This window comes from Phyllostomus hastatus, unplaced genomic scaffold (genome assembly GCF_019186645.2).
Source record: "Phyllostomus hastatus isolate PE091 unplaced genomic scaffold, TTU_PhHast_1.1 phas_scaffold_60, whole genome shotgun sequence".
NCBI lineage: Eukaryota > Metazoa > Chordata > Mammalia > Chiroptera > Phyllostomidae > Phyllostomus > Phyllostomus hastatus.
Genome location: NW_025334038.1, coordinates 2837098 through 2981276, shown reverse-complemented (window position 1 = coordinate 2981276; position 144179 = coordinate 2837098). Strand labels below are relative to the sequence as shown.

General features: G+C 39.7%; 2 protein-coding genes across 9 annotated transcripts; one reads left to right on the top strand and one right to left on the bottom strand.

Annotated features, from left to right (window-relative positions):
- Positions 1–24211: 24211 nt before the first annotated feature.
- CUNH2orf76 (chromosome unknown C2orf76 homolog) lies at positions 24212–121050 on the bottom strand. Of its 8 annotated transcripts, XM_045826083.1 has the most exons (10): positions 121011–121026; positions 120430–120478; positions 103386–103452; positions 87141–87210; positions 74619–74688; positions 73372–73516; positions 48719–48769; positions 40352–40389; positions 32196–32277; positions 24212–24381 (listed from the first exon to the last, which is right to left on the bottom strand). In XM_045826083.1, exons 5-10 carry the CDS (start codon positions 74637–74639, stop codon positions 24305–24307), a joined length of 414 nt encoding a protein of 137 aa, XP_045682039.1. In that variant the 5' UTR covers positions 74640–74688; positions 87141–87210; positions 103386–103452; positions 120430–120478; positions 121011–121026; the 3' UTR covers positions 24212–24304. The 8 variants fall into 8 exon arrangements, with proteins under 8 accessions (XP_045682039.1, XP_045682035.1, XP_045682038.1 ...); XM_045826079.1 differs by lacking the exon at positions 87141–87210 and having other exon boundaries at positions 121011–121033; XM_045826082.1 differs by lacking the exons at positions 87141–87210; positions 121011–121026 and adding an exon at positions 104373–104402 and having other exon boundaries at positions 120430–120451.
- A 69-nt stretch (positions 121051–121119) lies between these two features.
- DBI (diazepam binding inhibitor, acyl-CoA binding protein) lies at positions 121120–126086 on the top strand. Its single transcript, XM_045826321.1, has 4 exons — positions 121120–121270; positions 122296–122413; positions 124284–124346; positions 125805–126086. The coding sequence occupies exons 1-4, from the start codon at positions 121262–121264 to the stop codon at positions 125876–125878; spliced, it is 264 nt and encodes an 87-aa protein (XP_045682277.1). The 5' UTR covers positions 121120–121261; the 3' UTR covers positions 125879–126086.
- The last annotated feature ends 18093 nt before the right edge of the window (positions 126087–144179 follow it).

Genomic DNA, 144179 nt, shown 5'->3' with positions numbered 1-144179 from the left:
GGGTAAATCTAAAGATCAACTTGTTTCATAACTATAAAATCAAAACATGATTATAAATTAAATAAAATTACAAATAAAGACAAAAGCAAAGAGCAGCATTGTTACTGAACAGTAATATGGGGTCCTACTGCCCACTGCCCGAAGGCAAATTTCCAGAGGCAGAGATCTAGTAAAAAAGGAAATAAGCTATTTATTCAAAAGCCACACAGTTTTGGAAGAATGACAGGCTTCTGCATCAGAGCCTGTCCCCTTTAAAACTTCTGAAGCAAAATAATCCTGCCACCCTCTGCCATGCCAGACCAGTCTTAGGCTGCACCAGAGCTCCCTCTCTCATTTAAAAATATCCTCCTTTGGGATACACAGTATGACCATCCAGGTGGATCCCAGAGGAAAAGAAAGTGAGTCTCTGCCCCTCTTCCATTTAAATCTTCCAGCCCCTAATTCCATGCACTCTGGAAACATCCAGTTTCTCAGTCTATCAGGTCCTAGACTGGCAAATCTGCACCTCCCCTTGCCATCATATTCCAGAAGGGAGTAGGAAGGTTTTTTCCTCTGTCAATCATCCTCACCCACCTTTGTAGTGGGGAGATCTGTCAGGTCCACAATAGCTTGTTTTCTATTGCCTCAGGCAAACTCCTCCTATGGCCCCTCCCTTATCCTGGCTTCATGCTGATATCAGCATGGGCAAGGTGAGGACAAGGAGGTACATAAGGGGCCAGCAATCAGTAGCCTCTGTTGGCCTACTCTGTCCTCCCATTCCTTGATTTACGTAAAATGTTCTTGCCTGACCCCACTGCTACAATCCCTTCTCCCTGGGAATGGAGCCAAGCATATATCAGTTTCACTTTCTCCTCCCTCTGTCCTTGCACTCCTTCCTCCCTATGCTCCTCTTTCACTTCTCCTTGTCCTATTTCTATTTTTCAATCTAGAAGAATGAGATTTGAGAATTTTCACAATTCTCAATGCCCTAGTATTAAATCCAAAAAATCAGAAATTGGGCTTTGACAAGAGGACTGAATCTTGGAAACTGAAACTTCCTGAAAAGTCCAGAAGACATGCACAGAATGACTGGATAAAGAAATGGCCACAGACACCCAGGAGCACACTCAAACATTCAGTGTGGGCTTGTTGGTAAAATGAGCTTTCTTCCTGCTTATTCCTGATATAAAAATGGTTTCAAATGTCTTGCACACTCTTCCTTTAAGCCACATCTGATAGGAGAGATCAAGTTAAAGATTTTAGTCTTAGTTGATAGGCTTAAGTGATTAATGTTTGTGGAAGCTGTTATTTCAGGGACTGAAATGCAGGACTCCAGGAGGTCAACTAACAATTCAACCTTTGTGCCCCAGGGGTCTGCAAGCCCTGGAAACAGTATCTGAACCACTGTGTATCAGAGAGGGAACACCCTGTGATATAGATAACCAAGTATAGATGAACAAATAAAGAAGTACTAGGATAACCACTGCTGCACTACAACTCTTATCCAATTAACTTTTCTTCCAAACCCATTACATACCCTTTCTTCTCCAAGAAAATGTCAGCTTGTAATGAGATGATAAGATAGTTTTTGAGGGTATGTAACCCACTGTCTTCTCAGATCACTGGCCATATGAATAAAGTACCCATAAAGATTCAATCTTGTCTCTAATTGGTTCTGGTAGTGACAGGCAGCATGAACACTTACTTTTCCAGTTTCCTATTCTAATGACTCTGGTGGGATACCTTCAGGGCCCTCTAGTAAGTCTGGGTACTTAGCAGGGAGTCCCTTTGCTGCCTGGACTGGGAAGCCTTGGAGTGCAAATTTGGAGACTCCCTAGCAGCTGCCAAGTGATTTCACTTAGGGACTCTCCTCCAATTCTCAGCACTCCCTACTGCTTTCACTTTCAATTGAATCACTGCCCTTTCTGGTTCAGGACTGCAGGCCTGGATTTTTAAAATGTGCCTTCTGGTGTCTTGTGGTTTATAGAGCTCTGTCTGGTAAAAGGGTACCTTCTGTTGACTTTTAGTTTCCAGAGCGCTGTCTAGTATATTACAGATCACTGTTTGGTATAAAGGGTATCTTCTGTTTTAATTAAGGTGTCTTCTGGTTTACAGAGCTCTGTCAGGGGGATTGGGTAAGCCTCTGTTCTAAGAAATCGCCCTTTGGGGTGAATTCCTTCTGGTTTGTCTGATATTACAGAGATCTGTCTGGTAGAATGGTGGGGGAGCCTCCATTCTGGAAAACAGCCCTTTGGGGTGAATTCTGGCTGATTTGTTGACCTATGCTCATGAAGTTAAGAAAACGTTTCCTTTTTTTATTGTAATACTGTTTGGCTAATGTATAATCTGGACACTGGAGAATGTTGGCCACTGAATGGGTCTTTAAACTACTGTACTATACTGCAATTAGAGTTGCTTTGTCAAAGATCAGGGAAATGGGAAAATGGTCTGGAAAAAAGGGAATTTGCCTGTGGCAGATAGCAGAAGCTCATAAGAGAGAAAAGAGGAAGATCAGTATGGTTGCTGTGCACATGGTTAGGTTTGCCAGGGCCTCTCAAGCCCTGGGGGGCCCTCCTTATTTGGCTGAGGGAGCCAAAGGAGGTCAGCCTGAACTGATCTATCTCAAACCCATAGGGGAACCAAATTTGGTGGCAGAAAAGCTCCTATTCAGGACAGGGCAATCATATTGCAAGGCAAAGGGATACTGGAAAAATGAGTGCTCCAAGTGAGGGAAAAGGAGGTCAGAGTCTAATAACTAGGTAAAACTAACAGTGAGGGGTGGGGGGCGGAATTGTAGACCTTTTTCATTGATACCAGAATGACATATCCTGTGGTCAATAGACAGACCACTAAGTGAATTGTAGCTGGAATTTCTGGAAGCCCTGAAAGTCATTTTTCTTGAAGCCATTATAATGTGCTGTGGGAGATAAGGTTTTCCTCTTCTGAGAAGGGATTTGTTGACAGGACCATCCTCTAAAAGAGGCAGACTAGAAAGCAGTTATGCAGGTGGAAGCAGTTATACAGACAAAGGAAACAGAAAGCCTGCATATGCAATTGTGACTCTTGAAGGATTAGTACAGACCAAGTCCTTACCACCAGGAACCTCTGCTCAGAAAGCTGAACTGATTGCATTGACGAGGGCACTGTAATTGTAACATGAAAAAACAGTGAATGTGTATACTGACTTGAGGTATGCTTTTCTAATTTTGCATGCACATGGTTTGATCTGGAAGGAAAAAGGACTATTCACCATTAAAAAAAGGAAATTAAGCATTCAACACAGATTTATTTTTATTATATTTTATTGATTATGCTATTACAGTTGTCCCATTTTTTTCTCGCCTTTACCCACCTGTGCCCTGTACCTCCCCTCCCACCAGCATTCTGCACTCACCCCCCACCTTAGCTAATGTCCATGGGCCATACATATAAGTTCTTTGTCTTCTACATTTCCTATACTACTCTTCCCCTCTCCCTATTTTGTATCTACTAATTATGCTTCTTATTCCCTGTACCTTTTCCCCCATTCTTCCCTCTCCCCCTCCCAACTGATAACTTTCCATATGATCTCCATTTCTGTGATTCTATTCCTGTTCTAGTTGTTTGCTCATTTGTTTTGGTTTTTTTAGGTTCAGATGCTGAGAGTTGTGATTTTGTTGTCATTTTACTGTTCATAGTTTTGATCTTCTATGTCTTAGATAAATCCCTTTAACATTTCATAAAATAAGGGCTTGGTGATGATGAACTCCTTTAACTTGACCTTATCTGGGAAGCACTTTAACTGCCCTTCCATTCTAAATGATAGCTTTGCTGGATGGAGTAATCTTGGATGTAGGCCCTTGCTTTTCATGACTTGAATACTTCTTTCCAGCCCCTTCTTCCCTGCAAGGTTTCCCTTGAGAAATCAGCTGACAGTCTTATGTGAACTCCTTTGCAGGTAACTGCCTCCTTTTCTCTTTCTGCTTTTAAGATTCTCTCATCTTTCATCTTGGGTAATGAATGATGATGCACTTCAGTGTGATCCTCCTTGGGTCCAAACTGTTTGGGACCCTCTGAGCTTCTTGGACTTCCTGGAAGTCTATTTTCTTTGCCAGATTGGAGATGTTCTGTTTCATTATTTTTTCAAATAAGTTTTCAATTTCTTGCTCTTTCTTTTCTCCTTCTGGCAACCCTATGATTCAAATGTTGGAACATTTAAGTTGTCCTGGAGGTTCCTAAGCCTCTCCTCATTTTTTTTGAAATCTTGTTTCTACACTCTGTTCTGGTTGAATGTTTATTTCTGCCTTCTGTTTAAAATCATTGATTTGAGTCCTGGTTTCCTTCCCTTCACTGTTGGTCCCCTGTATATTTTTCTATATTTCACTTTTCATATCCTTCACTTTTTCATCTGTTTTGCGACTATACTCCACCATTTCTGTGGGCATCCTGATTACCAGTGCTTTGAACTCTGCACCCGATAGATTGGCTATCTCATCATCACTTAGTTCTATTTTTGGAGTTTTGATCTGTTCTTTCATTACAGCAATACTTCTTTGTCTTGGTCCACCTACCACATTGTAAGGGGAAGAGCCTTAGGTATTCACCAGAGTAGGGCAACACACTTGGTTGGATTGTGACACTGTATGTGGGGGGAGGGTCCGAGAGGGAACAATGTCACTTGCTCAGCTCTCCACCACTTTCAGTCACTTCTCCCACTACCAACCAGAAAATTGAGCCCTTCTGGTGCTGATTCCTGGGTGGATGTATTTGTATATGTTCTAGGACCCTGTGGGTCTCTACAATGAACTCTTCTGTGAGGGTGGGAGTTTCTCCCACTGCCACAACCCCCACAGATTTTTACAGCCAGAGGTTTTGGGGCTTTATTTTCCATGGTTGGAACCCTGGGTTGTGTAGTCTGTCTTGCTCCCCAGTTGTTCCTCTCACTTTATCCATAGGCAAATGTGGAAATGCCTGATCCACCAGCCACCATCTTGCCTGCCCTGGTCCTCCAGACACCACCTTGGTGCAAGTCCTCTCCACCTTGGCTCCCATCTCCACTCCTCCTACCCGTCTGGATGGATGTTTCTTCTTTAACTCCTTGGTTGTCAGACTTCTATACAGTTTGACTTTCTGGCAGTTCTGGTTGTTTTTTGCTATCACTCAAGCTGACCAGTTGAGGTACACCCTTCATGTGGGCTGAGTGAACCCTCCTCTTGTAGTTGAGCCTTGTTTGCTATTGGCAGATCAATGAGAGAGATTTACCCAGTCCAGTCAGCTGCAAGGACTGGCTATAACCAATGACCATCAACCTCTGCCCTTCATGGAGGAATAGCTGTTCAAGGGCAGGGTGGTGATGCTCCAACATGGTCTGTAGCTATTCACTGGGTGCATAGGCTCTGGGGTTTCCTGGGTGGTACAGGCCAAGCAGCCACCCTCTATGAGCAATAAAGCAATGAGATGGCTGCTCCTTGTTCTGGAGATTCCCCTGTGAAATCAGGCTGTGAATCTAGGCTGGCTGCTGCTAGTGCCAGGCCTAGGGCCAATTAGCGAGGAGTATGTGGGCTAGGACCATTGAGGCTGGCTCTCGCTTGTTTGAGAGGATTAAGAAAGTTGTGAGGCAGGAGCCAAGACCAACTATTTATATGAAAAAGCCACTGTTAACAGCTATAAGTTGCGTGGGACGGAGACTCAAGGGATCTCCAAGGCAGGGTAAACTGTTAGCCAGGTTTATGGAGTCTTGGATATGGCACATACCTCCCAGCTCTGTGGCTTTGTGGGGGGAGGGTTCAGAAAAGGGACAATGGTCTCTGCCCACCTTTCTGTCTGGCAGAAAGCTGTTCCCCAGCTTCCACCTTGATGCCAGACACTTCAGTTCCTCCCTGTATGCCTTTGGTGCCTTTTAACCTGCTGTTCTGGTGCTGGAGCTCAGAGGGAGTGAGTCTGAGTAAGTCCCTGTGTGGGTTTGTTAAGCAGCACTGCTTGGGATCCAGCCATTTCTTCCACTGACTCAATCCCCACCTGTTTTTGCAGCCAGAAATTGTGGGGACTTATCTTCCTGGCCCTCGAACCCTGGACTGGGGTGTCTGGTATGGGGCTAGGTCTCCTCGCTCCTGAGATATCCCTCCCAAATTTTATCCACCACATGTGGATGTGGGACGGTGGCTAGGCAGGTGTCCCCTTCTTCCTTCCACAATCCATGTGCATCCCTCCTGAAGCTCTGTGCTCAATCAAAGAGGATGACCTTCCCAACTAGAGGAGAGGACCGGTCTTCCGTCAAAGGAATATGAGTAGCTGCATTCCCCTGCTAGAACCTCCAAACAAGCTCTCAAGGTCAATTTAAAGTGGAGGTCTTGAGTAGAATGGGCATGCTGGCCAGCTCAGGGCTAGCAATTGCCCTCTGAAGTCAGCCTACCTCCCTGGAACACAGATACCTGCCGGTGGTAGAACCCATAGGCCTAGGGGGTGGAGTGATTAGGGAATCACTCCAGCCCCCTAGCCTTTCCTATTTTCCCCTCTACCTCAAGCCATCTAGCAAAATCTGTGTGATCAGTTAAGACTTTCAGGAAAAACTGAAATAATTTGTCTTCAAGCTGCTTCTGCTATGAACTTTTCAAGCAACCCTGGCCAAGGACACCAAAGAACCCAACTACCTTGGAATGAGAGGAGGAAACAATACAGAGAACCACACACTAATTCCTGATCCAGTAAACCACTCTATCCCCTTGATCTGGAGACCCTAAGGAGGGCCAGTTACCAGAACCTTTGCACAACAGGTCCCAACACATTTCTATCAAATATGGGGGACCTAAGACCATAGAATGCTCACTAGGTCAGGGGATCTCATTCAGCCTGGGGCTGTGGGAATTTGGAACAGGGAAAGCCGGAAGGGATTGAAATAGATCCTACCTCAAATAGGCCTTCTTAGGGGTTTCCTCTGTCTTCCCAGCTTCCATGTTTCATCTTACACATGACCAAGTCTCTCCTCCACATCTTAGTCTAAACGTGTCTACAAGCTTTGCTGTATGCATTAAAAAGCTGAGTGGCATTGACACTGGGATTGAAGTTAGACACCAGCAGAGTCTCCAAAGTTATAAAGAGACCCTGCCACCTCAGACCTACTCTCAGGCACTGCTCTTAGCACCAACTCAACCCTCAGCCAAACAGAGCTGAACCATAAACAGAGCCCACAGAGGCAATTCTGCACCATGGCAAACTGGTGTTTCATTCTGTTCACTACCTTAAAGTGGTTTTTTGTAATATTTAAAGTAATCTAGAAACAAACACAGGGATTTTTTTTTAATTACTTCAAAAGTTAATGGTATTGCCTAATCACGTGTGAGAACATCCAGCCTTTGAAAGGGAGGTGAGACACTACCTCGTGTCAGTAATTCCTGCATCCCCAAGGCGGGGTCACTCTGCTGCTACAGCTCCGGGCACTGCGTTCAGGTTCCCCTTTCCACATGCAAAAGATAGTCTCCAAGCCCTTCTGCCCAGCAAAGAGCATCCTCTAAAACCGATCATTGGTTGGGAAGGAATTTGTTTAAGCATTTCACCTCTGCTTGGAAGCCTTTAACAATTAAAACTTGCTTGCCACCTTTCAATCCTTAACTTTAAGAAAATCATTCTCAACAAATAAGCAGGAGCATTTTCTAAAGCATTAGTACATTTTTGGCATTCATTTCAAAAGTAAGTTAATATTATAGAGGTCTAAGTAACTAAAGTTTTAGATATTGGCTTTGAAATAATTAGGCCTTTGAAATAAATATAAATTTTAGGCAGCAGCAATTACATGATCACTTTTGAACATAAGTATAACATTCCATACCATATACAGGCTGCAGGCTTTTACTGTCAGTTAAAGGACTGTAAAGCCCATTTGACAGGTGGATTAACCTACCCACTAAGCATTAACTAACAGCTCCACTCTCTCAGCCCTCACATCTTCAAGGGCCAGGCAGCCTCTGCTGACACCTGGTGGCAGACAGCATGCAACAGAACCATGTTTGGAGCAGATTAACCTCGACTTGACCTGCTATCTGGACTTCTAGTCGGTGTAATGAATATTGATTAGAACAGCAGAAAAGGTGTTATTCTGGAAGAAGAGCTGCTTGACAAGATCTACAGATTAATGAATGGCCAGGCATTAATCAGGGGGGCGGGGGGGAAACCACCCAAGACAAAACAGAAAAACAAAAACAAAACCTGGGCAGGTATCTGGAAAACTAAAATTGCAAAACCTGCATTGCAAGATTTTTCTTCTCAAAGACTGTATTTGCTTAAACAGCCACCTCTGTATCCATTTATTTTACCATCTCCACCCTACTCCTCTTTTAAGCAAGTTACACCCAGAGAATAGTAAAAAGGATGTCATTATTCTTACAAAAAGGAATTTTAATTGTTTTGCTGTTGTTAATTAACTCAGGCCTAATTAGGAACAATTCCAATGAGAAGAAAGGTGATATGTATAAAGGTGATAAGGAACATCTGACAGGTAATATCCTGAGGGTTGGCTGCATCCAAGGGCAAGGCCCCTCAGGAAAGTGAAAGGAGAGGAAGAATTCTTAGAGTATAAAAAATGAGTCTGGCCCTGACGTGGGTGGTGGCTCAGTTGGTTGGGCTTTGTCTCACAAAGTGAAAAGTTGTCAGTTTGATTCCCGGTCAGTCTATGTGTCTGTTTTCGGACTTGGTACCCAGTTGATGTTTCTCTCTCACGTCAATGTTTCTTTTCCTCTTTTTCTCCCTCCCTTCCCTTCTCTCTAAAAATAAGTAAATAAAATCTTTTTAGGAAAATGAGTTTGTCCCTGGGTTGTGCTATTGAAGCTGATGGGTTGAGAAGAATCACCGAGCAGCAGGAAATACCTACCTTGTAGGAAAAGGTCTGGCTCCCCACCCCAAGTTTGATGTGGGAAAACCCTCATTCTGTGACTAAACTGTCCCTCTATGAAATAGCAATGTGACAGTTGTTCCCAAAAAAGAATACGCGTGTGCCAGACACCAAACTCTGTTATCTTACTGAAACCTCAAAGTAATTCTATGAGGTCAGTATGATTATCCCCATGTAACAGGAGAAGAAACTGAGACCTAGAGAGATTAGGTGCTAGTCCAAGGTCACACTTCTAAGCTAGTCACAGTGCCTGCATCTTTCCAACCCAGAGACATCTGAGTGCAAAGCCAATGCCCTTTATTCCTCATCCCATTTGCCTAAAGCAAACACTGAAATATAAATAATTCCAGTACATGCAAAAATGCACCATTTGCCTTTTTCAATTTGTGTAATTTTAAATGTCACCACAGGTTCACTTCTAGGTCACTTTTAAAACAAGCAACTATGCTTTAAGGCAAATGGGGAAAAAACCCTGCTGTAATTTGTACAGTTGTAGAATCCATTGTTCAGTTTTCTGCTCAGCTTTCCAGGGACAGTTCAAACAGAACAAATGACAATTCTAGGACACTACCTTCCCTATTGCAAATAACACCACAGGGTTTTTCCCCACTGGTGAAAAAGCAGAGCAGGAGGCACAGGGTCGCCCCAGGCACTCAGAGGAGCTACAGAGCAGAAAAGAACTGCCAGCTGCGTGAATACCCAGGTGCGGTGGCAACCAGATTCAGACCAATAAAAGCAAACTACTAACAAGATTTTTAATCTCATTTCTTCAATTCCATTTGAAATGCTAACCAATTACTCCAGAGCCCAGTCTACATCAGTGCATAAATCTGGATGGCTGTTTCAAGTGAAAAAGCTTCTAGAATTTATCCAATCTACATGGATCTACTTTGCTATGAGATGAGCTTCAAGAATCTGTAAAGTTTTCCTTCAAAATTCAAATGCAATCTTAAAGTCATTCATTCATTCAAGAAATATTTATGCTGGCCTATTTTTTTAATCCATTAAAAATATTTATTTTTAGAGAGAGGGGAAGGGAGGGAGAAAGAGGAGAGAAACATCAATGTGTGAGAGAAACATTGATCAGTTGCCTCTCCCACACCCCTAAATGGGGACTTGGCCTGCAACCCAGGCATGTGCCCTGACCAGAAATTGAACTGCCAGTTTTTCACATTGAAGGGACAACACCCAAACAACTGAGCCACACTGATCAGGGTTATGCTGGCCTACTAAGTGCCAGGCACAGTTCTATATACTGGGGACATTCTAATAGCAAAAGACAGAGCAGAAAAGGATTAAAAAAAAAAAACTAGAGTCAGAGGAACAGGGAGTGCTTCATGGGGCAGGCATCTGCTATTTTATATGGGATGAGAAGAAAGTCTTCTTTAATGGCATTTAAGCAGAACCTGATAAAAATGATAGGACAACCCATAGAAATAACTGGGAGAAAAGGAATTCAAGCAGAGGGAAGAGCAAGTGCAAGGTCCCTGAACTGTGAGTATGCTTGGCGTGCACTAGGAAGAGAACAAAGGCCAAGGTGGCTATTGCAGAGTGAGGGGAGATGCTAAATGATGTCACAGAGGTGGTAGGGCTGATCACATAGAACCTGATAACTAAGCTTCATCAGGAAACTGGCTTTTTCTCTGAGGCAGGATTTTAAGCATGACAAGATCTGACTTGTGTTCTAGAAGCAGCATGGTCACTACTGGTAGAGAACTATAGTGGGATACGAGTGGGGCACGGAGCCCCCTTAAAAAGTGGGGGATGGCAGTGCCTTGTACCAGATGGCAGTAATGAATAAAGTTATAAGAGGCTGGATAAAGCATATACTTTGAAGGTAGATCAAATAATTGATCCAAACAATTGATGGACTGGATGTTGGGGATGGGAGGAAAGAGAGAAATAAGTCCAAGGTTTTTGACCTGAACAAATAGATAATTAGAGTTCTTTCCTTTAGTGAAGGAGACTAAGGAAGAACCAAATTTGGGAAGAAAACTCAGAAGCTCAGTTTCTGACCTGAGATATCTATTAGTTGATACCTATTAGCCACTTTAATGAAAATGTGGAGTAGCTAGGTGGATGAACAAGTGTGTGACTCATGGAAGAGATCCGGGCTGGGTATAAAATTGGGAAAGTGCATCATCTAGTTGTTATTTAAAATTGTGAAATGCATGAGACAAGGCAGCAATGTAATTAGAGAAGGCAGAGGACTGAGTCCTGGGTGCTCCAACGTTTAAAAGTTAAGGAGATGAGGAAGGAACAGCGAAAGACAAGCAGAGCACAGGAAGCCAAATGAAAATATTTGCAAGAAGGAGTGTGTCAATTCATTCTTTGCATCAAATGCTTGCAATAGGTTAAGTAACTTGAAGACAGAGAATCATACTCTTTTGGCAATAGGGGAACCATTAGTGACCCTGACCAGAGCTATTTCAGTAGCATAATGAAGACAGACCCCAAATGAAAAGTTCAGAGAAAAATGAGCGGAGAGAAAATGAAAAAAAGAGGGCATGGATAACTCTGTTAAGGACTTTTGCTGTAAAAGGAAAATGGAACAACTGTTGTGGACGGGGGTCAAGAAGGGAGACATATAGCACATTTGTGTGCTGGTGGGAATGGTCTGCTGGAGAGAGGAGATGGGCTGACGCAGGAGAGGTGCTCATGAGTACTCGAGGGGCAGTGGGATGGATGCTCAAGCAGGCTTAAAAAGGGACACTACTAGTCACCACAATCACAAGGAGGGGACATGGTGGCGAAGCACGAGCAAGCTATCTTCTGATGGTCTCTATTTTCTCAGTGAAACAGGAAGCAAGGATGGCAGCTCAGAGTGAGGAGAGGAGGTAAGGGCCAAGAACATGGGAGAGTGTAAGGAACTAGGGATATGTGGAGCCTCAGGGTGGCATTAGGAACTTACGTGAGTATAGTAGTCATGAACTAAAGCTGTTAGACAGCATGATTATATCCAGGTGTGGATAAGGCAGAGTGTGGAGAAGACAGAGTGGAATTAAACCCAGGGACATGGGGATGGTGAGGGAAGCAAGGGTCTGTACAGAGGAATGATGGAGAACCAGAGAACCTCAATTAAGTTAAAAGGGGTATGGGGGGCCTCTGCCCACAGAGCTCCCCTGGCCACTGTGGATGAGAATAAGTGTGCCAAGACATGATCTGCTTGGGGAGGAAAGGCTGACCAGTCTCTCAGAGGAGAAAGGTGTCTAGCCTCTCTCTCAATGGGCTTTTATTGAGTTTAGCTTGCATAGGGATGCATATCAAAGAAAGGAGGTATGGTTTACAGATAACATTTGTGGGATCACAGGGGTCCTTTAGAGTCAGGGTCTGGTAGACAGGGTGATACCAATCAGCTGTAAAACCTTGGGAAACAAACTGATTTTGTGCTTGGACCCTTAACATTTAAATTGAGGGCATTCTTAGCAAAGCAGGTTTCACAGGAGTTTATTCATTCTTTCTTAGGCCTGATTGTCTCCAACCAGGAACCACCTGTTCTGGCAAAGGGCTGCACCTCCCTTCGGCATTGTTCAGGCCTGAATCCAGCAGGGGATGCAGGCAGCCAAGAGATTAGGAGACTTTTTACAGACAGAATGAGGACTCAGGCTATGATAAAGCCAAGCACTGAGGGCCTTTTGTCCCTCTTCCATAATCCCCTAAATCCCCTGATGGCCCCCTCACAACTGTGCCTGTTTGGGTTGTTCCTTCCTTGAGGAATCTTACCCATTGCTGACTATCCAGCCATCCTCCAGGGGCCAAGCAGGGTGACACAAAGGCGGCAGAGGCTGCACCCCTGCCGAGAGGATAAGTTTCATCTCCTTAGTGGCTTATGGTCCCAAGGTCCCCTAGCCGTGGGGGCTTTTCACCTGTTGGAGAAGTCACAGCTCCTGAAACCAGGCAGGACGGTTCCCAACAAAGGAGTGGTGAAAAGACGGTAGGACCAATGGCCTGTAGTTGTGGTGAAGTTGAAGGACTGTTGTTGGCAGCAGAGGGAGAGAAATGGAAAGACAGGAGCAGTGCTTAGAGAATGTTGGGGCATGACATTGAGATTATGCTGTGGACTAGGGTGTGATTACGGATCATGACTATGGGTAAAGTGTGACTGTGGGAGCAGGTGGCTGCAACAGAGTTGATGATAAAAATGTCGCAGTCAAGCTGGTCAATAACCCGAGAGGCCACTGGAAGACCTGTCTATACTGAACCAGCACAAGGAGTAGTGTTGGAGAGAGCAGCAATGAGCCAGGTGCAAGGTTGGAGTACCAGGAGCCTGCAGGTGTCTGTAAGAAGTCGATGTAGGGGCAAGCGATATTAGCATGATAGCAGAAAGCACAAAGCTGTGTGACACAGGAGGAAGAAGGGGCAATGACCAGGAAATTACATGAGATTTAGGTGGTTTGCTTAACAGAATTTAACACTGAAAGAACTGAAAATGACAGCTCTTGATCTTTTGGACCCTCATGTCCCACCAAATAAGAAGTGGAGAAAAGAAGCTACCAGGATCGTCAACCTTATACTTGCCTTACTCCTGTTAAAGACTCAGAGCACTCTGGTCACTGCTTTGATTGACCTCAAGAATATCATTATTAGTGGAGGCATTTTCCTGTGTCTTAGACTTTCTTGGGATGAAGCTGAAACCAAATGCTCGAGTCTCCAGTCAGCATTTCCCAAAAGATCTGCCTTCACTTATTGCAACTGGGGTATGACATCATCTGGGACCTGAAATGGATTTTCTCCACCATAAGATTCACTGCTTTTGAATGACATTACTTACTGAATACTCAGGTAAAGTGTCAGAAGCACAGAATAAAGTAGGGTCACTGATGTCTAAAAAAAAAGCACATTGTAGGGCAGCATGACACATATCCTGTATGTTTCTTTTAAATCATTACACATTATATGATCATCTCACTGACTAACAATAAAAAAATGAGCCTCCACGGGCCATTATCCAAAGTCAACATTAGTATTATAAACCAAAATGCACATTGGGGATAGGGGAAGTGGTCTCGGTCTCATTCGCTGAATAAATATATCTCCTTTGATGAAAAGAAACGACGAAAGCTGTGCTCTCCCCTGCCTCATCCTCACCTCCCATTCAGTACTGGATGTGCTGAGCAAAAGGTCAAGAGTGGCAGTGAGTTTTATGCTGTGGGTTCAACATGAGAGATAGTACTTTCCCAGCCCACAGAGACCCAAGACCCACTGTTTTGATGGTACAGGTAAAAATATTAACCTAAAACCAGTTAAGTGATTATTCCCCTTACTCCAACTACCTTTGCTCATCTAATTAATCATGAGATTTTTAAGAGTAAAATGAAGGGAATCTGCCAGTCACCAATAATCAAGAACCCTTACCCCAGCACATAAGCATGCACACACGATGAAAAAAAAGATGACAAGAGTCTGGGTCCTCAGACACTGACATATTTAGACTTCTCTGCCCATGAGGCATATGTGTGGTTCAGCAAGCACAGACTCCCCACTCCCTCCAAGCAGGAAATGGGTGAGCTTCACTCTTCCCTTCCCTCCTCTCCTTAGCAATCTGCAGCAGGTTTCTAAGGAGGCTCGGGCCAGGCCACCTCTCTGAGTGTCCCAAATGGGCACAAGCATCATCACCTCTCCAGCATGTGTCTGAAAGAGGAAAAGAGAAGGGAAATAAAACACCTTTGCTGTGGCAAAAAAACTCCTCGCACTCACATCACACTAGGCTTGGATACTTAATGGTGCTGGGGCCTGTATGCCCCTTTGTCACAAGATGAGAAAAAAGTTCTCTTCAACTGAGAATGGCAAAAATGCATGTAGAGGGAATGCCAGACAATAAAGAAATAGGGCAGTGTCTTTTGGCTCATGGCTGACAGCCTTCTTACCATGTTTCTCCAAGGCCTCATACTCCTTGTTTTCAAAGAGTGGCAGAACATGGGATTTGAAGCCAGAAGAAGCCAGCTCTTTATCAGATTTCAGGCCTGGGCCAAAGGCTTAATATCTGACAGCATCAGTGTTCTTCACTCCAAAATGAAGTTGATATTGCACTGCTCATGAAGTCATCAAAAGACATTTCATGTGCAGTTACTTCATGCTAGGCAATGTTTATTGAATGCCCTGTAGTCATGTCTCACTTGACCCCCCAAATTCTGTGAGGTGGGCATTGTCCTTTCCATGTCATAGATGGGGCTACTCATAGCCCTCCCCAAATGGAGGATGTAAATGAGAGGATACAGAAAATACAGGCACTGTCTGGCACATAGTGATGACTGAAAATCAGAATGAGACTTCTCCACCATATTTAAAAGAATGATGCTTTAAAATACATAACATGAAAATTTTAAATGTATGTTAAAATAATGATACATGTGCAGAAAAACCCTTAAAGGATGAACACCAAGCTGTGCAAAGGAGAGAGCTTTGAAGGGAATTTTTACATTTTTACGTTAGAATTTGTTGTTTCCAATACACAAATATTACTTGTATAACTTAAAACTCACCAAAAAGATCAGAAACACTGAAAAATACACATAGGAAAAATATCCCAGATGGAATAAAACTTAAAAACTCACCAAAAATATCAGAAACACTGAAAAATGTACACAGGACGAACACTCTAGGTGGAATATGCCAAAATGTTCATGGCAATGCCTCATGGGTTTCCTCTTGTTTCTTTTAATTTCCATACATGTATTAGTTTTTACACATACATTTTCCTTGTACAGCTAAACTTTACACAAAAGACTTTTTACCACCTGCACCTGCCAATTCTAGTCGTCTCCTCAGAGGTAATCAATGTTATCAACTTGTATATTCTCTGGTGTATATTTATGTGTATACAATGTTTTTTTATTATTTGTTTATATTTATTGATTTTATTTTTTAAATTATATTTTATTGATTATGCTATTACAGTTGTCCTGGTTTTTCCTCCTTTGCCCCCCTCCACTCAGCACCCCCCATCCCTCGAATTATCCCCACACCATGTCCGTGGGTCATGCTTATAAGCTCTCTGGCTGCTCCATTTCCTATACTGTACTTTACATCCCCATGGCTATTCTGTAACTACCTCTTTGTATTTCTTCTTTTTAAAAAAATATATTTTATTGATTATGCTATTACAGTTGTCCCATTTTCCTTTCACTCCCCTCCACCCTCTCCCACCCATATCCCCCCCTTTAGTTCATGTCCATGTGTCATACTTATAAGTTCTTTAGCTTCTACATTTCCCATACTATTCTTACCCTTCCCGTCTATTTTCAACCTACAATCTATGCTACTTATTCTCTATACCTTTTCCCCCTCTCTCCTCCTCCCACTCCCCTGTTGCTAGCCCTCCATTTATGTGGTTCTGTTCCTGTTCTAGTTGTTTGCTTAGTTTCTTTTGGTTTTGCTTTAGGTGTGGTTGTTAATAATTGTGAGTTTGCTGTCCTTTTACTATACGTTTTTTCTTTATCTTCTTTTCTTAGATAAATCCCTTTAACATTTCATAAAATAAGGGCTTGGTGATGATGAGCTCCTTTAACTTGACCTTATCTGAGAAGCACTTGATCTGCCCTTCCATTCTAAATGAAAGCTTTGCTGGATAGAGTAATCTGGGATGTAGGTCCTTGTCTTTCATGACTTGGAATACTTCTTTCCAGACCCTTCTTGCCTGTAAGGTCTCTTTTGAGAAATCAGCTGACAGTCTGATGGGAACTCCTTTGTAGGTGACTGTCCCCTTATCTCTTGCTGCTTCTAGGATTCTCTCCTTCATTTTTACCTTGGCTAATGTAATTATGATGTGCGTTGGTGTGTTTCTTCTTGGGTCCAACTTCTTTGGGCCTCTCTGAGCTTCCTGGACTTCCTGCAAGTCTATTTCCTTTGCCAGAATGGGGAAGTTCTCCTTTATTATTTGTTCAAATACATGTTCAATCTGTTGCTTTTCCTGTTCCCCTTCTGGTGCCCCTATAATTCAGATGTTGGAATGTTTAAAGATGTCCTGGAGGTTCCTAAGCTTCTCCTCGTTTTTTTGAATTCTTATTTCTCCATTCTTTCCTGCTTGGTTGTTTCTTTCTTCCTTCTGGTCCACTCTTATTGTTCTGAGTCCCAGTTTCCTTCCCATCACTATTGGTTCTCCATGCATCTTCCTTCATCTCTTTTATGGTAACCTGCATTTTTTCATCTAATTTGTGCCAAAAATCAACCAATTCTGTGTGCTTCCTGATCACCAGTGTTTTGAACTGTGCATCTGATAGATTGGCTATCTGTTGGTCGCTCAAAAGGATGAGTTCTGGGGCACTGAGTTTTGCTTCTGTTTGAGCCATCTTTCTCTTTTTTTTTGGGGGGGGTCTGGTCACTCCCGTTATGGTGAGGGGTGGAGCCTTAGGTGTTCACCGGTGCTGGGCACCCCAGTCACTAGATTGTGACATTGTATGTGGGGGCAGGGGCGGAAGGGAACAATGGCGGTAGCTCCATTCTTCTGGGACTTCAGTCCCTTCTCTGGGATCCTGGGTTGCACGCTCTGCCCTGGTCCACAATCGCCGCCTCACTGGGTCCACCAGCTGCCGCTTGTGTACTCAGGGTCCACTTGCTGTGATCTTGTGCGCCCCAGATGCCTCACACGCTCCCATTGCCCTATGCGCCCAGTTCTCCCTGTTCTCCGCTCCCCTCGACCCGCGCCCGGCTGCTCGTCTCCGCCTCTCCTACTGGTCTGGATGAACGGGTCTACTTCAACTTCTTGGCTGTCCGACTTCCATTCAGATAAATTCTCTGTCAGTTCTGGGTGTTATTCTGCCTCTAAATTGTTCCGATCTTGGTTGTGCTTGGAGGTACGCATGGTGTGTCCACCTATGCCTCCATCTTGCTGGAAGTCCTACAATGTTTATATTCATGCACATATATATCAATTATATATTAACACTTTGTTCTTTTTAAAAAAAAATGATATCAGTTTCTGAGTTCCTCTGATGCAACCACCGGCCTGTAGTGACCTCGGAACGCTGTGGATGGCTCGTTGAAACACAAGAAAAACATACACAGAGACAACCAGGTCCTGTGGGGAAACAGGGACGAAACAGCCACTCTCTCTAGCGGGAAATGCCATGGCCACCCTCCCTAGGGGAGAGTGCCCCGTTCTCCAGCTCGAGCAGGCTTTTATTGGGTTCATTTACACAGGAATTCAGGTAAAGCTCATTAATCATTGCCAGGAAGTAAGAATCAAACAATAGATAACAAAGAAGTCTCAGGGCCTATTTTGAGTCAGGGTCAGATAGCAAAAGAGCTGTAAAACTTTGAGGAACACACTTACTTCTTGCTTGGACCCTTATCATTTAATTGAGAGCATTTAAACAAAGCAGATTTCACAGAATTTTACATATTCTTTCCTAGGCCTGATTGCCCAGGGAACCTGCCCTTTCCAGCACAGGGCTGCACCACCCTCTGTCATTGTTTCAGGGTTAGGTGGAGCAAGGGAAGTAAGCCAGCCAAGAGATTAGGAGATTGTCTCGCAGACAATGAGGACTCAGGTTTTGTCAAAGCTGAGGGGGTCCACTCAGTGGCAGGGGTCCATCACCCCCTTTTGCTGTAGCCCCAAGTCCTTTCTTCGGGGCCTCCCACGTGATCATGCCTGTCTTAGATCGTTCCCCCCCTTGGGGAATCTTACCCGTCATTGGCTAACCAACCAAGCATTGGGGGCCAGGCAGGGTCAAGTAAAAGGAGTAGTAGCGGTGCTCCTGCCAGGGAGATAAGCTTTTGTCTCCTTGCTGGCGTACGGTCCAAGGTCATTCCCTCAACCTTAGCTTTGGTGGGGGTTACAGCTTCTGATACCAGGCAGGGAGGTTCCCAACATTCCTCTGCAATTTCATCCATCAAGATGCCTCAAAGATCGTCCATCAGTAAATAACATGGATGCCCCATTGCTTTAAAATAAATAGTAATCCAGAATATATATATACCATGGATGATTTAGCTACTCTCCTATTGACATCATTTAGGTTGTTCATAGTGTTTTTCTATTGTAAATATAACACTGCAGTGAATTCACTTACAAATGCTTCCTTCTGTAGACAGGAGAGTTTCTTTGGGAAAGATTCTAAGAAGTGGAACCACTATGTCAATAGAATATGATCATTTATTATTTTAATAGATGCCATACCAAATTGCTTGCTTAAGTGACTGTACACAAATTTATACTCCAACTGGCAGTGTTGGCACACATCACTACCAATGCTTATTATCAAATCCTTCACTTTTTACAAACTTTATAAATGTAGTACCTGGTTTTTTAAAGTATATTTTATTATGCTATGACAGTTGTTCCAATTTTTCCCTCTTTGCTTCCCTCCACCCAGTATTCCCTCTAGCAATCCCTGATCTCTTAGTTTATGTCCATGGGTTGTACATATAAGTTCTTTGGTGTCTCCTTTTCATATGTTATTCTTAACCTCCCCCTATTTTCTACCTACCAATTATGCTTCTTATTCCCTGTACCTTTTCCCCCATTCTCCCTTCTCCCCCTCCCTGCTAGTAACCCTCCATGTGGTTTCCATTTCTGTGATTCTGTTCCTATTCTAGTTGTTTGCTCAGTTTTTGTTTTTTAGATTCAGTTGTTGGTATTTGAGAGTTTGTTGTCATTTTAATGTTCATAGTTTTGATCTCTTTTTCTTAAGTCCCTTTAACATTTCATATAATAAGGGCTTGGTCTTGATGAACTCCTTTAGCTCTACCTTGTCTGGGAAGCACTTTATCTGCTCTTCCATTCTAAATGATGGCTTTGCTGGATAGAGTAATCTTGGTTATAGGTCCTTGCCTTTCATGACTTTGAAAACATCTTTCCAGCCCCTTCTTGCCTGCAGTTTCTTTTGGGAAATCAGCTGACAGTCTGTTGGGAACTCCTTAGTAGGTAACTGCCTCTTTCTCTTTCTGCTTTTAAGATTCTCTCTTTATCTTTAAACTTTGGCATTTTAATTATGATGTGTCTTGGTGTGGTTCTCTTTTGAGTCCAACTTGTTTGGGAGTCCCTGTGCTCCTGGACTTACATGTCGATTTCCTTTTCCACATCAGGGAAGTTCTCTTTCATTACCTTTTTGAGTAAGTTTTCGATTTCTTGCACTTCCTCTTTTCCTTCTGACATCCCTATGATTCGGATGTTGGTATTACACCAAAGCTTCCATCCACAAATATGTAATATATTTAGGTCTTTTATATTCTCTAGTAACATTTTTATATCTTTTATGCACTTTATTTTAGGTTCATTATCAAGCACTCCTGAAGTCTCTTAACAGTTCTCATAATTTGTTAGTTGATTCTCTTGCAATCATGTTTTCAGCAAATAAATGTTTGTCTCCTCCTGTCCTATATGTGTGGTTTTTCTGACTTTCTTGTCTTATTGTATCCAGTACAATCAGACCTGCAGAAAACTTCTGAGTAGTCCTGGTGATAGTGGTCATCCTTGTCTTAGTCACATCTAATAGGTTTGCTTAAACATCTCTTCATTAAGATTTTCTGCAGGTATTTTTTTGCAGGTAACATTTGTCAAATTTAGGGCATTCTAAGTTTTTACTCATTTATGGGTTTGCATATCACCAAATGCATCTATTGAGATAAGCATAATTTCTTCTTTAATCTATATATTTTGTGAATTATATCAATAGGTTTTCTACAGTTTTAAACCAATCTTTCAATCCTGGTAAAAGCTCTTTATAGTCATACATAATATATTTCAATTGCTATTTTACATCTGTGTTAAGTGAAAAAAGCCAATATGTAACTTTTGAGTAAGAAAAATAAATACACACCAAAATAAAAGATTATATGTACATTCTTTTTCACTGTTCATTACAGAGAAAATGTACTGGTAAAGATATGCTTAGTTTTTCTTTAATAACTTGTGTGTAAATTGAATATTTATAAAATGAACAAATGGGAAAAATAAATTAAAAAACACAAAATGAGCAAATGAAATGTGCTTTAACTTGTTCTACTACCTTGACTTCCAAATTGCTGATTTGATCCTCTGCTTCATCTAACCTGTTTATTTCTTCCAGTGTATTCTTTTTTAAAAATCCTCACTCAAGGACATGCTTATTGATTTTAGAGAAAGGAGAAGGAAAGGAGGAAGAGAGGAGAGAAACACTGATGTGAAAAACATTAATCAACTGCATTTTGTATGTACCTTAACCGGGGACTGAACCCACAACCCAGGCATATGCCCTGAGCAGGAATTGAACCCATGACCTTTCATTTTGCAGGATGACACCCAACCAAGTGAGCCACACCAGCCAGGCCTGGACCATGTTTGTCCCCCCATTGTGGCTGCCTCTCTGTGTTTGTTTCTATGTATTAGATCTGCTGTGACTCCCAGTCTTTGTGGGGTGGCCTGATGTAGTAGGTGTCCCATGTAACTTCGTGGCACTGTCTCACTGATGACCTGTGCTAGGTGCTCCAGGGATGTCCCTGGTATGGGTTATATGGTCCCTCCCATTGTAATTGAGACTTGATTACTATTGGCCCATTTGTGTGTAGGGTCAACCCTCAGGTTGGCTGACTGTGAAGATCAACTCTGATCACAGTGTAAGAGCTGTTGTGTAGGTGCTGACCACTCAGGATGGAATTTGCCTCAGCAGGGTGGTACCTGCCAAGATCTCTCTTTGGATGTGCTGCTTGTGAAGCTAACTGGATCCTGCTCTGATGTTGTCTGAAGCTGGCCATTGGGTGTGCTGGTTCTGGGGCCTCTAGAATGGGTATCTGGTACAGATCCCTATCAGACACTCCCTGTTACTGGCCCTGGGCAACATGTTTGGAGCTACACCGTGAACCATAGTTTGTGGGTACCTGTGCTGGGCCTGGGTGTGCATGAGAATGACCAAGCACTAGTGACCAAGGTTCACTTTTACCAGCACTAGACCCAGGGACAGGTCAGCAAAAGTCCTTAGGAACCCTGCAGTCCACCTCCACCTGCCTCCACCTGCCTGCTGTCTCTTAGACTGTCACTGAACGAGCCTCTGGAAGTACTCTAAGTTGCATAAGGTAGGTTGTCAGAGAGAGAGGTGTTCTCCAGATCCACACAGGTTCAATCATGGTGCCAGTGCTGGGTCTGAGGACATTTAGTAAATGTCCCAGTGTATATTAAGTTAAGCTGCAACCTGCTGCATGCTCGAATACCTTTGGAGTGGGGCCAAGTCTCAGGGATTTGTCAGGATGAGGCCAGCAGAGTTTACTGGGCCTAAACAAATCAAGATTTGGCCATGTGAAGGGAAGGCTCTGCACTGGTTGAGTGTAAGGGAAAAATTTCCCATTCTAGAGCCACACCACTTAGTCTGTCTCAGATTCTGCCAGAAGCCCAATCTCAGCAGGGAGGGGCCAGTGGGAGTCAAGAGGAGAGATGCCAGTCAGGTCTAGGGAAAGTTGGGGGATGGGGCTCCTGCCCCAGAGCCACATAACTCAGACTGTCCCAGATTCTGCCCAAACCACAACAGGGTGGAGCCACCAAGAGTCAAGGGAGTGGGGCTGCTGGAGCTAGTGGATCTACTAGAGAGTGGAGCTAGTGGATCTACTGTGGTGGGGAGGTATCAGTCAGGATCACAAGAAAGGGAGGAGAATGGCCCCAGATCCTATGCCACTAATTCAGTCACTAACAACCCTTGGGTCTGCCCAAAATACTACACCCTGGCCCAGAATATTGGCTCCTTAGCAGGGCAGAAGCTCTGCAAGATGGGTTAACAGGAAAACCAGAGGGTCAAGCAATTGTTTTCCCCCAGGCTGAGGTTGCACAAAGGGGCATAATCCACCCAAGAAAGACGGCATGTGTGGCTCAGCAGAGTGACTCAGCACAGGGGATCTCAAGGGTTTTCCCCTCAACTCTCTACCGAGAGCCACAAAACCCAGTCTCTCCTCACATGCCTCTAGTCTGCCCCATCCTCCCTCCACCAGAGCCCAGGGTGAATGGATGCAAAAGAAATTCTGTGTGCTGGCCCTTTAAGAGGGCACTTGGGTCTCTAGCAGATTCCTGTCTCTCCCTGGTGTACAGAAACCCCACTGCTTTTCACAGCCAGATGTTATGTGTATGCTTCTTCCAGGTTCTGGTGCGTTGTGCTGGGGACGTCAACTTGGGCTTGAAACTCCACATTTCTCAGGGAAAACCCTCCTCAGCTGAGATATCCCTCTGGAACCTCAGCTGCTGCCTGTGGGAGCAAGGCCAGACCTTTTCACATCTCACTTTCTATCAGTCTTGATATAGCTTCTTCTGTAAATCCTTGGTTATAAGACATCTCTTCAGCTAGTCTTCAGTTGGTTATTCAGGTTGACTGTTCTATATTTTAGTTGTAATTCCATTTTGGTTCTGGGAGGAAATGAATGTAGCTTCTACCTACTCTGCTGCCACCTTGCATCTCTTACTTTATTCTTTATTAGTTCCCTAGAAGCCTAGGTCATTTGTGCATCCAGTAGTTTGTTTAATTAATGAAACACCAAATAAATAAAATATCTTTTTAAAATAGGCTCTATTAAATCTTTCAACAAAGAAAGTATTTTCTGATAATGTTAATCAGACTTTCAAAGTTTAGTTTTTTTAAAAAAATGGGTTTTCTCAAGGTAGCCTCTACCACCATGAAACCAATTTTCCCTAATGACAATCTGAAGGGTTCGTGAGTAATTCTAGAGACAACCGACCCCTCTAGGATTTCTGCTTAGATATGTGCTGCTTAGAGGCCCCTTTTAGATCACTACTCTTCAGGTGCTGGCAGGCAGTCATTCTTAGGAACTGAAAGTATCATTTTGGAAGAATGTGTCTTCCATGACTTAGACTTGTTCTCAATAAAGTCCAAATATACTGTTGCTTTCTCTCTCTCCAAACAAATTAGTTTGAGTCCATTATAGTTTACTTCATAAGTCAGAAAACAGAACTTCGATTAAAAAAAAAATTCAGCAGTGTTATTTGTGTAGGCTGAAATACTAAAAGAAAAGAAGAAATCCTCTTACATAAGAAAATCTTCCTAAAAATATACACAATTAAATTTCATGTATGGTGGTATGTATCACCATGAGCGAAAAGATGGCGCTGATAAGCATAAGAGATTTATAATTTCTCCTAGCCAAAGATAGTAACAGTGGCTCTAATTAGAAACTATGAAAAAATAAAAAATAAACAAAATCACTTTAGTCTTATACTCTTCTTTAAAGAACCTAATATGCAGGTCACCAAAATAACCCCTAATTTGAGAAAAACACATTATGACTAAAGACCAATATTTCATGATTTTTTAAAAAGCTATTTCTTCACTATAAAAAACCCAAAATTTTTCTGACAAATAAATATATTATTTTACAATTAAAAAAAAAAGGAAAGAAAAATGAGACCTGCAGAGAGAAAACAGCACAGATTCTTAACTCAAATAGCAGAGCCTGGGATTAATTTTTAAAGTTTATTTCTCAATTTCAAAACTCACTAGTGGAATAAAGAGCTTAATATAGGTATGCAAAAAGGAAGCCCCCATGAGGTTTTCACCAGGATAAAAGGGGATTAGCTTTGTAGTTCTTATAATCTTCTTCACAGAAGAATGCAATTTCAGTTTCATTGGCTGAAAAAAAGGAAAACAGAAAATGGAAAATAATTTTAATGTGAAATTGGATTTTAAACAAGTATAGAAACACACATTACTTTGATTCAGTGCTATAGATGCCTAAAATGAGAAAGATGAGTTATTTCTTTGGTTTCACATTTCACCAAATCAACAAGAAGTATAAATTGAACTTATAAGAATCCAGAATGCAAATAATTTAACATAAAAAGAAAAATACACAAAAAATTAAAAACAAGAATTAACTCAAGAATCTGACTTTCAGGAAACTGTAAATTTGCTCACTTATATAGTCCTCTTAAGAGTCCTAGAAAATAACAAACCTTTGTGTTTTTTTTTCAAATTTGCTACTCAATTACTGAAGGAGGAGGAAAAACTCTTTTTTCCTCTGAAATTAGCCTGTAGGTATAATAATTTAATACTCAGAGGATCAGTAGAATATTTTACAGATCACTTTACATTCTCCCTCATGACCCATCAAAATGTGTCTGAAGAAGTTAATTTTTTGCCTGCTTATGATTAATTCATAAAGCTTCAACAATATGCAAAGTGAAAGACACAAATTGGCTTCTACCGTAATACCTTCAAATACCTCTAATTATTCACAGGGGATATGGCACAGCTAAAGGACCCACAAAGGTTCAGAGCAGTCACAATTCTTTCAACCTAGCAGGTCAAGGACTCTGTCTTCTAAAACAATAAGTCAGCAACATTATTAATGCAGACTGGAGACAAAGCTGATGGAAAGCCTTCCAATTATTAAACATGCAATTCTTTAAGGTGTTGTGCCAACAAGTTCCACATTCATTTTTTAAATTAAATCAGAAGTTAATACAGTCTGCTTAGCTTTTACAAAAAGAGCAAAAGGGCCTTCAGAATGTATAAAACAGACAAGATTATTTGTAATGAATACTGATCACTCAATTAACATATCCTCTAAAATCAGAGAAGTAAAACTCTTTAAGCCAAATAAATAGGATAATAAGAAAGGACGCCAAGGATTAACACCTTGTTTACAACTCTCATCTCATTATTAGAATTTGCCACAAGAGAAGAAAATAAAAGACTCAGCATGATATTTTATTTAAAATGTTTGTGCTGGTTTTAAGAATATCGAATTTATGTATCTCAATTGTAAGTTACCCATTCTCATTACAGAAATGTTGAAAGCAGAAAATAAAGTCACCCAGAGTCTAGTCCACTACATGAAGATCAATCTTGATGAAAATCAGATTGCAAACTCTCATCACAGTGAGCCTTGGGGAGCATAGGAGAGGACACAGCAGAGAAAAACTGGAAATCAATGGGGAGGGGTACATTTAGTTAAATTGTACCCAAAAAAATGTACCAAAAAAAAAAGCATTTAAAAGAATGAGTAAGAGGCTCCACACTTGGAATTAGTAAAATGTTGAAAAAAGGCTTCAAAAAATCCAATATTCAAAGGTAAGATATTGAGATCTATCCTTTATATAACAAAGCTCTCCTGAAGTTTACTTTTTGAAGGGAAGCAAACCCAAAAGGAGATTTATATAACTTGCAAGTAATTCTAATCATCCTTCTAATGAAGAATGAGCAAAAGTACCCTCTTCTTAATCATCACAGTGCAAGGTTTTATCTATGACGTTATTTACATACAGAACTTTACATAGTGCTTTGCTCACACAGCACTTCAGTCAATACATGTTAACTGTAATTACATTCACTTACTGTAGTTCACATTTGTCTGCACCCCTTTTGAGAAACTGATATATCATACAACTGTGTAGTACAGTTCTAATAGGTTCAGAATAAGCTACATAAAGAAGGGACAGACAAAGCATTTTTGTTTTGATAGTAGGTTCTCGTGGGTCTAATTACCTTATAGATCAATCCATTATTCATATAAAGTATTTATGCCATCTCTCATAATGCAGGCTCAAAATAAGATCATCTAAGATAAACATTTTATTTTCAGATGAATGCTTTCTTTTTTTCAGGAAAACTAGATTGATAAATGAATTAAATTCAAATGCTTCAGGTTGATAAAAAGTTTTCATCCTTAATAAATTGGAAACCAACACAAATTAAAAGTTACTATGAATTTTCAAAATTAGAAAAAGGATTTTAAACTTTAGAAATGTGGTCCTCAAACAGAAATAGAATATAATGTTTTTAAAAATCTGTAAAACTCTGTTGAAAATTAGAGAATAATTTCATGTACTTATACTGTAAATTTAGTTGTCCATTAAAGTAGAAATGAACTACAAAAGACTTTCAAAATTCTACATAATCACCCTTTCTACCATTTTCCCTTAAATTCTTGCTTCCCAAATTCTATTTAAAATGGCTGGGAAAGAATCCTCGGGAAGTCTGCTGTATGCTGGTCCCCCAGGGCACCTGACTTTAAATTAAAAGTGCTGCAGGCAGCAGTGCACTTGGGTGCACGGTGCCTTAGCGTGTGAATATGAAATGAACATACAATCTAAAATCCAATAAACAGACTACCAGTTCATCCCTTTGTCTTACTATCAAATGAAATGAAGTAAGAGCCCTCCAAATACACTTGTGGATCATTTTAATTCTGACTTTCAAGTTTAATGGCATGAACACAAGGCAGAACTTTCAAACTTTGGCTATGAAATCAACAATTTTATGTTTCCAAACTGGTCAGACACACATACACGTACACCTTTACAGGAAATAATAATGACTTTAAATAAAATAATATATGAAAAACCAGTTTTAAATGTAAAATCTCAAGGAAAATTAAATGCAATATACTTAAAACTCAAATAGCACCTCAATAAACTGGTCAACTGACGAGGGTTTGAGGCAGGAGATAGTCAGGAAGGAGGAAGCTCCAGAGGTGCCACAGGGCTAAGATAAAGGACATACATACATGACAAAGACCCCCCCCTAGTCCGGTTGTTTCCGCTTTCTGGAAAAATGCTCAATCGTGGTGACTCAAGAATGCTCCTGTGCAGAAGATGCTACACAACCCCTGATTCATTATAATACCATTATAATGAATTAACATTGTGGGACTTCCTTCTCCAGTAGCCAATCAAGAAAATCATGGGAGACCACACATGCGCAGTAGCTTTGACAGGCAACTACTTGTACATGCGCAATAGAAGCCTGCCAAAAACTAGCCAGGAAGCTTCCACCCTATAAGGATAGAATCCCTCCAGCCCACGGGATCAATCTCTCCTCAAAGTTGGCCCACTCTCATGTTCTGTGGAGTGTACTATCGCTTAATAAACCTCCTCTCTTTCTTTATGCTATAAACTCTGGGTGTTTGGTTCAATTCTTTGTCCTCGATCACCAAGAACCTGGTTTCCTGTGCCCACCTGTGACAGTTTCACTGCCTAGTTTCTAAGACTACGCCTCGTACTAGTCAGCACCAGAGTAGCGTGAGGCACGGCCACTGCTGTCTGAGAAGAAACAGACACATCTACACTGACTTTGTGGTGCAGATCACTAATGATCAGGGCAGGCTGTAATGTGAAAATAACTGCAGATTACTGGCACACACACAAAAAAATGCAGGAAGAGGTGGGTGTGGTTTCTGCAACAATTCGAGACCCAAAGAACAAAGTTCACCCTCTCTCCTGCTCCAGGAATATATCCTATCCTTCCAAGTTTCATAAAATCCTAATCTACAAATCATTGAAAACTGTTCTGGCAGCTGAGTTACATTTATAAGTTGTCACCAAAGGTCAACAATCTAGCAACAAGGTTCCCAACGACTGTGGCTTTTGTTTCATATTTGGTCCAAGTGCCCATTTTAAATCAGCTGACAGAGATTTCAAACTCCAGTTTGCAGCAAACAAATAGTGAAACAAATCTGACCTTTGACAGACAGGACCCATGCCTGTGGTTTCCACAATGATGAGGGGAGGGTTAAAAACAAGGAATAATCTATGGGAAGCTCACAATGGCCCCTGCTCTGCAATCCCCAATCCCTGGGCCTAGTGCCTCCTTTACCAAGTCCCAGACTATGGCTGTTACGATGCAGATGTGAAGAACAGCCACCTTAACACGCTGGAAATACAAATCGAACATGATCCTGATAAAGATATGGGACGCAAGGCACCTACAATGTTTGCTGTATGCAGGAGACAACCAAAGGTGCCAGGCACAAAGCAGGGCTCTGGCTGTGGGCAGACAACAGCAGTGACACACAAAATGAAACCAAAGCACAAGGGAGTTTTGGAATTATTACAGGATCTGGCTTGACATGAACTCTTCCCCCAGATCAGCACTTATGGTATGGCCCACTATCTCTTGTTTTAAAATTTTCCAATAAAACACAACCGGCTTTAGAAGAGTTTTCCTGACACAATTTCTTTTCTAAACCAGAGAGGATTCAAAAGATGTAATAATTGTTGAATACAGCAAAGTGAAAGATAAAATATCACCAGAAAAACCTTACAGGCAAATTCATTGCTTAGGGGAATTAATCCATAAAATTACAATTGTTAAAAAACAGGGTAAAATTCTTTAAATTCTAAGTAACAATTTTAGGTTACTTAGAATTGTTACAAAGCCTTCTTCCTCCTTCCACAAAGCAAATTTTTTTACTTATGCATTTTAGCACTAAGTCCACAAACAAAAACTTCCTCCATAGTCAGCTAGAATATACAATTGGGATCTGCAATGCAGATAAAAGGCCAGAGTAGGAACTGGAGAATTTCTCTGTGATAAAAGAAATCTTCAAACAAGTTTGTTCCCCAAACTTTCCCCCTCACAGTCTTTCTTTTTCCTTTCATGAATTCTGTAGAAAAGTCATAATGATAAATTTGTTACATTGGCATTATTCCCAAGGCAACTGGCAGTGATAGCAGAGTGACAGCTCCACAGCAAGATCAAGTGGTAAAAAAGGAGAGAGTGATGAACTGGAATTTTTCTCTCAAACCTCTTAAATCCCAACCAGACACGGCACCAAGGGAGGGCAAATTCCCTGGGAAAAATCACACAATTCAAGGATCTTTACAACTCTACTGCCACTTAGAATTTCCTGTAGCTCCCCAGGGACCTCCTTCCCCTGCATAGAGGTGGCTTGCTCTCTGGAGCACACTGACCCTGCTCTAGGCGACAGAGAGGACTGAGCAGAAGAGAGAATTGTCTGGGCACTGACTGAAGTTGCCCCCACCAGGGCTGCAGGCCTGCCAGGCAGGAGGGCAGTGGAAGCTCTTGTACTGCCCTGCAACTAGTGGAGAATTCATGAAAGGGGTCTGATTCTGATCAAAGGCCTATTGCCTGGGAACAAGAAAGACAAAAAAAGATGGATTTGATTCTCACCTTTACGAGTGGTCAAGTACATAAATTTGAAATTAATGACAAAGCAACAACTCAATATTTTAATTTATTCAAACATTTGCCAATTGCCTTTTCCAAAAAGGTTTTTAAATAAAGTATGTTTGAGGGCCTTTACACGCATTCCTCCAGATGCTTTGATTCTTCTACTCATCCCTCAGACAACCCTCTCAAGTAGGATTAATTATTTCTGTTTTGTTTCACAGAAATCTAAGTTCAGAGAGGTTGAATGGCTTACAGAGAGGTTACAAAGCAAGTAAAATGCAGAGCCTTCACTGAAATCAATTTTCTCCAACTTTAGGACTTTATTCTTTACAAGTAATATATTTAATTTATATGTAAGCTATACAAAATTTAATTTATAAGAACAATTAAGTAACATAAGAATTTTTTTCTTAAGAAAGAAAAAAATCAATGTTTAGCAATTTCACCTCCCAGAGAAACCATTTCTATAATGTTGGCAAATTATCTTTTTTCCATATACACTTACAGACCTGTCAATATATACATTTTTAAACAATAAAGGTATCACACAATGTATTCTATTTCCAGTCAATAAATAAAGTTGTACATCAGTGATTCATACACAGGTAAGATGAGAGAAGACACTGTCACCTCTCTGAAGATACATTACCACCTCACAGGAGTCACAGAGCTTGGGGAAGCAGGTTCTGTTGGTTTGGTAATAGACAAGACAGCACTTTAAGTTTTAGGCAGTCTTATTGGTCAAACTGACCAACAGAAAATTACAGGTAATGCACACTTCCAAACAGTAATTTGGAAGAGTATCCATTTCCCAACATTACCACATTCTTCATGTCTGCAAGTCATAATTATCACTGGTCCAAGGTCACTCAGATAGTAAGTGGCAGATCAGGTGGTGAACACAAGTACTCTGGATCCAGGCTCTAATTCTTAACCACTAGACTGGTATACTACAGCACACTACATACAACAGAATCATTACGGTGCAAATACTTTGTCATAGTTTATTCCTTCTCCTTTGACTCTGTTCATATTATTTTTAAATGTGGTCAAATCTTTCACTTCTCCCCACTTCATGGTTCTGACTTCATGGTTATATGTAGAGAGCTCTTCCGCTCCCCAAGATTATAAAATTATTGGACTACATTTTTTAACTTCACATTATAACACTTAATCCATCTAGAATTTATTTTGGAATAAAGACTGAGATAAAAATTTTTAATTTTATTTTCCCAAACGCTTTGACAATGAGCCCAACATCATATTCTGGCTAATTTATTCTTTCCCCACTTATGTGAGTTGCCAAAAATTGATCAAACTGTAAAATCTTACTTTAGTTTGTTTTTTAATTTTCCAGTCTTCTCCACAGATCTGTCAATTACTACATCAATACTAGTCTGCTATATTCTTTACAGCTTTATGCTCTTAGGGGCCATCTGCCTTGATAATACAGGTGCCACCTGCTATAATAACAATAGCATTTGAAGAAATAAATGCTAAAGTGAAAATTGTTTTCTCAAATAATAGCAATCAACCTTATATATAATAATATGGTCATTCTTGTGTATTCATAACAGAGAAAGACACTAATCTAGGAAATACTGTAGACATAAAAAACAAGTCTAAGATTTCATAACATGCTATTTAAAATCCTATTTAAATTGTAAGATGCATCAGGAACTCACTTTAGCCACATGTATCACTCAAAAGTGAATTCCTGACATCTGTGACTAAAATAACTCAACATCTGTAAAAAAAAAAGTCTTCCTCACATGGACCTCATTAAGAGTGCTCCTTAACCAGTGCATGTAAATAATTATGAAGTGTGACTCATGCTGTTTCTTTAGAGTCAATGACCACAAAGCTGTCAGAGGCACAATGCCTTCACCCACTCACACCTCTTTTAAAATCTTCACTCCTATGGCTAGACAATCTTTAGGTGTACATATCAGTAGAATTAGAGTGACCTCTAATGGTCACAAAATATGTAACACAGTATTTCTTTAAACTAGAACTACATGCCTTTTCCAGGGTGAAATGCTAAAACAGTCCATTTTTCAACTTCCCACACTAGGCTCCTATTTGAAACTCCATGACTTGGTTGGCCCTGAGTGACTCGGACAACTATCAGAAACCATGCTGCATCGTCCACAAACAACATCTCACTTCATCATTCCACATCAGTTCTACCGGGCCTCTCATACCATCAGTTCAAATGATGCTGTTAAGAGTAAGCAGGTTATTGAGTAATAACCCGTCAATTACTTAAAATAACCCACAGCAGAATTCTGAGCATACATTCTGAAAAGAACTATCTGCATTCGTAACATTTAGAAAACAGATAACCACTTTCCTCAGTCAAATGGTCTGAATGTACATCATTCTTGTCCTCCTCCTCTGAATAACTATCAGAGGAGTGTAAAGGGCACCAAGGATAGCATTTACTTTATGATGAGTTATCTAGATCTAATCGGGCAGGCGATCCCACATAGCCCAGCACCTTGCAGGCATTGCACAGTACTTGTTCTCACCGATTCCAGCTGCTTTCAGAGTACTGTCTTCTTTCAACAGGAGTCTGTCATCATCTTCCAAACTCATCACAATTTCATTTGTCTAGAAAGAAAGAAAATCTTCACTTTATCAGTACTTCTATGTGCTTCATACTTGGTAAGATTTCTCAAAGACACAGAATTGTTACTTTAGGTCATAGCAATAATCAAGCTATATTCTACTTCCACCATTGTAAGAAGAGAAGTGAACAGATAGTGAGTATCTACAAAGCGCACACACTGTGGAAAGTACTAGGGAGACAGCACTGTAGCACACGGCTTTGGAGCTCATCCTGGGTTAAAATTCAGGTTCCACCAATGTCCAGATGTATGTTCTCAACAAACTACATAGCCTCTCTTAGACTCAGTTTCCTCATCTGTAAAAGAGGGGGAGAAGAATACATCTTCTCTATTGCTTTGTGGTAAGGATGAAATGAGATGAAGTATCAGTCACACAGCAAGAACTCTGGGAATGTCTGGCCAAGATGGAGGTGAAAGTAGATATACTTTGCCTCCTCGCACAACCAAAAGAAGGAAAACAACAAATTTAAAAACAAAAACCACTACTGCCAGAAAACCGAACTGTATGGAAGCCAAAGAATTTGGCTGTCTGACAACCAAAGAATTAAAGGAGAAACATTCATCCAGACTCGTAGGAGGGGCAGAGATGGGCAGCTGGGGTGAAGAGGTTCAGTGCTGAGGCAGCAGCTGGCAGACAGGGCAGTCCCACATTTGCATGCAGATAAACCAGGAGGAACAACTGGACAGCAAGACAGACCTTGAAACCCAGGGTTCCAGCATGGGGAAATAGAGCCTCAAAACCTCTGGGTGTGAAAATCTGTGGGGGTTGCAGTGGTAGGAGAAACTCCCAGCCTCACAGGAGAGTTCATTGGAGAGACCCACAGGGTCCTAGAATGTACACAAGCCCACATACCCAGGAATCAGCACCAGAAGGACCAGAGCATACCAATTTGTTTGTGGGAAGTGGGGGAAGTGATTGAAAGCCAGCCAAGAGCCAAGCAGTGGTACTGTTCCCTTTCGGACCCCTTTCCAACATACAGTACCACAATGCTGCAAGTGGTATGCCCCACTCTGGTGAATACCTAAGGCTCCGCCCCTTACAACATGACAGGCGCACCAAGACAAGGAAATATTGCCCAAATGAAAAAACAGGTCAAAACCACAGAAAAAAAATAAAACTAAATGATGAAGAGAGAGCCAACCCATCAGATGCACACTTCGAAACACTGGTAATCAGGCCCTGGCTGGTGTGTCTCAGTAGGTTGAGTGCTGGGCTGAGAACGAAAGGGTTGTGGTTCGATTCCCAGTCAGGGCACATGCCTGGGTTGTGGACCAGGGCCTCAGTATGAGGCATGCAAGAGGCAACCACACATTGATGTTTCTCTCTCTCTTGTTCTCCCTACCATCCCCTCTCTAAAAATAAATAAAATCTTAAAACAAAACAAAACACTGGTAATCAGGATGCTCACAGAAATGACTGAGCACAAATACAAAATAAAGGAAAAAGTGAAGGCTATGAAAAGTGAAATAAAGGAAAATGCATAGGGAACCAACAGTGAAGAGAAGGAAACTGGGGCTCAAATCAACATTTGGAGCAGAAGGCAGAAATAAACATTCAACCAGAACAGAATGAAAAAACAAGAATTCAAAAAAAAAATGAGGAGAGGTTTAGGAACCTCCAGGACAACTTTAAACATTTCAACATCCAAATCATAGGGGTGCCAGAAGGAGAAGAGGAAGAGCAAGAAACTGAAAACTTATTTGAAAAAATAATGAAGGAGAACTTCCCCAATCTGGCAAAGGAAATAGATTTCCAGGAAGTCCAGGAAGCTTAGAGTCCCAAAGGAGTTGGTCCCAAGGAGGAACACACCAAGGAACATCATAATTACATTACCAAAGATGAAAGATAAGGAGAGAATCTTAAAAGCAGCAAGAGAAAAGGAGACAGTTATCTACAAAGGAGCTCCCATAAGACTATCAGCTGATTTCTCAAAAGAGACCTTGCAGCCAAGAAGGGGCTGGAAAGAAGTATTCCAAGTCATGAAAGACAAGGACATACATTCAAGTTTAATCTAACTAGCAAAGGTTTCATTTAGAATGGAAGGGCAGATAAAGTGCTTCCCAGATAAGGTCAAGTTAAAGGAGTTCAGCATCACCAAGCCCTTATGCTATGAAATGTTAAAGGGATTTATCTTAGAAAAAGAAGAGGATCAAAACTATGAACAGTAAAATGACAACAAACACAAAACTATCAACAATTGAACCAAAAAAATAAATAAAAACAAACTAAGAAAACAACTGGAACAGGAATAGGATCACAGAAATGGAGATCACATGGATGGTTATCAGTGGGGAGGTGGAGGAGGAGAATGAGGAAAAAGGTGCAGGGAATAAGAAGAATAAATGGTAGATACAAAATAGACAGGAGGAGGTTAAGAATAGTATGGGAAATGGAGAAGCCAAAGAATTTATATATATGACCCATGGACATGAACTAAGGGGAGGAGGGGAATGCTGGGGACGGGGTGCAGGGTGGAGGGGAATAAAGGAGAGAAAAAAATGGGACAACTATAACAGCATAATCAATAAACTATATTTAAAAAAAGGAACTCTGTTAGCTCTTAAGTGTTTTCTTGTTGCCGCTCCTGTCACCACCACCATCATCATCATCACCATCACCATCTCATTCTCACAACATCATCATCTCATTCTCACAGTATCATCATCAACATCATCACCATCATCATCATCTCACTCTCACAATATTCCAGGACAAATCAGATAGGCTGAGAAACAGGCCAAGAGTACATGGCTGGTCAGCCATGGAACCAAGGTCTGAGGTCTGAGCTCTGACGAGTCTGACTTCTGAGAGAAACAAGTTTACCTTGATGGCCAAAAGCCCACATGTCTAAAAACCTTGCCTTAGCTAATAAACACTTGATCCCAAGTCATATTAACTGTCACATTTCTCTATGTGATTTGGGGTGGTGGTGGATAAATCTGGTCTCCAATAATATTTACAAATCCAGTTTAAAGTTGTAGATATAGGAGAAAATTTTGAGTTGACATCTGCTCCTAAAAAGCATACAGAGGAGACCACTAGTTGCACACACAGTATCAATGCACAGAATGCAGCTGTGCAGCAACTATTCTATTTCTAGAAAGTGGCTGAGAGGCAGCATCGACAGAAGGCCTCTCAGCAGCCACAGGAAATCTAGGAGCCATGCTCCAGAGGTCACAACCTCCCTCACGAAAAGAGCACAGGGGCTTGACCTCCAGAAAACACAGATCAAAAGAAGGAAAAAAACTTTATTAAAAAGTCATTTTAGAATAGGTAGTACATTCTCACGATATAAAATTCTCTAAGTATATATGGATAGAGAGTGAAAGTAAGTCTCCTCTCAACCCCTATCCACCAGCTCCGTGGTGCTTTTCCATAGAACTGGTACTAATTTCTGTGTGCCACACAGAGACTGTCTTGTATGTGTACATGTAGGCACAGATGTGCATGTAAGTGTCCTCAAGCAAATACTAGCATATCACATGCTATGTTCTCACACTTTACTTTTCCCCCTAAAATATAGCTTAAAACCTTTCAAAATCAGTGTAAGAGCTGCCTCATAATTTATCAAGACTGCAGCACATTCCATTGAAGGGATACACAAACACACACACAGAGTCCCCACTGATGATGGCATTTAGGTTACCAATCTCTTGTTACCACAAACAAACCTGCAACAAATATCCCTGTGCATGTATGTACACATTTGATCTGTAGATAAATTCTAGAAGTAGAAATGTTGGGTCAGAGAGTACTGGCAACTTTCATTTTGAAAAATTTTATTTTGACAAACTTTAATATGTAAAGTTACTCTCCAGAGAATTGGTACCAATTTATATTAACACTACCACACCTTTATTGACACATTGTATTATCAAAACCTTCTGATCTTTGCCAACTTAATGGATATAAATTAAATGTAGTCTTAATTTGTATTTATTATGGGTAAAGTTTGAATATTTTCTGCTTTTTAATTAACTTGTAGGATAATTTTTAAGTAGGATTATAGAATATCATTATATACTAAATATACATATTATATTTAGTACCAGTATATACTAAAAAAATTAGGCCTTTTCTACAAGTTAGAAAACTTTCCCTCAGTTTTCCTTTGTTCTTTGATTTTTCTATAGCATTTTTAAATAGAAGTGCTGAATGTTTTTTGAATAAATAATTAGTGAAATAAAATTACTCTTAGGTTTTTGGGTTTTCTATCATACTTAGAAAGACCTTCACTCAAAGATTACTTTTAAAATATCATGTTTTCTTCAAGTATTTTAATTAATTTCATTCTTTAAATTTTTAATTATGAGAAATTTCAAACATACAATGTAGAGAATAGTATGATGAACCCTCCATGCACCCATCATCCAGCTGGAACAAGTCATTCACTCATGTTCCATCTGTTTCATCTCTGTCTGCATGTATGGGTTTCATTATCCATTTAAACCATTAATCCAATGGGTATTTATTTTAGTATAAAGAAAAGGATTTGGATTAAACTTAACCATTTTCTAGATGTCTACACAGTTGTCCCAATAACATTTATTAAATCCTCCATAGACTTGAAATGCCATATTTACTCTAAACTAATTTCCCATATATATTTGGGTCCATTGTTGGACTTTCAATTTTATGCTATGGAACTAACAGTTCATGTGACAGTACCACACTGTTTTAATTATAGTTTATTATTAAACTATAGTTTATAATAAAACTATTATTATAGTTTTATAATATGTCTAATTTATGCTATAGCCACTCATGTCTCTCATTTTCCTGACTATTCTTCATTATTTATATTTTGCATATTAGTTTTATAATCAGTTTCATATATATTCATATATTTATGTATATATGAATATTTATATATATGAAACTGTTGTTAGGATTTTGTTGGGGTGGCATTAAATTATAAATGAATAAAGACCTAATAGCTTCATGCTGCATCTTCACCCCCAAAATATCCTAAACATTTCTATTTAAGTCTTATTTTGGACCCCTCTTCAAATGTACTTTTTAAATAAAATTAAGTTGAGGTAGAATTTCACATAAATAAAATGTACATATCTTCAGGTGTTCAGTTCAATGAGTCTGGACAACAAAATACCCTTACTGGCATCTCAAAGTTTTCTTCTTAAAGATCTTGCACATTTCACATAGTTATTTCAGGGTTCTTCCCTTCATAAACTTTTAATAAGTATAACTACCTGGTTTTTAAACTCACAAAATATAAGATAGAAATTAGAGTTTTTATTTTATATCTTTTTTAACAGGTATTATTCTGACTTGACAAATAGCCTACTGATTACAATCCATAATATACAAATACATTTTCTTGATAACCATAAATAATATTATGATAATTATTTGCACTGTATTGATTTATTCACTCAACACTGAGCTCACAGTCCAAATGGAAGGTTCTGGTGGGACAGCCTTTTTACTGTAGTGATGGGAAGAAATTTCTCTACATACCTGGTAACTGTAATTAAGAAAGTTATTCTAGCCCTGGCTGGTGTGGCTCAGTGGATTGAGTGCTGGCCTGTGAACCAAAGGATCACCGGTTCGATTCCCAGTTAGGGCACGTGCCTGGATTGCGGGCCATGTCCCCAGTGGGGGGCGCACGAGAGGCAACCAGGCATTGATATTTCTTTCCCTCTTTCTCCCTCCCTTTCCCTGTTAATAAATAAATAAAATGTTAAAAAAAAGAAACTTATTCTAAACTTAGAAAGTTAGGGGAATGAAGAAAATTACCTTTGTGAACAAATTCATTAAGATATAGGAGTTATTTGGAAGCCCTTTCCTTTGGCTGAAGAAGGAGACTAAAATTAAAGCTGGGTTGGAAAGCTGATAGGCTGGATTCAGAGATGCTTAAGGTCCTGCAGGTGGGGAATGAAAGATGGGTGATGTGACAAAGATCTGGGAGCTGGCTAAGGCACAGATGAGGACATGTGGAAGAAGTTACTCTAAAGTTTTAAAATGGTTTGTAAAAATATATTAACCCCTTTCTTAATGGAACTTGAAGAGGAAACTTGAAGAATCATCCCCAGGTGTCTACTTAACTAAATTTGTTATAATTTGGATAAAAGTTTATAAATTCTGATTCCAGACACAGTCTAAGTAACTTAATTTGCTTTGAGAATCCCTCTTTAAATAAATACATTGTTCAACTGGAAAAATAAGCCCTAATTGTATAACTCCAACATGCCAGGATAAAACACATTTACATATATGAAACAACTCTAATATATTTCCAACTACAGGAAGAAAATTTCCTGGTTTTTAAGCAAATGTCATAATATTGATTATTTGAATATACTAAACTAGGTCTTCATTAGGATAAAGAAACAATTTATTAATTATCAATTTAAGAAACATGAGCAAATGAGCAAGCCTAATGAAGTAAAAATGGAGAATAGCATGACATACTCTACAACCATTTCTTCTTTTCTTTTTCTTTTCTCTTTCTTTCTCTCTCTTTCTTTCGTTTTGTGACACTTGGCTCATTGTTGTTAGCTTATGTTGGTAAGTTTGTTATGGTACAGTTAACATCATTTATTTTTAAAAATTCTAGATTACTTGCAGGGCACATTTTAGATGAGATGATGGTCATTAGGTACCCTGCTTGAACCTTGAAGAGGAGGGCCTCTTCAAAGAGCATATTGTTTAGTTTTAACTATACACACACACACACACCCTGTACAATAAAACCAAGCTTCCTATTCTCCACAGTTTAGAGATGAGGCTGTAAACATTCCTGACCTGGAGAAGAGAAAATGGCTGGAGTCTGTGGCCAGGTACAGTGGAGAGAAGTTCTAACATCCATACAAAATACAGATTCCAAACCACAGCCCTACACATATGTGAGCATTAAATTTTAAAACATCTGACAATGGATACTGTTAAAATATGCAGTTCTTGGTGTGTGTGTGTGTGTGTGTGTGTGTGTGTGTGTATGTGTGTGTATAAACATAAAGTTATTAGAAAGGACCAGCCATGCTAATACCTTGATTTTAGCTCAGTGAAACTGATTTCATGATTTCAGACTTCTGGCCTCCCGAACTCTAAGAGAATAAATGTGTGGTTTCAAATTACAGGAAAAAGAATATTTTTTTAAGTTACAAATTCATAGTCAACATACATACCCTAATGCTATTTTCTTTACAATCTCTGGTATATATTTATTTGAAAGCTGACTGAACTTATGGAGGGTATCTATGATCAGAGAAGGGAATGACATTAAGTGAATTCATAAGTAAATGCTTCATTCAAAAGTTGTTATGTAAACATTCCTATGAATGAGGCACTGTACTAAGTGTTGGTGCTAGGAAGAATAAGACCTGCTCCCCTGTCCTTGAGTAGTTTGTATAAGAGTAAGATTACTACTATAATTAGGAGTGAATGTAAGGGTCATTGACAATCAAGAAAAAGGATCACTCTAGTCTGCCTGTGTAAGAGGCAAACCTTTGGTTGTGACTTCATAAAACAATTACTCTGAAAAAGTAATGAAACAGAAATGTAAACATATAATACACACAGAAATAAACAGTTCTCTTTGGGACAGGTAAGACAACATTTGTTAGGATTGCAGGCCACGCCCTCTGTGGAGCTAGAAGGTTTGCTCCCCAGAGCCACAGTCCTGGGCCTTCTCTTACACAACATGCGAGTCAAGTCAGAAAAAGCAGATTAGTTTTATTTGCTTTTGGCTCCTTTCTTTGGGTATAGGATTAAGAAAGTGAAAGAGACTGCCAGGTAAGTGGCTTCTTTTATATGTCATCAGAATTTACAAAGTTTTAAGCTTATTTTTATGCTACTTATTTGCTTGATATATTACATGTATCCTTTTTTAAAAAATTAACACTTTTTAAAGGATCTAATAAAGAGGGTTATGACTTAGAATTTTCTTTAATGAAAAAGTAAAGCTGCAGAAAGGGTCTTTACGAAATAAAAAATGTTATGATGATGAAAATATTTTAGAAGTAAATGTATTCATTTATTCACTAAGTCAACCAACATTATGTGCTATGTGCCAGATAGCACACATGAAACATACCTTTGATTTATGTGCTTGATGAATAATCTTTAATTTATCTGAAAGAAAAAAACAATTTGTCTTTTTACAAAGATTATTTTAAAACTTCATTTCAAATTTTTAAAGTGGTATGAGAGAAAGGTGCCTATGAAGTTGAGAAATTAAATCCTTAACTTATGACCAGCTTCTTTTAAAAATCAAGTATATAGTAAAAGAAAAATTAATTTGCATATGATTAAAATTAAAAATCACTATATAAAGATATTTTAAAGCCATGTTCTCTGACACACACAACTGTGTGTGTGCCATAACCTGAAGTCAACTATGCACATTTCCCTTAGAAGAAAAGTGAACCACATTATTCTATCCTGATTTTTGAAGTCGCTAAATGCTAATAATAGCAAACAATGTAAAAATATTGTCTTAAATTAAAACAGACAACAAAAACAGTTCCAAAATATCTACTAATCTCTCAGAATAGATATAGTGACAGAAGGTGGGGGGAGGTGTGTGGGTCAAATGATCACTCTGAGGAGTTGTTACCATTCCAAGAATTCAAACACTATCAAAGATAACTGGTAATCTGAAAAAGCTGCTAATGCACAAAGAATACCAATATCAGCCTCCTGGTTTTTTACTATTTCGCAGGCTTACACCATTTAATGAATTTAGTGGGGTGACATTGGTACACAAAATCTTTCAGGTTTCAAGTGTACAACCCAACCAAACATCATCTGCAGACTGCCTCATGTGTCCACCACCCTAAATGAAGTCTCTTTCCATCCCATTTCCCCCAACCCCACTTTGCCTATCTCCACCTACTCCTCCGTTGTCTTTCCTTCAGGATATCACCACATTGTTGTGTGTGTCTATGTTATATCTCTGTGTATATGTGTACCACTGCTTTTTTATCCACTCCTATATTGATGGACACTTGGGCTCTTTCCAGATCTTGGCTATTTTGAATAACGCTACTATGAACATAGGGGTGCACATATTCTTTTGAATTAGTGTTTTAGGTCTCTTCAGGTATATTCCCAGAAGTGTGACTGCTGGGTCAAAAGGCAGTTACTTTTTAAATTTTTTTTGAGGAAACTCCATACTGTTTTCCACAGTGGCTGCACCAGTCTGCACTCTCGCCAATAATACTTCAAAGGGAACCAATAGAATAGGGTTCCCTTTTCTTTACATTTTGCCTGAACTTTTTGTTTGTTAATGAGGGCCATTCTGACAGGTATGAGGTAATATTTCATTGTGGTTTTAATTTATATTTATCTGATGATTAGTGACCTTGAACATCTTTTCCTATGTCTATTGGTCATGTGTATGTCCTCTTTGGAGCAATGTCTATTCAGGTCCTTTGCCCATTGTTTAACTGGCTTTTTATCTTTTTGGTGTTGAGTAGTACAAGTTATTTATATATTTTAGAAATTAACCCCTTATCAGATGTATCACTGGCAAATATATTCTCCAATACAGTGGGTTCCCTTTTCATTTCATTGATGGTGTCTTTTGCTGTGCAAAAACTTTTTAGTTTGACGTAGTCCTATTTGTTTACTTTTTTCCTTTGCTTCTCTTGCCAGAGGAGATATATCTGCAAAAATACTACTATAAGAAATGTCTGAAATTTTACAGCCTATGTTTTCATCTAGGATTTTATGGTTTTGCAACTTACACTTAAGTATTTTATCCATTTTGAGTTTATTCTTGTGTATGGTATAAATTGGTGTTCTAGTTTGTTTGTTTGTTTTTGCATGTATCTGTCCAATCTTCCCAATATCATTTATTGAAAAGGCTGTCTTTATCCCACTGTATGTTCTTGTCTCCTTTGTTAAATATTAATTGACCATAAAGACATGAGTTTATTTCTTTGCTGTCTAATCTGGTCCATTGATCTTTATTCCTGTTCTTCTGCCAGTACGAGGCTGTTTTGATTACTACGGCCTTGTAGTATAGTTTGATATCAGGTAGTGTGACATCTCCAACTTTGTTCTTCTTTCTCAAGACTTCTGAGACTATTCAGGGTCTTTTGCGGCTCCATATAAATTTTTGGAATATTTGTTCTAGATCTGTCAGGTATGCATTTGGTATTTTAATAGGAATTCTGTTGAGTCTGTAGATTGTTTAGGACAGTATGGATATTTTAATGATGTTAATTTTTCCTCTCCATAAACACAGTATATGCTTCCATTTATTTTTATCTGCTTCAGTTTTTTCCTTCAGTGTCTTATAATTTTCCTAGTACTGATCTCTTAACTCCTTTGTTAAATGTATTCATGGGTACCTTGTTTTTTGTTGCAATAATAAATGGGATTGTTTTCTTAATTCTCTGATAGTTCATTATTGGTCTATAGAAATGGCACTGATTTCTGAATGTTAATTTTATATCCTGAAATGTTAGGGTTTCCTGTACACATTATCATGTAGTCTGCAAATGATGACAGTTTTACTTCCTCCTTTCCAATTTGGATGCCTCTTATTTCATCTTGTTTCAATGTCATGCCTAGAACTTCCAGTTCTATGTTAAATAAGAGTGGTAAAAGCAAACATCATCTTGTTCCTAATCTTAAGGAAAATGTTTTTAGTTATTGCCCATCGAGTATGATGTTGGCTGTGGGTCTGTCATATATGGCCTTTATAATGTTGAGGTATGATCCTTCTATTCCCATGTTACTGAGGGTTTTTATCATAAATGAGTGCTGGATTTTATTAAGTGCTTTTTGTGAAATGATCGATATGATCATGTGATTTTTATCCTTCATTTTGTTTATATGATGCATCATGTTTACTGATTTGCTAATATTGTACTAACTTTTCAACCCAGGAATAAATCCCAATTGATCATGGTGTATGTACTGCTGGATCCAGTTTGCTAATATTTTGTTGATGATTTAGCATCTATGTTTACCAGGGATATTGGCCTATAGTTTTCTTTCTTTGTAGTGTCTATACCTGATTATGAAATTAGGATAATGCTGGCCTTATGAAATGAGCTTAGTCTTCTCTTGAATTTCTTGGAATAGTTTGAGAAGGATAGGCATTAGTTCTTCCTTGAATGTTAAATAAAATTAACCTGTGAAGCCATTCAGTCAAGGCCTTTTGTTTGCTAGGAGTTTTGGATTACTGCTTCAATTTCATTAGTTGTAACTGGTCTATTCGGGTTTTCTGATTCTTCCTGATTCAGTTTTGGAAGATTGTGTGTTTCTAGGAATTTATCCATTTCACCCAGGTTGTCCAATTTGTTGGCATATAATTGTTCACAGTATTTTCTTATAATCCTTCATATTTCTATAATAATCAGTTTTAAGTTCTTTCTTTTTTTAAAAAATTATTTTATTAATTATGTTATTACAGTTACCCCAATTTTCCTCCTCCACCCAGCACCCCTTACTCCCTCAAGCAAACCCCACACCATTGTTCATATCCATGGGTCACATGTATAAGTTGACTATTCCATTTCCTATACTGTACTTGACATCCCCATGGGTATTCTGTAACTACCAATTTGTACTTCTTAATCCCCTTACCTCTTCACCCATTCTCCACACTCCCCTCCCATCTGGCAACCATCAAAACGCTCTCAGGATCCATGGTTCTGGGTCTGTTCTTCTTGTTTGTTTGGTTTGTTTTTTAGATTCAATTGTTGATAAATGTTTTTATTGTTCATAGTTTTGATCCTCTTCTTTTTCTTCAACAAGTTCCTTTGACATTTCATATAATAATGGTTTGGTGATGACAAATTCCTTCAACTTTTTCTTGTCCGGGAAACTCTTTATCTGCTCTCTGACTCTAAATGATAGCTTTGTTGCGTACAGCAATCTTGGCTGTAGGTCCCTGCTTTTCATCACTTTGAATACTTCTTGCCAATTCCTTCTAGACAGAACATTTTCTTTTGGGAAATGAGCTGGCAGTCTTATGGGAACTCCCCTGTAGGTAATTAACTTCTTTCTCTTGCTGCTTTTAATATTCTCTATTTATATCTTTAACCTTTAGCATTTTAATTATGATGTGTCTTGCAGTGGGCCTCTTTGCATCCATCTTGTTTGGGATTCTCTGTGCTTTTTGCACTTGCATGTCTATTTCCTTCACCAAATTAGGGAAGTTCTCTTCCATTATTTTTTCAAACAGATTTTTAATTTCTTGCTCTTTCTCTAATGCTTCTGGCACCCAATGATATGGATATGGATCACTGTAAGTTGTTCCACAGGCTGTTTATACTGTCTTTTTGGGGGGGTTCTTGTTTCTTCTTGTTGTTCTGATTGGTTGTCTTTTGTGTCCTTATATTCCAAATCATTGATTTGCTTCTCAGCTTCATCCACTGTACTGTTGTTTCCCTCTAAATTGTTCTTTATTTCAGTCAGTGTATCCTTCATTTCTGACGGGATCTTTTTTATGCTGTTGTGGTCCTGAGCTCCTTGAACATCCCTATGAACAGCGTTTTGAACTCTGCATCTTATAGATTGCTAATCTCCATTTTGTTTACTTCCTTATCTGGAGTTTTGATATGGTCTTTCATTTAGGCCATATTTCTTTTTTGTTTAATTTTTCATTCATTCACTTATTTATTTAAAATATATTTTATTGATTATGTTATTACAGTTGTCCCATTTTCCCCCTTCACTCCCCTCCACCGTGCACACCACCTCCCACCCACATTCCCCCACTTTAGTACATGTCCATGTGTCATATTTATAAGTTCATTAGCTTCTACATTTCCCATACTATTCTTACCCACCCCCTGTCTATTTTCTACCTACTATCTATATTACTTGTTCTCTGTACCTTTTCCCCTTCTCTCCTCCTCCCACTCCCCTGTCGCTAACCCTCCATGTGCCCTCCATTTATGTGGTTCTGTTCCAGTTCTATTTGTTTGCTCAGTTTCTTTGTTTTTGTTTTAGGTGTGGTTATTAATAATTGTGAGTTTGCTGTCATTTTACTACACGTTTATCTTCTTTTTCTTAGATAAATCCCTTTAACATTTCATAAAATAAGGGCTTGGTGATGATGAACTCCTTTAACTTGACCTTATCTGAGAAGCACTTTATGTGCCCTTCTATTCTAAATAAAAGCTTTGCTGGATAGAGATATCTTGGATGTAGGTCCTTGCCTTTCATGACTTGAAATACTTCTTTCCAGCCCCTTCTTGCCTGTAAGGTCTCTTTTGAGAAATCAGCTGATAGTCTTATGGGAACTCCTTTGTAGGTTACTGTCTCCTTGTCTCTTGCTGCTTCTAGGATTCTCTCCTTCATTTTTACCTTGGATAATGTAATGATGATGTGCCTTGGTGTGTTCCTTTTTGGGTCTACCTTCTTTGGACTTCTCTGAGCTTCCTGGACTCCCTGGAAGTCTATTTCCTTTGCCAGACTGGGGAAGTTCTCCTTTATTATTTGTTCAAATAAATTTTCCACTTGTTCTTCTTCTTCTTCTCCTTCTGGTATCCCTATAATTCGGATGTTGGAAGGTTTCAAGATGTCCCAGAGGTTTCTAAGCCTTTCCTCATTTTTTTGAATTCTTATTTCTTCATTTTCTATGTGGTTGTTTCTTCCTTCCTTCTGGTCTACTCCATTGATGTGAGATCCAGCTTTCTTTCCATCACTATTGGTTCCCTGTGTATTTTTCTTCATTTCACTTATTGTAGCCTTCATTTTTTCATCTAATTTGTGACCAAAAACAACCAATTCTGTGAACATCCTGATCACCAGTGTTTTGAACTGTGCATCTGATAGGTTGGCTATCTCTCAGTCGCTTAAAAGGATCGGTTTTGGGGCTTTCATTTGTTCTTCTGTTTGAGCCATCTTTTTTTTTTTTTGGTCTGGTCACGCCTGTTATGTATGAGGGGCGGAGCCTTAGGTGTTCACCAGGCCATGTCAGCCCAGTCACTGGGTTGTGATGCTGTATGTGGGGATGGGTCCGAGAGGGAACAATGGCACTTGCTGTGCTCTCTGCCCATTTCAGTCCCTTCCACTGCTTCCCCCAAACAAACTGGACCTTTCTGGTGCTGATTCCTGTGTGGGTGGGCTTGTGTACCCTGTGGGTCTTTCCAACGACCTCACCTGTGAGGCCAGGAGTTTCTCCCTGTGCCTCAACCCCCACAGGTGTTTTCAATCAGTGCCCCAAGGCTCTATTTCACAGCACTGGGATCCTGGGTTGCACGCAGTGCCTTGCTTCACAATTGCCGCCTCGCTGGGTCTGCCAGTTGCCACTTGTGCGCCCAGGGTCTGCCTGCTGCGGTCTTATGCGCCTGGTCCCAATGCTCTTTGTGCCACGCGACCCCTCTCCGCCTGGCTGCCCGACTCTGCCCCTCCTACTGGTCTGGATGAACATGTCTATTTTAACTTCTTGGTTATCTGACTTCCTTACAGTTCAATTTTCTGTCACTTCTGGTTGTTATTCTGTTTCTAAATTGTTGTTGTCATCCCTATCTTGGTTGTACGAGGAGGCACAGTGTGTCTACCTATGTCTCCATCTTGGCTGGAAGTCCCAGAAAATAAATGCTTTAACAGAAATTTTCACCAGATTTTTCTCTCTAACAGAAATTGGTAAGACTTGGAATCAGGGTAAGAAAGGAGAAATGACAAGCTAGCAAAACATGTTGTATTAGTGTCCCTTTCTTTGTTAAAAACTCTTTCACTTGTTTTTACTTCTTCAAAATCTTCATTATTAACAGAAACAATATCTGTGGGTATTGTTTCCTTAATGCAAACCCTTTAAGGAAAGTAACTTAATGAAAATAAAAATAGTATTTTATATTTGTGGAGTATTTAACATGTTTGCATGTGCACTGTTTAATCTCATACAGCCTTATAAAACAAATAGGATTAGCAGCCCCACACTGTACAACTGACATGTCTAGGCAACAAGGATTTAAAAATAAAATAAAATCCCTTATCTGTAGGAACACACAGTCTAGTCAAAGTAAATCAGTAATAGATGTAGATACTAGTTAAATGAGAGGAAGACATTTATGAATAAATGAAGGGCTCTGAGAAATCTCAGACTCTCTATAGCCAGCCCTTCATCCAAGGGCATGGAGAGAGCAACTGACAAACCAAAATTCGCCTCTGTACCCTTTCCACTCTCTACCACCCAAAATGTTCTACTCCCACTGGGCATGTAGCAGTACTGGAGGACAATGACAGGCAAGAAAACAACACTTCGGCCTTTCTTATTGAACACAAAGCAGCAGACTGCTGAAGAGTCAAGCTTAGACAGAATCACTAGAAGTCTGTCTAAACCCTAAAACTCTTCTCTAATTTCTTCAAGATAAATGTATTCATTTTTTTCTGCCAATTTCTCTTAATAGTATAGGAATACCAGGACAGGATGTTAATAAGGTAAAAGGTACATCATCCAGCATAATGATTAATAGTCAGATGTTCTGATACTTTCATTATCTAAAACTTATTTGTCAAAAGAATTCACATGAAACACAAGTTTGGATATACATATAGACCATACAAAAATGGAAGCCATATATAATTATTCTAATGAAATGGCATCTGTAGATTGATTAAAGCTTAAGGCATTATGCCATCAAAGCCAGAATTGAGAAATTTTATATTTACTTAATCATGCTTTTTATTCCTTTCTCTTACTCAATATTTAGTATGTAAATTCTTTAAGTCCAATAAATCAAAGCACTTTCCACTCAGTGCCTTCAACCTCTTCTTGACTATCCTTTACGACCTCACAATTAGTCTCTGGTTATTAAAATGCATATGCACAGGGAAGACTGTGATTTCAAAGAATTTTAGGTCATAAGTTGCTCTACCAAAAGGGAACAGAATTAAAAGCTATTCCAAAAACTGATCTAAGGCAATAAAATATTTATACTTTAAAACGTCTGCACCAATTAGCAGAAATATTTATTAGGTATATCATAATTCTCAAGAGAAGTCTCAAAGTTTGGGGAGTATCAGTGTGCTGAAGGTTAATAATTAATTGTACCATCTTTGTAACAAATAGTGAAATCCAGCTTACTGCCTTATTACTACATTTTAAAATCAACAATTGCAACATAAAAATTGCTATATAACATGCTCAAAGTTACTGGCATTTAAAATCTTAAATCTCTCTCTTTTTAAAAATCTTTTAATTCCTAGTCTTTAGTCATTTCTCTTTTTTTGATTACCTGGCAAAGAAATTCATTTTTTGACACAGTTTGCCAAACATGCTATTCCTCACAAATAGGCGACTTCCCCACATGATTACAATTTACCTTAACAACACACTACTAGACTCCCTGTATTTCTAAATAAACTTCCATATTGGTTTTTATTTACAGATAATAAATTCATTTTTGAAAGCCAAATTTAAATTCAAATCAAGACAAAACTAATGTAACTTTACATTAATATGTATTTTAAAAGAATAAGAAAAATTTGTTACCATATTTATAATTTCTGAATGGTGGTGGCAGGCTGGTCCTTAAAGGAACATCTGTAAGAAAAAGATTACTTTTATTACAAAATACTCAAATAGACACTCAGAGTATATGCATAGTCTTTTGCTTCTGTTCTCCTATGCCTCCAGTCTAAGCTATTTTGAAAAACCTGATGGGCCACAAAATGAACCTGACGTGCCAGCAAAGTCCCAGGTAATCTAAAACAATGGAACCACTAAATCATCTAAACAATGATTAGATGCTGAGCTGTTACTAGCTGAACTTCTTAGTTCAGTAACACTATTAAATGAATTGGCATTTTATTAAATACAATTTGAAATTATATTTAATTTACTTGTAAATTAAGTGTAATTTACAAATAAATTATATACGTAACTTAAATATGTAAATATTCAGAACATTTACAAGTAAATATTTACTTTTACAAGTAAATTAAATATGTAATTTAAGTGTACTTAAATACAATTGAGTACATTTGAAATATATAGTACACATGTGTGAGATATTATTTTCTGTCTAGCTGATGTTCATTTAGCATACAAATCTGGGAACCCCTTGAGAGTCTTTGGCTAGTAGTGAAAACCAGTGATCTACAGCACAGGTGGCAAACAAAAGGCCTGCAGGCCAAACCCAGCCCTCCACCTTGTTTAATTCGGCCCTGCACCTTGTTTCTACCCGGCGGCAGCACCAAGCTCTCACTTAACTGTAATGGAGTAGTTACATTTATACAGTCTTAAAGTTACATTTGGCCCTTTAAAGGCAACCTGGAGGCTGATGAGGCCACCAGTGAAAATGAATTTGACACCCCTGATCTAGAACAATCCATTACTCTTACCAAAATTCAGATAACCTAACTTGACAAAGAAAACAAAACCACAGTAAATATTTTTTTAGAAGTGTTCCAAATATCAAGATTAGTTTTAACAACATCTGATGCTATAATCCCTACAGAGGGCAATTTGGTAATAGACATTAAAATAACACGTGCATCAATTCCACTTGGAGAATTTATCATATAGACTGCACATTCTTCTGTGTGTGTATGCGTGTGTGTGTGAAATGACATACATAGAAATGTACTAACTTTAGCATTGTTTAAAATAATAAGTGCTTAGGAAAATCCACATGTCTTCAGTGGGGATACTTGTTAAATAAACAATGTAATATGCCCAAACAATGAAACATTTTTCAACTGTAAAACCAAAACAACTAAAAAAGGAGGAAGAAGCTCTCTGTTAATATGATAAGATCTTCGAGATATGTTGAGAGCAAAGAAGGCATAGGGTTTAGCATTATTTTTACTAAGCTAACTTTTGAAAAGAAAGAAAAATAAAAATAAAAATTTGCTCTTATACTTTTATGGGAGGGAGCATGCTGTACTGGTCAGACAGAGAATGGAACTGGGAAGGAGACTTTACACTGTAAAGTCCCTTTTATATTTTTATCTTAAAACCACATGAATGTGTTATCTATTAAAGAAAACTTTAAAAACCCATACATCTGAATTTAGAAATATGTTTTTTAAGTACATTTTCTTTTCAGAGGTCAAACACATACTGAAATTAAAATACAATATATTCATTTATATTATAAGTATTTAAAGTATCTACTACCAGATATTTTAATGACAAGGTCAATAAGAAGTTACCAAAACAAGTCCCCACTCTTGGAAGCCCACACTCCTGTATAAATCCTGTAACAAAGGTATGCTCACAGCCAGGATTATGTCTTAAGAGTGTGATTCTCTCCTGATGCACATTAGAATAACCCAGCCCAGCACTGGTAGATCAGACTTCCAGCAGGCTGGTTCCAAGAACAAATGTTTAAATATAAAATAAAAATTTCCTGAGATGATTCTTAGACAAACTAATTTACACGAGGCCAGCTAGACGACATCAGTGAGTGAAGCAGAAGGTGGCCGTGAGAGGTGACAGCATGCACCTGTGGAGCCTGCAATAAGAACATACCTACAAAGAAGGGCTCCTGGTAGCTAACTGGTCTCAAATTTAAAAGCAGAGCCTAGCAGCCATTTCTATACAGGGGACTCTCACACAAACTGCACTTCAGGGAGAAGCCTGCATTGAACCACCTGCTTCCAACTGCCTGCTTCCCACAACTACCTGTCTACACTGTGTTCCTGCCATCTGAGCCAGCCCTTACAAAGTTCTTGAAGTTGTATTTTAACCAAAAGGACTGAGGCTTTCCCCATCCAGTCAGAGCTACACAGCATCTCCACCAATCAATCAGAGCAGCTCCATTTTGACCAGTCAGGACAGTGCCTTTTGAATAAAACTGTGAGAATTTGGACTCCTTATTTGCACAAAGATCAACCAATCAGGGACCAGGGGTGGCAACTTCTGTCTGTGTAAACCTTTTCCCTTTCCACCGAAGACTAAATACTGCATTTCCTTGGCTGGAGCTAAAACACCAGAGACTAAACACCAAAGATGAAAACACCAAAGATGTCTAGCCAGACCACAACAGAGCACAGCAGAGCAGGCAGACTGGAGTAGACCAGCACAGAGCAGGAGGGCACAGCATGGCACAGGGCAGAGCAGAGTGAACAGGAGCAAGTGGAGCACACGGGAACAGAGAAGAGCTGCATCTCCTGAGCACCACCTCACAGCTGTGCTGCTTCATAATTGAGCTATAACACTATTGAGCTGTTCCACAGCCATGCTGTTCTCACAGCCCTGTTGTATCACAATGGAGCTGTCTGCACTGAATAATTTCCTTCTTCACCATACCCAAACAGTGGATTCCTATTGGTGCTGAATTGATGCCAACAAACATCGGTGGACATATTTTATCAGAGATGGCTGCTGCCATTCAGTTCTAATTGGCTGCCTAAAGATTTAAGTGGAAACGCTCAAAGGCTGGGGATTTAGGTGAAATTTTTCTGACTTTTAAATCACTACAGGCCAATAAGCTTCCAAGTCTGATTCTCCTGTTCAAGCCACATTTGGCCTACCAGAGTACAGAAGCTTCATTTTATCCTTTTGGTTTCCCATTCACTTATGAAGTATGGGCCAAAGGTGTATTAATTAAACTTCAAAAAGGAGAATTAAATCTCCTTATTTGCCATATAAATGGCAATAAACTAAATGACATTTATATTTCCTGAAAAAGACAATGAAAGCCCCCTGAAGGGGTGAAGTAAAGAATAGCTACTCCACAAAACCATTATCATTTACAGATGTCTAAAATCGAAGGAATCAGACCATTGTGTTATGTTCAATCTACACTTCTGGGAGAAGAGATAGGACCGAGCCCCTTTTCTCTTTGTCTTCTAGATCTCCGCTTGGGTGTCACCACCACAGAGGCCTTCCCTGACAGCCCAGCTAAAAGACGGGTCCCCTTTCATATTGTTTACCTCAGAATAATTTTTACAATTTTAGTTTTGTCTGTTTACTTATTTTGGTCTTTTTCCCTAATAATTCATAAATTTCTTGAGATTAAGACAATAAAGCCTGTCTTCCCCAAACCTAAGACAGTGGCTGGCATATAATAGGTTAATGAATACAGGTTACATGAGGGCAGAGAACACAGCCTACTTTCTTTATTGAGTTGCTAATACTTAAAAGAGTACCTGGGACATGACAGGTGCTCAAAAATATTCATGAATGAATACATGTAATTTAATCCCTTTGATCAGTAATTAAGAACATGGACACCCCAAGAAGGCAATTGGTCAGCCCACAGTGTCAAGAGCTAAGAAAAGAATCCAGCCCTCCTAGCACCCATTCTGCTGCACTGAGAAGGGCAGAACTAAAGCAGTCCTCCTCTGCAATAGCAGAAGAAAAGAAAGACAAGACATTATGGTAAGATAGGAGCTGTAATGGAAACAGAAACAAAAGTGCTTGAGGAAGAAAAGAAAAAGACCAAATAGTTCCTTATGGAAAAAGTCATTTCTCATTTTGCATTACTACAAGTAAGGCTATGAGTACTCATACGGAGACATGTATTTCCACCTGACATAGAAGTGGGATGTCTGAATTGTATGGGAGGTACATGTGTTAACTTTAAGATACTGCCAAATCATCTTCCAAAGTGGTACCTTTTTAACATTCCCACTATCAGTGTATCATTTTCAGTTCTTTCTAGGATCCTGCCAAAAACTTAGTTTAATTAATAAAACTCTTTAATTTTAGCCATTTTAGAGGTGGTGTATGCTCACTGTGGTTTTAATTTGCATTTCACTCAAGATTAATAAGTATCACTGTATGTGCATATTTGCCATCATATATATATATGTTCTTTGGTGAAGTGTCTGTTCACATCTTTTGTCCATTTTTTAATTGGGTTGTAAGTCTTATTTGAGCTGCAAAAATTCATTTTAACTATTATTATTCTAGAAACAAGTCCCTTGTTGGATATATGTTTCATAAATATTTTCTCCAAGTTTGTGGTTTGCCTTTTCATTTTCTTAATAGTATACTTTGAAGAGCAAGAGTTTTTATTTTAATAAAGTCTGAATAAATTTTTTCAGTTTGTGATCATCATTCTGTATTTAAGAAATTTGTACCAAAATCAGTCTCTAAGATTTTCTCCTGTTTTCCTTCCGAATTTTTATAGTTCCAGCTTCTATATTTAGGTCTTACCAATTCCAAGTTGTTTTTGTATATGGTAGGAGGTAAGAGTTGGGGTTCATTTATTTGCATATAGATATCCAAATGTTCCAGAATATTTTTTGGAAAGATCACCTCTTCCTAGAAAATGTCTGCTTAAAAATCAGTTGAACACATATGTGTATGTCTATTTCTGGACTATTTTTTTCAATGATATATATGTCATCTATGTATCAATGCTGCATATACTACTGTCTGAATAGAGCTTTATATTAGTTAAGTCATGAAATCAGATAGTGTAATTCCTCCAACTTCTTTTCTTCCTGAGTTATTCTATGAGTCTTTTTTACTTTACGTACAAATTTATGAATAAGTTAGAATAACTTATTTCTAGAGTTTAGAGTATGTTTGACATCATTTGAAAGGGGAAAAAAAGCCTGCTGAGATTCTGATTGAGATTGGAAATAGACATGATTTTGAGGAGATGTGACATCTTAACCATATTGATTTTTCTGATCCATAAACATAGTATATCTCTTCATTTACTTAGGTTTTTTTAACTTTCAGTGATGTTTTAGAGTTTTCAGTGTAAAAGTTTTAAACATTTGTCAAAAGTATGTTTTTCATATTTTGGAAGCTATAATTTTTTCAGTTTCCAACTGCATATTACTAGTAACACAATTGATTTTTGCATGTTGACTTTGTATCCTATAACACTGCTAAGCTTTTATTATTTCTAGTAGTGTTTTTACAGATTCTATAGGGTTTTCTATATAGATTATCATGTCAACAGTGAATAATGACAACTTGACTTCTTCCTTTCTAGTATGGATGCCTTTTATCTTTTTCTTGCCTGAAAGAACTGGTTAGAACCTCCAGTGCAATGCTCAATAAAGTGATCACTAGCAGATACCCCAGCCGGATTCCTAACGTTAGGAGGAAAGCACTCCGTCTTTCATCATAAGTATGATGTTGGGTGCCAGTTTTTCATAAATATCCTTAATCAGGCAGAGAAAGTTCCTTTCTATTCCTACTTTCCTGAGAGTTTCTACCAGGAATGGAGGCTGCATTTTTGTCTTCATCCACTGAAACAATCATATGGTTATTCTTTCTTAATCTATTAATATGATGAATTATATTGATTTTTGAATCATAAACCACCTTTGAATTTCTAGGATAAGCCCCACATGATCATGATGTATTATTCCTTCTTAAGCATTGTTGTAGTTGATTTGCTTAAATTTGGTAACTCATATGTACATTTCTATACAAGAAAGCTATTAGTCAGTAGCTTCCCACCACCACTCCTCTTCTAATTTCTTTCTCTGATTTTCATATCAGAGTGAGTGTGGCCTCAGAGAATGAGTTGAGAAATATTCCCTCCTCTTTAATTTTCTGGAAGAGTGTCTATAGAATTAGGATTATTTCTTCTTTAAATGTATGACAGAATTTACCAGTGAAGCCATCTGGGAATGGAGTTTATTTCAACTACTGTTCATTTTAAAATAATACAGGATGATTGAGGTTGTCTTTTTCTTCTTTAGTGAGCTTTGGTAGTCTGGGTCTTTCAATGAATGTGTCTACTTATCTAGGAAAACATATTTATGGCATAAAGGTATTCAAAATATTCCTTTATTATCTGTAGAGAATCACAACTTTCATTCCTGATACTGATAACTTGTGTTTTTGCTCTCTCATTTGAAGCTGTTATTAGGTGCCTACATATTTGGGATCATTAAGTCCTCTTTTCTTTTTTAAGATTTTATTTATTTATTTATTTAGAGAGGAGAAGGGAGGGAGAAAGAGAAGGAGAGAAACATCAGTGTGTGGTTGCCTCTCACCTGGCCCACACTGGGAACCTGGCCTGCAACCCAGGCATGTGCCCTGACTAGGAATCAAACTAGCGGTCCTTTGGTTCACAGGCCATGCTCAATCCACTGGGTTACACCAGCCAGGGAAAGTCCTCTTTTCTAATTGATACTTTATCATTATAAAGTGATAGTAATTATCCCTACTAATATTCTTTACTCTGAAATCTACTTGATCTGATATTAACATAGTTATTACAGCTTTCCTTAGATAAGTAATTAACATGGTATAACTTTTTCATACTTTTACCTTCAATTGATTTTTTCTTTATACTTAAAGTGCAGACTTCCAGTCAAGATAGAGGCAGAGGTAGATACACTTTGCTTCCTCCCACGACCAAAACAAGGACAACAACAAATTTAAAAACAAAAAAAACACAACCACCAGAAAATTGAACTGTGTGGAAGTCCGACAACCAAGAAGTTAAAGCAGAAACATTTATCCAGACCAGTAGGAGGGGCGGAGATGGGGAATGGGAGGAGAGGAAGTGCAACAAGGCGATAGACCAGGTGGGTGAGGCAGCAGCTAGAGGGCTGAGCATTCCCATATTTGCACAGGAGGAACAACTGGGGAGCAAGACAAACTGTGCAACCCATAATTTCAGCACAGGGAACTAAAGCCTCAAAGCCTTTGGGTGTAAAAATCTGTGGGGGTTGTGGAAGTAGTAGAAACTCTCAGCCCTCAGGAGAGTTCTTTGGAGGGACCCACGTGATCCTAAACCGTAGACAAAGCCACTCACCTGGGGAATGCACACCGGAAGGGCCCAATTTGCTTGTGGGTAGCAGGGGAAGTGACTGAGAGTGGGGCGAGAGCCAAGCAAGTGGCATTGTTCCCTCTCTGACCTCTTCCCTACATGCAGTGCTACAACGAAACAAAGTGGGTTGCCTCAACTTGACAAATAACTAAGGTTCCGCCCCCTACAACATAATAGGCACACCAAGACAAAGAAATATGGTCCACATGAAAAAGCAGATCAAAACGCCAGAAAAAGAAGTAAGCAATGAGGAAACAGCCAACCTATCAGATGCAGAATTCAAAACACTGGTAATCAGAATTCTCACAGAAATGATTGAGTACAGATGCAAAATAGAGTAAAGGCTATGCAAAGTGAAATATAGAAAAATATACAGAGAACCAACAGTGAAGGGAATGAAACTGGGACTCAATGATTTGGAACAGAAGGAAGAAATAAACATTCAACCAAAACAGAATGAATAAACAAGAGTTCAAAAACATGAGGAGAGGCTTAGGAACCTCCAGGACAACTTTAAATGTTTCAATCCAAATCAGAGGGGTGCCAGAAGGATAGGAAGAGCAAGAAATTGAAAACTTATTTGAAAAAATAATGGAGAACTTCCCTAATCTGACAAAGGTAATAGACTTTCACAAAGTCCAGGAAGCCCAGAGAGTCCCCAAGAAGTTGGACCCAAGGAAGCACACACCAAGGCACATAATAATTACATGGCCCAAGATGAAAAAGAAGGAGAGAATCTTAAAAGCAGCAAGAGAAAAGGAGACAGTTATCTAGAAAGGACTTCCCATAAGACGATCAGCTGATCCTTCAAAAGAAACTTTATGGGCAAGAAGAGCTTAGAAAGAAGTATTCAAAGTCATGAAAGGCATGGACCTACATCCAAGATTATTCTATCCAGCAAAGCTATCATTTAGAATGAAAGGGCAGATAAAGTGCTTCCCAAATAAGGTCAAATTAAAGGAGTTCATCATCACCAAGACTTTATTAAATGAAATGTTAAAGGGACTTATCTAAGACAAAGAAGAGGATCAAAGCTATGAAGAGTAAAATGACAACAAACTCAGAACTATCAACAGTTGAACCTAAAAAAATGAAAAGAAGGGTTCCCCTTTCGCCACATCCTCATCAGTACTTGTTTGTTGATTTATTGATGGTACCCATTCTGGCAAGTGTGAGGTGATATCTCATTGTGGTTTAACATTGAGCATTTTTTCATATGTCTATTGGCCATCTGGAGGGAAAACTCCCAAGCTGATTTTATGAGGCCAGTATTATCCTAATTCCAAAACCAGATAAAGACACTACAAAGAAAAAATTATAGACCAATATCCCTGATAAAAATAGATGCTAAAATCCTCAACAAAATATTAGCAAGCCAGATCCATAAAAATATCATACACTATGGTCAAGTAGGATTTATTCTGGAGATACAAGGTTAGTACAATATCCACAAATCAATTAACATGACACACCACATAAACAAAATGAAGACTAAAAACCATATAATCGTATCAATAGATGTAGAAAATGCATTTGTCATTTTTCACAGAAGACATGATATTGTACATAGAAAACCCTAAAGACTCCACCAAAAAGCTACTGGAGCTAATAAATGAATTCAGCAAAGTAGCAGGCTACAAAATTAATATTCAAAAATCAGTGGCATTTTTATACACTAATAATGAACTATCAGAAAGAGAAACTAAGAAAACAATCCCATTTACTAATGCAACAAAAAACAAATAAGGTACCTAGGAACAAATTTAACCAAGGAGATAAAAGACCTGTACTTGGAAAAGTACAGGACATTGAAGAAAGAAATTGAGGGAGATACAAAGAAGTGGAAGCATATTCCATGTTCATGGATTGGAAGAATTAATATCATTAAAATGTCTATTCTATCTAAACCAATCTATAGATTCAACACAATTCCTATTAAAATGCCAATGGCAAATTTCAAAGATCTAAAACAAATATTTCAAAAATTTATATGAACCAAAAATGACCCCAAATAGCCTCAGCAATCTTCAAAATAAGAACAAAGTTGGAGATATCACAATACCTGATATCAAACTATACTACAAGGCCACTGTAATCAAAACAGCCTGGTATTAGTATAAGAAGAGACACATAATAGATCAATGGAACAGAACACAGAGCCCAGAATCAGCCCACAGCTACATGGCCATTTAACATTTAACAAAAGTGGCAAGAGCATAAAATGGAGTAAAGACAATCTCTTCAATAAATGGTGTTGGGAAAATTGGAGCAGTACATGCAACAAAATAATACTAGACCACCGACTTACACCATACACAAGAATAAACTCAAAACGGATAAAACACTTAAATGAAAGTTGTAAAACGATAAAAATTCTAGAAGAAAACACAGCCAGAAAATCTCAGACATCTCTCAAAGCAATATTTTCACTGCTATGATTCCTAGGGTAAGGGAAATAAAGGAAAAAATAAACAAAGGGGACTAAATCAAACTAAAAAGCTTCTGCACAGCAAAAGAAACTATTAACAAAATGAAAAGAGAACCCACTGTATAGGAGAACATATCTGCCAATGATACAGCTGATAAAGGGTTAATATTAGAAATAAGTGTATATTAAGAACTTAATGCAACTCAAAACCAGAAAGACAAACAATCCAATTAAAAAATGGGCAAAGGACCTGAATAAACACTTCTCCAAAGACACATAAAAACTGTTTTATTTGTCCTTGTCTACTAACTCTGTCGCCTGCAGCATTTCTGGGTTGGTTTCAATTGACTGATTTCTCTCCTAATTATAGTTTATCTTTTCTTGTTTCTTTACACGACTATAAGTTCTGATTTGATGAAGGACATTGTAAATTTTATCTTGTTTAGAGCTGGATATGTTTGCACTCCTATAAACACCCTGAGCTTTGTTTTGGAACACAGTTAAATTACTTGGCAACAGATCCCTTTGAGTCTTGCTTTTCAGCTTTGTTAGGTGAGAGAAGAGCAGGATTTAGTCTAGTGTTAATTTTGCCCTACTATTTCATAAACACCCGTCCAGATACTCGATCCAGTACTTGGTTTTCCACTCTGGCTGGTATGAATAAAAACTATTCCCAGCCCTTTATCAGCTCTGAGCATTTTGCCTTTTGTCATGCAGGTCTCTCCCTGGCTTCTGGTAGCTTCCTTACACACTTGTGTTGATCATATTCAACTGATGACTCATGCTCTCCAAATTGCCCAAGATGCTATGCAAATTTCAGAGCTCATTCTTTGTACAGCTCTCTCTATTCCATTATTAGCCCTGCGGACTCTCCAGGCTCCACTCCAGACTGCCAGCTCCATCCAACTTTAACTCATGAAACTTGCCATGCTCTCCCTAGATTGCCCCTGCTCTGCTCTGTGTCCTACACACTCTCTCCAGGCAGTAAGACGGCACAATCATAGGGGTCACCGGTTGTTTTCCTCCATTCTGGGGACCACCGTCTTGTGCTACCTGATAGCCAATATCTGAAAATTGTTGTTTCATGTATTTTGCATAGTTTTGTAGTTGTTTCCAGTAGAAGAGGAAGTCCAGTACCTGTTACTCCACCTTGGCTGAAAGCAAAAGTCTGTGGCAAATCTACTATATTCTGAAACTATTTCCCACTTTGCACTGAGTTTTCTTTCATTTTATGTTTTCCTACCTTTGACCTTAACTTTAGAACTTAATGAACTTTTACAGAGGAAATAAGAACTGTAGAATTCTGCACAAACCAATTTAATATTTTACTACTGGAAGGTCACAAGAAGGTAACCATTAACTTTACTCATTCATTTAGATCTTCAAATAAGGCATCTTAATAAATATACTGCTGGTATTAGGATACCACAAAGGAGTCTCAAATGTTTTACACACATTTCAATATAAAAATCAATAAATTCAGGAAAATTATTAAAATATCAATGGTAAATAAAATAATTGTTTTTTATTGTTGTTCAGGTACAGTTGTCCCCTTTTTTCCATTGCTTTCACCTGCCCTGAGCCCTTCCACCCCGCTCCTACAGTCAATCCCCACACCAATGTCCATGCCCACAAGTCCTCTATTCACATTTCTTAACTTGTCTTTTCCCCTCTTTTACCTCATAGTAAAAGTTCTAAAAATAGAAGTGGTACAATCTGTATCTTATTATTTGACGGTGGATCTACATGAAAAGCACAAATACCTAGTGGCAAAAAATTTACTAATTCAATGGCTAATCTGTATGGGCAAGAATAACAAAGACATAACATTAATCAGAAGAGTGTGGCAAAATTCTAATCTAATAAGGGGTTCTACAGATATTATGGTAAGATTCCAAGGTTAAGCATATGAAGATGCTTTTTACTTTAATTATGAAATAATTTAAACATTAAAAAGTATAAAGAATAGCCCTGACCAGTGTGGCTCAGTGGGTTAGGCATCCTTCCACAAACCAAAAGGTTGCTGGTTGGATTCCTAGTCAGGGCACATGCCTGGGTTGTGGGCTAGGTTCCAGGTAGGGGGTGTGCAAGAGGCAACTGATTGATGTTTCTCTCCCTCTCTTTTTCCCTTCCTTCCCCTCTCTCTAAAAATAAGTCAATAAAATCTTTTAAAAATAAAAAGTATGAAGGAGAGGACAAAAATTCATTTAACCCACCCACCAAATTTAACAAATTAAGACTGTCATAACTGCTTCAGATCCTTTACATTTTTTGTTAAATATGATATGAACACAGTTGAAACCTTCTTTCTATCATTCCCTAATCCCACTGTCTTTCTCTTCCTAGAGTTAACCACTAACTACTGTTAAGTTAGCACACTCTTTTTGTTATACTCTCATTACATAAGTCACAGCCACAGAAACCAGAGGATTATTTTTTGTTTTTAAATTTATAGAGTTAAGTATTTAAACTAAAGAATCTACAAAACATTGTATAGTACAAACAAGAGAGCATCACGTCCACACTGTGTTAGAAGGAATAGTACCTTTATGATAAGATGATAATGTGTTATGACTCTGCTATTGCAAAATTAACCCATTCCTTTCTTAAAAAAAAAAGACAGGCATCGGGGAAGTGCTTCTTCACAGAACGCCAGGAATAACAAAGTAAAAAATAAATCCTATTTTGTAATACTAGTGATTCATCAATAGGAGCTAAAATCATTAGAAACAAGAAAGAGAAATAGTTTTTATATTTATCACTCCATACACCACTTACTAATTAGAAAGGTACTTTTATAACAGTAATCTGGTAGACAGTGTCTTAACCAAATGATTTCAATCTAAATCATCAATAAGGAGACAAGGTAATACAAAGTACCTCCTGATGTGATGCAACGAGAAGGAACCACCTATATCAGGGGTCAGCTAACTATTTTTGTAACAGCCTGCCAGTAAATAATTAGGTTTTGTAAATCATGGTCTCTGTCACAACTACATAACTCTACCAGCAAACCAGCAAAGCAGTATACCTAATATATAAATGCATGAGTGTGGCTGTGTTCCAATAAGCATTGTTTATAAAAACAGGTGGTAGGTCAGATCAGACCACAGGTTGCAGGTTTGTTCACTTGCAATCTACACAGTAATTTTGCTGAAAATGTTTAACCTAAACCAAATCATAGGAAAACAGACAAATCCAGATTGTAGGACATTCTATAAAACTCTGACCTGGATTTTTCTTAAAAAAAAAATTAATACAAAGAAAGAAAAAAGAGGTGGGGGACTACTCCAGATGAAAAGAGACTAGAGAGACATGACTTGCCATGAAAAGACATAGAGGAAACTTAAATCCATGCTTCTAAGTGAGAGAAACCAGTCTGAAAAGGCTAAATATTTTATGATTCCAATTATATGATACTGTGAAAAAGGCAAAACTACAGAGAAGGTGAAAAGATCAGTAGCTGCCAGAAGCTTGGTAGGAAGGATGAGCAGGTGATGAACAAGGGATTTTTAGGGCAGCAAAACAACTGTAATTGTGGCTACATGAGTTTACTCATTTGTCAAAACATATAGAACATTACCGTACAGAATGAACCTTGATGTATGCAAAGCAAAACAACAACAACAACAACAACAACAACATTTAGTAGTTCAGGGGATCCCAGGAAAGAATGTGGATGGTGACAAAAAAATTTACCTATATTACAAATATATGAAAACAATTTTACTGGAGGGAATGGAACAAAGTTATTTACGATGTTGACTTAAATAACTTTGGCAATAAATTTTGTAAGATTAAAGCAAAAGGAGCTGCATAAAAGCACTATAGTCTAGTTAATATCAAGCTGTTTCCCACAGGTTGCAGGCAAACAATTCTGATGCTGCTACAATATGTACGGAATTAAACAAGTAAATGAAGGGAAGATGCTAGGATCCAGTTTCTCACTGTTTGAGGAAGCTAGAAAGACCCAACTGACAATGGATTAGAGCTGGAAACATCAGTAAGAAATCATGTTTAACATATAGATACAGGTGGTAAAATGAAAATACTTATGGATATGCCAAATACACTGGTTGATAGGTTGATATATTTCTTTTCTCTGTCAGGTGAGAGAGCCTAAAAGAAGTGACACTCCAGTAGTAATCAGCACACCTGGCATCCAGATCTGGTTTCTAATAGCATTCTCCAATAAAAGAAACTAAGGTTTCTTGGAGGAATGGCTGATTCTAGGATTGGGACAGGAAATATACAAGGTAAGACTGGAGCAAACCACACAGTAAAAAAGTACTCAAATGACACATACAAACACACACACAAATGTCAAAGAGGCCCAAAAGCCAATGTAAAGAGCTTCCAATGACAGAATCCAGGACAAGTTGAGCAACAAAAGAACCAATATCTCCCATGCAGAAGAATTCCAAATAAATTATACAAATATTCCACTCATAACTCCCTGCTCCTTAACTGTGGTCTCTGCACAGTGACTTCTTTCCAAGGAACAAAGCATAGATTCCGGTTCAAGGTGACAGCACACATAGATCCTGAATTCACCTCCTCTCATGGATGCAACAAATTCACAAATATGTATGTAATAATTTTACTCTGAAAAGGACCTGAAACAGACAAATACAAAGCCTCCAGATAAAAGAGACATACCAAGACAAGTAGGAGAGGCAGGGACCCCACCCCAGTCTCAGTGTCCCACAGCCAGTAGAGATGCAAAAAAATATGGCACACTCCCTTGAGAAGTGAAGAGATTGTGCCTCACATCAAGCACCCCCACCCCCAATATCTAGTGTTGAAAATCCAAAGGGATTAAGTCCAGGAGGATTGTAGAACTGTAGAGAATGGAGAAATTGCTGTCAAAGGACTCAGGGACAGACCCACTGCCCTGTGATTCAGCATAAAAGCAACAGCTTAAAAAGTGAGAGAGACCCACTTACTAAACTGAGAGCAGCTGCTGGAGAGACACCCTGTAACCAAGCCAGGCAAGCAACTGCTAGGTCTTTCACCAGGAATGGAAGCACTAGTGGAACCATTCTTGAGATCTCATTCTAACCAGCTGGTGATGGAGCTGCTGGGCACTATTTTGATGCCCTCCCACTAGTTTAGCAGCATCAGTGGGTGTGCTCTGCCCACCCTGCATCACAACTGGGCTGGGGGAGTGTCCCACACCCTAACCACCCTGCATAGCAGCCACACCAAAACTGGGCCAGAAGAGCACCGAGCCCTACCCAATTCTCACAGCAGTCACACTGTAACCAAGCCAGCCAAGCACCCTGTGCCCTACCTTCCTTGCAAACCAGTCACACTGCAACTGTAATACGTGAGTACCTCCAACCTCTCTCACCATGCACAGCAGCTATGTCACAATTGACTATTTAAGCACACCACATCCAGCCCAGCCTCACCAGAGCCACAGCCCCACCAGAGCCATAGCCTCACCACAGACAGAGGACGCACACAGCACACACTAGGGACAGCCCTTGAGCACCTGCTCTGGTGGCCAGAAGAGACTCTGCTTCTAGCCCCACAGATCATCTCCTTCACAAGACCATTCCCTCAGGACTGGGAAAAGTAGCTGACTAGCCTAATACATAGATGAATACAAAGAGTCAGGCAAAATGAGACAAAAGAATATGTTCCAAACCAAACAACAAAATGAATCCCCAGGAAAAGACCTTTATGAAGTGAAGATAAGCAACCTACCTGATAAAGAGTTCAAAGCAATGGTCATAAAGATGCGCACTGAACTCGGGAGAAAAATGAATGAACACAGTGAGAATTTCAACAAAAAGATAAAAATATTTAAAAATAGCAAACACAAGGTATAAATAAACTAAAAAAATATGCTACAGGGGTTCAACAGCAGACTGGAAGAAGTAGAAGTATGAACCATGTGAGGTGGAAGACAAAAGAATGCCACACAAAGACAGAATAGCAAGAAAGAAAAAGAATTTTAAAAAGTGAGGATATCTTAAGGGACCTCTAGGATGACATCAAGCAACCAAGGGCATTATATAATGATAGAAGGGACATTCCAACAAAAGGATATAACATTTGTAAATACTGGGTGGGCCAAAAAGTTTGTTTGGTTTTTTTCCATAAGATGGCTCTACTAGTGCTTAGTTATCTTTAACTTCACTTGAAATATTTTGCTGGGTTATATTTTGACAGCTGTCATATCAGTGTGCACTTTTTAAAAACTTATCAAAATTGGTGGATTTTTGTGTAACTGTTTTAATATCGAACATGGAAGAAAATCTATAACATTTTGGCATATTATTCTTTATTATTTCAAGGAAGGTAAAACTGCAACAGAAACACACAAAAAAAGATTTGTGCAGTGTATAGAGAAGGTGCTGTTCAAACATGTCAAAAGTGGTCTGCTAAGTTTTGTGCTGGAGATTCTGGCTGGCTGATGTTCCAAGGTTGGGTACAACAGTTGAAGTTGATAGCATCAAATCAAGACACTAAGAACAATAAACATTAATAACACGTGGGAAATAGCCAACATACTCAAAATATCCAAATCAATAAACTTATTGGTGAAAATGAAAATTTTCTTTTATTGTATGGAAAAAGCTATATGGACTTTTTGGCCAACTATTTACACAACCAACATAAGGACACATAAATATGTAGAGTAAATATTAAGAAACCTAAAGGGAGAAACTAAAAGCAACACAATAATAGTAGGAAACTTTAACATTCCATTCAGAGCAATGGATTGATGACCCAGACAGAAAATCTACAAGGAAACATCTGCCTTAAACAACACTTTAGTCCAGATTGACTTAATAGATATAAAAACAACATTCCATCTAAAAGCAGCAGAATATATTCTTCTCAAAGGCACATAGAACATTCTCCAGGACAGAAAAATGTTAGGCCACAAAACAAGTCTCAATAAACTCAAGAAAACTATAATCAAATAAAGTATCAACCACAATGGTATGAAACTAGAAATCACTTACAAGAAGAAAACTTTAAAAATCACAAAATATGGATATTAAACAGCATGCTGCTGAACAACCAATGAGTCATTGAAGAAATCAAGGTGGAAATCATAAAATACCTAAAGACAAATGAAAACAGAGATATAGCACACCAAAATCTATGGGATACAGAATAAGAAGGAAGTTCACAGTAATATGGCCTACTTCAAGAAATAAGAAAAGTCTCATATAAATAATCTACCTTGAAGAACAAGCAAAGCCCAAAGTTAGAAGAAAATAATAAAGATCAGAGTGAAAATAAATAAAATAGAGACTAAAAAGGCAACAGAAAAGATCAATAAAACTAAGAGGTGGTTCTATGAAAAATAAACAAAACTGACAAATACCTAGATAACCAAGAAAAAAAGGGAAGAGGTCTCAAATAAAATCAGAAAGGAAAGAGAAGTTACAACTGATACCACAGAAGTACAAGGGATGATAAGATACTACTTTGAACAATTATATGCCAATAAATTGGACAACTGAGAAGAAATGGATAAATTCCTAAAAACATACAATCTAGTCTTGAATCATTAAGAAACAGAAAGCTGAATAGACTTATTACTAGTAAGATGATTGAATCAGTAATCAAAAACCTCACAACAAACAAAAGTCCAGGACCAGACAGCTTCACTGGTGAATTCTTCCAAACATGTAAAGACTAATTAATATCCATCTATTTCCAACTCTTCCTAAAAAATTGAAGAGGAAAGTCTTAGTACACAGTCTCTGAGGACAAGGAGAGGGGCTGCAGAAAGCAACCTCCACTCTTTCCTGGGTCCAGTTCATGGCACAGACAGTAGTCATGTCATGGAATAGTCTCTCCTCCACAGAAGGAATGCTACCGAACAATTTTAAGGGGCCAGCATTACCGTGATAGAAGAACCAAACAAAAACAACACATACACACACACACACAAATTATAGGCCAATATTCTTGATGAACAAAGACGCAAAAATCATCAACAAAAATATGAGCAAATGAACTCACCAATATATTAAAAGGACCATAAGACCATGATCAAGTGGGTTATCTCAAGAATGCAAGGATGGTTCAATATCCGCAAATCAACCAATGTGACACAAAACATTAACAAAATGAAGGATAAAAACCATATGATTATCTCAATAGAAGCAGAAAAGGCATTTGATATAATTCAACACCCATTTAAGATAAAAACTCTCAACAAAGTACTGACGAAACATACCTCAACATAGTAAAGGCCACATATGACAAAAACCACAGCTAATATTATACTCAATGGTGAAAAGGTGAGTTCTATTTTCTATGATTAAAAACAAAACAAGGATGCCCATTCTCACTTTTGTTCAACATAGAATTGGAAGTCCTAGCTATAGCAATTAGGCAAGAAAAAGAAATAAAAGGCACCCAAATCAGTAAGAAATGTAAAATTTTCTATAGAAAACCCTAAAGACTCCACCAAAAAAACTGTTAGAACTAATAAACAAATTCAGTAAAGTCTCAGAATACATAAATTTGTGGTGCTTCTGTATACCAATAACAAACTATTAGAAAGAAAAATTAAGAAAATAAACCCAATTATAATTACATCAAAAAGAATAAAATACCTAGGAATAAATTTACCAAAGGAGATGAAAGATCTGTACAATGAAAACTAAAAGATAATGATGAAAGAAACTGAAGACACAAATAAATGGAATGCTCATGAATTAAAAGAATTAATACTGTTAAAATGTCCATACTACCCAAAGTAATCTATAGATTCAATGCAATCCCTATCAAAATTCCAAAGGCCTATTTCACAGAACTAGAACAAAAAGTTCTAAATTTGTATAGAGCCACAAAAGATCCCAAATAGCCAAAGAAATCTTAAGAAAGAACAAAGCTGGAGGTATCATACTCCTAACTTCAAACTATTCCACAAAGCTACAAAATAATCAAAACAGTATGATATTAAAACAAAAACAGACATGCAGACCAATGAAACAGACTGACAGCCCTGAAATGAACCCAAATATATATATGGACAATTAACAAATGACAAAGGAACTGAGAATATACAATGAAAAAAGGACAGTCTCGGCAATAAATGGTGTTGGGAAAAGAGGACAGCCACTTGCAAAAATAAATAAATATATAAACTAGACTACTATCTTAAATTATAAACAAAAATTAATTCAAAATGGATTAAAGACTTGAATGTAAGACCTAAAACCATAAAATTCCTTGAACATAGGTAGAAAGCTCCTTGAAATCAGTCTTAGTGATGTTTTGTGGATGTGATTCCAAAAGCAAGGACTACAAAAGCAAAAATGAAACAAATGAAACTACATGAAACTAAAAAGTTTATGCAGAGCAATGGAACCCATTATCAAAACAAAAAGGCAACCTACTCAACAAAAGAAGATATTGCAAATCATATATCCAATAAAGGGTTAAAATCTAAAGTATAGGCCTGGCTGGTGTGGCTCAGTGGATTGAGTGCCAGCCTATGAACCAAAGGGTCACTGGTTTGATTCCCAGTCAGGGCACATGCCTGGGTTGCAGCACAGATCTTCACAGCACAGTAGAGAGCATGGGAGAGGCAACCACACACTGATGTTTCTCTCCTTCTCTTTCTCCCTCCCTTCCCCTAAATAAATAAATAAATAAATAAATAAATAAATAAATAAAATCTTTTTTAAAAATTAAAAATCTAAAGTATATAAAGAACTCATACTAATCAACAACAAAAGAAAACAACCCAATTTAAAAAATGAGCAGAGGATCTAAATAGATATTTTTCCAATAAAGACCTACAGATGGCCAATGGGCACATGAAAAGATGTCCAATATCACTAATCATTAGGGAAATGCAAATCAAAAATATGACCTCACATTTATTATTGTAGAATGGCTATTATCAAAAAGACAAGAAATAACAAGTGTTAGAGAGGATGTGGAGAAAGGGGAACCCTTGCCTTGCATACTGTTGATGGGATTGTAAATTGGTACGTCTACTATGGAAAACAGTATGGAGATTCCTCAAAAAATTAAGAGCATAAAATTACCATATGATTCACTATTCTACTTCTGGGTATTTATCTAAAGAATATAAAAACACTAATTAAAAATGGTATATGCACGCCTCTGTCCTCTGCAGCATTATTTACAATATAATAGCCAAGATATGGAAAAAACCTAAGTGTCCATTGATGGATAAATGGATAAAGAAGACGTGGTATATGTATACAATAGAATATTACTTAACCATAAAAAGAATAAAATATTTCCATTTACAACAATGTGGATAAATCTTGAAGTGAAATAGATCAAAAAGAGAAAGACAGATACTATGATTTCACTCATATGTATATTTTTTTTAAAAAAGAGTAAGGTATGAAGAGGGAGACAAAAAGAGTAACTTTACAGTGTAGAAACCTAACACTACTTTGGTCATGTGATCAAGGTCAACATCAACAATCATAAACCACGTAGAAAGTGTGTTATCTTGACATGATGTAATAAAAGTGATACTTTATCTTTGTCACCTCCCTCTCAGAAGTCCATAAGCCAGTCAAATAAGCAGGCAAATTCCAATAAATGGGCATCCTATGATAGGCCAGGCTAGTATTCCTCAAAACTGTCAAAGTTGTCAGAGAAAGTCTAAGAAATTATCCCAGCCCACAGCAGCATAGGGAGATTTGACAACTGAATGTAATGTGATATCCAGAAGTGATCCTAGAACAGAAAAAAGACACTAGATAAAAACTAAGGAAACTTGAATAAACTACGGACTTTAGTTAATAACACATCAATACTGGTTTATTATTTGCAACAAACACAGCATAAGATGTTAATAATAGAAAAACCTGGGGACAAGCATTAGATATGAAGAAATATATAAAATAATAAAAAGATAAAAGGAAAGTATTCTAACTATTCTAGTATTCACTCAATGGAACATGCCACTTGACCAAGTAACTTGTCATCAGGAGTATATAAAGAAGGAGTCATGAACTGGAAAGTTAGACAAACTCTCCATAGCTTGCTTCTTTTTTATAGATGAAATGATTTAACATTCAGAAGCAAGATCTGAGGTATGACAAAGTATTAAAATGCTTCCAAATGAAAGAATTGAAATGTTTTATATTATCTACATAATTAGTTTGTATACTATTCTGAATCGAGAAAACTAATCAACTATATAAGGTAATATCTATGTTTCCTCTCTGATCAGATTATCTGATTAACATCCTTCCCTGTGTTTTAATGGCATGATGTTGTAGTACATATAGTCCTTCTCAATGGAGAGTGGGTCAACTTTAATCAAAGTTTCTCAGTTAAGGAGAAATACAATTATGGCAAGTAACAAGTTTAGGCTACGGATGGTAAAGAGTGACTACAAGAAAATAGAAAGGCAAGAAGGATTTGTGTCTGTGGGAAAATTCACTATGTCATAGTGTCAAACCATCCTTCTAGCTTTCAGTGTTCAAAATACTAGAGCAAGATGAACTAAATCAAAGACCCCTTTGACACTAAGTGAACCCATTTATTCCAAGGATCCTACTTAAGCAAGTGAGGCCTTAGAGAAGAATAAAGAGTGTAGTGTTTAAGAGCACATGTGCAGTTAAACTGCCTGGTTGAACTGCAGGCAGCTTTGCCTTTATTAGCCATGTAGCTTAGGCAAGTTTCTTAACCTTTCTGTTCCTAAGTTTCTTCACCTGTAAAATGGGCTATAGCATTCCTAATTTAGAGGGATGCTGTGATGTAAAAGTGAAATAATCTAGTTAAAGTTCTTAGCACACTGCCTGGTACACAGTAATTTTACAATTATTATTACTTCGAAATTTCCTCAGTACAAAACTACTTGGTCTTTGTATGTACACAATTCATAGAAGATATACAGGGTCCAGCAAAAGTAATGCCTGCTTGAATGTGGTTGGTAGGGTAATAAAATGGGTGTAATAATTTATAGTTTTAATTTGAACATTTCACCTAAAATGTCATATAGTGTACATTATGACATTTAAAATGTCATTATGACATATAAAATGTCAATATCAGTGTGATATTGTTATGTTACAGAATTACAAAAAAAATTTACATGCTTATGGTTTTATAATAAAAGCCTTTGTAATAAAAAAAGGGGTGTTATTTGTGCCAGAACCTGTATATGTGGCCCTGGCCAGGTGGCTCAGTTGGTTGGAGCATCATCCCATACACCAAAAACAGTTGCAGGTTTGATCCCCAGTCAGAGCACATGTGGGAGGCAAGAAATCAATGTTTCTCTAACGTCAATGTTTGTTTCTCTCTCTCCTTTCCTCTCTCTAAAATCAGTAAACATATCTTTGGATGAGAAATTTAAAAAGATGAATATGTGGTCTACCAACCTTTCAGAGCTCCACAGGCTTGGGCACAAATTCCACAACTCAAAAACATCTGTACCCCAGAAGTTTACCTCTCAGTCAGTGGAACACATTTCCTACATGCACAATCAAATCAAGTAGTGTTTAAATTATTACACAGGTGAAAGGTGTGAGTAGAGCTGAGCCTCTAGCTGTGATCCATACCACTGCTTTAATGGGTAGGCCTTCTACAGCACCTGGGAAGAACAGAACACAGTGACCCTGGGAAGATCACATCTTCCCCTGACACTGTTAACAGCTTCAGGATTACATTTTATGTTTGAGGAATTCAAGAAGAACCTATTCTGCCCTGTGCCAAGGACATCATTGATTTTAAAATAAAAAAATACAGGTATTTGTTGTTATTTCAAAACCTGAATATGCTTTTGGTGATACTCTTTCAAAAGCTGGATACTCTGTAGTTGGCAATATCTTGGTACCAAGTCTGAATCTCCCTCTAACAATTAAGAACACAGCAACAAAAATACACACTCTAATAAGCCTAGAGTTACTTTAAGGAATAATTATGTCCTTGTGAATCTTTTATAGCCACCACCAAGCAGACAGACTAGTCTGTCTTCTCTATGGATCTATATAACTCATCTACTCCTTACTAAGTAATACTGATCAGGAAAACTACCTAAAATTAGACAGAAAAAAAAGTGAAGGAGAAGACTTTAAAAAATTTACAAAGTCAGTCAAGAAGTAAAATGTGAAGAATTCACAACATTCAAAAAAGCTAGCTATTTTGCACATTTACATTGCACATATGTAAATCAAGATCTTGGTTTCCCAATACCATTCCCGAGTAATGGGATCAGAGTCCCTCAGAGAAATGGCCAACCCCTGTCTGGGGACAGAAAGAACAGGACAAGTATGGAATGTCTTATTGTACTGAAAAGTAAGGAAGTGCTCAAAGAATAACGGGGTCATGTTAAAAGGACATGGAGCTAGATTTAAGGGGCTACCATATGCCAACATGGGAATAATTAGAGCATCAAAATAAATAATGATAATGAAGAATTATAATCCTTTCAATACAGTAAGAATCCATGAGTCCACAGTGATATAAATGATTGATTAAGTAAATGAAATGGGGTGGGATGGGGTAGAAAGCTCTTCCTTAACTGTACAAAAATGACTAACATGGGTAAGAGGAATGATGGAATAAGAAAAATCACCATTTTTCAATCATCATCATAATTGATTCAGGCAAGAATCATCAAAGAATGGTAGTGTATGAAATTTTGAGAAGTATAGGATATTCACATATATCCTATAGTCTTATTATAGTCTCAAAAGGCACCCCTACAACTTACTTTTCAATTACAATTAAAAGTTACAGAGGAGAAATCTGGCAGACACTGCCTGAACCAATCAAGTTACCACGGCCCATAATGAAGCCAGTGGACAGCAGGGCCTTCTGGTGAAGTCAGCATCACTTCTACGATTTCTTTGCCAAGAGCATAACCTAAATCTATACAATAATTGGTTTCTACTATTCATAATTGCCAATATGATGAAATAGAATATAAGACTACAGATTAAAGAAATTAATTTCAAGTTAAAGGAATTAAATGTAACAGGACCTTAGAAAGACTTTACTGGGACAATTAAAATCTCAATAAGATCTGTAAATCATATAACAGCATTTTTTCAATGTTAGGTTCCTGGTTTTCATCATTGTTCTGTTGTCATGCAAGAGAATTCCTTGTTTTCAGGTAATACGCACTAATATATTTAGAAGTACAGGAGAATGTGTCAGCAACATACTTGTAGGTGGTTCAGGATGAACAAATGGCCTTGGGGTAAGGAGCATAAGGAATGAAAAGAGGGGGAAAAAAACAAATGTAACAAAATGTTGACATTTGGAAATCTGTGTAAAGGGCATCCAGGAATTCTTTGTCCTCTTTTGACAATATTTCTGTGACTGAAATTATGCCAAAGTAAAAAATAAATAACTTGGAATATAAAGTGATACATTTGTCAAAACTCAGGAAACAATACACTAAGATCTGTACATGTATAAATAACACTTGAATTAAAATTAAAGAAGCTTATTCTAGATGTTGTATCAAATGTTGATGATTGGAACACTTCAACAATTCAAAACATTAGTTAGAAACCCATCAAGAACTGATCCAAACAAAGACTAACTTCACGTTGACCGTTTTGGAGCTCTGCAGTGGTGAACCAGCACCAGTCGCCTGGCCATCATTCCTGCGAGCACAGTGAGCAACAGTTCTCACAATTTCCTGGCTGTGAAACACTTTCCTGCCTTGCCCCCCAGGAGGCCCTCTGTGTGCTCAGCCAGGCAATGCCATCAGCTACACTATACTCCCTTATTAATCAACCTCCAAGTGTATAAGCTTGTTACAAGCAAACCTATACCTTAATTTTTTTTTTAATTAAAAAAAAAAAGAGAGAAGCCAACTCTGGTGGTAGTAATCTCTGACGAGGGTGCACATTGCTAAATGAGCCCTAGGGTGACGCCTCTGCTCCTGTTCAAAGGCCAGAACGGGAGTTAGCCAGGGTTACAACCTCTATTACAACCAATTAATGCCTTTCAAAATATTTTTTAAAAGATTACTATCTGTGTAATACTAACAAAACACTAACAGAACAAAATGACCAAGATGTCTCATACCTTGCTTTAGAAATATGATAAATTCCTTTACAGTTTGGTCCAAATTAACTCCATGATATACCACAGGTTTGAAATTTCGATGCTCAAATGAACGAATGAGGCGAACTGTGATGGTCACTTCTTTGGAAGCCATGTGAAGAAATTCCTGTGGCAAGGGACACAAGAATAGTCTAAATAACACCAGCTCACAGTTATGGGATGCATTTCAGCTCTCTGACACACAGCCCATCTCTCCCATAATGTCTGGCAGAGTCCCCAAACCCAAACCAGATTTTGGGACACCCACAAGAGTCCCCAGGTTACTCGCTCCTATCCACTGTGACCTGGAGAGCTTTGTCACAGTCACTGATGTTCTGATTGGCAGAAAGCTGACAGGGCACAGAAAATGAACACAAGTGACATGTGTGAGGGGCAGTTCATGCATGGGGACCAGTGAGGGTTGCCACAGAAAGAGGCATGGCACACACACAGCTGCCTTGGCATAGCTATGCTGGTGGTCTCCTCCCCTGGCCCTGCGATGACGTATGCTTCAGACTCAACTATCAACAGTCACATTTAATCTTACAAATGTGCCAGATTTCAGTGTTGATTTAATTATATGATATAGTATTACCAGTCTTTTATAGTGTTTTTTAATGTGAATATGTTTATTTCATCCTAAAACGTACCAGGGCTGTGTGCCAGGTATTAATGTTATCTCATGATTCTATCACCAAACCATAAATTACTGAACTCACTTTAAGGATGAGGAAACAGACTCAGAGTGATTGTACAAATTGCCCAAAGTCATAAAGCCAATAAACAAAAAAAAGTTAGGACTCAGGCATCAATTCAATTCCAAAGTCCATGTTCCCTCTAATATACTGCCAGAAAATCACCCTGAATTATTTTTTCCAAAAATATCTGCAAAGTTGCCAATGCTTTAAAGATACTAATATAGTATATTTCTATCTCGTAGTAACTACTTCATGCAACTTTCAACTTTACATACAATTTTCAGCCATAATATACACATGATAAGAAAAAAATACCTTTAATACTAAAAAATATAAGATGTCCAGTCTTACTAGTAATCAGAGGAATTCAAAATAACAGTGAGATATGTTACTCATCAAACTGACAAAAAGTCTGACAACACCTAGTGTTGGCAAGGGTATAAAACAATGAGAATTTAATCAGTGAAGGTGGGCATCCAAATGGGTGCTACTTTAGGAAGCAACACTGAGTAAAACTGAAGATACACATACCTTTTGATTTGGCAATTTCATTCATAGGTAGGTACCCCACAGAATCCCTCACCTATGTACACCAGGAGAACTGTAAAAGAACATTCATAGTAACAATATTTGTTAATTGCAAAAACTGGAAACAAATGTCCATCAAGAGGGGAACAGGTAAGTAAATTATGGATAGTAAAAGCAATAAAAATGAACAACAGCTACATACATCAACATAGGTGAATCTTAAAAATATTATTGTGAATGAAAAAATACTAGTCAAAGAATGAGAATATACCACCTTTTGCATACACAAGGTTCAAAAACACAGCTTTTATCATGTTTAAAAGGAAATAATTAGTTGTTACCCCTAAGGCAAAGGAAGGAGTATACAATTAGGGAGATCACATGCACTTTGATCATGTTGGTAGCATTTTATGTCTTGAGTAAGACATTAGTTACATGGATAGTAGATTATATTTTATACTTTTTAGTGTATTTGGAATATTTTATAATAGATAGAAACATGCCACACTAATTTGGCCTAGAAAATCTCTCTGAATCGTAAAAGGCTTATACAAATATTTTACTAGGTTTGAGAGAATATATAGCATAATGGAAATCAAAGTTCAAACTGTTTTAATAACATAAAATAATTTGTAATTATAATTAGCATACTGTGCATAATTAAATGAATGGTTCCTAGAACTGGAAATAATATTTCCCTCTAAAATAAGGTAAGGAGTTATCTTACAATCTTGTTTAGAGGTAGAGTTTAAATTAACAAATCTTTTAAAAATCCCAATATTAGCTACTATGCTATTTGTTATTAAATCTGGTTTGAAATGTTCTCCAAAATTCTAATCCTAGAATCTACCACATAATAGCAGTTCAGCAAACACCTAAAAAATTACAATTTAAAATAGACTAGAGTACTTAATAAAGAATACCTCTTGAGGAAGGGATATTATAAAGAACTTCTGCATTTCAGAAGCAGTGTTAACAGGTTTGTTAAAATTATGACCACTACTTCCCCCTCTTACCTAAGCCCCCAAAATAATAGAGATGCCCTCCAAAACATACCCACACAGGTTGGGAAAGCCTAGAACACAGTCCCAGGCCCCAGAGGTTACAGCTAGACAGATGCAGTTTAAATATTAATTCTACCTCTTGACTGTGACACTGGGATCACACATAGTAGAATCAATAAAAAGTAGCTGCTATTATTGTTACTCTACTTGGAATAAAATACATTTGGGCATAAAGACAGCTCATAGAGGCAGCAGATAAAGACACCAGATTCCCAGGTACAATTAAACAAATCATGTACATGGTCTAACCAAGGAAGCCAGGCATTATGCAACTACCTTGTAACTGTAGGTTTGGGTTTTTTTTCACTTAATAAAAAGCAGCCCAAATGTTATGCTTAAATAAATAGTTGAGGCTTTCAATTTAAAACCCCAAACCTGTATTAATGTCTAATTCTGGTGAACACTATACTGTCATACTGTCATCTTCATCAGAAATTTGTTGTAATATGGGATCCAAAGATGGCAGCTGAGTAGGTGGAAGCTGAGTCCACTTGTTCCTGCCCCCAACCCAGATTTTCAACAGATCTTCCAACAACCAACCTGATCAATGGAATCTTAGCAGATATGAAGTTCTGAAGCCAAGGAGTACAGAAGATGCTTCATACCACCTGGTAATGGGATTTTATAAGTGGAAGGGAAAACACTCTGTGTGTGGCTCCTACTGTAGCTGAGAGACCAGACAGAAATCACAGCTCTGAAGCTTCCTCCTCTCTTGGAGCAAGGGCTTTAGATCCATGCTGGGATTACCAACCCCAATCAGAGGTAACTTGGGGAAATCTACCAAGTCTGTGAGACCCAGGCTGCACACACACACACATAGCACACAGCACTCCCATAGTTGAGGTGCCAACCTGGAGAACTCCAGATAGGGGCACAGACTACTAAAGCAACCAGGTTGCCACAACCAGGTATGTCACAGGCACCTGCAGGCTGCAGCCAGCTGCAACTTTGAGAGACATCTCACTCCTTGGGGAGGTTGTATATGCAAAGATTCAGACATTGACTCAGTACTGCAGTGCAGATACAGCATAGAAACTTTTTATAAGTAACTGACAAGTCGCCAGGCAAGGACCCAGGCACAGCTGCCCTGCCAGCAGAGACCAGAAATTGAAATTGCAGCAGTGCAGCTCCCTCCCCTTGGAACTGCAGGGTCCTAAGGATACCTGCAGCAATAGAGAGGGAAAGGGAGGCTGTGGGCTCTGGCAGAGGGAGGCAGTGAGGTTCCACCATATCTGTGAAAATCAGATATCACAATTCAGCGTGAAGTGCTCCTATGGTTTGGGCACCAAGCTGAAGAGTTCACTATACAAATGCAGACTAAGGAAGGAACCTAGTAGAATGAGAAAATTATTTTTTGACCCATTCTGAACTTTTCTCAGCTGCTCCAAGCCACACTGGATCTCCAGATCCTTTCCCTGAGAATTGAGCTAGGCAGGGAGATCAGAAATTTGCACAAGAGGTTTGCTGACCCCACCCAGCTTGGCTTGCAAGCAAACTGGGGGCTCTTCAGAACAGATTGTTCTGGACTGTGTCTCCTGTGAAGGCTGGGAGTTAAACTGGCAGGAGTTGAGCACATGGGATACTTGACAGTGAAGGGAACCTCCCTGCAGAATACAATCCTCTGGGAAGGCACACCTGTGCCCATCTGCCCCAGCAGGGTTGCAGGCACCAATTCCAACAGGGAAACTATGAAGAACAGTCCTGACAGGTCCAAAATTCCCCGACTGGGTACATTTCCGCAGGGGGAAGAAAGAGGAACTCCAAACAGGACCATTCTGAACTTTTCTCAGCCATGCCATGCCACACTGGTTCTTTGGGTTCTAGCCCACTGAAACCAGCTGGGCAGAGAGATCAGAAATTGTGCAACAAGGGGTTTTCTGGGCCCTGCCCAGCTCTGCTAGCAAGTAAACTGGGGTCTGCAGGGAACAAAGAGTTCTGGTCTATGTCTCCTGCAGAGGCCATGGGCTAAGAACTAGGAGAGAGTTGAACACCCGAGATACTTGGCAGCAAGGCAAACCTCCCTGCAGAATACAATCCTCTGGGACCGGAAAGGTGTACCCATCCCCCTCCTGCAGGGTTGCAGGCATCACCTCGAAGAGGGGAAACTCTTTAAAACAGTCCTGCCAAGTGCAAGATTACCCTGCTGGGTGCATTTCTGCAGGAGGAAGAAAGAGAAACTCAAACAGGGACTCTCAAAGTGAGAATTTTGGAGGGTATTGCCTGAGAGCAGGACAGACAGTTTAGCCTCTTACTGAGAAAGTTAGTTTAGTCCCCAGTGTGGTCTGATCTTGCCCCAAACTCAAAGGGAGACTTCTGATCCATCCCTTGAAGTCCATCCAGAGCAGCTACCCACTCTTGCAAAGAGGAAAGTTGAATGTGCCCATCCTGAACCAACAGTGAGCCCCCCTGAGGAAGCAAGAGCCCAAATCTCTGGTAAAGACTACAGGAATTAGCTCTGAGTGGGGCTACTCTCCCCTCACTGAGTGCCCTACAGACTACAATTCCAACAAAGGGAAACCTGCTAGCCCTATTTCAACAGATCTGATCTCAGCTTATAGACCCTTATCAAAAGGCTCTGGAGACAAACCAGGCAACCACAAAAGGGCACAGAGGCTTAAAGATGAGGCCGACCCCATCTTTAAGCCTCTTAAGCTTCAGCTCTTATACAGAACTGCCATCAGAACCAAGCAGGAAAGAGCTGATCCGTTTACACAGATCGGCCCCTCACATGAAACAGACTGCTAACTCTTTAGGAATTATTCACTACTACTGGAAATGATTTAGGACAGACCAAGACATGCTGTGCAAGGACAGGGAACATACCCACCATCTTACCTAAAATCTAAACAGCTCTTCCCAAGGGAGATCCAGGGGGCCCATCTTCCCAATTGTATCAGAACCTCTCTCAGAAACAGACAGGTCAGTGGCTAGACTAAGACTAATGGGAGGACTGCAGATAAAGTCAAGTGCAGGCAGTACCTGTGGGCCTTATGCTGAAAAAAAGCCAGCAGTGAAAAGCAGTAAGGACCATCCTAGTTGAGCCAAGCCTGAAGGAGACAGCCAGACTGCGGATTGCTTATAACTCTTAACAGGCTACCTACAGCTAGACAGGGACAACATCTGACATTGGCTTATACCAGCTTTAGACAACACCAGAGTCATATCCAGAAGGAGAACCCAGCAGGCAAGCACGAAATTCTGCTGAGACAAATTCCACTTCATTCTTTTCCATTATTTACATTATTTTTTCTTTTGTATACCTTTTTAACATTTTTCTATTCCTTCAAATTTATTCCTACTTTTTTTACTATTTTTTATTTCAAAAATTTATTTTAACTCATTTTACTTTCCCCTTTTCTTACTCCATTTCTTTCTTCTTCTGTCCCTTTCTTACTCTTTATTTTTTCCCTTTCTTCAACCCTTTGTGGCAATTCTTTGTTTCTATCCTTACTCTTACTATTTCTCCTATCTCATCTTCTCACAAGCATTTTTCTTTACTCATCTCATATCCTTTTTTTATTTCTTATAATATTCTTATTCTCTTTCCACCTTTATTAATCTTTGCTCATTTTCCATTGATATTGCTGTTGTTGTTGGGGGTATTTTTGCTAGTGTGGGTTTTGTTCACCGTGTTGTTTTCTTTCATTGTATCAGCAGATGTACAACAGCAAACAAGATGTGGTGACGGCTGAGACTCTCAATAAGCCAGCCAGAGGCGAGAACCCACCAACTAATGGGCCAACAACAATCAAAACCCAAATACAACAGGAGAGCTCATATAAACTTCATAAAGGATCATCCAGCTCAGGAGATGAAGAAAACTGCACCACTGAGTGCCACAAAACTCCTACCACATGAGACCACCCCATGAAGACAGGGAGTCAAAGCAGATCAATCTAATACGCAAAAACAAACAAAGAGTCAGCCAAAATGAGGAGACAAAGAAACAACCCCCAACCAAAAGGAAAGGAGAAATCCCCAGAAGAAGAGCTAAATGAAATTGAGGCAAGCAATTTATCAGACATAGAGTTCAAAGCAATGGTTGTAAGGATGCCCATGAAACATTGTGAAAACTACAAGGAACTTAGTGGGAACTAAATCAGCATGAAAAAGGATGTAGAAACTATGAATAAGAAGCAGGTAAAAATGAAGAATACCATATCTGAAATGAAGATACCCTAGAAAAAATTAAAAGCAGATTATGAAGGAAAGAAATGAATCAGCGAGTTGGAAGACAAGGTAGAAAACAAACACCCAGTCGGAGCAACAAAACAAAAGAAAGACTTAAAAAGAACAAAGATAGGACTTCCGCCAAGATGGAGGCATAGGTGGACGCACCGTACCTCCACGCACAACCAAGATTGGAACAACAACAATTTAGAGGCAGAATAACATCCAGAACTGACAGAAAATTTATCTGAATGGAAGTCGGACAGCCAAGAAGCTGAAATAGACCTGTTCATCTAGACTACAAGAAGGGGCGGAGACGAGCACACAGAAGCGGGTTGCGGCGCTGAGAGCAGAGAGTTGAGTGCATAAGGCATCCGGGGGGCACATAAGGCATCCAGGGTGCGCAAGATCGCAATGGGTGAACCCTGAGTACACAAGCGGCAGCGGCAGACCCAGTGAGGCAATGATTGTGGAGCAGGGCAGAGCGCACAACCCAGGAACCCAGAGAAAGGATTCAGGTCCCACAGAGAACAGAGCTACCACCATTGTTCCCTCTCAACCCAGGCCTCACATACAACGTCACAATCTAGCGACTGGGGTGCCCCAGCCCTGGTGAACACCTAACGCTCCACTCCTCAAGGTAACAGGAGCAACCAGACCAAAAAAGAAAAGAGAGATGGCTCAAACAGAAGAACAAATCAGTGCCCCAGAACTCATCCTTTTGAGTGACCAAGAGATAGCTAACCTATCAGATGCACAGTTCAAAACACTGGTGATCAGGAAGCTCAAAGAATTGGTTGATTTTGGTCACAAATTAGATGAACAAATGCAGGTTACGATTAAAGAAATGAAGGAAAATGCACAGATAACCAACAGTGATGGGAAGGAAACTGGGACTCAAAACAATAGAATGGACCAGAAGGAAGAAAGAAACAACCAAACAGGAAGGAATTGAGAAATAAGAATTCAAAAAAAATGAGGAGAAGCTTAGGAACCTCCAGGACATCTTTAAACATTCCAACATCTGAATTATAGGGATACCAGAAGGAGAAGAGGAAGTGCAACAGATTGAAAATGTATTTGAACAAATAATAAAGGAGAACTTCCCCAGTCTGGCAAAGGAAATAGATTTCCAGGAAGTCCAGGAAGCTCAGAGAGGCCCAAAGAAGTTGGACCCAAGAAGAAACACACCAATGCACATCAAAATTACATTAGCCAAGGTAAAAATGAAGGAGAGAATCCTAGAAGCAGCAAGAGATAAGGGGACAGTCACCTACAAAGGAGTTCCCATCAGACTGTCAGCTGATTTCTCAAAAGAGACCTTACAGGCAAGAAGGGTCTGGAAAGAAGTATTCCAAGTCATGAAAGACAAGGACCTACATCCCAGATTACTCTATCCAGCAAAGCTTTCATTTAGAATGGAAGGGCAGATCAAGTGCCTCTCAGATAAGGTCAAGTTAAAGGAGTTCATCATCACCAAGCCCTTATCTTATGAAATGCTAAAGGGATTTATCTAAGAAAAGAAGATAAAGAAAAAACATGTATAGTTTATTAACAACCACACCTAAAGCAAAACCAAAAGAAACTAAGCAAACAACTAGAACAGGAACAGAACCACAAAAAGGGAGATCACATGGAGGATTAGCAACAGGGGAGTGGGAGGAGGAGAGAGGGAGAAAAGGAACAGAGAATAAGTAGCATAGATTGTAGGTTGAAAATAGATAGGGAGAGGGTAAGAATAGTATGAGAAATGTAGAAGCTAAGGAACTTATAAGTATGACACATGGACATGAACTAAAGGGGGGGAATGTGGGTCGGAGAGTGTGTACAGGGTGGAGGGGAGTGAAGGGGGAGATGGGACAACTGTAATTGCATAATCAATAAAATATATTAAAAAAAGAACAAAGATAGTTTAAGGTAACTTTGGGACAATAAGAAGCACAATAATATTCACATCATGGGGATACCAGAAGGAAAAGAAAGGAAGAAAGGAACAGAATATCTGTTTAAAGAAGTAATAACAGAAAACATCCCTATCTTGGTGAAGGAAAAAGCAACACAGTTCAGGAAGCACAGACAGATCCAATCAAGATAAATCCAAAAAGGCCCAATCCAAAACACATCACAATTAAAATGGTAACATTTGAATACAAAGAAAGAATCTTAAAAGCAGCAAGGGGGAAACACCTAGTAACATACACAGGAGCTCCAATAAGGCTATCAGCTGATTTCTAAACAGACACAAGCAAGAAAGGATTGGCATGAAATGTTCCAAATAATGAAAAGCAAGGACCTGCAACCAAGACTACCATATCCTGGAAGGATTTCTTTTAAAATGGAAGGTGTGAAGAAGGCCACGAGATCAGTGGGAGCAGAGTCCACTTCCCCTTGTACATGGGTGGAACACCTAGACGATCTTCAGAACAGAGGGACAGAGTGAACAGCCAATGATATCTCAGCATATATGAAGATTGGAAGCCAAAACTGTAGAGGACATTGAAAAATCAGACAGTAAGAAGAGTGCTTTGGGACAATAAGGTCCCTGGGACCAGAATGGGGACCAGAGAAGCTGCAGCCCCAGGCCCAGCACCTGCTCGGTCTACCACAGGATTCTCAGGAGAGAGCCAGGTCAATGGCTTCCTCCCCTGCCAAACAAGGAGGTTTCAGCAGCACCAGGATGGACCTGGATGCTTGAAGTTGCTGGGGGGAATAAGGATGAAGTGGCAAACACACAGGGGCAGTGTGCACCCACTTAGACTGTGGAGGCCAACTGAGAAGAGTTGAGCCATAACAGACCCTGACCTGGATAGTCCTCAGGCTGCTTGGAGAGTTGGGCTGTGCGAGAAGCCAGGCACTGGTTTGGAAGGCAGACTTGAATAGGAGGAAATTTTGAAAAAGAAAAAAAGAGGCATTTGGTGGCTGTTTAGGGAATTCTCCCACAGCAGTCACCCCTGCTACCCCTGGCTCCAGCAGCCTCCACAGCCTCAGCATGGGCCCACCTCTGCTGCCATGACCTCGGCTGCACCCCTACCCCACCCACAGCGATGCAGGGCACCCAACCACACCCATGAACCCAGTGGTGCACGACGGACCCAGCCGCCCCTCACGCCACTACGGCTGTCACTGCAGCAGCAGAAGCCAGTGCAAGCCGGACACCACCGCCCTGCGACTGTGCTCCCGCCCCAGCAGTGGAGGCTGAGCACTCACAGCAGCAGACCCCAGGATGGAACACCCCAGACCCCACCACCCCAACTGCTGCTGCAGCTCACACCGGAAGCCCCAAGGACAGAGTGTGCCCAATCCTGCAGCTCAGCAGCTGCCCACCCTGCCCCAGCAGCAGAGGCCCAGAGATCACGCCCACAGCTCAGGGGGCGGAGCGGGCACCTGACCCCTCCGCAAGAGGCACTGTGCGCCCAAACCCATTGCTTAGTCGCAGCAGCAGAGGCCCACCTGCGTCAGCCGGGGCAGCCACTGCAGCGCCCCCACAGGGGCCCACTGGCTTGCTAAGAGGAAGGCAGAGATGCTCGCACAGAGGACAGCAGCAGGGCTCAGAGAGTCAGCAATCCCCAGAAAGACTTAACTCAGTGGGAAGCCAAACTATCCAGGAGAGACTTTGAGAGTCTCAACTGGTGGACTGAAAGTGTAAGCTGGGCAAAGAAGGGCACAGTGCAGGCCAACCAGCAAACTGAAGAACTGGACTGGAGGCTGAATAACTACCAGTGCAGTTCCGAACTGACCCCCATCCCCTAAAAAACACAGGAAGGGAGAAAAACAAAACCAATACCCCCTCACCCTGCTGTAGCCAGGAAGACCAGCAGAACTGGCTTGGCAGAACTGGCTTGGCTTGTATTAAGCCAGTAGGAGGCTTCTTTTTTTTTTAAATTCCTTCTTTCTTTCTTTTCTTCTTTCTCTTTTTTTTTTACTCCTTCTTCTTCTTCTTCTTTTTTTTTTTTTTTAATTCCTACAAGTGGGACAATAAAACCCGGAGCTGTGAAAAGACCAGAGTTAGATCCAAAGACAGGTCATCCCAACAACTGAGACAGTGAGACAAATTTCACTTTGCTATTCCAGAGAACTGGCAAGTTTTTGTATATATGTATTATTTTTTTCATTATTTTTACATCTTTTATTTTATTAGTATTTTTTTATTTCTCTTTCTGCTTAGTCTTCGCTTAGATGTTAAATTGCATTGTTTGACGGGTTTTCCTTGTTCTCTCTTTCATACTGTATTTTTAATTTTCCTTCTTTCACTTCACTTGTATTCCAATAGCATACTACTCTAGGTTGTGTACTTCCCACTCTTGTTACTCAGATCATATAGATAATGTCATGTGATTGTTACTCCATTACAATTGAAACTAATTGCTCTTCAATACAACTGAAAATACTACACAGCACCCCTCCGAGATCTCAGCTCCCTTCACTGTTTGTGCAACTTTATCACTGTTGTGGTTAATTCTACTCTCTCGCACACTACACCTATTTTCTATCCGTTACTCACTGTATCTCATAATCTGACCCCCCTCAAGCTCACTGCTTTCTAGATGCAACTCACAGTCCTCCCCCGCACTGCCCACCCAACATGAGTCTTATCTTTTTCTACCCTTTCTAAAAAGTGGCTAATTGGGTGAAATATCACTGTTAACACTATACATAGCCAAAGGATCTCCTATCTCTTCTCTACGGGTCAGTACTTTAAATACTACAGAACACATTCCCACTGTCTTAATCCATTTTGCCTTCCCCCTCCAACTGATCACATAAAAGAGTAGGTGGGAGCTGTGAATACCAGTATACCTGCTGCAACAGGAAACCCACCAACAAAGGAACCACCAACAGATAATAACGGAAGAAGGTGAAGGAGTAAGTGGAAGTCACACTAACCTCCACCCTGGACCGATCTGGAATTACAACTAAATGGTACAGAAATTACCCAGAACACACAACTGAACAATAGCAAGAGAGAAGCCTCAAAACCTCACACAAACAGAAGAACGAGCTTCAGCACAACCTGTCCACACCCACACAACAGAATACAAGACACAAAGTGAACCTCAGTTAACCAGCTGGAGGGAAGCACCCACCAAAGAAAGACCCAACAGGAATCAAAACCTGAAGAATACAGAGAGCCAACATAAATGACAGCCCAAGACCAGCAAGCTCAGGAGATAAAGGAGACTTCACTACTGAATCTCACAGGTCTCCTACCATGGAAGTTCACACCATAAACCCAAGGAGTCAGAACAGATCAATTTAAGAAGCAGAGGCTAACAAGAAGAGTCTCACAAAAAATGGGAAGACAAAGAAACAACCCCCAAATGAAAGGAAAGGAGGAAGCCTCAGAAAGAATGCTAAATGAAATAGAGGCAACTCAACTATCAGATACTGAGTTCAAAGCAATGTTTATAAGGAAGCCCAATGAGCTCACAGAGAATTTCCAGAAACTACAGGGAAACTACAATGAACTCACTGCAAACAATATCAACATGAAAAGGGAAACAGAAACTATCAACAAGGGCCAAGAGAAAGTGAAGAATACAATTTCTGAATTGAAGAACACAGTAGAAGGGATCAAAAGCAGGCTAGATGAAGCAGAGGACTGGATCACCGAGCTGGAGGAAAAGGTAGAAAAAAACACCCAGAAAGAGCAAGAAAAGGAAAAGAGACTCAGAAAGAATGAAGAGGGTTTAAGGGAAATTCAGGACAACATGAAATAAAATAATATCCATATAATAGGGATACCAGTAGGAGAAGAAGAAGAGCAAGGCATAGAAAATGTGTTTAAAAGTAATGATGGCCCCTGGCTGGCATAGCTCAGTGGATTGAGCGCGGGCTGTGAACCAAAGTGTCTCAGGTTTGATTCCCAGCCAGGGTACATGCCTGGGTTGCAGGCCATAACCCCCAGCAACCACACATTGATGTTTCTCTCTCTCTCTCTCTCTATCTCCCTCCCTTCCCTCTCTAAAAATAAATAAATAAAATCTTTAAAAAAAAAGTAATGATGGAAAACTTCCCTAATTTGATGAGAGAAAAAGTCACACAAATCCAGGAAACATAGAGAGTCCCAATCAAGAGAAACCCAAATAGTCCCACTTCAAGACATATCATAATTAAAATGGCAAAATTCCAAGACAAAGAGAGAATCTTGAAGGCAGCAAGGGAGAAACAGGAAGTAACATACAAGGGAGCCCTGATAAGGTTAGCAGCTGACTTCTCAATGGAAATGCTCCAGTACAGAAGAGAATGGCAAGAAATATTCCAAGTAATGAAAAACAAAGGCCTGCAACCAAGACTACTGTATCCAGAAAGGCTCTCAATTAACAAGGGAAGGCAAAATAAGGAGTTTCCCAGACAAAACAAGGCTGAAAGAATACACCTCCTCCAAACCAGCTTTACAAGAAATGCTAAAGGGTCTCCTTTAAGAACATTAAGAAAAAGAATGAGAGAGAAACACAGGTATGAAAAAATGGCAATGAATAAGTACCTATCAACAATAACCTTAAACATAAATGGATTAAATGCTCCCATCAAAAGACATAGAATAGCTGAATGGATAAGAAACCATGACCCACACATATGCTGCCTACAAGAGACCCACCTCAGAACAAAAGATCTACACAGACTGAAAGTGAAGGGCTGGAAACAAATATTCCAAGCAAAGGGTCAGTAAAAAAAAAAAGCCAAGATGGCAATACTCATTTCAGACAAAATAACTTCAAAAAAGAGCCATAAAAAGAGACCCAGAAGGTCACTTCATAATACTCAAGGGAAGAATCCACCAAGAAAACATAAACATTGTAAATATATACATACCCAACACAGGAGCACCCAAATAAATAAAGAAAATCTTGGAGGACTTCAAGAGAGATATTGACAGCAACACAATTATAGTAGGGGATTTTAATATCCCAATGTCAAACATGTATAGATCTGCCAAACAAAACATCAACAAATATTGTGACACTGAACAATGCTCTAGATCAAATGGACTTAACTGATACATATAGAGAGTCTTTCATCCCAAAGAAACAAAATACACTTTTTCAAATGTACACAGAACATTTTCAAAGACAGACCACATGATAGGACACAAAACAAGCCTCAACAAATTCATGAAAATTGAAATCATACCAAGCATTTTCTCCAAACACAAGGGACTAAAACTAGAAACCAACCTCAAGGAAAAAAAACCCAAAACGCTTAAATTCATGGAGATTGAATAGCATGCTATTAAACAATGAATGGATGAAGAAATCAAAAAGTTTCTGGAAAGAAGTGAAAATGAACTTACAACAATCCAAAACTTGTGAGACACACCAGCGGCAGTCCTGGGAGGGAAATTCATAGCAATACAGGCCTACCTAAAAAAGATAGAAACATTTCAAATAAATAAACAACCTAACCCTACACCTACAAGAACTTGAGGAACAACAACAAAGACAGCCCAGAGCAAATAGAAGGAAGGAAATGACCAAGATAAGAGCAGAATTAAATGACATAAAGACTAAAAGCATAATTCTAAGGATCACAGAATCCAGGAGCTGGTTCTTTGAAAAGATAAACAAAATCGATAAGCCTTTAAGCAGGTTCATCAAGAAAAAAGAGAGAGGACCCAAAGAAGCACAATGAGAAATGAAAGAGAAGAGATTACAGCTGATACCACAGAAATACAAAGTATTGTAAGAATTGACTATGAAGAACTGTATGTGAAGAAATTTGAAAACCTAGCTGAAATGGACAAATTTCTAAAAAAATATAATCTTCCAAAACTTCATGAAGAAGCAGAAAGCCTGAACAGACCAATAACAGCTGATTAAATTGAAGCAGTAATCAAAAAACCCCCAACACACAAAAGCCCTGGACCAGATGGCTTCACAGAAGAATTTTACAAAGCATTTAGGATGAGCTAACCCCTATCCTTCACAGATTATTCAAAAAAATCCGAGAAGATGGAAGACTCCCAAACTCTTTTTATAAAGCAGCATTATCCTAATCCCAAAACCAGATAAAGACACAACAAAGAAAGAAAACTTCAGGCCAACATTGCTGATGAACATAGGCACCCAAATCCTCAACAAAATAATGGCAAATCACATCCAACAATACATTAAAAAGATCATATACCATGATCAAGTGGGATTTATCCCAGGGATGTAAGGATGGTACAATATTCGCAAATCAATAAACGTAATACATCACATAAACAAAATGAAAAGCAAAAATGACATGATCATATCAATAGATGTGGAAAAAGCATTTGATAACGTACAGTACCCATTTATGATAAAAACACTTAGCAAAGTGGGAATAGAGGGAGCATTCCTCAACATAATAAAGGCCGTATATGAGAGACTATATGAGAGACCTACAGCCAACATCATACTCAATAAGCAAAACTTAGAGCTTTCCCACTAAGATCAGGAACAAGACAAGGATGAACACTTTCACCACTCCTATTCAACATAGTATTGGAAGTCTAGCCACAGCAATCAAGCAAGAAAAAGAAATAAAAGGCATCCAGATTGGAAAGGAGGAAGCAAAACTGTCATGTTTGCAGATGACAGGATAGTATACATAGAAAATCCTATAGACTTCACCAAAAAACCACTCCACCTAATAAGTGAATTTGGCAAAACAGTAGAACACAAAGTCAGTATTCAGAAATCAAAGGCATTTTTGTACATCAACTATGAAATATCAGAAACTGAAACCAGGGAAAACATCCCATTGGATATAGCAACAAGAAAAATGAACTATCTAGGAATAAACCTAACCAAGGAATATCTTTACTTACTAAAAGATCTTTACTCAGAAAACTACACAACACTGAAGAAAGAAATTAGGAAGGACACAAACAAATGGAAGCATGTGCCACGTTCACAGATTAGAAGAATTAACATCATCAAAATGGTCATACTACCCAAAGTGATTTATAGATTCAATGCAATACCTATTAAAGTACCAATGATATATTTCACAGATACAGAAAAAAGATTTCAGAAATTTGTATGGAACCATAAACAACCCCAATAGCTGCAGCAATTTTGAGAAAGAAGAACAAAGTAGAAGGGATCATAATACATGACATCAAACTGTATTACAAGGCAACTGTAAGCAACACAGCCTGGTACTGGCATAAAAACAGGCACATAGACCAATGGAACAGAACGGAAACCCCAGAAATAAACTCAAGTCTCTATGATCAATTAATATTTGTTAAAGGGGGAAGAAGCATAAAATGGAGTAAAAATAGCCTCTTCAAAAACTGGTGTTGGGAGATCTGGACAGCTACATGCAAAAAAATGAAACTCAATCACCAACTTATACCATACACAAAAATAAATTCAAAGTGGACAAAAGACTTAAATACAAGTCATGACACCATAAAAGTCCTAGAGGAGAACATAGGCAGGAAAATCTCAGACATTCCACACAGCAACATCTTCACTGATATGTCCCCTAAAGCAAGGGACATAAAGGAAACAATAAACACATGGGATCTCACCAAAATAAAAAGTTTCTGCATGGCTAAAGAAGACAGTATTAAAATGAAAAAGAGAACCAACTATATGGGAAAACATATTTGCCGATGACAAGGGTTTGATCTCCAAAATATGTAAAGAACTCACATGACTCCACTTCAGGAAGACAAACAACCCAATTAAAAAAATGGGCAAAAGACTTGAACAGACACTTCTCCAAGGAGGACATACAAAGGACCCAGAGGCATATGAAAAGATGTTCAGCATCACTAGCCATCAGAGAAATGCCAATTAAAACCACAATGATACACCACTTCACACTGGTCAGAATGGTCATTATAAACAAATCAACAAACAAGTGTTGGAGAGGATGTGGGAAAAAGGTAACCCTAGTGCACTGTTGGTGGGCATACAGACTGGTGCAGCCATTGTGGAAAACAGTATGGAATTTCCTCAGAAAACTAAAAATGGAAATGCCTTTTCACCCAGCAATTCCACTGCTGGGATTTTACCCGAAGAACTTTGAAACACCAATCCAAAGGAACCTATGCACCTCAATGTTCATAGCAGCACAATTTACAATAGCCAAGTACTGGAAGCAACCTATGTGCCCATCAGTAAATGAGTGTATCAAAAAACTACAGTGCATTTACACAATGGAATATTATGCAGCAGAGAGAATGAAGGAGCTCCTACCCTGTGAGACAGCAGGGATAGAACTGGAGAGTATTCTGCTAAATAAAATAAGCCAGGTGGAGAGGGACAAATACCATATGATCTCACCTTTAACAGGAACCTAAACAACAAAAGAAAAAAGCAAGTAAAATATAACCAGAGACATTGAAATTAAGAATAATCTGACAGTAACCAGAGGAGAGGTGGGAAGGGATAATGGGGGGCAGGGTTTTCAGGAATAACTATAAAGGACCCATGGACAAAACCAAGGCGGGGGGTGGGGAGGGGGGTGGAAGCAAGGCAGGGAGGTGGGTTTGGCTGGGGAGAGGAGAAGTGGGGGGGTAAATGCAGACAACTGTAATTGAATAACAATAAAATAATTTAAAAAATAATAAAATGGAAGGTGAAATATAGAGCTACTCAGATTAAAAAAAAAAGGCTAAATGAGTACATCTCCACCAAACCAGTATTTCAAAGGAAGCTAAAGGTACTGCTTTAAGTAGAAGAAATAGAGAGAGGGAGGAATAGATACAAAAACGAAAAAATGGAAATGAATAAGTATCTATCCATAGCAAACTTAAATGTAAATGGATTAAATGCTCCAATCAAAAGACATAGGGTAGCTGAATGGATAAGAAAACGCAACCTACATATATGCTGTCTACAAGAGACCCACCTCAGAGCAAAAGATATACACAGACTGAAAGTAAAGAGATGAAAAAAATATTCCATGCAAATGGACATTAAGAAAAAAGCTGGGGCAGCAATACTTATATCAGACAAAGTGGACTTCAAAACAAAGGCCATAACAAGAATAAAAGAAAGTCACTACATGATACTCAAGGGGGTAGTCCAACAAGAGGATATAACTGTTGTAAACATATGCCCCCAATATAAGAAAATCTAAATATATAAAGAAAATTTTGGAAGACTTTAGAAAGAGATAGACAGCCACTGACAGTCATTGCAGGGGGTTTTAACACCCTATTGTCAACAATGGGTAGATAGATGTTCTAGACAAAACATCAACAAGGATATAGTGGCATTAAATGACACTATAGATCAAATAAACTTAATTGATATTTACAGAACATTTCACCCCAAAGAACCAAAATATACATTTTTCTCAAATGCACATCAATCAAAAGAACAGACTACATGGTAGGACATAAAACAAGCCTTAACAAACTCAAGAAAATTGAATATCATATCAAGCATCTTCTTGGATTACAATGGCTTGAAACTAGAAACCAACCTCAAGGGAAAAACTCAAACATTCAAAGTACATGGAGACTGAATAACATGTTATTAAATAATGAATGTGTTAATAATGATCAAGGGAAAAATCATAAAGTACCTGGAAGCAAATGAAAATGAACAAACAACAACCCAAAACCTATGGGACATGGCAAAAGCAGTCCTGAGAGGGAAATTCAGAATAATACCGACCTACCTAAAGAACACAGAAAAACCTCAAATAAACAACCTAATCCTACAGTTAAAAGAACGAGAAGAACAAAAACAAACAAAGCCCAGAATGAGTAGAAGGAAGGAAATAATCACTATCGGAGCAGAATTAAAAGGCATAGAGACTAAAAATAAACAATTCACAGGATCAATGAATCTAGGAGCTGGTTCTTTGAAAAGATAAACAAAACTGACAAACCTTTACCAAACTAATCAAAAAAAAAAAAAGAGAGGGCTCAAATAAATAAAATCAGAAATGAAAGGGGAAGTAACAACTGATAACACAGATACAAAGGATTGTAAGAAATTACTATGAACAATTATATGCCAAGAAATTGGACAACCTGGGTGAAATGGACATTTTTCTAGAAATATACAGTCTTCCAAAACTGAATCAGGAAGAAGCAGAAAAACTGAAAAGACTTATAATAACTAGCAAAATTGAAGCAGTAATCAAAAAACTCCCAGCACACAAAAGCCCTAGACCAGATGGCTTCACAGACAAATTTACCAAACATTCAAAGAAGAACTAACACCTATTGTTCTTAAACTATTCCAAAAAATTCAAGAAGAGAGACTCCCAAACTCCTTTTATGAAGCCAGTATTATTTTAATCCTAAAACCAGGTAAAGACACAACAAAGAAAGAAAATAAAGGCCAACACCTCGGATGAACATAGATGCTAAAATACTCAAAATAATACTAGCAAACCAGATCCAGCAATACATTAAAAAGATCACATACCATGATCGAGTGGGATTTATTCCAGGGATGCAAGGATAGTACAATATTTGCAAATCAATAAGTGTGATACATCACATAAACAAAATGAAAAACAAAAATGACATGAACATATGAATAGATGTGGAAAAAGAATTTGATAAAATCCAGCACCCATTTATGATGAAAAAAAAAACCACTCAGCAAAGTGGAAATAGAGAGAGCATACCTCAACATAATAAAGGCCATATACGAGAAACCTACTGACAACATCGTATTCAATGGGCAAAAACTTAGAGCTTTCCCACTAAGATCAGGAACAAGACAAGGATGCACGCTTTCACCACTCCTATTCAACATAGTATTGGAAGTTTAGCCACAGCAATCAAGCAAGAAAAAGAAATAAAAGGCATCCAAATTGGAAAGAAGGAAGCAAAACTGTCATTGTTTGCAGATGACATGATAGTGTACATAAAAAACCCTACAGGCTCTACTAAAAAAACTACTCAACCTAATAAGTGAATTTGGCAGAGTAGCAGGATACAATATTCAGAAATTGATGGCATTTTTGCACACTAACAATGAACTATCAGAAAAAGAAACTAAGAAAACAATCCCCTAAGTGGAGGGTGGTAATGGGAGGGAAGTGGGGAGGGGTGGGAGGGGGGGCTGGATTGGGAGTAAAAAGGAGAAAACTGTATTTAAACAATGATTAAAATAAAATAAAAAAAAAGAAAACAATCCCATTTACTATTGCAACAAAAAAATAAAAATAAAGTACCTAGGAATAAATTTAACCAAGGAGATAAAAGAACTATACTCGGAAAACTATATAACACTAAAGAAAAAAAATTAAGGAAGATACAAATAAATGGAAGTATATACCCTGTGCATAGACTGGAAGAATTAACATCATTAAAATGTCCATACTACCCAAAGAAATTGGGTAGTACAGATTCAACTCAATTCCTATTGAAATACCAATGGCATATTTCACAAATCTAAAAGAAATACTCCAAAAATTTATATGGAACCAAAAAAAAAACCAAATAGCCTCAGCAATCTTGAGAAAGAAGAACAAAGTTGGAGGGATCATAATACATAATATCAAACTATACTAGAAGGCCACTGTAATCAAAACAGTCTGGTATTGGCATAACAGCAGACACATCAATGGAACAGAATACAGAGCCCAGAAATAAACTCATGTTCTTATGGTCAATTAATATTTGACAAAGGGGCACAAGCATACAATGGAGTAAAGACAGTCTCTTCAACAAATGGTGTTGGGAGAACTGGACTGGAAGGAAGGAAGAAAGGAAAAAAGGAAGGAAGGAAGGAAGGAAGGAAGGAAGGAAGGAAGGAAGGAAGGAAGGAAGGAAGGAAGGAAGGAAGGACAGACGAAAGAAAAGAAAGAACAAAAAAAGGAAAGAAAGGAAAGAAAGGAAGGGAGAGAGGGAGGGAGGGAGGGAGGAAGGAAGGAAATAAAGAAGGAAAGAAAAAAAGGGAAGGAAGGGAAAGAAGGGAAGGAAGGGAAGGGAGGGAAGGAAGGAAGGAAGAAGAAACTAGATCACCAACTTACACCATACATTAAATGGAACTTATACATTAAAATAAACTCAAAATGGATAAAAAATAAAAGTTGTGACACCATAAAAATGCTAGTGGAAAACATAGGCAGTAGAATTTCAGATATTTCATGTACCAACATTTTTACCAACATATCTGCTAGGCCAAGGGAAATAATGGAAAAAATAAACAAATAGGACTACACCAAATTAAAAATCTTCTGCAGAGCAAAAAAAAAAAAAAAAATCAGCCAAATGAAAAGGGAACCCCCTGAATGGCACAACATATTTGCCAATGATACATCAGATAAGAGTTTAATCTCAAAAATATATAAAGAATTCATACAACTCAACACCAGGAAGACTTACAATTTAATTTTTAAAATGGGCAAAGGACCTGAATAGACACTTCTCCAACAAGAATATAGATGGTCAATAGACATATGAAAAAATGCTCAACATCACTAGCCATCAGAGAGATGCAAATTAAAACCACAATGAGATATCACCTCACACCTGCCAAAATGACTATTAATAAATTAACAAAAAACAAGTGTTGACAAGGGTGTGGAGAAAAGGCAGCCCTAGTGCACTGTTGGTGGGAATGCAGACTGCTGCAGCCACTGTGGAAAACAGTATGAAATTTCCTCAAAAAATTAAAAATGGAACTATCTTTTTACCCAGTGATTCCATTGCTGGGTAAACCCTAAGAATACTGAAACACCAATTCACAAGAATTTATGCACCCAGTGTTCATAACAGCACTATTTACAATAGCCAAGATTTGGAAACAGCCTAAGTGCCCATTGGTAGATGAGTGAACTAAAAAACTGCGGTATATTTACATGATGGTATACTACACAGCGGGGGTGGGGGGCGGGGATGGGGAGGAGAGGAATTCCTACCTTTTGTGACAGGATGGATGGAACTAGAGACTATTATGTTAAGTGAAATAAGCCAGTTGATGAAAGACAAATACGATATGATCTCACTTACAAGAAGAATCTAAAGAAAAAATAAACTAATGAGCAAAATAGAACCAGAGGCACAGAATCATGGAATAGACTGATAGCTGTAAGAGGGGAGGAGGGACGGAGGACTGATTGAAAGAATGGTGAGGTGGGTGGAGGGGAGTGAAGAGGGGGAAATCAGAACAACTGCAACAGCATAAACAATAAAACATTAAAAAATAAAAATTAAAAAACAGAAATTTGTTGTGATATATACTCAGTAACTAAACAACAGAAGATATTACCAGAAGAAAAGAAAGTATTATCTAATTTTCTTTAAGGACTATGGAAAGTACACTTACTTGTTTTACTAAAATTGGCTTTCCAAGATGAGAAATGAGAAAAATAATCAAATATTTTATGCCTTTCTTATACAGATTGTATTTCAAGGTTACCAAATAGCTGATGACAGAAAGTTCTTTTTATAGAACTGCAGCTAAAAAGCACTGAAAGAACAGTAATATTTAAAAATCATGATTTCCACCTATCAGAATGGCTATAATTAAGCTGTTTCCCTACACACTTGTATTTGTACTTTTCTGATGTGCTGTGCATCAACAAAAAGTTATTTGTAAAACTAAACTCTATTTCTTTTAAAAAGAGGCAACTAAACAAAAGAAAACAATACAGAACTTAGCAAATACTATAAAGGACAGTGAAGGCCAGAAACTTGTTTATACAACTGATATTCACTGAAGGATACTAAAACATATTCAGAAGTCAGAGGTACCAGAAGCAGGTCACCTTCCCAGAACAAGCCTAAACTTGTCTAAGATGGCACAAAGTCCCACATACACAGCCCCTCCCTGCCTCTCCTCGGATGGTTTTGTTACCACCACAATCTACCTTTTGAATATCACTCCAGCAGCAATGACACCCTGTAAGTTTCCCACACACACCATGCTGTTTCCAGGTCTCTGCCACATTTTCCTACCCGCAACTTTTTTCCAAACTTCCTCTGCCCCTCATCTCTTCACTTGACCACACAGCCATCCTTCAAAACTCAGCCTGGGACCACCTGCTTCAGGACACCTTTGCTCCTCCTTGCCCTCACCCCCACCCCTGTCTCAATCAGCTTGAAGGCCCCCATCTGCCCACAGCGCCTGATCATGCCATACATAGTAAGGCCATCGGTTTAAGGAGGATAGCTTGGAAGTTCCTTGAGGGAAAGATAGCTGTGTGGTTTATTTTTGTACACACAGTAACATGTGCAGCATGAGGCCCAGCCAAGCCCCTGTCAAGGCCTGGAGAATTAAAGAGTAGCTGAAGGGCAGAGCAAAACCCGAATTCCTCCCTTTCCTAAGGACACACTGACATATCTGTCCTGCACTACAGGATCAATGAGCTTTAACAGGGCCCATGAAATGTTTGGGGGGGTGGGGGGTGGCTGGGTACTTACTGCTCTAGAATATAAAAATTTTAAAAATTAACATTTAACTAAATATCTACACATATGACATTTTAATAGCAACTCAGTTCTAGTCATAATTATATATACTAGATTTACTTTAGGATATGGGTACATTTTATATGATTTAGGGTAGGGATTTGAAAAGTAACAATGCCTAGGGCTTAAGAAGGTCTTTAAACCTCCCCACCTAAAAAAATGTGTTCTGGATGATACCTTACCCAGCTGGTTTGGGGTAATGAAGGAAAAGTCATATTCAAAGCAAAGCAAAACTTAAAAACAAAGAAACAAATAAAACTGCAAATGAATATCCTTACATGGAGTTCCTAGGTCCCTAACAGGTATCTACTGCATCATCAGAGGCAAGAAGGGCCATAGCCCAGCCCCCTCCCTTCCTGGACCAGAATCCCCTGGTCATTACAGGCCAGCAGGAGCTGGTATTTATGTCCTAGGCTCCAACAGCATGAAGAGGGAAGGTAGAAATTCAGCATGGGATGGTCAGGGAAAGCCAAGACAAACGCCAGATCGCCCAGCAGCCCAGCTGCTCCCATTCCCAAGCTGGCTCTTCTCCCCACAGCAAAGTTCAAGCTGAGGAGCTGGCTGTAAACCAGCTGAGGCAGACTCTGGAGGTGAAAAACAAAAAACATGCCTACTCACAAAATACTTGATTGCTGATTTTAGATTGATCTCTATCAGCTAAAAAAAGAAAAACAAAAGGCCCACCAGTTCTGGTTACTCAGAGGATATACTTTACATAAAGGAGTCCCCAACACTGAATTAATGAAGACTGACTATGGCTTCTGGGCATATACAGGCCTAGGTTCTCACTGCACTGTCAACATAACCTTGCTTTACATGTGTTTCTGATTAAAGGCATCTAATTTAACATGTATTGTTGGTTCATTAACATTGAACTCACAGCCAAGAACATTATAAGTCAAGCCTTAAAAAAGCTTACCTAATACACATTTTCTTTGTTATGGTACACACATCCTTCTTGGACTTAGAAACATTAGACAGCATGTCAGCACTTCAGCACAGTGCTTGGGGTCATTCTAAAACAGCCAAAGCACACCCCCCCCCAATAAAAGAAAAGCATCAAAACACGAAAAGCAAGACACTAAACAGAGCACAATCCAGACACTTGTTTAGTGTGAGAGCTGGAAGAAGGCAGCAAGTGTCTTTGTTTGACCTCAGCTAGAAAAGTGGACTTCATTGATTCATGTTTTTTACCCCTCTACACATGTCCATGAATGACTGAGAAAGGGCCCTAAGTATTACTTTTGGGATTACAAATAAATGTTAGTGAGTAGGCAAATTTATACAGAATCTGCAAATAATGAGGATTGACTATATTACCAAAAAGAAACAAAAAAGTATATGTGCCTTCCAGTACTTAAGAAAGTATGCTCTTGACCTTTTTGTAAGACAATGGAATCTAAAGTGAGCCACATATTAGCAGCTTTAAGCATAGAAAAGCACTCAATAGTTGGGCAGTTAACACGGGGAAGATTTTATACCCACCCCCAACCCAGCAGAGGCATGCAAGGCTGCCCTGCAAGTGACAGGTTTCCAAGAAGTGGTATATATGACTTGATTTTTAAGGCTCCTAGAGTGAATCATTTTAACTAAAATATTCTATAAAGTTGTATATCTACTCCCTAAATTTAAGGATATCAAGTGTGCTTTAAAGTTTGTCTTACTCATATAAATAAAATACAACTTTACAAGAAGTAATGTTCTAACCACATATAAATACATATATATGCATATTACTCACACTAAATGCTTAATTTTTTTCCCTCTAGGTTTAGAAACTAATTACAGGGCAGATTCCATTCACCTTTCTTTTGAAACAATTCAATAAAAAGAAGCTAAAAACACAGTGTATTGTTCTTTTATGTGAGGAAACAAAACACAGACATGGTCAGATATAAAAAAGTAGAAGAAGAGTTCTGCTGCGACAAGAATCACTGGACATGCAAATGATTCTGAAACTGCACCTTAATGATTTTGAGTAAATTATCCCCTATGTACTACAAAATAACACCCAAATATGTCATTTTACCAGAAATAAAAAGTAATAAAAAGATGTTCAAGCCAGAGGAAGAGATGAAAAAAATCTACATGCCATTTATTACTCTTCTTAAAAATAACAAGCACCTAGCAGACTGCTAAGTAAGTGAATAATAAACATCCCCCTTTTAAAGAGAACTTACCTTTGTCAAATAAATAATTTTTATATAAAATTTCAATTTAACTGCAGCTCTTAAGAATGATAAATCATAACCAAGTCACCTTTAAGACTACAAATAACTAAAAGTGCAATGTTTCTTTCATTTTAATCTATTTTGGCCTACTTCAAAGGCATACTTTTTTTAAAACAGATACATGGGATTAAAAAGTATTTTAAAACTCTATCTCAGTAACAATAAAATACCAAAAGCTGGTCATTACCAAAAAATGAAAAGTTAACAGGAAATTGCTTTAACTTTTTTCAAAAGCATATTTTTAAAAATATGAAACTAAGTATATATTTGTAGCCTAGGACCATGTGAGGATAAAACAAACATTTGAAAACTTCTTGGCCTTTTCTTCCCCCAAGTGTTCAGTTGTATAATTCAATTCAAAGCATTATTATATTAGAAAATTCCATTTAATCGTCTTTTACTAACACAAACTTCCTAAGACATTTTCAATGTATTAACTTATTAATGATTTTATAGTCTTTAACCTCAACCATTTCTGAGATGGGTTAAAAAATAAAGCCTTCCATGTCAGCTGATCTCTCAAAAGAAATGTTGCAATCTAGAAGAGACTGGCAAGAAATACTCAAAGTCATGAAAAGCAGGGACCTACAGCCAAGATTGCTCTAGCCAGCAAAGATACCATTTAGAATCCAAGGGCAGATAAACAAAGCACCTCCCAGACAAGAAAACTAAAGAAGTTCATCATCACCACACCATCATTATATAAAATGTTAAAGGATCTTATTACTAAAAAAAACAAAACTATGAACCATAAAATGGCAATAAATACATAGCTATCAACAATTGAACCTAAAAAACAACCTAAGCAAACAAGAACAGAAGACAGAATCATGAATATGGAGAGTGTTTTGATGGTTGCCAGATGGGAAGGAGTTTAAGGGATTGAGTGAAGAGGTGAGGGGATTAAGAAGAACAAATAGGTAGTTAAAGAATAGCCAGGGGGATGTAAAGTGCAGTATAGGAAATGCAGTAGCCAAAGAACCCATACATACAACCCATGGACACAACAACGGTGTGAGGACTGCCTGGGGGAATGAAGGTGCTGGGGGGGAGGAGGACAAAGGAAGAAAAAAATGGGACAACTGTAATAACAAAATCAATCAAGTATAACTTAAAAAAATTAAAACAAAGCCTTACATTTTTGGTGTTTAGATAGCACAGATGCAAAATAAGTATTAGCTAAATTTGATAGCTCACAAATGCTTCTCTATGCTATAACTACTGATAATGCATTAGCAGCAGCATTTCCTGAATGGTCATAAACAACTGTAATAGGCCACTGATTGCTGTTCACCTTGAGTATACCACCCAATGACAAATCAATACCTACAGTTCCACAGACCTGCCTTTTTGACCTTCCATTTGCGGCAAACACACAAAATTGTAATTTGTTTTCTTTGCTCAAGGGAGGTAAGAAGTTGACACACTTTTCTTCTTAAACAAGGTATATTGGATATAAATTCTTTTTTTCTTGACTCACAATCATCAGTGGGAATGTTGATTCTTGTCCGGTGTGTTGGTAGACAATTCATGGGTCTCACACTTCTGCACATCTCATAAGCAGAGGTGCTGGCTTCTTTAGTTCTGAACTAACTTTTCAAGGATGTGTGTATAGCAAGTAACATAGGAAGGTGAAGATATTATCTCCCTACAGAGTAGAAGGCAGACTTGTTTACTATCCAGTGTAATAAAAATAATGTCTCTCTGAGCTAAGGTTGAGCAGGTTTCCTTGGATTATCTAAACTAAGGGTTCTGCTGCTGTGGACGTATGGGGCAGGATGAGATGACCCAAACATGGGAGTTCATGCTGTTAGCTAGGCTGTAACATTGTTTCTGACCCAGGAGTCCCATGTCTTCTGCCAAAATCAACATTGGGGTTACCTAAATTTGGGGTTTTTTGGCTCTGACAAAACCCATCTGGGCTACTCTGTTTGCCCCTGTGGAATTTTACAGGGCAAGGAGAACTAACATAAACATGAAGCTCATGCTGTCAGCTGGGCTGTAATACAGTCCTTTTGTCTCTTCTGACCCAGAGTCGCATGTCCTCTGCAGTATCCAGGACACTCACTGACAGGCTGGCTTGTCAGCTTACAAGTAGAATAAAATCTTAGACTCTTCACAGTTCTTGTTGACAAGGATGGGATGCCAGCAGAGACATGGCTTTCTGGTACAGAAAAGACAAAGGTCCATGGGCTTAGGGGAATAAGAAGATTCCCTGGGACCTGGCAGCAAATGTTCTTGTCCAAGTGGTGGCTGTGGGGGAGTAAGAGTTAACCTTTAAAGGATATGCAGCAAAAGGGAAGATTGAAATAAGCTGTCTAGTGGTGTTTGGGTGGTTATTCAGTCTCCACAGCCCCAGGTGGCAGGCACTGTGTCTGTAGCTGTTGAGTAAAGGAGTCCCAGAGCTGAAACAAATGTCAGCAATGAGGTTCTAGGAGAACTTTGGGTAACTGAAAAGTTAATTAAGTTGAGCCGTGAATAGCTATGAGGGAGTAAGTGTGCCTTGCTTACTGGTACAGAGCTACCCTCCTCCTCCACACCCCTAATACCTCCAGTGACCCTCTAAGAAAACCTTAAAGAAAATGATTAGGAGTAGGCAACCAAGGTCTCCCTGTCCCCAAGAAAGACTGAAGGCCTTATGTACTCAAGTATGTTGGGGAACTTCAGGGAGAGAAAGGATTCAAACTTTTATGGTTCTATGCATATAGGCACCCAAGTCACCACCCTACCTGGCCGATCATGGGGAGAGGGTACTCAGATTCTGCTAATAGGTTTGGACAGTATTCCCAGGGGGGAGGGAAACTAACATGACCTAGTGGATGGGGTCCTTGAGGCTAATTCAGTGAATTGTTGTTTCTACATCTGAATGTATAAATGGCTTGTTAGATATAATTATACTTTCCTGTCCATACTGTCAAGGGGAATTCTCCCCCATTGGAAAGAGTCACAGGTCCAACAGGTGGGTCAGGATTTTGTGGAACTGACCCTACCATCTGATGTCCATAGTTTTCAATATGAAGATCTATCCACTTCATATTCTTGGCTGAATATGCAGCCCTTCCTGTCTGCCTGCCTCTGAACTTCTGGGTTACGTAGCTAGTCCCCATGATGGAGTAAGCCAACAACATGTATGGTATGTGTGTTATGTTTTTCTATTTTGTCCCTACTCTCCTGCTTCTCTAGCTGAACCCTGGTTGATACAGTCCCCCTTGGACATTCTACTTGGTCCTTTATACTGGCTTCACCACAAGGCAGCCATTATTGAACCTGGGAAAAAGTTCAGCCATTATTAACATAATGAGAATTGTTTGCATGACATTGATGTAACCTGACAGCCAAGGAGAGTGGACTGGAATGCACATGTGTGAACAATGATGCCTTCACTGTACTAGTCAGTGGGAGCAGTAGATGCCATTGAGTGAGCATGTGTACTGAGTGGCCATCTCATTAAAAATGAATGAGCAAGTAAAGCAACAAATCTGTAACAAATTTTGTGTTGAGCTTAAACATTCCTCTTCAGAAACTATTCTGATGATTCAGAAGGCTTTCAGGAAAGATGGAATGAGAGATTGGCAGCTGCATCACAACAACATGCCTGCTCATGCACCATGCCTCAGGCAATATTTTTGGCAAAATATCAAATCATCCCGGTGACTCAGCCCCCCTACAGCCCAGATTTGGTGCCCTGAGACTTCTGGTTTTTCCCAAAACTAAAATTACCTTTGAAAGGGAAGAGATTTCAGACCATCAGTGAGGATGAGGAAAATACGACAGGGCAGCTGATGGCAATTCCAACAAAGGATTTTGCAGTGTTTTAAACAGTGGAAGAAATGCTGGGAGAACTGTATGAGGCCCCAAGATGCCTACTTTGAAGGGGACTGAGGTGTCATTATCCTATATACAATGATTCTCGTATCTTGTACCTTCTTCGATAAATGTCTATTTTTCTTATTACCTGGAAGGATACTTTCCAGACAGAGCTTATATATAAAAGACATTCTGTTCATTGTCAAGTCAGAAACCTCTGTCTCAACAGTCCCTGTCTGTGCTATTATCACACCTCCACCAACAGAATCCAGAGGCCTACTAGCCAAGTAAAGTTTCTTGGGATTGTGTGGGTGGATTCACAATGCCCAATCTCTTTAGCCATCAAGGAACAACTAACTGGCTCCTCGGCACCCCATCACCAAAAAGGCAGCCTAGCACATTGTTGGACTCTGGGTATTGGAGGCAGTGTGGCTCTGTGACATGTCAGTGTGGCCAGGCTGATTGCAGCATACACTTTGTTAATATAATTAAAGTCCATAATCAACTGACCTTCAATTACTCAAAAGAGAGATTTTCCTGGATGGGCCTTACTCCATCAGTGAGAAGCCCTTTGGGAGAACTTAGACCACCCTTGAGTGCAGAGACTCCAAACTGTAGTGGGGGCTACATATAGTTGCTTTCCCTTCCCCCAAATCCCCCCTCCTAACCGCTGCCTGGGGCCACAGTCTTCAGCTGGCATCTGTGGGATCCAGCCGCTTCTCCGCAGCCCTTCCTGTCTGCCTGCCTCTGGACTTCTGGGTTACTTAGCTAGTCCCCATGATGGAGTAAGCCAACAACATGTATGGTATATGTGTTATGTTTTTCTATTTTGTCCCTACTGCTCCTGCTTCTCCAGTTGAACCCTGGTTGATACAGTCCCCCTTGGACATTCTACTTGGTCCTTTATACTGGCTACACCACAAGGCAGTACCCTGAGTTGTGCCAAAATCAATCACCTGCATGGAGAAATGTCCAGCAAGCTGTGGCATATTCTCTACCTTTGGGCCCCACAACCTTAAAGACCCCATTAAGGAGTCCCCATGAGTTAAGTTGTACTCATGGAGGTACAACTCGCCATAGCTGATGATTTTGCCAACTGGAGCCTCTAGCAAAGGGCGGCAGCCTTTACCTGGAGGTGCCCCTTGAGATCTTGGAGTCCTTTCCTCCCTGGATTCTCCTGGTGAATTGACAAGGTCCTAGAATCACAAAGATAATGACTAGTCAAGTATGCTGTGGGCTGAAGAGGGGGACATAATGGGTCTCTGTACTTTATAAAAATTCTCTTCAGGGAATAGGAGTTTATTTGAATAAAAAGGTGAAAGTGTTGCTACTGAAATGGGTCACACAGATGTTCCTGGAGGTGGAGAGATAGAAATAACCTCAGCATCTAGGGACAGAACAACTCATACCCAGATGACAGGGGTAGGGAAGATCACTCACTTATGATTTTTGTCTTTCAGAACTGTGCCTGGAGCAGTCCTCATGAAGCAAAACACCATGGAGAGTTTCCCTCAAACTGTTCTAAGTACCTTAAATTTAACTGACTCCTGAATCTGCCAAGCTCTGACAGATGGCTCTGACTACAGTATGATCCCCATTACCTACAAGTCTATCAGAAACATGTGCCCCAGCTCCTGTACCTCCCATGCAAAACACCTGTCAATACCCCTAGCTGTCTTCTCTACCCCTGAGAACCTCAAAGCAAACCACAGACCCTAATAAAGGCATGTACCCCAGGTCCTGCCATTCTCTCTGCCTGCATCCTGCCTTGACCACTCCATGTGGCCTCACAAGGAGTGCCAGGTATCTGCTCCAGGTACCTGTGAATAATAAACTTCTCTACTTCAATTTCTCTTGCAAGTTTTGGTTGAGCTGCAGTAGTTATCAGAGGAGGACTGGAAGTGAGTCATAACTTTCACAACCACCCATCCATAATTAAGCCATGCCCATCTCCACCCCAATGTCTGTGAAACAGGTGGGGAGCAGTAATGAGACATTCTTATTTTACCCCTCCCAAATAGAAGCTTATCCTGTGGAGGCCTAGTGGGAAGTGAAATCCCCACCCCACCTCAGACGCCAACAAGACAAAATCAAGAACCTGAACTTCTGGTCTCACCTGTAGTAACAAGTCAGCAGCACCCCATCTCTGTCAAGAAAGGTATCAGAAAAAAATCACTAAAACTGAGGTGTTAGATAAAATCCAGAGTCTCAGAACATAACACCCAAAATGTCCAGATTAACTGAAAATCACTCAGCATATCAAGAACCGAAAAGAACTCAACGTGAATGGAAAAAGGCAATCAAGCGATGCTGACACCAAGATGATCGAATGTTAGAACAGTATGACAAATGTTTTTAGTCCAACACCACACGCTTCAATGAGCAATTATAAACATGCCTGAAACAAATGAAAAATTAAAAGATCTCACAAAAGAAATGGAAGTTACAGGTCTCCAGTTCAATTCCAGTCAGGGCACATGCCACTCAGTCCCTGTGGTGGCGTGCAAGAGGCAACCATACATCGATGCTTCTCTCTCTCTCTCTCTCTCTCTCTCTCTCTCTCTCTCTCTCTCTCTCTCTCTTCCCTTCTCTCTAAGTATAAGTAAATAAACTTTAAAAAAGAAAAAAAAGAAATGGAAGTTATAAAGAAGAACCAGATGGAAATTTTAGAACTAAGAAACACATTATCTGAAATTTAAAAACTCAATGGATGGAGGGAACACTGGAAGATAAAACAACAGAAATTACTCAACCTGAACAGCAGAAAAAAGCAGACTTAAAAAAAAAAATGAACAGAGCCTTAGAGCCTGTGACACTACAGTAGTCCAAAAAGGGCAGTTAAAAAAGTAATTATTAAAAATTTTCCAAATCTGGCAAAGGATATAATTCTACAGATTCAAGAAGTTAAGTGAACCCCAAACAGAACAAACCTAAAGAAATTCACTCCAAAACATATCATAATCAAACTTTTGAACACTAAAAGAAAAAAAAATATTGAAAGCAGAGAAAAGATAAACATTACCTAGGGGGGAAAAATCAAATTCAAATGACAGTGAGTTCTTCATCATAAATCATAGAAGCCAAAGGAAGTGGAAGAACATTTTTCAAGTGTTGGAAGAAAAGAACTATCAACCCATATACTATATGCAATGAAAACGTTCTTCAGAAATGAAGAGGATATCAAAGCATTTTCAGATAAAGAAAAACTAAGAGAATTTGTTAGCAGCACACCTACCCTAAAAAGATGTCTAAACAGCAAAAAAAAAAAACCAAAGAAGAAATCTTGGACCAACAGGGTCAATCCACTAACAAAATACAGCAATCCTAATGTGTATAAAAACAACAAAGCTGTTAAATATGTGAAGGAAAAAAAACTGATGGAACAGAAAGAGGAAATAAATAAATCCATAATTATGGTTAGAGATCTTAACATCCCTTTCTCAGCAATTGGTAGAATAACTAGAGAGAAAAGCAACAGGGATATAGAACTAAATCATCAATCAACAGGATGATTGATCTACATTTATAGAACATTCCATTAACAACAGCAGAATGCACATTCTTTTCAAGTGCCCACAAAATATACACCAATAAGACCATATCCCGGACCATAGAAAAACACATAACAAATTTAAAGAAGTGAAATCATATAGAGTGTATCCTTTGACCTCAATGGAATCAAAATAGAAATCAAAAACAGAAAGATATTAGGAAATTGGCATGAAAATGTTATATAATCCTGAATGAAAATAAAAAATACACCATGAAATTTGGGGGACACAAGGAACTAAAAGAGAAGCATATAACATTAATGCACATTAAATAAGAAAAAAGTTTCAAATCAATAATCTAAGCTCCCACCTCAAGAGCCCATAAAAAAAAAAAAAGAACAAAAACACAAACTCATAGCAAGCAAAAGAAAAAATAAGAAGAAACAGAAATCAATAAAATTAAACAGAAAAACAACAGAGACAAAAAATAATAAAAAAAAGAGCTGGCTCTCTGGAGAGTTATTAAAAATTAACAATCCGCACAAGCCTGGCAAAGTACAAAAGAGAGAAAACACAAATGACCAATATCAGAAATAAAACAGAGGATGTCATCGCAGACTCTGCACATATCATGAGGATAACAGGGAATGCTATGAACAAATTTATGTATGCAATTTCACAACTTAGATAAAATGGACCAATTTCTTGAAAAACACAAATTATCACCAATTACCTAATATGAGATAGAAAATTTAAATAGCTCTATAACTATTAAGAATATTGAATTCATAATTTTAAAACACCCAGAAAAAGAAATCTCCAAGCCCAGAAGGCTTCAATGGAGACTTCTACAAAGCATTTAAAGAATTAACATCAGTTCTAAACAATCTATTCCAGAAAACAGAAGAGGAGCAGACATTCCTATTTCATTTTATGAAGCTAGTATTTCTATAACAAACCAGACATTATAGAAAAAAAATAACTACAGCCCTGACTGGCATGGCTCAGTTGGTTGAGTATTATCACGCAAAGCAAAAGATCACCTGTTTTATGCCTGGTTAGGGCACATGCCTGGGTTGAGGGCCTGGTCCATAGTTGAGGTGCATGTGAGAGGCAACCAATTGATGTTTCTCACTCACGTCAATGTTCCTCTCCCTCTCTCTCTCCCTCCCATCTTCTCTGTCTAAAATCGATAAATAAAAAAAATTAAAATTAAAAAAGAAAGCTACAAACATCCCTTATGAATATAGACATAAGCATCCTTAAATTATTAGTGCATACAATTCAGCAATATATACAAAGAATTATATACCATGATCAAGTGGGTTTCTTCCAGGGGTGCGAGGCTAGTTCAGTCCACATATTTGAAAAGATATCCATTTAATCTACCATTTTAATAGGCTAAAAAAGAAAAATCACATAATCATATCAACCAATGCAAAAAAGCATCTGATAAATTTCAACATTCATTCACGGTAAGAACTCTTAGAAAAATAGGAATAGAAGAGAACTTCCTCAACTTGATAAAAGACATCTACAAAAAAAAAACCCTATGGTTGGGTGGTTCAGTGGGTTGGAGTGTCATCCCACACACCAAAAGGTTGTGGGTTTGACTCCCAGTTAGGGCGTGTGCTTAGGCTACAGGTTCAGTCCCAAGTCAGGATATGTACAGAAGGCAACTGATTGATGTTTCTCTCTCACATCAGTGTTTCTCTCTCTCTCTCTCTCAAATCAATACAAACATATCCTCAGGTGAGGATTAAAAAAAAAATCTATAGCTAACATTCTACTTAATGGTGAAAGACTCAATGCCTTCTTTCTAGAATCAGGACAAGGCAAGTATAGCCACTCTCACCACTTCTATTCAACACAGTGCTGCAAGGTCTAGCCAGTGCAATAAGACAAGAAAAGGAAATAAAAGGCACACAAAATCAGAAAGAAAACTGTACCTATTTGCAGATGATATGATTATCTACACAGAAAATCCCAAGGAATCTACCAAAAAAAGATCTTCTGGAATAGGTGAGTTCAGCAAAACCACAAAACATACAAATACATACAAAAACCAGTTTATTTCTATATCCTAGCAATGAACACATGGACACAATTAAAAATACAATACCATTTGCAATCACTTAAATATTTATTTAGGTGAAAATGGAAGAAAATAGGCACAGGATGTCTATGCTAAAAACTACAAAACAGAAGAAAAAAATCAAAGATCAAAATAAATGGAGAAATATATTGTGCACATAAATTAGAAGATTCAATATAGTAAAAAAAATATCAATTTTCCCTAAACAACATACAAATTTACCACAATCCCTATCAAAATCACAGCAAGATCTTTTATAGGCATAGACAAAATTATTCTAAAATTTATACGGAAATGTGAAGAAACTAGAATAGCTAAAATAATTGTGAAAAAGAAAAATAAAGTAGGAGAAATCAATTTACAATTTCAAGACATTATATAACTACAGTAATCAGGACTGTGTACTATCAGTGGAGGAATAGATGCATAGACCAATAAAAAAGAGAAGCCAGAGAAAGACCACATAAATATGCTCAACTGATAACTTTGCAACAAATGGGTGCTGAGTAATTTGACATCCAGCACAATAAAAAAAAAAACCTCAACCTAAATCTTACAACTTATACAAAAATAACTCAAAATAGATTATGTTAATTATAAGCCACAAAACCATAAAGCGTTTACCAAAGGGGTGGGGGGAGAGAACATCTTCATGATCTTCATGATCAAGGCAAGACAAAGAGTTATTTATTCATTTGACACCAAATATACAATCCATAAAGGAAAAGCTGATAAGCAGAATTTCATGAAAACTAAAAACTTACACTCTGTGAAAAACTGTTAAAAGAATGAAAAAACTAGCTAAAAACTGGGAGAAAACATTTGCAAACCACATATCCAACAAAGGACTAGTATCTAGAATATATAAAGAAATCTTAAAACTCTAGCCCTGGCTGGCATAGTTCAGTGGATTGAGTGCGGGCTGGGAACCAAAGTGTCCCAGATTCGATTCCCAGCCAGGGTACATTCCTGGGTTGCAGGCCACAGCCCCCAGCAACCACACATTGATGTTTCTCTTTCTTTCTCTCTCTCTATCTATCTATCTATCTATCTCCCTCCCTTCCCTCTCTAAAAATAAATAAAATCTTTAAAAAAAATTTTTTAAAAATAAAAAATAAAAAAATCTTAAAACAAAAGAAAAACAAATCATCTGCAAAAGACACAGAGAGACATTGCACAGAATACATATACAGATGGCAAAAAAAGCACATGAAAGGATATTCAACATCACTAGCCATTAGGAAATGGAAATTAAACCACATCATAGTATGTCACATCTATCAAAATGCTTAAAATAAAAAATAGTGATAACACCAAATGCTGGTGAGGATGTGAAAAACTGGATCTCTCATTCACTGCTGGAAAGAATGTAAAATGGTACAGCACAATGACAGTTCCTTACAAAACCAAACATTGGACAGCCATATGGCCCAGAAAAGTATTCGTGGTCATTTATCCCAGAAAAATGAAAATGTACATTCATGAGAGATCCAAGAGGATGGAGGGGTAAGTGGAAGCTACACTAACCTCCTCCCACAACCAATCTGGAATTACAATTAAATTGTAGAGAAAGCATCTTGAATAACTAACTGAACACTAGCTGGAGGACAGACAGAAGAAACCATTCTCCATGCGACTGGCAGGGAGTGCGGAGGAGGCACATGAGGGTTGACTGGGCTCCCACGGTCAACAGCTGAAGTTCTGGAGGGATATTTTAGCAGCAAGGGTGTTCCCCCTGAGTAGTGTGGTGTCTAAACCCCAATTTGGGATTCCCAGCCTACAACACCAGAGCCAGAAAGGAACCCAGATAACACCTAGCTGTGAAAAGCAGCAGGGTTTCTGTCTCCCAGGGAGAGTCTGCTGCAGATGCTGAGAGCCTCTTAAACAACCAACAAACAAAATTTAATTTGCAGCCACTTACCCTGGGCTCCAGCAGAAGGAGAGTACAGTGAATTAGAGTTGCTTGAGGAGAGTCTGGGGTTGATGGCTCTGAAGAGAGAACTGATGGAACAGCCAAAAGGATCCCTTTGCTGAGTCATTACCCATACTCTAGAATCCATCTTTCTTAAGCAGAGGGCTACTCTCCAAGTGGCATCAGCCTGACAAGAAGCAATAGCACCACCCAAAAAAATTACTCTCCCCCACCCTGTGGTACTTAAGCTGGGCTGCTGATTACATCTTTATGATATTATCACTGATTAGTTTAACAAACTAAGGCAAAAAAATACAGAAGCAGCCAAAAGGAGAAGACAAAGAAACAGATACCACATGAAAGAACAAGAACAAGAGAATTCTCCACAAAAAGAACTAGATGAAATGGAGGCAAGCAATTTATCAGATAGGGCATTTACAGTAATAATTATAAGGATACTTAACATTATGAAAAAAGACATAGAAACCATACAAAAGGACCAGTCAAAAATAAAGAGAGCAGTATCTAAAATAAATAATACACTGGAAGGAATAAAGGGTAGGTTAGATGAAGCAGAGAGCTGAATCAGTGATTTAGAAGATAGAAAAAAAAAACACCCAGGCAGAGCAGCAAAGAGAAAAAAGAATTTTTAAAAATGAGGCGAGCTTAAGAATTATTTTGGTAAACATGAAGCGTAACAATATCCACATCATGTGAATAACAAGGAGACAAGAGCGAACAAGGGATCAGAACTTATTTCAGCCATGGCTGGTGTGGCTCAGTGGACTGAGTGCCAGCCTGTGAACCAAAGAGTAGTGGGTTCAATTCCCAATCAGGGCACATACCTGGGTTGTGGGCCAGGTCACCAGTAGGGGGTGCATGAGAGGCAACCACACACTGATGTTTCTCTCCCTCTTTCTCCCTCCCTTCCCTTCTCTCTAAAAACAAACAAATAAAAAACCTTAAAAAAAACCTATTTGAAAAAACAATGACCAAAACTTTCCTAATCTGGTGAAAGAAAATGACACGCAAGTCCAGGAAGGTCAGAGAGTCCCATACAAGTTGGACCCAAAGAGGCTTACACAAAGACACACCATAATTAAAATGATAAGGCTTAACAACAAGGAGAAAATCATAAAAGCCACAAGAGAAAAGCAAGTAGTTATCTACAAGGCAGCTCCAATTAGACGGTCATCTAATTTCACAACAGAAACATTTCAGGCCAGAAGGGAGAGGCACGAAATATTCAAGGTGATGAAAAGCAAGGATCTACAACCAAGGCTACCTTGCCCAGCAAGGCTATCATTGAAAATTGAAGGAGAAATGAAATAAATTACTTCCCAGACAAGAAAAAGCTAATGGAGTTTTTTTAACACCAACTCAGTACTACAACAAATGTTAAAGGGCTTAGGAGAAGAAAAATGGAGAAGGCTGAGGAGGAGGAAAGAGAAGAAAAGAGAAAGAAAAAAAAACAGAGGAAAACAGTCTAACAATAAAATGGCACTAAATACGTATCTATCAATAATCATTTTAAATGTAAATGACTTAAATGTTACAACCAAAATACATAGGGTAGCTGAATGGGTAAGAAAGCAAGACCCATATATATACACTGCCTTCAAGAGAACCATCTCAGATCAAAAGATATACACAGACTAAAAGTAAAGAGATGGAAAAAGATATTTCATGCAAATGGAATGGAAAAAAAACCTGGAGTAGCAGTACTTACATGCAACAAACTAGACTTAAAAACCAAGGCTATAGTAAGAGACAAAGGAGAACACTACATAATGATAAAGGGAACAATCGAACAAGAGGATATAACCCTAGTAAACATTTATGCACCCAAAATAGGAGCACCTAAATATGTGACGCAAATCATGATGGATATAAAGGGAGGGATCAACAGAAATACAGTCATAGTTGGGGATTTTAACACTCCACTGACTTCAATGGATAGATCTTCCAGGCAGAAATCAACAAGGAGACAGCAGCCTTAAAAAGACACCAGATCAAATGGATTTAATTGATATTGTCAGGGCATTTCATCCCAAAGCAGCAGAATACACATACTTTTTAATTACACATGGAACGTTTTATAGATAGACTACGTGTTAAGACACAAGTCTCAATAAATTTAAGAAAACTGAAATCATATCAAGCACCTTCTCTGACAAAAAAGCTATGAAACTAGAAATCAATCCCAAGAATACTGAAAAACATGCAAAGACATGCAAGCTAAGTAACATGTTATCTAACAATGAATGGATCAATGGCATCAAAGAAGAAATCAAAAGATACCTTGAAACAAACAAAAATGAGGACACAACAATTCAAACTCTGTGGAACTCTGGGAAAGCAATCCTAAGAGAGAAATTCATAGTATTACAGGCCTATCTGAAAAGGAAAACAGGAGAGGAGGGGGAGAGGAGGAAAGGGGGAGGGGGAGGGAAAAAAGGGGAAGGGAGGAAAAAGCTCAAATAAGCACTCTAACTTCGCACTTAAAGGAACCTGAAAAAGAATAACAAGCAAAGCCCAAAGTGAGTGGAAGGAAGTAAATAATAATGATCAGAGCAGAAATAAATGAAATAGTCTGAAAAATGATACAGAAGATCAAGGGATCCAAGAGCTGGTTCTTTGAAAAAATTAACACGATTGACAAACCTTTAATCAGACTCATCAAGAAAAAAAGAGAAAGGACCCAAATAAATAAAATCAGAAATGAAAGAGGAAAAGTAACAACCAACACCAAAGAAATACAAAGCACTGTAAGAAAATATTATGAGCAACTATATGAAAACAAACTAGACAACCTGGATGAAATGGATAAATTCCTAGAAACATACCATCTTCCAAAACTAAATCAGGAAGAATCAGAGAATCTAAATAGACAGATTATTTCTAGTGAATTTGAAGCAGTACTCAAAAAACTCCCACAAACAAAAACCCTGGACCAGAACACCTCACAGGTGAATTTTACCATATATTTTGAGAAAAACTACTACCTCTCATTCTCAAACTATTTCATAAAATTCTAAAGGAGATAAGCCTCCCACACTCATTTTACAAGGCCAGCATTATCCTAATTCCAAAACCAGATAAAGAAGCTATCAAGAGTGAAAATATAGGCCAATATTTCTGATGATCATAGACACTAAAATCCTCAACAAAATATTACCAAACCAAATATAGCAATGCATCAAAAAGATCATACACCATGATCAAGTGGGATTTATTCCAGGAATGCAAGCAAGGTTGGTACAATATGCACAAACAATAAATATGATTCACCACATACACAAAATGAAGGATAAAAACCACCTGATCATATCAATATAGGCATAAAAAGCATTTGATAAAATCCAGCACCCATTTATGATAAAAATTATCAGCAAAGTAGGATTAGAGGGAACATACCTGAACACAATAAAGGCCATATATGACAAACCCACTGTTAGCATCCTACTCAACAGGCAAAAACTACTAGCATTCCCCTCAAGATTAGGAAGTCCTAGCCACAGCAATCAGACAAGAATAAGAAATAAAAAACATCAAAATTGGAAAGGAAGAAGTAAAACTGTCATTATTTACAGATGACATGATACTGTACACAGAAAACCCCAAGGATTTCACTAAGAAACTACTAGAACTGATAAATGAATTCAGCAAAGTAGCAGGAAACAAAATTAACATCCAAAAATCAGTTGCATTTTTATAAGCCAATAATGAATTAACAGAAAGGGAAATTAAGAAAACAATCCCATTCACAATTGCTTCAAAAAAGAATAAAATACCTAAAAAAAAACCTAACCAAGGATGTAAAAGACCTGTACTCGGAAAATTATAAAACATCGAAGAAAGAAATAGAAGATAGAAATAAGTAGAAGGACATACCATGCTCATGGATAGGAAGAATTAACATCACTAAAATGTCCATGCTACCCAATGTAATCTATAGACTCAATGCAATTCCTATCAAGATCCCAATGATTATTTCACAGAACTAGAACAAATATTTCAAAAATTTATATGGAACCACAAAATGCCCCTCACAGCAATGGCAATCCTGAGAAAGAAGAACAAAGTTGGAGGAATCATGCTACCTAATATAATAATCAAAATAGCATGTTACTAGCATGGAAACAGACACATAGATCAATGGAACAGTAGAGTCCAGAAATAAACTCACATCTGTAGAGTCAATTAATATTTGACAGAGGAAGCAAGCACATACAATGGGCTAAAGATAGTTTATCAATAAATGGTGTTGGGAAAATTGGACAGATACGTGCACAAAAATGAAACTAGACCACCTCCTGACACCACACAAGAATAAATTCAAAATGGATCAAAAACTTAAATGTTATACCCAAAACCATAAAAATCATGGAAGAAAACATGATTTTCTTAGAAAAAGCAAAACATGTTTGCTTTTTCTTAGAAGCAAAATCTCAGACATTGCTCATAGCATTATTTTATCAGATATATCTCCCCAGGCAAGGAAAACAAAAGAAAAAATTAACATGGAACTACATCAAACTAAAAAGTTTTTGCACAGCAAAGGAAATAATCAAGAAAATAAAAAGACAACCCACAGAATGGGAGAACATATTCACCAATACATCTGGTAAGGGGTTAATATCCAAAATTTATAAAGAACTTAGAAAACTCAACACCAAAAAAACAAACAACCCAATTAAAAAACAGGCAAAAGACCTGAATAGACATTTATCCAAAGAGGACATATGGATGGCCAATAGACATAGGAAAAAATGCTCAACGTCACTAATCATCAAAGAAATGCTAATTAAAACCACGAGATATTATACCACACCTGTCAGAATGGCCATCATCAACAAACTAACCAACAAAACAAGTGCTGGCGAGGATGTGGAGAAAGAGGAACCCTTTTGCACTGTTTGTGGGAATGCAAACTACTGCAGCCACTGTGGAAAACAGTATGGAGAAACCTCAAAAAATTAAAAATGGATCTGCCTTTTGACTCAACAATCACACTTTGGGAATATATCTGAAGAAACCCAAAACACTAATTCCAAAGAACATATGCACCCCCTATGTTCATTGCAGTGTTATTTATAATCGCCAAGATATGGAAGCATCCCAAGTGTCCATCAGTTGATGAGTGGATAAAACAAGTATGGGACATTTACACAATGGAATACTACTGGGCCATTAAAAAGAAAATTTCACCCTTTGTGACAATATGGGTAGAGCTGGAGAACATTATGCTAAGTGAAATAAGCCAGTCAGAGATACCATATGATTTCACTCATATGTGGAATCTAATGAACAAACTAAACTAACAAGGAAATGTGGACAGACTCATAGATGGAGAACAGGATGACACCTAAGGACAGGGTAGATTAGGGGGTGGAGGAATAGAGCACAAAGGAATAAGGACTCATGGACATGAACAATAGCGTGGTGATTATTGGGGGCAGAAGGGTATAAGGGGACTAAATAGATATAAAAAATATACTGCAGATTAAATTTTAAAAATATACATTCACATTAAAATCTTTACATAAATGACTAGCAGCAGCTTTACTGGTAATAGCCAAAAAGTGAAAACAATACAGATATCCTTCAACAGGTAAATGATTAAACAAACTAGTTCGTAATATGATGGTATACTACTACTCAGCGATAAAAAATGAACAAACTATTGATACACACAACAACCTGGACAAATCATCAGAGAATTATGCTGAGTGAAAAAGTGAATCCCAAAGGATGCAAACAATAATTCACTTAGATAACTTTGTTAAATGACAAAACTATAGAAATAGAGAACTAATTCCTGGTTGTCAAGAGCTAAGGAGGGCCCTGGCCAGGTGGCTAAGTTGGTTGGAACATCATCCTGTACAACCAAAGGCTGTGGGTTCAATCCCCTCTCAGGGCACATACCTAGATTGTGGATTTGATCTTCTGTTGGGATGCATATGGAAGGCAACTGATGGATGTTTCTCTCTCTCTCCCTAAGTCACTCTTGAAAATCAATATATCAATCAACATATCCTCAAGTGAGAATTGAGAAAAAAAGAGCTAAGGAGGAGTAAAGGCAGGAGGGAAGTGGTTGTGGCAATCACAGGGTAATATGAGGGATCCTTGATGAAAATGTTCTGTATCTTAAATATACCAAAGTCAATGTACTGATGCTGGCAGGCATTATAGTTTTGTAAAATGTTACCACTGAGAGAAAATGGGTAAAGAGTACAAAGAATCGCTGTTATTTAACAACTGCATGTGAGTCTACAATTATCTCAAAATAAAAATTAGGGTTTTATGGCATTATCTCAAAATAAATTTTTTTTAAATAGCATTTTTCTCCATGGGAAATATCAGCCAAAGCATTTGTCAAACTATTTTAATATTTCTAATTTTCTTGTTGACAAGCACTAGGAAATTCACCTCTAAAAACTAATTCCAAAGCGTTTACCAAGTACTTGTCATGTGTAACTAGGAACAAAGGAAACAGGCAAAGAAGACAATGTCGATTCAGAGTTTTTGACACTTTCTGATGAAGATAAACAAGAACTACAATACTAAACTCAAAATAACATAAAGTATTTCACTATTCCTGCCCCAAATTATAAGTATTTCTATATAAAACAGGCAGCACCTGACCAGTATATGACAAATTTGTGTTTAAGTAATTCTAGAGAAAGTCTTTTCTTCTGTACTCCCAGCCAGTATAAAACTCTTCCCCAACAGAACCTCCTGCTCCCAAGCCCTGGTCTCTGTCTCACCTCAGCCAAACCACCACCCTACCATGTTATCTGGGCAGAAACAGGTGAGGGGAACAGAGATCATACACATGCATGTCACACATACACACACTCATTCTTCTCTTACACCCAACTTGCAATTCCTCTGAATATGAACACCTAAAGAGGGGAATGGCAAAGCAGAGGGACTAGTTAAGGCGTCCTCTCACTACAGTTATGCTATCAGAAAAGGAAAAGATACAAAAAAGAAGAAAGAAGATGGAGGGACAGACAAAGGAGAGAAAAGTTATACTGTAGTCTTAACCTACAGTCTCAGTTCTTACATTCCTCAGGCTTCATGAAACCAAGACGTCCAAATCTGCCCACCTCTTCCCCACTCTTTTCCCAGAAGCAATTCCCAAGTGCCTCCCCTCCCTTTATACACACTAGTCCCCTCCTAGCTTTCCTGGGAGTCCCATTCCAAGAAACTGGAAAATAAATACTAAATGAATAGAATTCATCATTTGTTAATACTGTAACCCTTGCCTTCTGGTAAAGCTTTGCTGTAACTGTAGTCCATTTTTTAATGATAGGTTACTTTTAGAAATTAGAGGTTTAGTTGATAACAGGAAACCTAATATTAAATTACTATTCATACCCACTGGGCAAAAACTGTTTTCACTACTGTTAATGTATATTGCCTGACTGATTTTACATTGAGACCCAGCAAGTGAAGCCACTGAGTAGTAAAAGCTGGTATCCCAAGAATGTGAGGACAAGTTGTTATTATGACAATAGCCTCTCTACTAATTGGGACATGCTGATTAGGCTGACTGGCTCATGGAGTTCCTTGTCTTGCCTTAACATTTCAGGTGTTCTGTTTCCAAGGCTGGGAAGTCTCCACAGACAAATTACACAGTCCTTGTACCAGAATTCATGGATCAGGTTGGCCAAAAAGTCCGTTTAGTTTTTTCCATAAAATAAAGACAAATTTTTCATTTTCACCAATAACTTTATTGATTTGATATTTTGAGTCTGTTGGCTATCTTCTGCTACTGGCTTCTAATGGGTAGAGGCCAGGGGTGCTGCTAAACATTTTCCAGTGCATAAAACAGCCCCACAGCAAAGAATTATTTGGCCAAAATGTCAATTGTACCATGAAACTTCGCAAACCACTTTTGACACATTCAATCAGTCACAGTACCTTCTTCATACACTGCACAATCTTTTTTTGCATCAGTTGCGTTTTTACCTTTCTTGAATAAAGCATATATGCTGAGAATGTTGCGTACCTTCTTCCATCTTCAATATTACAATGGCTGTGCAACAATTCACCAATTTTGGTAAGTTTTTCTTAGTGCATGTTGATATGACAGCTGTCACAATACAATCTAACAAAATTGTTTCAAATGAAGTTAAAGACAACTAAGCACTACTAGGGCCATGGTAGGGGAAAAATATAATTAACTTTTTGGCCAACTTAACACTTCAGCCCATAGTTTCATGTTCAGTTCTAATAAAATTAGCTAGTTTTCAAGTTCATGTCTAATCGGAAGGAATATATTTCACACATAGAAAAGCACTTCTTTCATTCAATTACCATTAGTTGAATGCCTAAGAAGTGCCAGGCACTTGGAGATTGGTATTGACCAATATACAGTGATCCCTATCTTTCCTGACTTATGTAGAGGGGGCTCAGACAGAAGAACAAGTTAAAATAAAAATAATAGTAAATAAAATAATTACAAAGTGTGACAGTTGCTAACATGGCTATAAACAGAGCTGAGGAACTTGCACTTTCTCCAGATATGAAGAGCAATTTCCTTTCTAACACAATCAAAATGCAGAATTAAAAATTCATATAATTTATTGGCTCCAAATATACTCTAAAATTTCTTTTTAAAAATTAAATCCCAGCCCTGGCCAGGTGGCTCAGTTGGTTGGAGTATCATCCCATACACCAAAAGGTTGTGGGTTCAATTCCCAGTTATGGCACATACCTGGTTGAGGGTTTGATCCCCATTCGGGATTCATACAGGAGGCACAACCAATCGATGTTTCTCTTTCCCTCTCTCTCCCTCTCTCTTTCCTCTCTCTCTAAAATCAGTAAACGTATTCTCAGGTGACAATTAAAAAAAAATTAAATCCCAGATGTTAGCCTGTTACCATTTTTATGTTAAATGCTGAATTCCCACTCCAATCCCTAGTATAGAAGTGGTAAATGAAGGGCTTAAGGCAGCATTTCCATAGGTGGAGTCAATTCCCAGTGACCCATTTCCAAAAATGAGTCACTGATAAGTGAGGGAAGGAAGCAGGAAGTAGGCCAAAGAGCATACCTTCAGGTATTTCAAAACTTGGCCCACAGTAGGCCCCATAAATAGGAAAAGACACTCTTCCTCCTTGTCAAGATCACTTAGTACCTTGGTCCCTGGGATCCACAATCCTTATGTAGTTCCATACCTCAGTTGCTTTAAGCAACTTTTGTAGACTCACCTGGGCACAAAACCACCTTGTGGAAATTTTTTTTTAAGAAAGTGAGATAGATTCCCAACACGCAACCAACAAATCAACCCCACTTAAATTGGAGACTGCCAAGATAAAACATTAATGTTGCTTTCTACAATGTTTAGCTCCAGTCAAAACTCAATCATATCTTTAAGGAACACTTTATTTTATTTTTTAAGGTTTTATTTATTAATTTTTAGAGAGGGGGGAAGGAAGGGAAAAAGAAAGGTAGAGAAACATTGATGCTTGAGAGAAACATCAATTGGTTGCCTCCCGCAAGCCCCCGACCGGGGAACTGGCCCACAACCCAGGCATGTGACCAGGAACAGAGCCTGAGACCTTTCTGGTTTGCGGGAGGATGCCCAACCCACCAAGCCACACCAGTCAGAGCTTTAAGGAACATTTTTAAAATTACATTATTATAAGTACCTAATCTTTTCAAATATGCTAAACACAATAACCTAATATTAAAACCTACTGACTGGCAGATACAGTTAACTACAAATCTGATCCACACAGGCAGTAATCTGAATTTCCATCAAGGAAGATGCAAGCACTAATGATGGAACAAAAATGAATCCAGGCTTTATCTGGGCCTCAGAGGGAAAAAATAGCTCCAAATTTTCATTTTTAACTACATTTCTTACAATTCAAATGTAATTTCTGCAAACTTAACTCTAAGACTTGTCTTAATTTGCCTGACTTTGCTTCCTCAAAATTATTCATAGACTGAAGACTAGATTTGTTCCATGCTACTGTACCTCCACTTCTTCCCATTTATAAAGTCTGACCTACATTAAGTTAGTAAATTACTTCTGAAAGCCTCCACCTGGCCTTTCTTTCTAAACACCTACAGTTGTAAACAGGGAAATTTGTAGTCCAGTCCGCTTATCACAAATTAGGAATTAAAAACGAACGACCTCTCTTTTTAAAGATCTACAGAGAATTTTCTGCCAATTCCCTCTTTTCACCCACTCCTTTGTAACCACCAGGAAATTCTCCCTTTAGTCTCTTAGCCACCATCCTCAAACTCTCCCATGCACCTGTGCCGCTCCTTGCTATTCCCATGGAGAACACCTGCCCCCCTCAGTCTCATCATCCTCTGCTCAAAAGCCTATGACTTCCCATCTCGCTCAAAATAAAAATCTTAGTTCCTGTAAGGGTCAAGCTGTGCGTCATCTAATCAGTCTGCCATCTCCTTAACTTTTCAGCCTCAGCTCTTTTCACCCCTTCCCTCACTCCCTGCCGGCACTTTTACACTTTCTGCCTGGAATGCTCCCTCCTCTCCTTCGTCTTTCTCAAATGTTGCCTTCCCCTACTCCACCCACCCCTCCCATGTAAAACTAGAAACTTCCAACTTCCTATTCCCTCACAAACTTTCTATTTCGTTTATTTCATTAACTATTATTCCCAATATAGGTTCCAGGAATGCAAGAATTTACCTGTTTTGTTCTCTGCTGTACCCCCAACGCCGAGAACGCTGCGAGTTACCTGACAAGAGTGGAGTAAATATTTGTGAATGAATCAAAGTGTTATTCACCATGGGATGTTTGCTGGGCACCAGGCCCCGGCCAAGTTTGTTAAAGTCAGGGTACGTAAGACACTGTCCCCGACTTTACGGCACCAGATGGAGAACAGGGCGGCAAACTAAGGCCACGGGCAAACATGCCAAATGCTCAGAGGACGAGGCCCTGGCTTCGCCTTTCTGGGAACCAGTTCAGCTTCCCATCGTCGCGCAATTCTCTACGCAGCTCCTCTACATTCCTGAGATAACCGGGGACCCTCTTGTACTCCCCAAACCTCTTGCACTCCCCAAACAGTTACACATCCAGAGGTGCAACTTCCGGCCTGTTCGCGCCCGCGGGGCACAGTACTTAATGAAACAAATTTAAAAGTCTCTGCTCTTCAGCCTCCACACCTCTCCTTTGCCCTAGGGACCACACCCCACAACTGGCTAGGGCAGAACCCCGTGCAGACCACAGCGCTTTCTCCACCACATGCACCCTACTTCCGCAGTCCACACCTGCTCCCCGAGGTCCCTTCGGCTCTAGTTTGCGCGTGCGCGAGCCCACCCACGTGGACTCGGGTGACGCCGGCCTCTACGCAGAGTGGCCACGCCCTAGCGTAGAACTGGCTTCTGATTGGTTGTCCCTGTCTCGAGGACCCAAGTTGGGAAGGCCTGCGTCTGCGCTTGCAGAGGTGCAGCTAGTCGAGTCTTCAGCTACTTCTTTCCGCTCCTCTCCGCCTTCGCCAGCTCACTGTAATCCTGCCAGCATGTCTCAGGTATAACGCGTGCCCAGCCAGACTACGATAGTGCAGCGGGGCGGGAAGCCGGTGTCGGGACTATCCGGCACCAGAACCCTGAAAGGTCTCTGTCTTTCCGGCTCCGCTTTTCCTCCTATACTCATGCCCAGCTCTTTGGACTGAGCCTTCCGAGCGGAACTTTGCGGTTTGGGGATCTCAACACCGCTATCCAAACTCTGCTAGGAAGTTGTCCATCGAGTAGGCTTCACAGTGGAGCAGTGAGGGTCTGAGGTAGAAAGATTAAACGTAGAGGGTCGCATGGGTTGAAGGAGCAAGGGGACCGAGGTCCACCACCAAGAAGGACTGGACGGGAGTAGAGGCTCTTTGCAGAGTGGGGAAGCAAGGAGGCGGCGGCTGAGCTTGGAGGTCAAGAGAAATAGGGGCCCAGTGTCTGGCGTGCGGGAGGGGGAGGGTGCGCCGGGGGAGAGGTGACCCAGAGGCTTTTCCCTTCCTTGAATGTAGACGCTTTTCCGAGACCGAGCTGTGTGGAGCGACCTTTGTCTCCTCTCCTCACCTCACTCCAGCCCGACACTGGGACAGGATTTACCGACGCCAGGGGAAGGGACCCAACAGACTCAGGCCGCTGACCCTGCTGTACTCATAACTTGCCGCCTTCTCAGCTGTTTCAAGCACCTGTGCCATCCCTATCCACAGATAGGGCTTCACTGGGACCCCAGCCATTCCCCAGTGTGACCTGGTAGTGGCCAGGCAGTAGGCCACGCTGCTTTTCCTGCCCAGTACGCTCTCACTATAGGTAGTCTTAGCCTGTCTCCTTCACCACTGTATTTCCAGTACCTGACACCTGGTATAGAGAGAGCTCTCTTTACCTATTTGTTGATGAAATAAGTGATCCTATGTGCTTCCCATCTTTGTTTTGCTGAATCTTTCCAGCTGACCTGTTGTGTAGATAATGGGGAGACATTTGAGGGAGCGCTGTTTTTCCTCACCTGCGTTACAGGAGTACTGCCTTTGCAACTCCTGCCTCACCCCTCTCTGGCATTTAGGCTGAGTTTGACAAAGCTGCTGAGGAGGTTAAGCACCTCAAGACCAAGCCAGCAGATGATGAGATGCTGTTCATCTACAGCCGCTACAAACAAGCAACTGTGGGTGACATAAATACAGGTATGCTGGGATGAGTTTGGGAGGGCGCCTGTTCATCGAACCTAACTCAGCAGCCTTGATTTGTGCTGGAACTCTTTAATCTGTGGGAACCTCATTCAAAACCACCAAGGTCCTACTCTTTGGGTGGGGCATGGTAATTTTTCATGATATTCCAGGGATTTAAGCTGGGAGAGGGTCCCAGAGACATGTTCCTGGTTTACAGACCCTGTACTATTCTTGTTTCTTGATAGCTCAGGTAGCAGAATTCAAATCATAGTTTTGAAAGGACTTTACTGATTATCAAGAGCTTTCCCCATCTACTTGGGAGGAAGCACAGGCTCCCAGCTTGGAAGACCCACAAACTCTCAGCTCAGTAGTACCTTTGTTAAAACATACTGCTTCCACCCTAGATAGGCAAGATCAAAGTCTCAGAGCACTTGGCAGTGGGGCCTAGCCTAAATCAGGAGCAAAGGAGCAGCTGGCTTCCTGGGGCAGGTCAGAGCATTTTGGCTGAAACAGTTCCTGATGACTGTTCCCTGTTGAAAAATCTTGGTACAGATTTTGAAGCCATAGTTTGAATATATCACATTCTATAATACTGCCCTTTCTGCCTTGGCCAATTTGCACTCTGCCCCCAAAGTCCCTGAAACTCGAATGTATACTGAGGCAACAGCACAATTCAGTCCATACAAGAGCTCAGAGTGGTGGCCATGGCACCACAAAAGGTCACTCCTACCCCTTTCTGTTCAGGAAGGGAAAGGAGAAATGAAGAGAGAGTGGCCATGGTGGCTGAGATACTCTTCAACCGGGCAGCATTTTTCACAGAGACTGGTCCTGCTCTGCTTTTATAAGAGGATAGGTAGACTGGCTTGGGAATCTATCACTTCTTGATCAGGGAGGTATCAGCACACTCTAGGACTTCATGGGCCAATGCAGTAGCCACTAGCCACATGTCGTTACCTAAATTTAAACTAAAATAGTTTAAATTAAATAAAGTCAAAAGTTCTGTCTTTACTCACACAAACTACCATTCCAGGAGCTCAGTTGCACAAGAGATAAATAGCCCCTGAATTGGATAATGCTATGTTTCCATCATTGCGGAAGGGCTGTTGGGATGTGCTGCTCTAGGATTTGGTTGATGACTGTAGGTGCAGTTTCTCACAGGTAGCCTGGGAATGCATCCCTGAAAGCACTTAGGATGTGGTGTTCCACTGACACAGTGGTACAGGCTGTGAGCACTGTGATTGTCCCCCTTGTTTCCATTCTCAGCATGGCTGGAAGTGAGGTCCACAGGGAAGAAGTGCATGTGTTTCCCAAGTGCAACTGGTAACAAGTGTGTAAGCATAAAATCACGGTAAAGCTTAAAACTTGATTTTGGGACAAAAAACTCCCACAAATAAAAAAGATTGGTAGAAAAATGGGCGAGGATATGAACATACAATTCACAGAAAAGAACACCCAGAAAACTGAAAACAACAATGCAGGGGACAGAGAAATGAGGTTGGAGGGAAACTTTATACTATTCCACTTCGTAGCATTTGGGTTTTAAGCCATGTGCATGGATGTAGTACTTATTTTTTGTTTGTTTGGGTTTGTTTTTGTTTTTGTTTTTTGCTTTGTTTTAATTAAAATATAATACAGGTTTTTAAAGGAGAAGTATTGAAATTACTTAACTTAGAAGATAAGGACTCTCTAGTAATGAGAACAGTTTTCCTCTTACTTTCTCTGGATGTTAAATTTGGATTTCTGTACACTGTTCTAGGCCTGTTTAACTTCATAACAGTGTGAAAAGGGTAGGTGTAATAAAAGATGGCTTTCATGGCAAGAGAGTTGAAAAAGTTTTCCATTAGAACATGAAGGAGATCTAATAACTTTCCTTTTCTTCTTGAAGAACGGCCTGGGATGCTGGACCTCAAAGGCAAGGCCAAGTGGGATGCCTGGAATGACCTAAAAGGTAACTGTTCTAATCAGTTTCCCTCATTTGTGAAGCCCAGTAATGAAATACTCTTGATTATGGAGTGTAAGGGGTGAGGAGAGAACAAAGGATGAGGCACATGCTAGAAACTAGCCTGACCTATGTCAGAATGGAAAAAAAACTGGGTCACCTACTTTTTCTCCTAATATCATTAATGCCTTTTCCAAAAGCACCATCTCCGAGCAGTTGTACTATCAGGAGAGGAGGAACAGGGACCAGGCCACTGAAAACCAGATTGGAAGGCTGTATATTGACAAGGACTTTATATATATTCAGAATAAGAAGTGGATTTTTGCTCACACCTTCCTCTCTCCCACAAGGCCAGGCAGTGACCCCATAGTCCAAGCAGCCTTCCCCAGTTCCCTTTCAGCCAGAAAGGCACACACAAAAAGAAAGGAATGAGCTAATGCATGTCAAGCTTCTGGCACTCATAGGCTCAGTGAATGGAGCTATTATATGCTAAGCAACAGCAGCCAAGAAGTGTCTCAGCTCCGATTTAATCACGTGCCACCTGTGGCAGCAAGCCCTAAAAGTTGGCACTAAAGTGCCTGCAAGCTTTTGTGTTCTTGCTAGCTAGTTTCTGAATAAGCTCTCTGTCTTCCTGCAAATGAAAAACGCTTGAATTAAAAAGGGCCAGAATACAATAAAAAACACTCCTAGGATTTGTAAGTAACTGGAACAGAAATGCTTATCTGTTCCATACCATCTGACCTATCTGACTCTCCATTTTCATTGGGCATTTCCATACCGTCCTCAAGCCCCATGCACTCTCTAGTGCTTCAGATGCACTTTGTTTCCCAGCAAGGATCTCTCCTTCACTGTGGAATCCAGGAAACTAGGTGTTACTATCTCTGAAGGATATAGTCAGTGTCTCTTATGCAGCAGCAGAAAAGCAAAAATTTGCCTCATTCCTTCCAAGAGCCACCTGCTTTTGCTCAGAGTTCTCAAAACTTTTCTTGTAGCTTCTCTCTGGGAAGAAGAGAGTACCTCACTTTGCTGTTTAACTGCCAGCCTAAGAACCCAACAAAGAAATACTTGGTAGGGCAAAGCCAACCATGAGAGTCGGCAGGACTGGCAAAGCCACCATGGCTCCTCACCTTAGGCTTTCTTGCCTGCCTGGAGGGCCTAACCTTTCTCCTGAGGTTCAGGCTAACCACTCACAAAAGGGGAGACACACGGCCAGCAGACCACTGGCAGACCTCAGGACAGCCATACACTTTGGTTCAGTGCTTTGTGGAGCATTCATTGTGGGCCAGGCTTCTCAAATACTTTAAGTCAAATCCTGGCCAAGTCTCTGAGGTGTAGATAGTAGGATTCCCTGCTCTACCAGTGAAAAACCGAGCCTCAGAGTGTTAAAGCAGAGCTATCTAGGACTCTGAGGCTCCTGCTTTTCTGCCATGCCGCCCCTCTGACAAACAGTCTGTTGGTTCCTTACAGGGACTTCCAAGGAAGATGCCATGAAAGCTTACATCGACAAAGTAGAGGAGCTGAAAAAGAAGTATGGGATCTAGGTATGGCTGCCAGCCATGCATTTCGTCCAAACTGATGGTCATCCCCTGTTTTTCTAATGCTGCTGATGGAGTGAAATAACAGATCAGCCCTCTTCGTGAACATTGTCCAGGCTATGGCTCTAAGAGATTAAGGAGCTGAAACAGTTACTAACCCTGCTGAGTAGTTTTTGTCTCTAGGTCAATTAAAAAACTGCATTTATTATTTTAAGCCTTTGGTCATCTAGTTTCTTAAAATAATTTACTTTGTCCCAATGTCACTTGCTCAATTCCTTTTTCTAAAGATTTTGTCTGGAAGTATTTGATCCCTTGTCCTGTGCCAGGAATGGGAGGCTGGCAATCTCACTTGATCTAGGCCTGGAGTACACTCATCTCCTATGGGGAGGAAAAGGTTTATAGGAGTGGCCTTTTCTATTTCCTTCTCCCTCCTAGTTCTAGCTGCACCCATCAGGCAGGCTGGCAGAGCCTTCAGTCTGCAGGTACTTAAGCCTGTCAGAAGCCTTGCTGGCCTTGTGCTCTGAGGAAGGCAGGGCTGACAAGTGTTTGGGGTTTGTCTCAGGTCCAACCAGTCCACAGTTCCAGAGCAAGAAGAAAGGAGAAATCTGTATCTGCCATGGGGCATTCTCGGAGGCCCAGGGGAAGCTTGGCCACAGATAGCTAGGCAGGCAAAACTGAGCAGGAGAAGGGAGATCAAGACCCAGGAAGGACAAGGGGTTAGGCTGCAGAGAAGAAAGACTGGAAGCTTGACCTGGATTATGTAGGTTGTTGAAAAGTAAAAAAAGATAGCTGTCAGACCCTCCTTGCCAGACATTCCCCTTCAGTCTCTTCCACAGTACTGCAAGGGACATAATACTGTTCTCATTTTGCAAATGGGAGGGTAAGAGTACATTTGCAGGTAAGGATATTGAGGCTGAAAGGAATTAGAGAGAAGCTCTCTAAAGCCAGGCAGCTCTCAGTTCCCTCCAAAGCCTGTGCCCTGTCCTAGACATAGTTCAACCTCACTCCAGAAGAACAGTGAAGTCTGAGGGTTAGAGTGACTTGCCTAAGGTCACTCAGCTGGTGAATACTTATAAACTAAGAACCAGCATTCATGTGCAGATCTCCCCAGTTCAGGAGCCTGTTGTTCCCTTCCAGCGCCTCTCAGGCATGACCAACGCTGTAGTGGGAGAAACAGCAAGTAGGACAACTAGTATGGCTGTAGTATGGCACACTTGTGTTAAATGGGCCTAGGTAGTGCAAAGTCTTGGTAACAAAGTTGCAAAGTACAGAATTTGACCATAGGTGCTGGGAAGTGCATGGTTGACAACTGTTGAGAACAGTTATCCTTCCAGCCCAGCCCGCCCATGAAAAACTAGGCCTGGCAGCCCAGGTGTAGAGAGGACAGTTGCTCCAACGAAACAAAGGAGTCAAGGTCCAAAGCCCCAACATGTGGCCCAAGTGAGGTGACTTTCTGAGTAGCAGTGTCATTTATGTGGGAGATAGTCTTTCATGAGTACAGATGTGATGAGGGCTTATGAGGCAGGAAGTCTGCAGTCCTCTCCTCCCACCCCACAGCCATCTCCGAGCACCATAGGAGGCAGAAGGAAGCCACAGCTCCTCACCTTTACCCATATCTGGATCGTCTTTGCTCGGTCACTGGCTGTTTCAGAAGTGAACCAAAGATAAACAACTTTAAATGAAGTTCAAACAGACCTGGCTGTAGGTGCCTAAGCACATCTCCCTGGAGGGTGGAAGTGAGCATTAAATGAGATTATGTGAGGAGCTTCTGGCACAGAGTGGATGCCCTGTGTGTGGCACTTCATCAGTTTTTCTCCCACCAACTTTCAAACCAACTCTTGTCCCTGACAATATCCATTGCAGTATCTATAGGAATAAAGGACAGAGTCCAGGAACAAATTATCACTACTTTGGTAACATGAAAGGGTGTGGATAGGATAAGCACTTGCCCAGCATTCTGCCCTATTTCCAGCTTGTGAAAGGCAGCCAGGGCCTGGCAGACGTGCTCAGGCACTGTTTCACTGCCTCGCTGCAGGCCAGAATCAGAGAAGGAAGCCCTGATAAAGACACTGCGCTCTGGTGCTCAGCAGTGGCTCTGTACTAAGATTGTATTATGATGACTCCATAGTCCTCTTGTGGACACGGATGGGAGAGAACCACTGTGGGAGTGAAAAGGCTTAGATCCAAGGCCCATCTGCCCACCTCTGGTGTGGCCTCTAATTGATGGCCATCATTTGCTGAGAATCTGAAGGGCCAGGCATGCCCCTCTGGTTTTTTGCTTGGTTCCCAAATTTGATCCTACGGTGCCTTGAGGTGACACTACCCCTCATTGCTGTGTAACGGGGATTACTATGCTCATTAATCAAATGAGGAAATTAAGGTTCCTGCAACGTGAGTGGATTCAAACTCGAGCTCTCTGGTCACAAGGCCCTGCTCACTCCCTTGGTCACATTCCCTCTAGCGATCACTGGCTGCCACTCAGCTCTGTACCTCCCCTCTCAGTCAGATGATGAGAGTGACCCCTATTTCGCTGGGCTAGCATAAGATGCTATGAAATCCCTTGCCTGCTGTGCAGCTACTTCCTGAAGAATGGCTTGGAAAAGCAGGTCATATCTCCAAGGCTGGAGTGGGGCCCGGATGAGCCGTACTTTTTTATGTGCCTGAGGTGATTCTGAGGCCCTGCCAGGTGTGGGAGGGGCCTCCTCAGTCACTGTAAAGCAGTAGTACCAGTTTCTCAGGAAGTAATGCTGGTGTGGTGTTCTGAGATTAGCCCCCAGCAGCCTCAGGGGCTGGGCCTGCTCCTATGGCTTTTGCAGATGTCCAGGTAGCCCAGGTGTGTTTCACAGGGTGTTATTTGAAGCAAAGGGAAGCAGGATAGAGAACACTCTTCATCCTCTCCTCTTTGAGATGCCCACAGTATCCTCGTGGTACTTTTTATGGCCAATCTGGCTTTGCTGACAGACTTACTTTTGAATCCCACTTCAGCCTCTCAGGTTCTAAATCACATATCTTTTTGGAGCCACACTTCATGTGGAAAATGGGCTGATAAGTTGGCTAAAGTGCTTAGCACATTACCTAGCAAACGGCTAGCAACCTGGAGGTCTTTCTTAGCATGCATCCTCACCCTCAGTACTTCCCTCCCAATTATCTGCACAGGTCCTGCTCTGGGACCACAAAGTGCTGCTCCCCCACTTAGCAGTGCTCCAATAATTTGGGGGTCATCCATGAGAGAAAATGTGGGTTTTCCTAGGATGTTCTCCCCACACCAACCAGTGTTATAGATCAGAAACCAAACAGCCTGTGGGACATGGAAAGGCCACTGCCCAAGTTACAGAAACATGGGGCAAGTTTCATCACCTCTGTAAGCCTTAGCTTCTTCATCAATAAAATGGGGTTAAACAGAAGGTCACGTGCCCAGCGCAGACAGGAAGGAAAGCCACAGGAGGGGAAAGAGAAGGTCCTAGGGGTGGTTGCCTTGATAAAGTCAGTCTGGGAAGTTGCATGGGGGTGGTTTAAGCAGCCATATGATTAAACATATTTAAAATTAAATTACAGGTGTTTGGAGTTGAGAACGCCCAGCAGAAGTAGGCTGTAGTGAAGCTGTATCTTTGCGACCTGGGTCAGGGAAAGACAACATCTGCCCCTGGCAGTTCCCAGGGAAGAGAAGTCAGAACTTTCTTCCCTTATTTATTTGCATGGTTGCACACAGCCTATTTTTTTAAAGGACTTAGGGTAACTAAGAACAGTCCAAAAAGCAAGCAAAGCCACTTCAGTATAGATTACTTAGGTGCCATCCTTGCCCTGAAAGGGCTATACACCACAAACCACAGTACAGCAGGAGTCCGCTGGAGTGCCCTCTCCACACTAGCCCCTGCTTTGCAACAGCTCCCCCCCGCCCCCGCCTCAGATATAGCTTAATCCTTGGAAGACCAAGAATTGGTAGACCTACAGCTTTTTCTTATGTTTTACAATTTTTGATAAGTATCTTTGCTAAGTAATGAATGAATGTGACTCCCCAATACAAAGATAGCCCCCATAAAGTCTTTCTAGGGCACAGGTGGCAAACACAAGGCCTGTGGGCCGAATCCAGCCCTCTACCTTATTTCTACCTAGTGGCAGCACCAAGCTCTCTCTTAACTGTTAAGCCATAGTTCCATTTATACAGTCCTAAAATTACATTCAGCCCTTTGAAGGCAACTGCTAGGCTGATATGGCCCCTGTTGAAAATGAGTTTGACACCCCAGTTCTAGGGAAATTGGTGACATGTCAAACACAGCACAGGACTCTGCACTCAGTGGGGAGGAAGTAATCTCAATTAGCCTTAAGGGCGTGACTTATAGGGCCCCCAAATACCCTGCTATAGTGGGTTGAATTGTGTCCCCCAAAAAGATATGTTCAAGTCCTAAGGCTCAGCACACACCATAACTGTGGATGTGACCTTATTTGGAAATAGGATCTTTGCAGATGTGATTAACATAAATATCTCAAAATAAGATCATTCTGAATTTAGGATGTACCCCAACCCAATGACTGGTGTCCTTATAAGAGAGAGAAGGGGTAGGTTTGAGCCACAGAGACACACAGAGATAAAGGCCAAGTGAAGATGAGGGCAGGCATTGGACTTAGCAGCTACAGGCCAAGAACAGCTAAGGTCCACCAGCAGCAGCAGAAACTAAACAGAGGCATGGAGTGGATTCTCCCTCAGAGTCCCCAGAAGGAACCAACCCTGCTGATACCTTGAGTCTGGATTTCTGGCACCCACAATTGTGGGAGAGTAAACTTTGTTGTTTTAAGTTACCCAGTTGGTGTGATTCACTGTGGCAGTGCTAGTGATAGGGGTTTAAGACTTGGGAAAGTTTAACTTAAGGTAAATAGTCATAAATCTAGCAAGTAATGTGTATGTTAAGTTTTTGTTTCAGCAACTACAGATAAGGCCCATCCTGGCGCCTAAATTTTAAGCAGTTTACCTCCTGGGTCACTGACTGGGGATTACCTCATCTGGAGACTTCTGTACCAGGAAGAAGCAAGCGACTACCCTTCCCCCTTGGAGGCAACTGTTGAATTTCAAAGGCTTTTGCTGACACCTTGTTTGCCCTCCCCCAACCCCCTTATAAAAGATCTGGCCAGGAATGAAAGAGAGGAGATGGTTTGTTAGGGTATGAACCCGCCATCTTCTCCGATCGCCAGCCATCTGAATACAGCGCCTATAAAAGATTCAATCACTGTCATTGCTTATTGCATTTGGTAGTGACAGGCAGCCCGAATGCCGGTGTCTTTTCCAGTTACACTAGGAAATGAATATGCCTGGCGGCCCCTGTGTGACTGCCCGTGGGCTAGTCTCTTCCACTAGTAGCCTGTCATTGAAAGTAAGACCCTGAAAGTCTCTGTCAAGTACATGTGACACCATTGCCTGGAGGGCTCTGATGAGAATACTTGGTTAGATTCATCTCTGTTAGAGCCTAGGGCCCTTAAAGTTATAGGAGTTGGCACAGTTTAGGTTGAAAGCATAAACAAACTAGAGCTTGGTTTGCTTCCAATTCATCCAAACTGAGAAATCAACTACCAGCTCTAGGGCATCAGCATACAGTAGAAGATGTGAAGAAAAGAAAGAAAAGAGGAGAGGGGAGGGGAGGGGAGGGGAGGAAAGGAAAAAGGAAGGAAGGAAAGAGAAAGAAAGAGGGAGGAAGGAAGCAAGGAAGTGAGGGGTAGTAAATCGGAAGGGGGATGGAGGGGCAGATTACCCAGGCCCTTAACATAATTTTGTCTAAGCATGGCCATGAGGGATGCTGTCAATTCATCAAGCAATATGCTGAGCTGGAAAGAACATGGGCTTTACAGAGAAATTTTAATTTGAATCACAGTGTGGCCACTTATATTCTTTGTGACCTTGAGCTAGTTTCTTATTTTCTCTGAGCCTCAGATATTTTGTCTATAAAATAGGGATAATCTCTGTTGTGCAATTGAGTGAGGATTTAATAAATGTCTAATACACAAAAGAAAAATGAATACATAATAGCTACTACTATAATAGCTACTATTAATCAACAAAAGAGTCTGAATGAATAAAGAATGGATTAATCTTTTTAGGGCTTTAAGATTTAAAAGGTTTTGGTGAGGCATCCCAGACTTCCCTAACTTTAAGTTATGGATTTCTTGTTCCTCTGTGCCTGGAATAGAATCCCTTCTTTTAAAAAATGATTTCTTCTCTTCTATTCTTGAGGAATCAGCCCATCAGAACTGAAGTGTATAGGAAAGACTATTTTTCCTAAGGATCCCAGCATGAAAATTTTAGGGAAGGTCAAGATGGTATAGTACTCAAATCTTCCCTCAACCACATCAAAATTACACTTAAACTACCAAACAACTATCATTCATAATTGCCTGAAATCAAACTGAACATAAGTCCTACAACTAAGGATTTAAAGAAAAAGCCACATCAAGACTGGTAAGAGGAGTAGAGATGTAGAATGGGCTGGTCTCACACCCACGTGTGACAGATAAAAATTGGGGTGGATATCTCGGCTTTGGAGGTCCTCCCTTAGGAATGAAGGGTCTCAGCCCCACAACAGGCTCCCCAGCCAAGGGTTCCAGTGGCAAGAAGAGAAGTCCCCATAACTTCTCGTTGTAAAAACCAGCAAAGATTTTGGTTCAGTAAGACAAAGGGCTTCTAGAGTCCTAGGCAGTTCCTCTTAAAGGGCCCATGCACAGACTTACTCTGACTCATTCCGAGTTCCATCACTGGGCAACAGCCCAAAGGCACTAGGGACATATAAGGAGAAATTGAAGTGTCTGGCATTAGGGTGAGAACAGGAAGGGGCAGCGTTTTCCCAGACAGAAGTATGACATAGGCCATTGTTCTTTGTCTGAGTTCTTCCTGCACAGACCTGGCAGGTGGGTGCCATATCTAAGTCTCCATCAACCTGGCTCATACTGTTCCCCTGCCCTGGTGATTCCCTGAGACTCTGCCCCACCAACTGTGGGCCCTCCAAAGCTGTTTCAAGTGGCTTTTCCAAATGAATGACCTGTCTTGGCTCATGCTTCAGAATTTCCTAAAATCTCTCAAAAAGGCAGATTCTGGCCTCAGCCTGGTGTGTACCTCTTGCTAAATGACCTCAGTCTCAGTGATGGGAGAACTCAGGAGTTGGAAAATTTTAGTTTTAGGTAATAGTTAATAAGCCTAGTAGTTAAAGCATGTAGAAAGCTATTGTTTCAGGAACTGAAGGTGTGGCCAACTCCAACTCCAGGAGACCATATGCATTCTACTTCTGTGCTCCAGAAGAGACCATAAGCAATCAAGATGGTATCTGAGCCATTGCATTCCAGGGAGAGACATCCTGCCAGCCAGGACACAGATAAAGAAAATCACCCAGGACACAGGACCCAGATAGAAAATCACCAGTCAGTGGATGAAAGAATGTTGGGGGAATTGCCGGACTGCAGCTTTTATCTGATTAACCTCTTTCCTGAATTCCAAATCCCTTACCTACACGTTTTCCTCCTTATAAAAAATGCTGGCTTGAAAGGAAATGTAAGACAGTCTTGTAGGGTACATAACCTCCCATCTTCTCAGATCACTGGCCATCTGAAAAAGCACCACAAAGATTCATTCCCTGTCTCTGCTTCATTCTGGTAATGACAAGCAGCACAACCACCAGCTTTTCCAGTTTCACCAGTGTTAGTGGCAGCAGGTCTTGGTTTGCAGCTTGGTCTCCCCTAGGCAACAGCAAGCCCAGGACAAGTAGCAGCCATCTGCAGATTACTTTGTAGCTTAAGTGAGTGGCCCTGGGCAAAACATAGGCATGGCTGATCTTGGCCTGCACTTCTTATTTGGCCCCAGAACCAGCTTCACACCATGTTGAAGCACAATCCAACCACCTTCACAAGCAACACAATCAAGAGCAGATTCAGGGGGCACCAGAGCTCCACTGAAGTAAGTCCTGCTCCATGGGGTTGGCTCCCGCACAGTTGTTCCTCCGTTGTGGTTGCAACCAGTCCTGGCAACCAATCACCCTCTGGGTAAATCCTTCTCATTGATGTGCCAAAGCGATCAAGTTTCAACTACAACAGGACAGTGTGCACAGGCCACGTGGAGGGGGAGAGCACCTGCAATGCCCAGCTTAGGGTGAACAGGGAGGTTGTGCCACTGGACCCTGCATGACACCTACTACATTAGGCCATTTTACCAAAACTGGGAGATGTAGCAGGTCTATCTAATACAGGGAAATAAGCATAGGGAGACTGCCAAGTGAGGAGACAAAAAAATCATGTTCCAAATGAAAGAACAGAACAAAACTTTAGAAAAAGAACTAAACAAAATTGAGACAAGCAAGCTACTAGATGCAGAGCTCAAAACACTGGTTATAAGGATGCTCAATTAATGTAAGGGAAGAGCAGATGAACTTAGAAAACAACACCAACAGCATAAAAATGGACATGAAAATCATAAAAAGAACCAGTCAGAAATGAAAGATATGCTAACTGAAATGAAGAATAATTCACAGTGATCAAACAATAGAGTAGATAAAGCTGAGAATCAAAACAGCAATTTGAAATACAAGAAAGTAAAAAACATCCAATCAGAACAGCAAAAAGATAAAAAGAAATAAGAATAGTGCAAGGAGCCTCTGGGACAACTTCAAACATAAAAACATTTGTAATATTTGCAGAAGGAGAAGAGAAAGAACAAAAAATTGAAAATCTATTTTAAAAAACAGTGATGGAAACCTTCCCTAAGCTGGTGAAGGAAACAGACATACAAGACCAGGGAGCTCAGACTGTCCAAACAAGATGAACCCAAAGAGGCCCACACCAAGACACATCATAACTAAAAAGCTAAAAGTTAAAGACAAAGAAATAATCTTAAAAGCAGCAAGAGAAAAGCAGTTAGTTATCTACAAGGGAGTTCCCATAAGACCTCCACTGATTTATAAACAGAAAATTTGCACATCAGAAGGGATTGGCAAGAAATATTCAAAGTGATGAAAAGCAAGGACCTATAACCAAGATTACTCTACCCAGCAAAGCTTTCATTTAGAATGGAAGGGCAGATAAAGAGCTTCCCAGATACCCTGACCAGTGTGATTCAATTAGTTGGATGTAATCCCACAAAGCAAGAGATAGCTGGTTTGATTCCCAGTCAGGGCACATGCCCGGGTTGCGGATTTTGTCCCCAGATGGAGCACAAATGAGAGGCAACTGAATGATGTTTCACTTCACATTGATGTTTCTCTCCCTCTCTTTCTCCTTCCCTTCCCTTCTGTGCTAAAGACAAATAAATAAAATGTTATAAAAAAGAGAGAACTTCCTAGACAAGAAAAAGCTAAAGTTCATTACTACCAAATCAGTATTAATGAAATGTTAAAGGGTCTTCTTCAAGAAGAGGATGATGAAGAAGAAAAAGATAAAAACATGAACAATAAATGCATATTTATCAATAATTGAACCTAAAAATGAATAAATTAATTAACAAGAAGAACAAAAACAGACTCAGATACAGAGTACATTTGATTGTTGCCAGATGGGAGGGGACTTGGGGCGTAGATGAAAAAGGTGAAGGGATTAAGAAGTACAAATTGGTAGTAACAGAATAGTACACCATAGGGAATATAGTCAATAATATTCTAATAACTATGTATGTAGTCAAATGGATATGAGATTTATCAGGATGATCACTTAGTATGTTATTAAATGTCTAACCATTAGGGTGTTTACCTGAAACTAATATAATATTGTATATCAGCTGTAATTGAAAACAAAAAATGATTTAAAAAAAAGTGAATACCAGGGAAAAATGATTTCTTGGGTTACCTGACTATCTCTCAACCAAACTCATTCCCAACACCTCTAGTTGTAAGGACATTATCAGCTAGAGTTGCTTGCTGCCATTTTCCCCAGTGGCATGGAAGAAGCTATGTGTCATAGTAAAAAATGATGTTAATATGCAAAAAAAAAAAGCAGAGGTAAGTGACAGGAAGAAACACAATTGCTCTACAACATGATGGGTTCTAAATTCAACTATATAAGGTGCCAGATTTACCCTCAGCTTTTCATATTGATATACCTTGCTTTCTTGTCATTTTCAACAGAAGAATGTATAAAACAATATTCTTAACTCTCCTGAGTTGACCAACCTGGTGAGTATATTAGTTTTTTGCTATTATAGTGCTCTGTAACAAATAATCCCCACAACTCTGTCTTCTGAAAATAAGCATGTATTTCTTATTCATGAGTTTGCAGCAGTTCATCTATGACCCTGATAGACTTCCTTGAGATTAGCTGAACTTGAATCCAAGTTGAGTCTTTGGTCTAGGTCTGTTCCACATAGCTCCTCATTCTTGAACTAGCAACTACCTGGGCATGTTCTTTATGTGGAAGATTGCAGAAAGTTCAAGGGGTCAAACCAAGATTTGTACATATAGGAGACCATTCTGCGTGGCATGGGCCCAGCTCCCACTCCGAGATACACAGGACCCATGCCTACAGATAGGTTCTCCCATGGGGAATCAGGCCTGCATTGTACCTAGACTGCTATGAGACTTGCTTTTGCTAAAACTCCCTCACCTTGAATTGAGACAGCAAGTGCTTACTGTAACTTCCTAAAATCCATGCTAAACCTTCTGAGGATGAGTGTAACCAGTTCAACCACTTTCCCCTTTGCATTTGCAAATATCCTTCTTCTGTGATGTGATTAGCAACATCCTCTCCTTTGTTTTCTGTAAAAGGTAACCACCTAAAGCGAACCTGTGCATAGTAAATGAGGACCATCATGTAATGTGCCCAGAAAAGAATAAAAGCTTATCAAGGCAAGGTTTGGGGCTCTCTCCCCTTGAGAGAGTGGCCACGCTGTCCATTTTCCTCCACAGGACTCAGTAGTCCATGTGAATTTCTTGTGCCTCATCCACAATATGGCGGACCCCATGAGCCAGGGTCCACATCATGTACACACATTCAAAGACTCTGCTTTGGCCATATTTGCTCATATTTCTTTAATCAAAACAAGTTTCAAAGTCAGGACTGAAGTCAACAGGTCAGGGATGTTCACTCTGCTTACTTCAATGGGAGGCACTACAGAGTTTCACAGCAAAGGATATGGATGTAAAGTTCTGCTGTAGGGAGGAAGAGAAAAATTGACAACAATAATCTAGAAAAGAGAATAGGCTTGGGAGTCAAAAAGTTCTAGGTCACAAATGCAGCTCTACCACTCATGCCCTTGACCAAAGGACATTCTCCTTGGTTCATAAAGGTCGTCTTTTCCAATAAAGTCACTAATTTTTGTAGAATATACATGAAGTAATGAGGGAGGAAAAGGACATTCTAAACAAACATAATAGAGGGAGCTCCAGCAGTTATATTGAATCATGGAGAGAACTTGAGTGTGGAAACATAAAAAATAGAAGTATCCTGATTCCTGATGACTCTGAAGAAGTATTGACATCCCTGCACTGCTTACCTTTAGACTTCTTTCTGTAACAGAATAGTCCACTGTGTGTTTAAACCACCTTTTTTAAGGGTACTGTCACTCGCAGCCAAATGCAATTCCTAAGTGATACAGGTACTGTGATAAGTCAAGACTGTGTCCATATAAGGTAAATATGTTAAAATTCTAGTGAATGAGATCCAAATTCTGGAACAGAAACTACTGCATTTATAGTTGTCTGAGGACCTCAATAAGTTTACGTTCCCAGAGTAGGAAAAGATGAGGATACAAATCTAGGGGATTCTTTTGAGTAAGAAAAAATGTTTAAATTGGGGTTCTGACTGGATTGGGGTTCTGACTGGATTTCAGAAAGTGTTATATTAGTCTCTGCATTTTTCTGTATGTTAAAGTATCTTTTAAAAGAGTGTGAAGAAAAGAAAATCATTTAGTATCTATCCTGATCATGTGGACATAAAGAAAAATCTGAGAAAACTTCCCCACTGGTGAGGGGAGTTGTTTGGTTTATGCCACTGTGGTCAATTGGATGATTGTTCCCAACCCTTTGAACTCTCTTTGTAATGAAATTTTATAGCCATGCCCTTTGCTGTGCCCCTTTGAAGACCTTCCCAGTAGAATGGGCAGGGTGCTAATCTCCACCTTACTGACCCTGGACTTGATTATGAAATGTGATCAGACATGATATAAGCAAGAGCTGTAAATGTACTGACTTACCTTGGTTTTCCATCTTGTATTTCTGCCATCTGTCATGAAGAGAATATTCCCAAGAAGCAGCTGCTCCAGGTGAATGAGAACCAGATAGTGTACAACTGAACTTAATTCACAGACTAAAGTTAAAACCAGTCAATCCCAGGCAAGCCTGGCAGAACCACCATCAACTGAAGGCCTGTGAGCTAGACATAGAGAAACAAATTAAGTTCCTGAGTCTGGTGGCTGTTGATCATGTAGCATTACTTTAGAAGGCACTTGTATGGGGGCATTTGTTGCTTTTGCCTGCCCTGTGTCCCTTCCCTAATTCTGCTGATAACAATTGCTCTTTCATTTGAGCAACTGCCAAAAGGTAGTTCTGGTAGGCTGCCAACACAGTACCCATCCAGAGGTGGACATTTCATGAGTCTATTCAAGGCAGCAGGAAGGAGGAAGAAAGGACAAAAGGGCACTTCCTCCCTTAAGAATCTGTGGTAGGCAGACTAATGGCATCTCAAAGATATCCATGTCCTGATCCCCAGAACCTGTGAATATCTTAGGTTACATGGCAAAGGAGAATTAAAGTTGTTAATCATCTGACCCTAAAATAGGAGACAAGTGTGGATTATCTAGGTGGGCCCAATGTAAACACAAGTGTCCTTAAATGTGGAAGAAGCAAGGAGAACAGTTCACGTCAGAGTAATGCAATGTCAGAAATACTCAGCTGGTCACATGCAATGTCAGAAATACTCAGCTGGTCACATGCAATGTCAGAAATACTTAGCTCTATTGCTGGTTCATGGAAGAGGCTATGAACCAAGGCATGTGGCAAGGCTCTAGAAACTGGAAAAGGCAAGGAAACAGATTCTTCCTTGGAGCCCCTGGGAAAACTGCCGTCTTCCTGACACCTTGGCTTTAGCCCAGTGAGATCTCTGTGAGACTTCTGACCTCCAAAACTGCAAGACAATAAATTTGTGTTGTTTTCAGCTACTTGTTGGTGGTGACTTGTTGCAGCAACAGGGGATGATGCGGATTTATAGGAAATAAACACATGATCTTTCCCTAGAGAACTACACACCCCTCTGCCATTGACCAGAATTTAAGCACCTATCCATGCCTAGCTACAAAAGATACTGGGTACATTGTCAACCCAAATAAAAGTGGGATGACATTGACAGGGAAATGGAAGAGAGTATACTGGAATGGGAAGGTAACAAGCTAGGTCACTAAACTCCATTCCTTGAGCCACAGTGATTATCCAAGGGTGGGCATGTCACTCAACAGACTGGCTGTGACCTGCAATTGTATTTGGGAAGAAAAAAACATTATCTGTTGTTGTATAACAAGTCACCCCCAAAATCTGTGACTTCAAATAATAATTTCATTATCATTCTCATGGTCTGGGCTTGCCTAGGTGCAGTGGGGTGGCTCTTGTTCAGGATGGCTCGTGAGGTTGCAGCTACGTGAAGGAGCAAGGGAGTCATCTCAGAGTTTCCTTAGTCATGTGTCTGCTGGTTAGCGCTGGCCACCAGCCAGGATGCCTGCACTTGGCTCTTTATGTGGCTTGGGCTTCCTCACAGCATAGCGTCTGGGTTCCCAGAGTGTCTCAAGAGACCCTAGCATCACAACTCATAGCACCACTTCTGCCATAGTCATAAACCCACCCAAATTCAAAGAGAGAGAGAAAGCTCACAGATCCCATTTCCTGATGGGACAAATGTCAAAGTCACATTGTAGGAAAGACCTGTGGGATGACATACACTGTTGCAACCATTTTGGGGAAAATTAACTTGCCTGAGATTCCTGTCTTATCAATGAGGCCCCTATCAAGCTGTCCTTTCTGGATAACAACTATTACATCCCTTTTTGCTTAATCTAGTTTGACAGGGATTTCTGTCACTTCCTTGCTGCAATAAGATAATGCGTGGATGTTATAAGAATTAGATGACTGATAGCACTCGAAAATTTCACACAACAATGCAAACTATAGGACCTCCCTTCCAGTGACCCTTCCCTTCCCTTGTGGATGGTGGGAATTTGTTCCACTGATGTTGCAAGATGGCAGTAACAGCAACCTTTACCACTATAGACATTTCATACCCTTAGCTTGCAATGATACTGTCAGGAATTATCTAATACATTTGTTCCAGCCCAATGCAGACAGAACTCTGCTCTTAAGCAGTAATTTTGGTTCCTTCTACCCATTGACATAACATTTCCATCAGTAAGATCCTAAACTGGGCTCTCACAGTTTTCATATTATAAGAAAAAGAGTTCTCAAACTAATTTTTAAGAATTTTCAAACAAATGTCATGGAGGAAGAAACTTTTCTCTACCCTCAAGTTCTTTGGGCAAGTCTAATAATCAAAAAGACATGAAAAAGGTAAAGAAGAGAAAATAACCAAATTTAATATAAATATGTATGAAACTAGAAAAGCTGGAATTCATGCTGTCTGTCACCTACCAGACCCAATAAGCAGAGACAGGGATTGAATTTTATGGGTGCTTTACTCAGTTGGCTGGTGATCTGAGAAGATGGAGGGTTTCTACCCTAACAGACCATACTAAATTCCATTTTAAACCGACCCGTTTAATAAGGAGAAAAAAATTGTAGGTAAGGGGATTGGAATTCAGGGGAAAAGTTAATCAGATAAAAAGCTGCAGCATTCTTTCATCTGAGTCCTGTGCAGTAGTCTTTTTCTATGTCCTGGACAGTGGGCATCTCCCCCTGGGGCACAGTGCCTCAGACCATCTTGATGGTTTGCAGTCCTCCTGAGGCACAAAGGTGGAACTGCTCATGCTCTCCTGCAGTAAAGGTGGGTCATACCTTCAGTTCCTGAAGCAATCGCTTTTTACATACATTGATTACTAAGCTTATTACTTATTACCTGAAACTAAAATTTTTCCAACATTTGAGTCCCCTATCTCATATGCATGGGGACCCCATATACATGAAACAGTCAGAGACTCCACATACAAAATAAGTTCAAAACCCAAAAGGGAAAGTGTGCTACATTTAACATTCTGAGCTACGGATAATGTAAGGTACCCTAGGGGCTTCAAAGGGTCATTGCAGGATGATAACAAGTGGAGATTTTTGGACTTCCCACCAAGACAGAGGCATAGATAGATACACTGTGCCTCCTCGCACAACCAAAAGAAGAACAACAACGAATTTGAAAATAAAAAACAACCAGAACTGACAGAAAATAGAACTGTATGGCAATCCGACAACCAAGGAGTTAAAGAAACATCATCCAGACTGCTAGGAGGGGCAGAGACAGACAGCCAGGTGGGGAGGACTTGCAGCAAGGCAGTGGCTGGTGGACCTGGCGAGGAGGTGGCTGACGGAGCGGGCAGTCCCACATTTGCGTGCAGATAAACAGGTAAACAGGGGAGGAACCCAGGGGAGGAACAACAGGGGAGTGAGACAGACCATGCAACACAGGATTCTGGTGAGGGGAAATAAAGCCTCAAAACCTCTGACTGAAAAAACCTGTGGGGGTTGAGGTGGAAGGAGAAACTCCCAGCCTCACAGGAGATTTCGTTGGAGAGACCCACAGGGGCCTAAGAACATACACAAACCCACCCACCCGGGAATCAGCATCAGAAGGGCCCAGTTTGCTTGTGGGCAGTGGCAGAAGTGACTGAAAGCTGGCAGAGAGCTGAACAAGTGGCACTGTTCCCTCTCAGACTCCTCCCCCACAAACCACAGACAGTAGCACAACACAGTGACCTGGGTTGCCCTGCACTGGCAAATACCTAAGGCTCCGGCCCTTACTAGGTAACAGGTGCACCAAGACAAAAAAGAATGGCTCAAATGAAAGAACAGATCAGAGCTCCAAACAAAAATACAACCAAGTGATGAAGGGATAGCCAACCTATCAGATGCACATTTCAAAACACTGGTAATCAGGAGGCTCACAGAACTGGTTGAGTATGGTTGCAAAATAGAGGAAAAAAGGCTATGAAAAGTGAAATAAAGGAAAGTATACAGGGAACCAACAGTGACGGGAAGGAGACCAGGACTCAGATAAACAGTTTGGGCCACAAGGAAGAAATAAACATTCAACCAGAACAGAATGAAGAAATAAGAATTCAAAAACATGAGGAGCGGCTTAGGCACTTCCAGGACAACTTTAAACATCCCAACATCTGAATCATAGGGGTACCAGAAGGAGAAGAGGAAGAGCAAGAAATCAGAAGCTTATTTGAAAACATAATGAAGGAGAACTTCCCCAATCTGGCAAAGGAAATAGACTTCCAGGAAGTCTAGGAGGCTCAGAGAGTCCCAGAGAAGTTGGACCCAAGGAAAACTCACACCAAGGCACATCATCATTACATGACCCAAGGTGAAAGAGAAGGAAAGAATCTTAAAAGCAGCAAGAGAAAAGGAGACAGTTACCTACAAAGGAGTTCCCATAAGACTATCAGCTGATTTCTCGAAAGAAAGCTTGCACGCAGGCAAGAAGCGGCTGGAAAGAAGTATTTGAAGTCATGAAAGGCAAGGACCTACATCCAAGATTACTCTACCCAGCAAAGCTTTCATTTAGAATGGAGGGGCAGATAAAGTACTTCCCAGATAAGGTCAAGTTAAAGGAGTTCATCATCACCAAGCCCTTACTACATGAAATGTTAAAGGGACTGATCTAAGAAAAAGAAGATGATCAAAAATATGAACAGTAAAATGACAACAACCTCACAACTATCAACAACTGAACCTACAAAAAAACAACCACCCCAAAATGAACTAAGCAAACAACTGAAACAGGAACAGAATCACAGAAATGGTGGTCACATGGAAGGTTGTCAGTGGGGGAGGTGGAGGAGGGAGAAGAGAGGACAATGTACAGGGAATAAGAAGCATAATTGGTAGGTACATAACAGACAGGGGGAGGTTAAGAATAGCATAGGAAATGTAAAGCCAAAGAACTTGTATGTACAACCCATGGGCATGAACCAAGGGTGGAATGCTGCTGGGAGGGGTGGTGCAGGGCAGAGGGGAATAAAGTGGGGGTGTGGGGAATAGGACAACTATAACAGCATAGTCAAGCAAATATATTTTTAAAAATAATAAAACTTATTGATTAGTACATTAAAGATATTTGCATTTTATTGTATATATCTTTCCCCCAAAGAAATAAAATTATAAACAATGTTGAACTCAAATATATATATATATATGTGCATATATATATATGCACTTAAGTGTTTAGGGGGAAGGTTTCTGATGTCTGCAACTTACTCTGAAATCCATCAAAAAATAATTTAGGGTGCTGGATAGACAGACGGGTATATGGATGAATTGCTACATGATAAAGCTACCAGAGTAAAATGCTACAGTAAAATCCATGTAGTATATACATGGGTGTTCAATGTAAAAATCTTACCACTCTTCTGTATGTTTGAAAAGTTTATAACAAAATGGACAAAAAAAAGTAAATGAGTCAAAAGGCCTTAAAGTCCTTCAAAGTTCAGTGTGGCTAAAAGAATAGTCTGTTGTGGTCCAGGCCAGCTTTTGTCTCTTTGCAGTCACCTGCTTCTTCAAATCCTTGCTCCCCTTTGGGTCTAGCTGTTCTGTCCTGGGGGCTGTCTGTGTTGGAAAGCAGCTTCCTCCCTCAGGGCCAGGAACACCATTCTCTTTGCCTAAGCAAGAGCTCAGGTTCTTGTGTAGGCATTTACATCTTGATAGTGTGTGTGGCTCAGGAGGGCTACTTCCTCATCTGCACTGAGGCCAGAAAAGGCTGGGTGTTTGTTTTTCCCCTGAGGGTGTGACAGCCTCACTCAGCACCTCTGCTGCTTCCAGGGGCTTCCTCGTTAACTATGAAACACACACGATTTTAGTTAATAGAAAACATCTGGCCTTTTGCTTCCTGAGAATTAGACTTTGGAGAGCAGAGCAGGAACTGAGAGAAAAATCTGTGAGAAGAGCTCCAAAGTCTAACAGGAAGGAAAACAAACGATCAGAAATTATAAATTACGCAAGATTGTGCAAGATGCCAGAGAGAGAGAGGCCTGTGAGGGAGCAGAGGTCACTTAAAAAAACGATCTTGGAGACGGCAACTCTCAAATGCTTTTCACTTTAAGGGAGGCTGAAACTACAGAACACCATTTTTTCCCTGTCAAATTATAAAAAGAAGACAAAATTTTAAATGATAATATTCAATGCTGGCAAGGATGTGATGA

Bases quoted from the DNA above. Each gene is read 5' to 3' on its own strand.
- CUNH2orf76 (XM_045826080.1), bottom strand. From the start codon at position 74,639: ATGAAATTGCCAAATCAAAAG. The intron at 73,517-74,618 runs GTATGTGTATCT...CCCTTGCCACAG, and splicing joins TGAAATTGCCAAATCAAAAG to GAATTTCTTCACATGGCTTC. The intron at 48,770-73,371 runs GTATGAGACATC...TTTTTCTTACAG, and splicing joins TATCATATTTCTAAAGCAAG to ATGTTCCTTTAAGGACCAGC.
- DBI (XM_045826321.1), top strand. The intron at 122,414-124,283 runs GTATGCTGGGAT...TTCTTCTTGAAG, and splicing joins TGTGGGTGACATAAATACAG to AACGGCCTGGGATGCTGGAC. The intron at 124,347-125,804 runs GTAACTGTTCTA...GGTTCCTTACAG, and splicing joins TGCCTGGAATGACCTAAAAG to GGACTTCCAAGGAAGATGCC.